This window comes from Ctenopharyngodon idella, chromosome 16, assembly GCF_019924925.1.
Source record: "Ctenopharyngodon idella isolate HZGC_01 chromosome 16, HZGC01, whole genome shotgun sequence".
Taxonomy (NCBI): Eukaryota; Metazoa; Chordata; class Actinopteri; order Cypriniformes; family Xenocyprididae; genus Ctenopharyngodon; species Ctenopharyngodon idella.
The window spans coordinates 17,835,654-17,957,549 of record NC_067235.1 but is presented as its reverse complement, the minus strand read 5'-3'; the positions used below and the strand labels follow the sequence as shown (position 1 = coordinate 17,957,549).

The window sequence follows — 121,896 nt, the reverse complement described above, 5'->3', positions numbered from 1 at the left end:
AGTGTGACCATAAAACTAGCTTGTTTCATTCAACAAATAATGTAAATACGTAAATAAGAAAGTCACAATTTTATGCAATTTAGTGAAAAATAATAAGTTACATATTTTGCTTAATTGTGGTTTCTCTTATAATGTTCAAATTAGGTTATTTTCTGTATGACAGTAAGTTTTCTATCTCTGGAATCAGCTCGATACCTCTGAGTAGAAATGATGCCTCAGACACTGCTGTAAATGCATCAGCGTATTTAGATTTAGAGTCACACCTTTCCAATACTGAGTCTGCTAATCCATTTCCAAGCCACAGTATAAGGGCTTTAGAAAATTATAATGGACCCTGAAGCTCTAAGCCATAATGTATACAGCAATCACACAGCTCAGCAAAGTGCACAAACATGTAAACATGTTCGCTATTTACCATAGTCTAAGTCACACTACCTCTTATGACAATCTCATAGACTGGTGTGGGTAGATAATGTGTTTTCTCAAGCCAATGTCACTGTAAAAATGCAGCTTCTACAGAACAATATTATATAACAATAAACTTACCTCATTTATTTGGGGGGAAAAATATTAGTATTTTAGCCACCTCAAGGGTCAGTACATTCCCTCTTGAAGAGATAGTTTACCTGAAAAATGAAAATTTATTTTGAAAACTGAAAAATTAATTTCATTGCAATATCTTTTTTGTGTTTTGTAAAAGAAAGTCATAGTCAAGATGGGATGGGTGAGTAAATGATGACAGTATTTTGATTTCTATCCCTTTAAGACCCAAAATCTAAGTGATAGTTCTCAACCAATTTTTGATAAAAGTTACCAGTAGATCTAACATAAACAAAAGACATGCATTATAGCCTGTACACTATAGCTTTCTTCACAGTTCTCTGCAGTTTGAGTAAATTCTTAGTGGACAGAGTCATATAATTTCTTGGAAAGGATATGGAGATTTCCCACTCTCACCTTTTATGCAGCCAATGAGATGAAACCTTATAGACCTTTGAGAGGTTATTCCCCCTCTCTCTATCTCTTTCTTATCTGTTCTCATAGAACAAGTGCACACTATTTCCAGGTGCTGTGACTACCTGTGACTGAGATCATGCACACCAAGGAAAACTCATGGTAAATTTCAGTTTTATGTCATTGATATACTATACATACCAGAGGATATACAGTATAAATGAATATTATAGATGAAAACATATTTACATTCAATGTTTACAGAGCTAAAAGCGTTGATAATGTAATTTGGATTCGCAGCTGTTAGAGTAAGATTCTTTATGCATTTAATCAAATCACTAAAGCCAATAAAAATATATCAGCCCTGCCAAACAGCTGAGTCACAATATGGAGCAGAATTGTCTTCAAATGAGATGCAAATTAAATAGAGCCTTGACAACTGCATGCTGTAAATTTGCGTTTAGAACTCATCAGAACTCCTTTTGGAAACTGTAAATATGTCCGCTGTTTGCATTTTCCTTATAATTTCTACTAAGCTTTTTATCTGTTCAGCTTTAAACACATTACGCCAGCTTAATATATTCTCAGTTTTTTGATTCCAGCATATTTTCAACTATCAAGAGGGTCTCTGTGGTTTCATTTACATTAGTTAATTTCCTGTGTGCTTTACATGTCATTATATTTTCATAACTGACTCCGGAAATCTTGGGATGTAATAAAAATGATGTGGACTTTTACAGAGCAGTTTGATTGTTCTTACATTATGGTGGAATTTAATTTCAAAGTGTGTTCTGTATTTATATATGGTGTATTGATATCTGAACACGGACCATGATATGTTGTTGATATTGCATAAAAATATCTTGATGATCTTCAAAAGATTATCATGTTTCTCATTGTAAGCATTGGCTGATAATCAGATGATTGCTTATTTTCACTTTGTGTCTTATCAGACAGAATTTGAGCAGTTATCAATGTGACCTGCTCTAATGTATCTTGCCATCGTTCTTTCTTACTCCCGACTCAGCTGCTGTTCCTTTGATGACTGTAAACTGACTACAGAATGGCTGCTGAGCAGGACGAGACACAGGCCAAAGATAGCTATTGTGTGTGGCTCTGGACTGGGACTTCTCGCAGACAGTGTCTCAAATAAACAGACCATCCGCTATGAGGACATTCCCAATTTCCCAGTGAGCACAGGTACCGGATTCATGGAAGTGTATCAGAGCTGAATTAAAGTAACAGGTCACTTCTTTCTTTCTTTCTTATAAAAAAGTCTAGACAGATACAGGAGTTGTTGGAGTGAATCTGAAAGCACAGAAGTTTTCATTCTGTCCCTCATTGTATTGTATGGTTAACAAATTATGCCCAGCTCCTGGTAATATGAGCTACAAAATGAATAACTACTGCCTATGAATAAAATATCATGACTGGAGCAAAAATAGCCTCTAATATCTGCCACAGGGAGTTCATACTATGATATCTTGGACAGGTTTAAATATTTATATGGTGAGGTGAATAATCTTGAGAAGTGTTCAGATGCATCAAATGATATTTGTACTACCTGTAGCAGGTGTGTGTGTGGTGTGTGTGTGTGTGTGTGTGTGTGTGTGTGTGTGTGTGTGTGTGTTTGTACACGTGACTGACGGCTGAAGAATAAGAGCCCTTGTAATTAAGGGAAAGTATAATAAGGGTCTTAGACTCCATTTGTGTTGTCATTCTTTCTCTAATCCACTTCATAATTTAAATTTGCTGGTTTATGGAGACTGACAGAGAAATGACTGACATTTTGAGCTCTGTGCTCATTTTTTAAATAATAAATTCTTCACATTGCCCATTGCATCATTCATATAAATCAGCAAGTGTCAAATCAAAATCACATCAATCAAAATCAAATTACTTTATCATCCTTACACCATATAGATGGATGCAAATAGTGTAAAATTATTGGGGTTGCGGTCTAAAGATAAGACAAAACTATGGGCAAAATAACTGCTATAACTGCATATTATTATTACTTTGTATATTTTATATCTATATCTATTTATCTATATATATATAGATATAATAAGGTCTATGTATATATATATATATATATATATATATATATATATAACTTTCAAAATATGCACTTCACTTATTTTTCATTAAAATGAATTTCGATAATTAGTCATTTTTAAGCATTACTAAATTTATCTCAGAACTGTTCTCATTACACTCATTGTTTTGCCAATTTGTGTGACAATCTGATTTTATTTTTTAAAAACATCAGGCGGCACGCTCTGAAACGTTCATTTGCTCATTCATTTTTACAGTGTTGCAGGAAATACATTTCACGGTGAGTGTAATAAGCCCCTTTCTGAGTGAGTTTTTTTTCTCAGAGCCATTCATCAATGCTCATGCAAGAAAAGAGGAATCGGCCCCTGGAAAAACAGAGCTATTATTCCAGCAGAACCTCATTACGCTGCAGGTTTTAGGGCCAAACACATCTCATCAGCCAAAATTCAAGGTTATATTTACATAAGCTTCCATTCACTCGGCTCAGTCGGCCTGTTCCCATGTCAAAGTAAGTTCCTGAAGCCACAAACAAACTGTAGCCTCCTACTGGCTCATAATGTTAGAAAACAATATTTGCTCCACCTGTTCATACACTAATGATACACAATCAGTCTGACTTATGCCATCCTTGATGACATCAGCAGTCATCCCTAAGAAGCAGATTATCAACTTTTTTTATGATGTTGAATGAGCAAAGTGAACATGCAAATGCAAATCGATGAACTTCCAAATACAGCCAAGCCAGCAGGATCTCTGAGACTGGGGGACAGTCATTAGTCAGTTAACGCTATTTTATAGAAAAAGGATTAGATGTCATCTGTTATCAATGGCAGCATCTGACCCTTTATTTGCTCATTACAGAGAGGTTATGCATTAGATGAATAACCCCTTAGGTAGATGCAATATATTAGGAAGAGAGCAAAGAGTAAATGCTTTACAGCAGGAGGTTCTTTATCAAGTAAAGACAGCTTTAGAGCCCAATACACTGCACTTTATCATCAAACTGCTTCATACATCACACTGTTTTAGGGTAACAACAAATAAAAATCAATATGGGGGGGCAAACCCTAATGCCAAACCCTCTTTTGGCATTAAAAAACTACTTTCAGGATTTACAAAAATTTAGAGATGGAAATGTTGTTTTTGCGCCTGACCTTGTTTCATATGCATTTGTAGGAGTTTCCCTTTCAGATGCAAAATTTATGGGAAGAGAGTATATTAATAAATCATGCCATGTGATTTACTAAGGTTTGCTGTAGTCAATTTACTGCCACTTGAGCCATTATTTAACAGCCAAAAACGCATGTCTTAACCATTAACCCATTTGGCGCTTGCCATGGCTGCGCTAATTTGCCCTGTTTAGTAAATCTGGCCCTAAATGGTTTTATAGAGTGGTTTCATGCTCAGTCATGTGAAATGCTGCAATTACAATTTGTCTCCTGTTACTTTTATCTTTTACCTCCAAAACGATGCTCTCATGACATTCTCTCTTCAAGGCGGTATCTTTGGATATGATCAAGTACTTAAAGGCACAATATGTAAATTTTCGCCACTAGAGGTCGCTTATTCAAAACAAAGGCATAGCTTGATGACACCTTGATTTCGCGGAATCATGGGATGTGTTGTCTTTACGTCTACAGCCAGTAGAAAAGAATCAGGATGGGACTCAGGCAGAAATCATGTTCATGGATGAGATTATTAATGTTACTGTAGTATGAAGCAGAGCAGGGCCGAGTGCTGTGCGAGCAGAAACGAGGCCGCTGGAGCGATTGTTAATGAGAGACGAGCGCAACACACGTCTCGAGAGCAGCGAAACATTTATTATTATGCCACAGTCGCCACTTCCGCTTCTTCGGGTCAAGCATATGTGGGGTAAAGCAGTGCTGTTTTATCATATTAGATACATTTGTGTGTTGAAAGTTGTTATAATGCTACTCTGTGTTCGCTCAGCGGCTACTATGAGACATTTGTTGCACACTGCAGTAAACTAGATTGATATTAGGTATGGTAAAAAAAATAGTACTTGCTGTAAATCAAGAAAACGATATTTAAACAAAAAGACTTACTGTGTTGAGCTATAGCATGATTCGTTTTCTGACGACGAATGTATCCAAACAGTTGCTCACCTGTCAAATAAAACACATAATATATTAAAGTGTCTTTGGTGTTTCCATGGTTTCTACAAAATAAAACCAGAAACCAAGGGTAACGCGGGTACGATGTCATTGATAGGCGACGTTAACATTGCTTTTTTCTCTGGATTTAAACATCTTGGAAACATTTGGGATAATGTAAGTACACAATTCAACAAAATATATAACATTTGTGTAGTGGTTTTTGGATATTTTAATCCAAAAATCTTACATATTGTGCCTTTAAATGATACAAAACAGTGTGTTGAACTGCAATATATTATATAATATTAATATATATTAATATATATATATACACACACACACACACATATAGCATTAAAATAAAATATATTACTATAGTATATAAAATAATACATTATATTATCCTTAAAAAGAGTAAGCATGTTTTTCACTGATATGTTTGTCTTTTTATGCATAGTTCCTGGTCATGAAGGGTGCCTAGTGTTTGGTCAAATCAAAGGCGAGTCTTGTGTCTTCATGCAAGGAAGGTTCCATCTCTACGAGGGTTACTCATTGTGTAAGGTGAGTTCAAATAAAAAGTTTGATGCCTTTTTTGCAGGTGCTGCACAGCCATCTTGTTTATCTTGTCCTTAACTTATTTAACTTCATCTTGCCTTTCGATACAGTTCTTAGATGTATACATTTATAGTACTTAGAAGCTCAGTGGTTTCTTTACTTTAAGTAAAAGCTGTATCACAAAAATTCCATGTTTGTTAACTCTGTGGCATCAATGTCTCATAAAGTATTGCGGTGTGCGTTTTAAGCAGTGGCCTTGGTTCCCTTTAGCATCACCTCAAGGACAAGTGAACTCATTGTAAACAGCTCCTATTTGTAAAAACAGAGAGGAGCTGTTACCTCCAGTACGGGTCATTAACTTTATCTGTCACAATCAGGAGCCGCACAGCATAAATACCAAGGCTGAATGCTGAGAATGCAGGTGTGGAGGAGAAACAAACTGTTCATTGACAACATTCAGCTTGCACTCGTAGTCTGTTGTGACGTGAACAGGAAAACAGTTTCGTTTTCCTTTATAAAGGATCTGAATGCATTAGGATGTTGACTATGAAAAAATATGATATTAATTATGAATAAATTTTCACTTCGGTTGAAAGTCCTTGTTAATTTATAAGTTTACCAATGTTAATTTACCCCAGAGTTCAACTAAGCAGCATGATTTGTGTGAGCTCTTGGCTTTCCCTCCATCAAAGTCTGTCCAGGGGAATAATTTATCTGTTGCACATGGGGCCGGAGAGCCACTTTTTTACTAAATTACCAAGGAATCTACAACCTCTTGCCCTAGAGTGGGACTGTCACTGTAATTGCAGCCCTGACAGCATGACACAGTGCATTACAATCAGTTGTCATGGCCACCATGCCCTCTACAGCCAGCCAAAAGCTTTTTACTCTTAATATGCTGCTAGGGCATTAAATCCACCAGCCCCCTGTATTTTCAAACTCGAGTCTTTCAAAACACTATTTTGTATTTAATGTCTTAATGGCTGTGGCATATAAACACACATTGCATCCCAATTTGCATATCTGTCCTAAATAGGATGCAAAAATACAATTAGCGCATCTCAAATCAAATCAGGCAGATGTTAAAAATAGTGTGGCAAAGGTCCCTGCTTGGTGTAGTATTATCATAACACTGACATTAGCATTTGGGTGACCAGGTACATATTTTTTTCATTTTCCATTTTAAAAAATGACAAGAACTGGGTGGACAGACCTGCCACAGCAATTTTTAAAAGTGAGTATCTAAAAGTAATGATGTATTTTAAGGTTATGAGGTTATAAAATATCTGTATTATTTTAGTATTTATATAATATTATAGTATTTATTAATATTTTTCAGTTTTCATTCTAATTTTAGTTTATGTGTTTGTTACTTTTAGTTTTTGCTTTTTTATTTAGCATTAATTTATTTTTATTCTAGTTTTAGTAATTTTAATACTTCAACTTAAACTTATTACAGTTAGTTGCCCAAATTTTGAATTAAAGTTTTTTTAACGTTTTAACGTTTTTATACGTTTTTCATCCATTACCACAAATGATTTTTAATAGATTTTTAATAGTTTTAGTTAATTATAACAACACTGATGCTAATGCAAATGCAGACCAGAGGGTTTGTGATACGCACTGTAAAAAAGAATTGTTGGTTTAACTTAAAAAAAAGTAAGTTACCTGGTTGCCTTAAAATTTTGAGTTCATTGAAATTAAAATTTGAGTTAAAACAATGAAGGGGATTGGTTTAATCAACAGAAACTCAAAATATTATGTTATGTGAACCACATTAATTATCTAAGTTGATATGACAAAAGAAAAAATGTTGTGATAACAAATCATGGGGGGGGTTTGAAACAAAAGCATACATTTTGAAGCCCCTCATATAATAAGCCGGAGCTCAACCAATCTGGTTATTAAATCCTTTGTCATACTGTGACAGCTTGTTTGTAAATGCACCTTCAGTCCACTGTTCATTGCTTTAGCTGACTCATATGTGTGAGTCACTGTGCAAATCTGTGCCAACTCACTGTATCCTAAAAGTGAACCCAACTCATTTCACTTACAGTTTAGGATGCAAACATGCTTTCATGTTTGCCCTTGGTAAAAACAAACAGTTATTATGGCTTCTTTAAGTGATCTCTTTGTTGTGGTGAGATGTGCTGCGGAGGGTAATTGGACAGTCGAGCTTGGTTAGCCCTTCACTGACCTCTGTTTCTCTGCAGCAAGAAAAGCAGCTTTATGGGGTTCAGATGTATTTAGAGGGCTTGTCTGAACTGTAAAGGGGCCATTCACACAAAATGCATTTTTGCATTCCACTGCACTGCTTTTCCATTGTTTTTATGTAAACATGAGCTAGACGGACATGTTTTGCAGTGTCTCGTTTTAAAAATGCTGCGCTCAAGGTAAAAGAAGTTCAATTTCCACTACCCTATTTCTGCGTTCCTGCATTCTTTTGTTTAGAAATAAAAAGAGTGTTGACAGGTCATTATTGTGTGGCCTCGTAATATAAGGCCATTGTGCTGTTTAAGCTGTCTGATGTTTCCTAATATTTATGCTTTATGGCAGTGCATTCAACAGTAAACATGACCGGCACGATTTTCATGTCTGTCATTTCACACCACAGACTTTCACTCACTTGTTATATATACAAAAGAAATTGCCACCATCTTGCGTCTCAGTTATTGATATGGTGACAATAACCTCATAGGATTTCAGTATTGATATTACTGTAATATTGTTGCAGCAGTGTTCATCTTGTTATGATTACATTGTAATTGACTATTATTTTTTTAATGGAAGTTTTAAGAACTTATACAGGCAAAATCATAAAATAATTTCAACTCACATCAATATCTCATGCACGTATTTATTTATTTGTTAATGTACAGTCACAAAAATTATTATACATAACAGAAACCAGGCAGTGTAGGGGAAAGTTACTTTTAAAAAGTAATGCATTACAATATTGTGTTACTCCCTAAAAAAGTAACTTATTGCGCTACTTAGTTACTTTTTATGAAAAGTAATGCATTACATTACTTTTGCGTTACTTTTTCTCATGTGGGCTGGGCTTGCTTGTTTGTGTTTTAATAACAACAACAAAAAGTTCTATTTTTGGCAAATGTAAAGGCCCTTTCACACCAAAAGTGAAATGAATAAACCTAAAGCTGAAGGAAATGCATATTTACGCCTGTACAGTAGAGGGCGCAGCTCAAACAAACCTTTCAGCTGTGCTGCCATTCTGGATTAAAGAAGAAAAGGATAAAGGAGAAGGAAGTTCAACACTCTTATTTCTAAATATAATCTAAAGTCATTTTTGCTTCTCAGTATGGTTGAATTAGATCATTGAAGGTCAGCAGCAAAGACATTGGTTAGTGAGATTAAATACATAAAGTATATTTGTGTAATTTAATATAGTTAATTATTACAGGTTTGTGTAAAATTCTGAGATTGCATTTCACTGTTTTTATTCATTTTGAGGAATACTGAATATATTTGTGCTAGTAAGATGAGTAAATGCATGTTCACATTTAGTCTAGAACTACAATAACCATCATGTTCACACAGCGCACACAACACCTCGGCACTTTATTTCTCTAAACATGAGGACAGGAGAGCTGTCAGTTAATAAATGTGAAAAAGTAACTTGCGATACTTATTTGAAAAAGTAACTTAGATATTTTGTTGTAAATTGAAAAAGTAATGCGTTACTTTACTAGTTACTTGGAAAAGTATTACTTGTAATGCGTTACCCCAACACTGAAACCAGTTGTATAGAAATTTTGTTATATTCTAATAACCTAATTTGCATAATTTAGCGAATCATGTGCTAAAAGGACACAGTGCGTGCAAATAGTCTATGATGCAATCAGCAAGTGCAATTCATTCTTAGTGAATTCCCTGAAATTGAAATATATGCCAATTCATGATACAGTGCCAAGACATACAAAATTCTCTAATAGACATATTTTCATTACTCTATAATAGTGCACATTAATCAAACTGCCAGTGACGGGTAATCAACAGACCATCTAATGCAGCACCTAGACCAATTCTCTCAGGAGAGTTAAAGACTCAAATATGAAGCGATCTGATCTCTGAGAGTTTACAATCCACAAAGAAGTCATCTTTGATTTAAAGGGTACCAAACTGGCGTATGTCCTGAGAACACTGGTCCACCTCGATGACCTGTCTGTGTATAGCTGTAATGGCCGTTTTGCTCGTGGCAGCCCCACACGTCCACCCTGGTTTGTCAGCTGGAGAGCAGGCTGACAGACTGTGACATCCCTATTGAGCTGTGCTATACTGAGCCCGCAAGTTCATTATTCATCTCCTGCTTGCAATGACACCTCCCTTAATGGCTCCCTGCTCTACAATCCTATATTTATCCCATTTAGAATTACTAAAGCTTATTTAATACCTGCCTAAAACTGTGGTTAGGCACTGTGGGATACCATTGCACACCCACGTGGTCTTCTGAAATGAAAGGAGGCTGTTTGTTAGTCCAATATAAATTTGATTAAAATAAATTTAAATTACAAATAAATATATAAAAATTTTGAGAAGACGCACCTGCCACATGATATTTTTATTCCATTTTATTCCATTAAATACGTCTGGCCATGGCTTAATTAACATTAAGAATCATTAATTTAATCATTTAAAAGTGAAAATAATATGTCTGAGGGTTTAGTCAGAGAGATTCCCTGCTGTGTGTAACAGCTTGTGTTTTCTGGGGAATTTTTCCAGGTCACGTTCCCTGTGCGGATTTTCAAGCTGATGGGTGTGGAGACCATTATCGTAACAAACGCCTCTGGAGGTCTTTGTCAGGATTTCAAAGTGGGAGACATTATGGTTATTAAGGACCATATTAATTTGCCGGGGTTTGCTGGACAGCACCCACTGTGTGGACCCAATGATGAACGGTACGCAGATAAGGGAGAGGAAAAGGCAGAATAAAGTGTGAAAGATATTTATATTATTTTACAGAACTGTTTCCCATTTTATGGAAAAGATGGTGCATGTTCTCTCTTGTCTTCCTCAGATTTGGGATCCGGTTTCCTTGTATGTCTGATGCTTACAGCAAAGACCTGAGGAAATTAGTTTTGGACATCACTGCTGAGCTTGGCTACTCTAATTTTGTGCGCGAGGGGGTCTACTGTATGGTTAGTGGACCCAACTTTGAGACCATCGCAGAGGCACGCATGCTGCACATTTTGGGGAGCGACTCTGTTGGTAGGGACAATCACAATACACAAGGGGGAAAAATGGCAAAAACGCATATGAAAAATTATAGAAGCCACAGAGCTACTGCTGGGAAAGTGTGCAAACCAAGTTGTCCAAAACATAGGAGTACTTGATATGAAACACTTAATCCTCAAGTAATCATCAGCTTAATTGATTATAAAAATTACATTACTTTTTTTGCTTTGTCTGACTTTTGATTAGTAATTTAAAATTTTGATTTTCTGTCAAAATGTCTGTGACAATTCTAAACATGCTCAAGAAGTGCACTATAGATCCATTAGGTCACATTTAAAGAATAAGTTACAATCCTTTTTTAATGTATTATTTTTCATACTCGTGAATTACATTGTACTGAAAAGAAAGGGGGAAAAGGGGGGAAAAAGAAATTCCACTCTCATTAAAACGTCCATTAGCATAGTTGCAGTTTTATTGCAATTTTATGATTTTACTTGATACAAAATATAATAGAAATAAATGCACTGGCCCACTTTCAGTCTAAGGGGGAGGTCAGAAAAAGCTGCAATGTTTAGCAGTGTTGTTATTGTAAATTTAAAGGATTAGTTCACTTTCAAATGAAAATTACCCCAAGCTTTACTGACCCTCAAGCCATCCTAGGTGTATATGACTTTCTTCTTTCTGATGAACACAGTCGGAGAAATATTAATAAATATCCTGTCGCGTCCAAGCTTTATAATGGCAGTGAACGATATCAACAAGTATGAGCTGAAGAAAGTGCTTCCATCCATATCCATCCATCATAAACGTGTACTCCACACGGCTCCGGGTGGGTTAATAAAGTCCTTCTGAAGTGAAGCGATGCGTTTGTGTTAAAAAAAATAAAAAATCCATATTATTATTAATATCCATAAGTTATGAAGTAAAATATCTAGCTTCTGCCAGACCGCCTTCCGTATTCAACTTACGAAGAAAGTGTAAAACTTACGAAGGAAGTGTAAAACTCTTGCAGTTCAAAATGCTTATGCTATGTCCAACACCTTCATTATTCAACTTACGGAAAAAGCTTAACTGACGCGACATCACTTCCGTTTTCTTTGTAAGTTGAATACGGAAGGCGGTCTGGTGGAAGCTAGATATTTTACTTCATAACTTGTTAAACATGGATATGTTTTTTTACACAAACGCATCGCTTAGCTTCAGAAGGTCTTTATTAACCCACCCGGAGCCGTGTGGAGTACGTTTATGATGGTTGGATGTGGATGGAGGCACTTTCTTCAGCTCATACTCGTTGGTGTCGCTCACTGCCATTATAAAGCTCAGATGCATCAGGATATTTATTAAAATATCTCAGAGAGTGTTTATCAGAAAGAAGAAAGTCATATACACCTAGAATGGCTTGAGGGTGAGTAAAGCTTGGGGTAATTTTCATTTGAAAGTAAACTAATCCTTTAAAATTAAAGCTAAAAATAATAATAAATCATTTTTGATAATTGTAAAAATAAAAATATATGATGAAATCTTAAACTTAAAAGAAAATAAAAATTTTGCTTTGGCAACTAACTTAAATAAGTTGAGGTACTAAAATGACTAAAAGTAACAAAAATAAATAAAAGCTATATAGAAATATAAAAAACAAAAACTAATAAAAATGAGCAAAAATAACAGAAATCACTTAAACTGAAAACAGAAAACAAAAAAGTGAATGGTAATTAAAAATAAAGAAATACTATATAAATAGTATTATTATAAATAGTACCAGTGTGTAGTGAGTTCCTCGATGCTGCATCAGATTTTCTCTCTCTGAGGAGTTTGAGTGGTTTAACTTGCTGTTTTCTTTTGTGTGTAGTGCCTCTCCTTTAATTGGTGCTTCATGAAAATTATAGCTTGTTAATAATCATGTGCCATATTAGCAGACCTGCCATATTAACTAATGGAGATTAGGCCCACCCAAAGGGCCAAAGTAGCCCACTTTAATCAATGTGATTAGGTTGATCAGTGATCTGAATAACTCTCTTGTCCATATGATTGGCATAAACTGTACTCACTGCTGGTCCTCTGATGAATTGAATGATGCCTTAGATAATTGGGCTCCGATTACCAAACGGCAGCACTGTGGGTTATGTGCTAAATGGGCTCCTCTGGCTAGACCGGTCAGTGACTGGTTCCTGTGTGCGTCCTCCTTCCTGTGTATACAACAGGACCCCAATAGTCCTCATTAAGTATTAAGTGAGACCCAGACCCGGTCTGCTTTATTAATGAATCACCTACTGCGCCACAACAGAGATGACTGCCATTTAATTAAGAGTCTCTCTCTCTTTCTCTTTTCCTCCTGCTGCCCTCACAGGCATGAGCACGGTTCCTGAGGTGACGGTAGCCAAGCATTGCGGACTGCGGGTCCTGGGCCTCTCGCTCATCACCAACAAGGTTTCTCTTGACTACAGCCGTGAGGAGAAAGTGAATCATGAGGAGGTGCTGCAGATCAGCAAGATGAGAGCTGAGATGCTCCAGAACATGCTCATAACCTTCATCGCTCGCTCTCACCAAGTGGAGACCATCAACAACAACAACTGCATCTACTCAAACACTGTCTAGGGTCAATCAAACCAGTTGAATCAAGGGCGCTGTGGATGTTGCGTGATTGTGGAAGTCATGTGATATATTCAATAGATCTTAAAGGCTCCATGTTATGTTTAGCCTTTATTTATCTGGTTGGTTAAAAATTTCCAATGTTAGACCTCACTGTGCCTTTGGAAAGGATGTATTTGATCTCCAGATTGAGATTGTTGTGTTGTAAATAAACCTCCCTATAGTTAAAATGAAGATGAGAGGATTTTTAAAATGTTTGACTCAATGGGAAGATGTTTCTAACCATGTTTATAAGCCAAAACAATAAAATTCAGTTACAAAAGGTGCAAGTTCTTAATCTACACGCTAAGGAAATGATGGCACCCATTGACTTCCATAGTAGGAAAAAAATACTGTGGAAGTCAATGGGTGCCATCAACTGTCTGGTTCCCAACATTCTTTAAAATATCTTCTTTTGTGTTGATTTTTGGGTGAACTATACCTTTAAGGGGTTAGTTCACCCAAAAATGAAAATTCTGTCATCAAATACTCATCATAGTGTTGTTCCAATTCCAAACCTATAAGACTTTTGTCCACAAACGAAGATATTTAAGATATTTCAATTTGATCAGCGAACATAAACAGGAGCTAAACCGTACTCAAGCATGTCTGAGCTTCCGTCAGAATTTTGGGTGAATAGACTTTCAATGATTTCTCTCAGATTTTATTAAAAATATCATCATTGGTGGTCTAAAGATGAACAAAAGTCTTCTGGATTGGAATTAGAGGTCTGCACGGGCTTTAAACTGAGGCCCGAACCCGGCCCGTATACGAGATCGTTTGACCCGACCCGCCCCGAAATCTGTCGCTATAGAGATGTACCATTCTTGCTATCATAAGCCAAAACAGCTTTGTAAAACCTATACTGCACGACACTTAACCGCTGAGCTATTTATTGGTAGAATGACAAGATCATTGTACAACGTTTAAATAGACAGAAACATCAGGCTAAGTAGTAGAAAAGGCGCACAGAGGCCATTTGACATATCGCGCTTGATTTCATTCATATAGTTTACACTCAGTCATGTTTTAAACATTTAGGCTAAATACACATAGGCTATCAAATAAAATAATACAAAATGTATATGATGTACTAGTGTTTTAGATTATATATCCTACTCTTGACAAAGCTGATTTCTGAGACGCAAGAGAAACGCGGCTATTTGATTTACGAACGCGCTTGGCTCATTTCATTCATAGAGTTTACATTTATTCGTCTATGATATCATACAATGTTTAAAACATTTAAATATACATGTCAAATGATGTAGTATTTTACAGTAGACCTACTCTTGACAAAGCTCTGATTTCTGAGACGGCAGCGCGGCTATTTGATTTATGGCTGCTCTCAGTAGTCGTTCACTTCACGCACACGCATTATTGCGTAGTAATTTTAGTGGCTTGTGTATAATTGTGCTATCCTCTGGCTCACCTGTTATTCGGTAGAATTCGTTGTGCTGATTTCCTTGCATCATTTGGCACTGTAATAAGTTTTCCCTCAGTAATTGTTTGCCTCATCGCACTCATAGTTAGAGGTTTGAGTGCTGTGTGGTGACCGAAAGAGTGCGCGAGAGCGGGATCACATGCGCAAAACAGTTAATATAAATGTGAATTATAAATGCGCTCCCACTCTCGCGCGCTCTTTCGAGCACAACACAGAAGACGGCACGCAAGGCTTATATAACAGCCTATATAGTTTTTCACAGTTACAGACCCGAACCCGAAGCTATTCATGAAACCTTAACCCGAACCCTTAACCTCGAAACCCGGGAGTTCTTCGGGGCCCGTCGGGCTCGGGTCGGGTTGCAGACCTCTAATTGGAATCACACGAGGGTGAGTAAATAATGACAGAATCCTTATTTTTTGGGTGAACTAACCCTGTAATATAAAGGATTTTTCTATATTGAATTTTTAACAGGTGTCTTGCCCATATTTTGAATTACGCATTGCCTTGTGTTGTGTTTTAGGTTTGAAGGAAATGTCCGTACATTTAATGGAAAAGGTACTGGTAATTTTCTGACATCTGTTTTTCTACAGATTTTTATCTTACAGTGCAAAAGCACAGAAACAAATAGCTCTTGATATTGTACATGTGACAAGATTGACAAACTTACTTGGAATTACAAACTTAATACACCTAGTGGGATTTTTAATGTAATTATGGACCAATATGTATTTATGGACCAATAATGAGCATGGAAAAATGTGTAGTTTGACACTACAGTGTCAAACTACACTTTTCCATGCTCATTAGACACTACTACACTAAGTGATCAATATTTAGCTGCTCAATAGCCCCTGCTGGTAGATGCTTTAACTACATGCAAGTTAAAAAAAGCATCTTTCTCCATTGACACACATTCAAATCCGTAATACAACAAATCTGTGAATAATTAATAATTTTCTATGTTCCTTCAGGTTATCTGAGTTTTCTTGTAATTGTAAATGTTCTGAGGATGGTAAATTTAATTTATGAAGAATTCCTGACACAACAAAATGACTCCTGTCAGAGTGACAGTTAAATGGCATAATTCAACACTGAAAGTATTAAACTGAATGATACAAAAGAATGTAAGCAGGCAATCATCTAAAAGTTTTCATAAGTGTTTACAACTTAATTATGTATTTAGTATTTTCGCATAACCATTTATTGCATCAGTGAGTTTTCTATTATTGTGAGCCAATGGACAAAGATTGATTTGTTTTCAAAGCAGAAAACAACTAAAAAAAAACTCAGTTTATTCATACAAATTGATTTTGCTGATCTTTTTGAGAGACACCTAATGTTAATCAAAAATTAATCAATCTAAATATTAATGACTATAATATTCAGATTAGCAGATTGAAATGATAAATCAGTGTTTTGGTTAGTCTTTTGAGAGCATATAGCGAACAAACACTGGTGAATTTGAATTTCTTATCATACACTAATGAAGTGTAGATGAGTTGTTTATATGCAGGCATTTATGTGATAATGTCAGTTACAGTAAAAAATACTAGCTTGGGGCAAACTATTTTGAATAACTCTTATCATTTACAAGCAAATACTTTCATTTTTGCTCTTCTAAGATGCAACTCTCAGGGTCAAAATGTTATTCTTCTAATTAGCACCATCTTATAATGAGTATTCTTATCAATAAAATGGATTTTTACTTAATGAGTAGTTTTGACTATGTTGATGTTGCGGGCACAACCTTCTTTGATTTTCCTTGAATGTCAAGTGCAGAAACCAAAAGTTCACTGCATGGACCCAAATTCGCATTAGTGTTTTTTTGGAGTCAGCATGAAATATTGGTCCCCTCTGAACATTCTTTGGGTCTTTTAAAGTTCTGCTAGAAAGACGGATCTAAAACTCTATTCAGACTGTTAAATCTCTCACTAAACATAAGGCTGAACTTCGACCATTTAATCTCACACATACATTAGCAAGGACGAAACTGCTTATTGTGGAATAATCAGAGAAATCCAGACCTGCTACTTCCTCCCATATGTCATTATGGTTAGAAGGTGTTCCAAAATACCCAGGAAAAGATGTCTGTGTGGTTGCTGATACACTTCAGCTGTCACAGATTTGATAGTGCAGTATTTGCTGCATCTTCAGGATCTGAAGGACAAAAAAGCACTTTCTTTATGTTAGACGTCCAGGCTGAGACTGGCTGTAATCCGACTTCCTAAAAATAGTTGGCAATTAATTTGGGAGCAAAGCTGAATTAGTTTGTGAGCGAGATACAAATTATTGCAAAATAGTAATGCAAGCATTTTTTACACATTACAATAATTTCAATGAAGACATTTCTATTTTTAAAAAACAGTATGTAGAATGTAATTTAAAATAGGCATATGAGTGATGAAGACAAACAAAAATAATAAAGAAAATGTTTCCCTTTTCCCACTGGTTGCTCAATAGTGATCTGCTTAATGGATAATATTGTTTTTCCATAAATAACATACACTGAGGCATCTTTTAGTGAGGAGAGTTTCTACAGCAATTATAAAAAGTTGTACGAACCACTAAACTGTACAGCTGTGTTGAAAACTAGTTTTCTTATTAACGTTGCAGTGCAGTGTAAAACGGCTTCTTGAACAAGAAAAAATGTTGGGCAGGACTTGATTTTGTCCATTGGGAATTGATTGGATCGTTGGATCATTGTCATTTGCTATTGCTGTGATGTCATGTGCTTGACAGGTTATCCCGCCCTCGCGCCAGTAAACACATCATCAGAGTAGAGAAGAGGGCTGCGTTGCCTCGCTGCCTTATCAGGCATTGACTTTGTAGGCAGCGTTTTCGCACAAAGGTACAGAATTCTGAGGCAGCGTAACGGTTTAATGATCTACAGCAAATTAGAGAGCTTTGGTGAAAACTAAGCAAATATTTAATTACTACAATAGTAATTTCTCACTAGAAATTACATCAAAAGTGGAAAACGTTGGTCAAAAATGTACATTTACACACAAACTGACAACCAACCACAACTTTCAGATGCCATCTTGGGTTAGTTCACCCAAAAATGGAATTTCTATCATTTATTACTCACCCTCATGTCGTTCCAAACCTGTAAGACCTTCGTTCATCTTCGGAACACAAATTAAGATATTTTTGATGAAATCCAAGCTTTCTGACCTCCAATAGACTGCAACGTTATTACTTATAAATAGTCCATGTGACTACAGTGGTTCAACCTTAATATTATGAAGCGACGATAACACAAACAAAAAAAATAACGAATTTAATCAACAATTTCTCCTCTTTCATGTCATTCCCCTGAACACTGCAGCGCTTCTGGGTTCTACGTGTCGTGTGTTGTGGTGCTCACGTGACCAATACTGAGCTGATGTTCTGATGAAGAATGAAAATTTCCAACTCTGATTGCAGGTATCATATGGTGTATATCTCAGCATCTGAGGTGTAGATGAGTTGTTTTCATGTGCAGGTGTCACTGTTTACTTGCTAAGGCGTGATGTAAGCTCCTCACAACAATACTCGGCAGGGGTGTTTCATAATAGCCTGGGCTCACACTACAACTGCCAGCCATCCCATCTGTGTGTCTATACAGCAATTAGTGACCAACACCACAAACATATGCCACACTGTCCTGCTTTTCTCTCTCTCTCTCTCTCTCTCTCTCTCTCTCTCTCTCTCTCTCGAGTGTTATAGTAATTGCCTAAAAGTCACAACAGGTTGATCAGGAATCTATATTAACTCACTGGTTCTGTGTTGTGAACCACTAATGTTCTGAGAGCTAAGGGACCTAAGAAACAGCAGTTTTGTGACAACATCTGGATGCACCATTAGCACCATGTAGTAAGCTCATTTCACTCACTCTGCCAGACTACCAGGGAAGCTTATAATTGCATGAGGGTGACTGTGTGTGGTGAACTGTCTATCTATCTGTCTGTCTGTGTCTGCTTACCTGCCAGGCAGGATGCCATAACAGAGGACTAGAGACCCAACAGTCATTTGTCTGGGCAGAGCCTCATTAATTAACATATGGAGAGCAATTATCTCATGGGTCATTGCTCATTTTTACAAATTAATGTTCTGTAAATATGAGAAAACTAACAAGACAACCGAACAAGGGAATAATGCCCACAGAGGCAAAAGAAAAATTAATTCCAAAAGTTCAGCACTAAGAATAATTCGTACACAAAGCACATACACTCAGCATACAAAAATTCAGAGTTTTCCAACCCTGAATGGAGGAGTCTGAATTGTAAAGGCCAAGGCCTTTGAACAAAAAATGAACTATAAATATCCAAAGTAAAGTTCTGTCACAAAAAAAGATGTACACTAGCTCACTAAACCAAACCCCCATGGTCTTCCAAACTAAATCAGTGAACTAAAGTCTAGACTTGATTTTTTGGAATCCAATTGGAAGCTTTATCCTCTAAGTCTTAGGACTCAACTGGCACAGGATGCAATGACTAATCAGTGTGAGAACATTGACTTTCAGGGAGGGAAAAAAAACCTCACACAGCAGCATATATTGTTATTTGGTATTACTAGGACACGCCATTAGTTAAACATCATCTAAAATTATATTTAAATAATCCACAAAACATGTACTGAAATATTTGTGATGTTCAAATCTATAAATAATTATCGTATTGCCCAAAACTGACTGCAATAGTAATCGCGTAGCACGTGTTGTCATGCTTACGTATTCTGGCGTAAAGTAGGCCTACTTAAAGGGTTAGTTCATCCAAATTCAATTTGGAATTTTATCCCTAATTACTTTTTTTCCCAAATTAGGTGGTCTCCTTTTCCTATTAATCTGTAATATTGAGAGAATCCCTTACAACTTATCCAAGTTCCTTACAACTTTTCCCCTCACCGGCACTTTATTTGGAACAACCGAGATATTGTATATAAGAATAAGTCTTTGTTTTTTAGGAATTGGTTTGAGAAAAACATTTTAACTGTTTCTCAGTTATTCAATTCAGAAGGTCTTATTTTAAATTATGAAGAATTTTTATGTAAATTCAATTTTCCAGTAACTCTCAAGGAATTTTCCATTGTAATAGATGCTGTTCCTAAAGGAGTCGTCATGCTTCTAAGGGAGTCTGTTAGATCATCTAACACTTTAGCTGTTTCTTTGGACCCATTTGAACTCCCAGTTGGAAAACTGTGCTTTTTGTCACATACTTCATCACGAAATTATAGAATTAGATCTCTCTTTCAAAAGGAGCTTGTAACAATTCCATATGTGGCGTCATATTGGAAGAACTTGGTTGAACATATTGATTGGAAAAAAGTATGGACTCTGCCTCTGAAATACATAATAACCAACAAGGTTAGAGAAATTTCATTCAAATTATTACACAAATTTTATCCTGCTATAGTTTTTTTGAAAAAGTTTAAGTCAGATATAGATATAAGTTGTTCTTTCTGTGGTGCCCACGGTGAAACTGCTCTTCATATCCTCACATTTCATATCCTTCTGGGATTGTCCTCACACACAGCTATTTTAGGACGAATTTTCAAAATTTATTCACTGTAATGTGCTTCCAGGTTTCTCTTTATCTTCTAAGGATGTACTGTTTGGCTTCTTTAATATACAAAAAATTAAAATTAATGAATACTTTATTATTAATCTATTATTGCTGCTTGCAAAATCTCACATTCACTGCAGTAAATTCACTCGCCAAAATCCTTTATTCATTGTCTTTAGAAGAGAGGTCCAACAGTACATCCAAAATATTTCATCATTTAAGAATCTTAAAGCACTTAAGACAATAAACTTGTTTCAAGTTTCAATATTGTATGTAACTTTTACATTTTTGATATGTACTTGTGTTTTTGATACCTTGGAAATGGTATGGGGGGTTAGTTCACTCAAAAATTTAATTCTGTAATTAATTACTCGCCCTCATGTCGTTCCAAAACTGTAAGACACATTTTGTAGTCATTATATGGGTCACTGTTTCAACGCACTTCATGAATGTCGGATTGTGAATTTTTTTTTTTTTTTTTTTTTTTGTAGACAGACGTTCCACAGTTCCTATTTTGAGTTTTATTAGTGTCAGTGTGCTCTGTTGGAGTCTGTGACATCCGCGCAGAAGGAAGTCCTGATTTAAATGCGTCTCACATCTGTGTAGCTCAGCACTACGTGCGCGCTACCTGCGGTGTGCGGAGACAGAGGTGTGCTGAGCGTTTGCCATCATCTGAGGGGAGGGCGAAACTTCGCTTAAATACTGGAGACATCAGAGAGCCATTCTCACAGCATCGGTCTCACAGCATCAGCGCCTCATACACGGAGAGAACATGGCAAACGCGTACCTGCAAGGAGTAGAGATCTCAGCCTCGCAGTTCCTGGATATATTCCATCATTATGACAACGATGGTAATTTCTTTCCTTATTTTGTGGATTTCATGAACTGAAACATTTTTGGGGAAGAAAAAAAATGGGATTATTCTTGCCACCTGCTTTGCAACTGGTTTCCAAAAGTTTGGTTAAAATTATCTGCCTAATTTATCTGACATGCATTAACCTGTGGGGATGTAAAAATCTGACAAAAGATAGATCGTTAGTCATTTCAGATGTTTTTGAAATATACTTTTGGGCAGACTGATGAAAGCACATCTGAATTGAAACTGTGTTGTGTCTGATTTGGGGTGTAAATGCTCTCAGGTAATGGATATATCGAGGGGAAAGAGTTGCAGAATTTTATCAAAGAACTTCAACAAGCACGAAAACAAGCAGGATTGGTAAGTCACAGTTTTTTTAATCTACTGCTGCGTAGTTATATCAGCTAGGCTGGGATTTATGTGACACATCCCAAGAAAATATTGTGTTGATAACACAATATAATAATAATAACAACAACAACAACAACAACCATAACAATAATAAATGGCACAATAGTAATTAATGACTATGATGATTATTATTACCATAAATACAGGTGCCAGCTTCAATTATTGGGGTCCAAGCAAAAAAAGTAATTTCTGGGAGAAAATGACAAAATATAGACAAAAATAGACAAATCTTTAAATAAGGATCCTGTGTAAACAATTGTTTTCATGGAAAATTAAAAATATCTTGATTGCATTTTGCACAGCTTTATTTATTCATTATTCATTTATTTATTTATTTCAAATATAACATCCCCTGACATAGGAAAATAATGAAATTTGACATGTGTCCTCGTATTTTTCTATATATAATTATGTGTGCGTATGTGTGTACACACACACGCATGTTGGTGCACCTATCATTATGGGGACATTCCATAGGCGTAATGGTTTTTATACTGTATAAACTGTATATTCTATCCCCATACACTAACCCTACCTCTAAACCTACCCATCACAGAAAACTTTCTGAATTTTTACATGAATAAAACATTGTTTAGTATGTTTTTTTAAGCCATTTGGTTTATGGGACACAGGAAATGTTCTTATAAACCATGCTTACATTGTAATACCAGTGTAATACCCATGTCATTATACAAATTTGTGTCCTCACAAATCATATAAACAAGCACACACACACACATATGCACAGAAATTAATTCTGCTTAAATAGGATTGGTTCTTGATGGCCATTTTGTTTGATTTGCAAGCAGCTATCAGATTAATAGCAGATTGCAAACTTGTGCCGAATTCTGACCCCCACCAAAGTATCACCCCCCTAGTATTGGTAGGTTTAGGATTAGGTGAGGGGGAGGGGTTAGGATTAGGCAATAAGGTAGTGACTTCAATGAGGGGGGTAATAATTTGGCAGGGAGTCGAAATTCTATCTAAATTCCTGCAGTTACCGGTTGTGCAATGTTGAATATTCTGACGAATTTTGAACCACTGAAGCAAATTTATAAAGCGAAATAAAATGGACCAAAATTTGCCTGTCAAATATTATAGGTGGTATTTTCAAACAGACTGAATAACTGAATAGACTGAACCAAATTTTTAATAATGAAATTTTGGTTACACTTTAGTTTAGGGTATAATTCTCACTATTAAGTAACCTGACTGTCCTTCAAAAAAAAAGACCCTACAGGTTGTTTTTCAATCACATTAATACGACCTATATTTACGTTTTAAAGTCATGCACCCTCTAGCTGGCGTAAAAATAATGACAGTGTCACGTTACGTCTGTCGTCATGAAATGACGTATGACCGTTGTGACCAATCAAAATGCGTGTTTATTTGAATGCAATGTGTGGACTTTTTACACCATTTGCCCTATTTCCATCTAGCAAAACTCATTTTTTATCAACGACTACACCTACCCCACCCCTAAACCTACCCTTAGTGATTTAGAGTGCATATACACTTTATGAGCACATACGTTCCCTGGGATCGAACCCACGATCACATGACCCCACATGACGATCACATGACCTATAGGCGTATTGGTTGGAGAACATGTTGCACAAACTAATAACTTTGACTTTTGCCACAATAAACTCCTAATTACTGCTTATTAATAGTTTGTTTGGTAGTTGTTACGTTTAGGTATTGGGTAGGATTAAAGGATGTAGAATATGGTCATGCAGAATAAGGCATTAATATGTGCTTAATAAGTACTAATAAACAGCCAATATCCTAGTAAAATGCATGCTAATAAGCAACTAGTTAATAGTGAGAACTGGACCCTACACTAAAGTGTTACCAAAATTTGGAATATTTTAAATGGAAAAATTCACAGCTTAAAAACACAAAGTTGAATTTCAGCCCCCAAAAATGCCCTGAAAATACAGTGCATTAAATACAAGCACTATTCAAATTAATGCGTTTCAATAGGCTAGTTTGTTTCAAAGACATTTTCTGATTAATTTACCTCTATAAAATGTTGCAGATGCCTGTTTTTTTGGTATCTCCCCCTATAGCCAGAAGTAGATACAATTTCACATGCATTACCCTGGTGTTGGATAGTCCAGTTTTATGGATGTTGGACTAGGCATTTAGAAAATATGTCAGTAAGTGAAAATAGGCCACGCCCAAATATTTTACTAGTTTGTGTCTTTAAACTGCTTTGAAAAAAATGACAACTTTTAACAACTTTTTAGAATATGATGATAGATAGCAAATGTCTTGCGAATTAGACTAACAGCCTAGAAGAAGTTTGAAACAGCTATTTTTTTTTTTTTTATAATAATGGAGAGCACAATGTTTCAGAATTAGAAAAAAAAAAAAAAAAAACAGAATTACATAAAATATGCTTACTACATAAAATTGTTGGAGTGGTATGTACTGTATGCCTGTGTAAAGTGGTTGAAATTTTGGACCATCCAACCTGGGGGGACCTATCTGGGATCTCTGTAATGTATGGTCTCTGATGGCCAAATAATAATAATGTGTAATAGTATAATATTTAAGTATAATATACAATAAAATGCTTATTAAAATAAATGCTTATTGTATATTAAACATATGTATACAAAGGAAAGGAAAAGATTAAAAAAATTAATGAAAATTATAATAAACATAATAACAAGATAATAAAAGTAATAATAACTTTATTACACTGAAAAATAACTTCAGGCACCACTGCAACCCAACAAGATAATATCCGTATTTGCATTATATGAGGTTGTGAGGTGTTGGTTATGGTCACAGTCCATCTAAATGGATCTCATTTTGGTTCATCAAAATGATTCTTGAACCATATGACCTTTTTAGAAGATATTGCGATTTTAGTTGCATACACATTGTCTCCAGGCTAGCATTTATAATAAATGATGGTGAATTCCTTTGCTGTATCATATGATGGAGTGGCTTGTTATCAGACCTGTTAAAAGCTCTGATAGAGGACAGAGACGTTGTCCCAGTTTGTCTCAGTCAGCACGTTAGAGTCAGTCTGTCTCTCCATCTGTGTCCATGCACATCTGCTGCTGGCTCCTCCCCTCATTTGCTTCATAGAGGATAAATCCTCATTTGCGTTTGTTTTACAATACCTCTGTAGTTGCAATCTGCTGGTTATGCTGTTATCTATAAAGAACAGCAATGCACAGTTTGTTGAAAACAAGGATGAAAGAGCTAAAGCCTCATTGGAGGGAACTGCATGCAGACTTGATGTAGTGGAATGACCTTGGATGAAACTCATTACTGGTACGAATGATGGTTTGTTCTTGTCTGGAAAATGCACATGCTGAAATTGCCAAGTAAACAACATTCATAAGAGCCAAGAATGAATAGATTCTGAATAATTGGTAACTGAATAACTGTAATGAATGTCATAATAATAAATGTGAAGTTTTCAGTTCGTCCATCATGAAGTTCAAGAGTAGCAATTTAGCAGTTAAACTACGCTCACTATATGGACAATTCACCCCAAGCAACCCGGGTTAAGTGCCGTATTAATGGTCTCAAGGCTCACTTCTTATGGGATCAGATTATAGACTATAAAGGTCCATTCACACTAAGAACAATAACTATAAAGATAACTATTGTCATGAACTGCACTGAGACACGAAGGCTGAGGATTACACAAAAAAACATACACAAAAAAACAAAACAATGTTGTGTACTGAGTACAGGGCTAAGGCAAACAGGGAAATCTGAATAAACAGGCAGAGAATCAAGAGAAACAGGACATGGGGCAAAACAGCATAGTAGACACATACAAGACTTAGCAATGAGTGACAGAATTGACCAGGCATTTATAGAGAGCTAATGAGCAACAGCTGTAGGCAATCAGTGATGATGAAACAGGGCAGAGGATTATGGGGGATGTAGTCTTTGATGGAATGGCAGTGAACAATAGGAGAGTGCCCTCTGGTGGACAACCAGGGCCTTTCAGCTGGGTATCGTGACAGCTATATTAGCTTCCACACCAGCAGACAATAACGTTCTGTTTATTATATGCGCACGCTGCAGTTTTGTCGTCTGCCGCTTTAAAAGTTCTACCTCTTTAAAGTCTGGTGGGTTCTGATTGGCTGTCATCGTTTTTATCTGTCATCAGCTTTAAAAAAAAAAAAAAAAAAAAAAAGTTCTGAAAGTGATTCCAATGACATTGTTTCTCATTATCGTTATATTATCGTTCTTGGTGTGATCGGGCCTTAATACCTGCAGGAAGCATTTATATTCATCTCAATAGCAGTTGCTCAGGTGGCTTAGGACCCTTGGAATTAAAGGATTAGAAATGTTTGTTCAAGGGAACCACTGAATGTTTTTGAGCCAAATAATAAAAAAAGACATATTGATAATGTTGATTGACGTGACGTGAAGCCTAAAGTATAGTTCACATTTTACGCCTACATGAGGGTCAGCGAACAGTGCGCGTGATGCAAATTTCATCATCAGAAGAGTACTTTGTACGTGCAGGTCGCACAGGCGCATTTAATTGTTTTTGCAGTAATTCTTTTATCCACAAGGTGGCAACTGTGCCCTCGAGGCGTCAATTCACAAGGTAGTCAAAGAAAAACTTCATAAACAGAACAGACCGGAATGCATGCAAGCTATAGCGACAATGGAGGCCTACATGAGATGAGAGATTGTGCGAAGAGGTTAGAAAGTACCCTCATTTGTACAATTCTAGCATGAAAGAATACAAAGATGTTTACATTGGTTGTAACGCATGGCGAGATTGCACAAAACCGAGCATGCGTCAAACTCCTGTGTATGTGTATGAGTCGAATGATGTATGCTTCGCAAGGCGCACTGTGCGCTCGACTGTGTGCGTACACTAGTGTACATGTAAAAAAAGAAAGTATACCCAGGACTTATGATAACTCATACTCGGGGGTGCCTTGCTCAAGGGCACCTCGGTTGTGGGTATTGAGAGTATAAGAGAGCGCTGTTCATTAACTCTCCCACCTACATTTTCTTGTCAGTATTGAGGATCGAAACCGCAGCCTTCGGGTTACAAGTCTGACTCTCTAGAATAAGCAAGAATAAGCATAGTCTTTCTCTACCTTATACAAAACAAAATAAAAATAATAGTGCACTGTTAAAGTGAAAATAAAACATTAATATAAATAATAAAAAAATACTAAAGAAATTATATTAACAATACAAAATAATACCAGTACATGTTTCTTGCAACAAAATTCACATGAAAACACACCTAATGGCCATGAATGGTGAAAAAGGATAAATCTGAACCACCAGTATTACAGTATGACACTTTGCACAAACCTGCAACCTTCAGTTTACCAGCACTGAGTTTCAGCAATCCCACTATCTGTGTTTTGTAATTGCAGAATACGGTATGCAGTTGGTCTGACGTTGTAAAACAGTGACTTTCTTGTCCTCCATGTTGTCCCTGAAGTGGTGTCCAGTGGCTTTGCTTTATTGAGATTCTCATGTCATTGAGTTACGGCTCTATTAGGCGTAAAGAGGAGGTGATGGACTGTGACAGGACTGAGGAAAAGCAGCCACTGGGTCATTTCACACTTCTAATGATATCTTGCTGTGCTTTTCTGCTTCCTAAATGTCTCTCATGGGCCTCTGCAGATAACAATTTAATTTATTCAGACTTCTAGACTGTGCATGTGTCCAGGTGTCATTTGTGCCCACCTTACTTCAGGTTTGCTCACCTAACACTCTTTGAAAAAGGCCTACTGAAAATGCATTCATATGGACCTCAACACAAACCTCAATAATGGCAAATGTCAAATGAGTAAAAATATGACCTCACCCAACAAATAACTAACAGTGATGACAAAAACAACAACAACAGCGTAAAGACAGCAAGCAGCAAAATAATAATTCTTGATCTGTAACGGCATTATAAATGCATGCTGGAAGCTGACAAACACTGAACAAATCGAAAACATTTCTCAATATGTAACTGCTTGTTCAGACCACTCTGTTAGGCAAAGCTGGGATTACATTTATGGGTATATTTTTTTAGTAGACTCAAATTAATTCACACACCTTATCTGTGACCCATATTGTAATAAATAAAATCTTAAAAAAAAAAAAAAAAAAATCATTCTTGTTTAATGCTAAATAGAAAGGGAAGATGCAGCTGGTTTATGTCAGGCTCCACTTTAAAAGTAGTCCACTACTATTAAACTAATCATTACTAAAATTGTAAACTCACTCTGTTCATCATCATCTGAAAGATGTAAACTGTTTTATTTTCATTTCAATTCCTTTAAATTATGTTTTGATTTTATCCCTCCCTCACTGTCCTCACTGTCAGCAGAAGCAGAAATATTTGGATGAACAGGTTCTCCAGAATGAAACCACAGGGCACAAGGATTTCGGGATGGTTGTGCAATTATTCAATGGGCCTTTTCAGCCAATCACATGGAATCCTCTATGTATTACATAGAAGAGATTTTCACAAGTCTACCTTCATTAATCATTTAGTAGCCATTATAGATACCATCACCAGTTCAGCAATGTTGGGCTTATGGATAAAGAGCAAGAAAGGCTCCTGACAAAAGCATTTATATAAGTAATACGATTAATGCTCGTATAGGTAAGAAATGACAAACTGTATTGTAATACAAGAAATGAGCAGAGATCTAAACAATTAATCTTATGTTTATCTTTAACAGTATGGGTCACCAGTGTAATTTTATTAAAATGTAGCCATGTTTTCTGACAAAAAAAAAAAAAAAAAAGACTTTAGAACTTTAAAAGACATGTTCACAATATATATATATATATATATATATATATATATTATACATATATTGTGTATATATATATATATATATATATATATATAATGTATAATATATATACAGGTGCTGGTCATATAATTAGAATATCATCAAAAAGTTGATTTATTTCACTAATTCCATTCAAAAAGTGAAACTTGTATATTATATTCATTCATTACACACAGACTGATATATTTCAAATGTTTATTTCTTTTAATTTTGATGATTATAACTGACAACTAAGGAAAATCCCAAATTCAGTATCTCAGAAAATTAGAATATTACTAATGACCAATACAAAGAAAGTATTTTTAGAAATCTTGGCCAACTGAAAAGTATGAACATGAAAAGTATGAGCATGTACAGCACTCATTACTTAGTTGGGGCTCCTTTTGCCTGAATTACTGCAGCAATGCGGCGTGGCATGGAGTCGATCAGTCTGTGGCACTGCTCAGGTGTTATTAGAGCCCAGGTTGCTCTGATAGTGGCCTTCAGCTCTTCTGCATTGTTGGGTCTGGCATATCGCATCTTCCTCTTCACAATACCCCATAGATTTTCTATGGGGTTAAGGTCAGGTGAGTTTGCTGGCCAATTAAGAACAGGGATACCATGGTCCTTAAACCAGGTACTGGTAGCTTTGGCACTGTGTGCAGGTGCCAAGTCCTGTTGGAAAATGAAATCTGCATCTCCATAAAGTTGGTCAGCAGCAGGAAGCATGAAGTGCTCTAAAACTTCCTGGTATACGGCTACGTTGACCTTGGACCTCAGAAAACACAGTGGACCAACACCAGCAGATGACATGGCACCCCAAACCATCACTGACCGTGGAAACTTTACACTGGACCTCAAGCAATGTGGATTGTGTGCCTCTCCTCTCTTCCTCCAGACTCTGGGACCTTGATTTCTAAAGGAAATGCAAAATTTACTTTCATCAGAGAACATAACTTTGGACCACTCAGCAGCAGTCCAGTCCTTTTTGTCTTTAGCCCAGGCGAGACGCTTCTGACGCTGTCTGTTGTTCAAGAGTGGCTTGACACGACAGCTGAAACCCATGTCTTGCATACGTCTGTGCGTAGTGGTTCTTGAAGCACTGACTCCAGCTGCAGTCCACTCTTTGTGAATCTCCCCCACATTTTTGAATGGGTTTTGTTTCACAATCCTCTCCAGGGTGCGGTTATCCCTATTGCTTGTACACTTTTTTCTACCACATCTTTTCCTTCCCTTCGCCTCTCTATTAATGTGCTTGGACACAGAGCTCTGTGAACAGCCAGCCTCTTTTGCAATGACCTTTTGTGTCTTGCCCTCCTTGTGCAAGGTGTCAATGGTCGTCTTTTGGAAAACTGTCAAGTCAGCAGTCTTCCCCATGATTGTGTAGCCTACAGAACTAGACTGAGAGACCATTTAAAGGCCTTTGCAGGTGTTTTGAGTTAATTAGCTGATTAGAGTGTGGCACCAGGTGTCTTCAAAGTTGAACCTTTTCACAATATTCTAATTTTCTGAGATACTGAATTTGGGATTTTCCTTAGTTGTCAGTTATAATCATCAAAATTAAAAGAAATAAACATTTGAAATATATCAGTCTGTGTGTAATGAATGAATATAATATACAAGTTTCACTTTTTGAATGGAATTAGTGAAATAAATCAACTTTTTGATGATATTCTAATTATATGACCAGCACCTGTATATATATATATATATATATATATATATATATATATATATATATATATATATATATATATATAATGTATATACACACAGTCAAACCAAAATTTATTCAGACATTTTTGATATTTTTGTTATATTTTTACTAGTGGGTGCAGGACACTATAGTTCATTTATGCAAGTGAGGATAGCAAAATAAAATAAACTGTGACATATTATACCCAAAAATTCTTCATGCAGTGGACTACCAGTAAAATTGATAAAAATTTGGAACCAAAAATTATTCAGACACTTTGACTTGACCATGTTTTGCTTAAGTGTTATCTGACATAATTAAGATTAATTTTTTCTGACACATTTTAACTCTGAGATCTTGTCATATTTTATTACCATTTTTTTTTTAAACTATAGTGAATAAATTGTATTAATAAATTAAATATTCAAGGTGTCTGAATAAATTTCGGTTTGACTGTATATATATACAGTACTATATATATATATATATATATATATATATGAGATATTATTTATGAGGAAGAATAAAACACTAAACTTGGTTAAAGTATTTATCTGACAAAATTATTTGGCAAAAAAAAGGCAAACTACAGCAACAGGTTTAATTTTAATATGCAAATTTATTGACTGCAACATAATCAGTTATTAATATTTTGTTGGTTCTCTTGTTTTTGCATGCGTTCATAATTTCTTTCTATGACAGCCTGGCCAAAAATGATCTCCTCACAACTTACTATGTCATTGAATTATCACAAATAAAACAATTGACTCCAAGCACAACTACGCAATATGCTTACAAAATCTTTAACACATTTTAAATAATATTTGAATAAAGAGTTGAAGATGTCAATTTTCCTAGGCTGGACATCAATTCTTCTTCTTTTTTTTTTTTTTCTTTTTTTTAAATGACCCTATGTCTAATGCAGTGGGAACATTTTATTTTAGTATACACTTGATTTTAAAGTCTGCAGTACGCCAGTGCAATGTCCTCTCAGAGATGCCTGCTTGAGGATATGCTTTCATTTGTTTCAGCCACCCTATTGATTCTCACTGAATCTAAGACATGTAACTCTTGGTAAACCCGCAAAAGTTTAGAAAGCTTGGTGGGTTGCATTTTATTGGCATATCAAGAGAATGGGACAAACTCTGGAGTCTGGGGTCCAACTTTCATCAGAAACATTACCACATCATGTGAATGAACTGTGGTGTTTCACATTATTTTACTGATTTTTGCACAGTCACCCGCTCTGCATCCTATGCCAAGATGGGAAGGCTTTTTTGAAGAATGAGAACTCTGCTCATCTGTATCAAAAGCAGTATGAAAACACAATCAGCATTGTGCAATGAGGGCTGAAGATAGCAGCATATCCCATCTGTCTGTGTGTTATTTGTTCTTACACATCAATGGCTTTTAGAAGGCAGAAGAAATGTTTTGTAACAGCCGGAAGCTTGACTGTAACCAGTGAAGTATGCGGCAAACTGTATTTTTTGTTAGAATGTATGAGAGTTATTTGCCTGTTTGTTGAATTATTATTTTCTTTCCAGGAACTAACAGACAAAATGAAGGCCTTTGTAGAGAAATATGAGCAAAAAACTGATGGGAAGATAGGTATCATTGAGGTAAGGAAGCTAAAACCGTATGCTGTTTTAAAATAACATATATATATTTTATTTCAATTATTGAATGAGATTTTTTGACTGTCCAAATGTCTGGCATCTGCAATATTTACTGGCAGACAAAGACTGTGGTGTTTAGGCTCCAAAAAAAATGAGAAAGGTTTGTCATGTTGATATTGCAGTAAACTACATGAGCTTAACGTTGCTCTGTGTTGATTTACCTGAGAACAAAAATGTTTGTTCATTTATATTATGCTTTCATAATATAAATGATTTGCTTTCAGTACTGTGAGCCACATTTGACCATCAAAACATCAATTGTGAAAACAGAATTGTTTGTTCACATTGCCAAATTTGTAACCTGTTCAGAATGGTGAAATTATGTGTATTTACAGCAATCAGTGCAGCTGTCAGCGGCTCTCTGGGGAGCATCATTTCAGAGATGTTATCTCTGAGCTGATATCCTTGGATCCAGCAGCTTTTGACACTTCATAAACTAACATTCCTTCATAGCTGACATGTCAACTTGTCTTTCCCATAGGAATTTATGCACATTACATTAATCTGAAAGTGCAAAAATTAACTTTTTTCTTTTACGTCTTTCACAGCTGGTTCAAATACTACCCACAGAGGAAAACTTCTTGCTATTTTTCAGACAACAGCTGAAGTCTTGTGCAGAATTCATGGAGGTGATTCTAAAATTTAAACAACCTGTGCTGACTATAGAATAGATAATACTATTGCATGTCTTTAAGTATACACTTAGTGCTTTTTAAAATTACAGAGCAATATATTTAGGTAAACTTGTACACTACCATTCAAAAGCTTGGGGTCAGTAAGGCTTTGTTAAAGGAATTAACATTTTTATTCAGCAAGGATGCATTAAATTGATTAAAAGTGACAGTAAAGACATTTATAATGCTACAAAACATATCTCTTTTTTAAAAAAACTGCACGGTTTGACGTGATCCAAGCTAAACAAAAGTGGCAGACATGTTACTTGTTCAGGTGATATTTTCCGGTGAAAATTCTTATTTTGGTCATACTTCCAAGACGTAGAATCTGTGATTCCGAAGTACAGTATCCACACCGGTGTGGTGACTGACAGCAAACATTAGATTCATCCGCGCTGAGGAGCTGTGCCGATAATTCCGCAAATAACTGCAATTGCAGGTTTCAAACAGAGAAGGCGACAAAGAGGCAAAACTGTTTGAAAAAAATATTTTCCATTGATTACTCTCTGTCTGTATTTAAGCCCTCAGTTTATTCGGTTCATTGTTCCGTGTCGTCAAAGTTTTATTTGGTTGTCAGTTATTTCATACTTATCTCCTACGTGCTTTCTTGTGGATTCTGCTCATTAAAGAAAGTTTTTGTTATTCCTTGTTTTTTTTACTTTTTGTTTTCTTGTTTGTGACTCTCTGCAACCAAGCGTTTTTGTACTGTATTTTTGATCAAATAAACCTTGGTTAGCATGTAAGAGGCTTCTTTCAAATATATTAAAAAAATCTTACAGAGCCCAAACTTTTGAACGGTAGTGTAAATGTTATATGTTTTTTTTTTTTTTTTTTTTTTTAAAGGTGGCTGAAGCTGCAGCTTTCTGTAACACATCCATGTTATTATTTTTTCTTCCAGGCCTGGAGAAATTATGATGCTGATCACAGTGGATACATTGAAGCTGATGAACTTAAGGTGAGAAGCAAACTTTTAACCTCTCAAATGATATGTGCTCAGTGAGCAACCATCTCTGTTGAGGAATCTAGCCACGTTCTGCTGAGATCGACTTTCTTATGCTCCTTACTGTATGTGTTAAGACCCCAATGCTGTTGGTGTAAATATAATAATAGTAATTTTAAACCTATTGTTTTCTCTCCAAAACATATGTTGCTCTGACCTAACCAGGACACACTTACAGTACAGCTTTAACCTTCTATTTTACCACAAAGTTGATATGCACTTTTCAAAAAAGTGACTGTTATCCAGTACAGTAACATTTCTGGTTCTGTCTGAGCGAAAACACATAGTAGAAAAAGAAAAACACAATAAAACAAATACAAATAAGCGATAAGCAGGAGTGTACTGCAGTCTTAATACTATTCAGTATAATCTGTTCTCATATACTTAGAAAAAGTATCACCCAGTTACTTAAAAGTTTGTTATTTGGGCTATTAAACTGGCCTTCAGTTCTCAAACATGGACATGAGGGTTAATACCTTTTAGGTTTGGCAGACAGTAAACCATTATGACACTTGGCACACAAACTTGCTGACCAGCATACTTAAAGTACAATTCCAACCTATTATCTTTTCACCATCTTGTCTGTTATCACTCAGGACAAGCCTTGGCCTTTTAAAGTGTAAACCTAACAACATATAATTGACCTAAATCACCTTAGAAGGCAAAGCGTACCTTCTAAAATGTAAGAGACAGATTCATGAGGTCAATCATAGCCATATGGGATTACCTGCACTGGAGTTTCCCTCTTAAGAAGTCAATCTAGGTCTTTCACTAGCATGTGGACAGGAGGGTATGACAACAAACTGAACAAAATATTTCATTTCCAGATCAACACTAATAACCATATGCACCCTTCAAAGGGGCTTGTTTAAAGCAAGCACTGCGGATTTGGGCATTTAAATTAAAATAGAGAACGGTTTCTTTGAACATCTGCCAGATTTACAGTCAGTGATTTGATGAGTGCAATCTGTCAACACTGGACCGCTTTTGGACCCACTAATGGACCTCCGGCAGGAAGAGGAAATGCTGAGAGCAAAAATACAGAACATAAAATGGATAGTTCTGGTCCTAGATGCTGATTGGTCAAAATTGGTTATATGCCACAATGCAAGCCCAATTTTTTCAGAAGCCTTAGTTACAAAGTATTTTTCCCCATAAGGATTTTTTTTGTTGTTGTTGTTCAAGAGTTATAAGCCATGAAATATCCTAACAGGAGTTCTGCTGCTGAACATGATTATTTACAAAATATGTTAAAACAATGCAGGCTGATGGCTTCAACAAAAGCATATACCATCGATTAACAAAATCAGTTCTCCTATGGAGAAAATTAATGGGATTTTTACTTTCACAAAAGTACAAAGACTCTTATGCACAAATCTGCATTTGTTTAATCAAAAATACAGAACACTTTTGATCAATTTAATACATCCTTGCTGAAATCTAATGTTTTTCAGAACTTTTTGAAAGATCTGCTTCAGAGGGCTAAAAAACCATATGATGAGAAGAAATTAGAGGAGTACACACTGACTACGGTAAGTGAACTACAGAGCTCAACAAATACATCTGTATTTAGTCTCACCTTAAACTTCCCCATTTTGAGGGAATATTGTTTTTTTTTTTTTTTACAGCTGAAAATTTTTGATTCAAATAAAGATGGGAAATTATGTCTGTCAGAAATGGCACGGTTAGTGAGCTTGCAAACTCGTTATGAATATTTATCACTGGCTATTAACTCTGATGTATAAATTCGAAATATGGCATGTCTTTCTCTCTCTCTCTCTTTTTAACAGGCTGTTACCAGACCAGGAAAACTTTCTACTAAAATTTCAGGTACATCTGCAGTAGTAATTAAGCCATAAATGCTCTGGATTTACCCGTACCCACCTAAAACTGAACAAATCTTTTCATCAGGGGGTAAAAATGGCCAGAAAAGAGTTCAACAAGATTTTTGAGTTGTATGATCAGGTAAGTCTCTTGCATTGATCAGTCATTCATTTAAATGATGTAATCATCAAAATACTCTGTGCCTGGCCACCTTAAAATAACTCAAGCCAAAACTTAATACTGGTACTGGTTTTTTTGCATAACCAAGCGTGCATAGATCAGCCAGAGTGTCTCCAATTGTATAAGGCCTGAGGAAAGCAGTCATTAGTATGCAAAGACAGTGCTCTTTCTGGATATCATCTCCAACACCACTGAAGCTTTTGGCCCTGGCTCCATTGTAATGTATTACTGTGTCCCTGAATAGGGCAAATTCCTCACTGCTGATGACAGCACCCCTGATCTTTATTGATTGGCAGGTTCGGGTTGCGAACTCACATGAAGACTGGCTCAAATGCACACATACACATTTTTGGGCTATTAGAAAACACTGCGATGATGCGGCATTAGAGGAGGCAGTGTATGCTCAAAGCTCTGAGGCATTTCATTACAGACACACCGACTGCTGGTCTGCATTTAGCAGACATGTGGCTTGGCCACATACTGTTTGCCCTGGGTCAATGCAACAGGCTAGCTTGTTCTTTCATCAGCTCATTAAGAGGTGATTTAAGGCCACATTATGAAAATTATGGAGATTCATGGACTTATTTATTCATTTAATATCTAGATGCCTACTAAAATGGTATAATTTCATAAAGAAGTTTATGTTTGATGCAGTATGGATACAGTATTTAAAGTTGTTCATTCAAAAATGAAAATTCTGTCATTATTTATTTACCACCAACATCAACATGTTTTCTGTGCAACACAAAAGGGCAAAAAATTATATATAAAATACAATTATATATTATTATTAAAAAATATATCTGTGTATACACACATTTTTAATGAAAATATGTGTGAACTGTGCTAAATTATATATATTATTATACATTTTATATAATGATATATATTATACATATTAATATAAATTATATATATTATTATTATTATTTAAAAAAAAATCTACTTTTGTGTTTTACAAAAATGTAAGAAATATATAATATAAACATAATAAAACCTTGAAATAGGAAATAATAAATCTTGAATTTAGAAAGGCATGATGGTGAATAAATAAAGTAGTAAAAAAGAAGTAAACAACAACAACAAAAACAACTGGGGGTGAACTTTTCCTTTAAACCAAAGCCATTACATATAGTATGTATACTACCTTTTCAGGGGTACGTTTAAATGTCTCAAGCGATCTAAAGGAAGTAACAGGCCCAGTTTCTCTGATTATTATTTCTTCAGAGCACCAAATGTGCACCCCGAGACCCAGCATATCATTGCATTGACTCTGTGTGCAAAACCGATCCTTAATGCCCTGATTTCCAAATTCTCCCTGGAGAACATTGCATGAGGCGTCCCTAATGTCTGAATAGAGAATACAGGAAATGATGGTAAAGTGGCATGACGCTGAGTTTCCTCAGTGGCTGTCACACATCTGTGCTTGTTAATGTTCACTATGCTCGCTGCCTCTCCCAGGACAGGAACGGCTACATGGATGAAAATGAGCTTGATGCCCTCCTCAAAGACCTTTGTGAGAAGAACAACAAGGTATGCATCTAAAAACCAGGCTAATCTGAGGTTTCATACTTTCATTTGCTGAGATCTGTTGATGTATTCTGGCTCTCAGTTGAAGTCCATGATGGGTACAAACAAATTTCTTCAAGCACTCAAATGATAATACTAGTCAGAAATCGAATCCCCTGCTGCTGCATGTGGGTTGCATACAAATTCTTCATTTAGAGCAGGATAGAGAAACTTTACATGATGTAAGGGAGAAAACTACTGTGGTACACAACTATCATTAAAAAAAAAAAAAAAAAAAGAATAGTTTGGGTTCAGTACAAGTTCAGCTCTAAGAAAACAATTTCAGTCCCTCAGTTTGTAAAAAAAAAAAAACATTTCTTAGCGCATATAGAAATGCACTTACAGTGGTTGTGTATGGGGCAAAGCATTCAGCAAAGTTTGAAGATGCCATGAAGTTTTCTTTTCTTTCCCGTGCCAATGTATTTCCTTTTAAAACATTTCGTTTAAATAACTAGCCAATAAGAATTTTTTTAAATAGCCAACAGGCTTTATTTACATCATTATGAGCCATGATGCAGGTTGACTTGGAGGAGGGGCATTTTCATTCTAGAGAGCATCTAATTTGACAAAAATCAGTGTAGTGCAGGGCGAGTCATCAGGTTTTTTTGGTCCATTTTAATGGGAAAAGAAAGACTAATTTTTAAAGGTGAATTTTGTCAGTCAGCATATAGCTAAGCTAACCTCAAAGCTAATTACCAAAATCATGTTTTAGCAGTCTACTACTTTTTCTTGCCCCCTTAGATTTCTATTTCAAGTGCATGTTTTACAAAATGAGGGATTTTCTGTGGGAATTAATAGCAGCCCAGATGCTGCCAATAGAGTCTGAACATGGAATATACTACAAACAATTACATATTTACACTACCATTAGCTATGTAAAGTTTAGGGTCAATATTTTAATGTTTTTTTAAAGTCTTTTTCATTTGCCATTTATTTGATTGAAAATAGAGTAAAAACAGTAATATTATGGAAATATTATTACATATTAAATATATTTTAAAATGTCATTCATTCCTGTGTTGGAAAAGATGAATTTTCAGCATTACCCCAGTCTTCAGTGTTACATGATCCTTCAGAAATCGTTCTAATGTTTTTTTCAGGAATACAAAGTTCAAAGGAACCCCTATTTATGTTAAATAGAAGACTTTTGCAATATTATAACTGTACTTATATACAACTTTTGCTGCATGTCTAACATCCTCTTCTGATCTCTTGACAGGTCCTGGAAGTCAACAAAATCCCAACGTATAAGAGCGCCATCATGGCTCTGTCTGACGGAGGAAAGCTCTACAGAACAGAGCTGGCGCTGGTGTTGTGTGCAGAGGAGATGTGAACGCCTCCATCTGTACTCACACCATCTCAGAACCCTGTCCCCAGCTCACCTGTGATGTGTAATGTAGCTAGAACCTTCTTACGTTCTTTCATTTTGAACATGGATTTCACATAGGCAGGCAACCAGTGGCACATACTTTTCAATTTGTCGTTTCTATACGGTTTCTAAATGTACAGATTTTTTAACAATGACACGCGTACAATACTTATAACCTTCACTGCATAGATAAACACTACATTTCCCTCAACATGAGGAAGCCCCAAAAGCTACCAAATCCCCATCCTGATTTCAAAATCCAAAATATTCACCAATACCTATTCAGCAAATATAACAAGTAATGATTTATCTTACAATATCATAGACAAAAGCAATAATGTCCTCAAGGAATGCTGATGAAACATGGCCTGTTGGTGGGATCTATGTAAAATTCCAAAAGGCTACATTTACTTTTGCGATGCATGTTTATACTGTAGCTGACGGCAGGCCCTGCTAGTGGGGTATTTTTGACTGCAAGCACATGCCGAATGTAATGCATCGCCCCAGTCCTGTCTTTAATGTTAGATTTTGCACTGTAAAGAATGACATGCTCCTCTATGCTGAACACCACAGACACTGTGTAAGATGATATTAAACTTATTGAATGACTACTTGCATCCAGTTGTGTGTAATATATCCCTCAGTCCCTAGAGATTAGCTTGAAATTAATAAGTAATAAAGCCCTCATATGTATGACTAAGTTTTTCCCAATACAGTGAAAGTCTATTTAATTGTATGGACATAAACAGTTGAAACATTCTTCTAAATATCTTCTTTTGTGTTTCACAGTAGAAAGTACGTTAGGTATGGAACAATATGAGTAAATGATGAAGATCTCAAGGAGCTCATTGTGTGGTTTGGTCCAACATATTCACAGCATGGCAAATGTTAGATTGTTCAGTAAATAAAATCATACTCAAATTGAATGCCTGGTTTGAAACAGTACATGAAAATAAAGCTGGTGTTGGGGAGCTCTGCCAAAAACACAAAACCACTCTCAGTAGAGTTCTCCTCCCCATTTAAAGTTTGAACAGATCATGATCTTATCTTATAATTGAACAGTTGACCTTCCCAAAGCGGACACTGCAAGACATAAAACTTGTGTCATTGTGAAAAACCAGAAACACTCAGAGCCTAAACCTTTTATTTAGTTGGAACGTTGATAGCTTGACTAAAGTAAATAAGATAGCCGCATATTGAAAATCATTTGATTTACATATTTTCTCATATCTATCTCAAGATTTTATGCTTGGAATTTTCGATTAGACACCTTTGGACTGGAACACCAAGGATGAATGGCATTTGAGAGAAATGCCTTTCCCCCTCAAGCGCTGTAGCCGGAAAATTGTTTTGATACCAGAATTTCAATGCCAATTTATGAGCTATTTTAGCACCCTGCCAGTAATATCTACTGATTTAGGCTGCCCTCAAAATGCCACATTAAGGCTAACTGATATTTAGCACTGATGACTACGAGGACATATTGAGGACTAAAAACTTCAAGGCTTTGTTCAGCAAATATATTAAATTACATATTAAACATTTATTTATTAAAATATGTCTATTATTATCTAATTTATTAAATAAACTACCTTTCAGAAGTTTGGGATCAGTACATTTCTTCAAAGAAATTATTTTATGTAGAAATGATGCATTAAAAGAGACAGTAAATGCATTTACATTGTGCCAAAAGATTTCTATTTCAAATAAATGATCTTTTTAACTTTCTGTTCATTAAAGAATACTGACAAAAAGTATCCACAAAAACATTAAGCAGCACTTATGTTGCTAACTGTTCTCAACAGTGATAATTAGAAATATTTCTTGAGCACCAAATCAGCATATTTGAATGATTTCTGTGGGATCATGGGACATTGAAGACTGGAGTAATGATGCTGATGAAAATTCATCTTTGTCATCAAATGAATAAATTAAATTTAAAAATACTAAAAAGAAAACAGTTATTTTAAAATGTAATAATATTTTACAATATTACACAAGCATTATAATTCATTACATATTATAAACAAGAGCAGGTCAACAAGAAATATTATGTTTTCCATGAGGGTACCTAATTTTTATTTTTTTTTTTTTTTATATAAATGTACTGCACTCTCAGATGCTGTCAAGAGCCCCAGTAAAAAAAAAAAAAAATGCTTTTGCACCACCACAAGCTGTAATATAATCTAAACTGGGAACTACTAAAATGAATAAAAGAGCAGAAGAAAAGGAATATGGAGACTTCTCTCTGGTCATTTTAAATGAAACCTGATTTAAAAAAAAAAAACTCCAGAAATACAAAGCAATTACAATTCTGAAATTTATTTCCCTCATTTATTTAGTTTTTTTATCCTCTAATTGGTATTTAACCAAGAATAAAACAAGAAATAATGCAGATTTTATTCTGTATTTGACTAAATAAATTTCTAAGCATGAAACAAGGTAATGTACACCAAACTGTCATTTCTACTTCGTCATTATAAGGCAGTTGAATGTTGTTATAAGACTTCCAACGCTTGTGCTCACAAAAGGACAGAGAAAATACATTCTTTTAAACATGATATTTGTAGGAATCATTCTGGGCTTTATCAAAACGGGGCAGTATCCATCCTTCCACCCTTCTACTCTTCAAACCAATTATACCTTGTATAGTCGCAGGGTCACCGTGATTTTGCCAAGTAAGACATGTTCCTAGATCAACATATTTTGTTGATCCTGGAACAACATTCCTGTCCAAAAACATAATCCTAACCCTACCCCTACCCATACTGTATCCCTAAAACCAGAGGGAAATAATAGGTGAATAATACTGATGTAAAAGCACCTAACCCTGGTTGTAAGCCTAAACTTGACATCAACTGTACACTTGTCCCTCAAATCTGGTTGGTTGATTGGAATGATGTTCCAGGATCAACAAAATATATTGATCTAGGAAAAAAATCATGGTGACCCTGTGACCATACAGAGTTGTAACATGTGGTACTTGGTGAAATCACATTCACCATGGTCGCAGGGATGCTGGAGCCTATCGAAGCGTATTGGGGCAACATGTAGGTTAAATATGTAATCTACATGTTTACAGCCTACAGAATGTAATTGCCATTGTTACAATGGATATTTAAGGCAGAAATGGCAGACAGGCCAACTTAAATGTCATAAAAGCAAACATTTTTAATTCAGTATGGCTCTAATACTCCAAACAACAATTCCTTACAGCCCTCAAGGTGATAAACGTGTCACAGAACAAATATTTGTATGTGCCAGGACAACTTAAGTCTCAATTTATACAATCTACAAACCATATTTCAATTGATCCTCCTCTGTTACAATGGGAGATTGAGATTATGACTGTCATTAGTGCAGAGTTACAGCAGTTTTAGAGGTTTATGATCCCTTTGTGCTTCTGATCATTGACTCCATCATGGCCCATTCCTCCTTTGTGACCTGGCAAATAAAATCAAGGTAAACATATAATAAATAAAGTAATGAAAACTCCCCATTGTAAATATCTGATTGACTGAGTTAAAAAAATCAAAAAAAAATCACCTCCTTCAGACCATTGAACTCGCCAGCTAAGGAGACATATTCACCACCATCCATTCGAATGATCTGTGAGGACAGAGGAGCTGTTAAAGCTGGAAATTTGTCTTTCACTGTGAAAAACATATTAGCTTCCCTGTCAGGGCTCCTTAACTTTATAAGTATAGAGCCATTACAGTAATGCGCCGGACCATATAATTCCATATTGATCTCTGGAACACTATTTTTTCCCCTAATTTTTCACAAAATTCCCTCTGCTACCAATCACAGAGGAAAAGAGAGGTGTAGGTTGTGCCCTTGGCTCAGTTTCCTTTTGGCTGTAAATGGAGAGGCCCTATGGGGAAGATTCTAGGTGAGCTCTTGCCCAGAGAGGCAAAGCTCGTTTCATGCAAGGTCATCGAACTCACCGCGCCTGATACCCAGCTGGCGTAGTCGCTGCAGAGGTAGGCGGCAAGGTTGGCAATCTCTCCAGGAGTGCCCAGACGACCTACGGGTATCCTCTCGAACATCGCCTTCTCGAACCGGCCAGTGGGATCCAATCTGCTAAACGCACCCTTCAGAAAGATACTGGACAGAGTCACTGTAAAGCTCTTTTCCATATGGATTATAAAGTTTGGAAAACTAAAGCTTTAAAGATAGAAAATAATCCAAATTGGATTGAGTCAGTGAGTTGAACTCAAGAACTGAATCGGTCTGATTTGTGAACAAATCATTCAGACTGGTTTTAATTGCAAAGATTCAACTAGAAAGCATGATTCATTCACAAATGAACATTGCTATTTCTCTGAACACACCAAGGGATTTGTGACAACATTTTCAGAGAAGAACAACTTAAAAACTTGCACAGTACCTTGGTTTTGATTGGTCCTGGTTGAATAACATTGAATCTCATGCCGTATCTGCCCCACTCTGCTGCCAGAGACCTGTAGGTAGAGAGAATCAGTCAGACCTTTTACACATGCTCGGATTTGTCCCACTTTTTGGGGACATCTGTTCATCCTATCTATCAGACATTGCCAGTACTGCTTCTAGTGTAATTATCTCCCTGAGTCTGACCCTTTTCCATTAGGTTTATCACACAGGGGAAGCAATAACAAACATGGTGGCTCACGGTCAAGCCAAGGAAAATGCAATCAAAGGGCTGTTAAGGTTCAGGAGGTCTTATGTACAGAACGTATGGAACAACTTCAAATCAGACAATCAGTAATTATGTGCACACTTTAGAATTAAGCTACAGATATTTTTGTAGAGTATAAATCCTGTATACAAATACTGTAGGGCCCAAAATGGAAACCCCATTTAAACCCCATTTATTTGTATTTTAAATAATAATAATAATAATAATGCAATATTTAAGATATATTTAAGAAATATTAATTTTTTAAGAAATATTTAAGATTCTGCAGTATTTCTTACTCACTAATCATACCAAATGCTAATAAATCTTAAATTGGTAACACTTTGCAATAAGGTTTGATTAGTTAACATTAGTAAACTACTTTTGTTAACATGAACTAAGAATGAACAATACTTCTACAGCATTTATGAATCTTAGTTAATGTTAATTTCAACATTTACTAATACATTATTAAATCAAAAGTTGTATTTGTTAACATTAGTTGATGCACTGTGAACTAACATGAACAAACAATGAACTGAACATTAACAAAGATTAATAATGTAAAATGTTCATTGTTCATGTTAGTTAATACATTAATTTTAACAAACGAGACCTTATTGTAAAGTGTTACCCTTAAATTTTAAAAAGTAACTCCTATTTTTTTTTTTTACTTTAAACTTTCATTCAAATTTGTAATGATTTTTTAAAGGCAATGCAATTGATTCAGATAAGCAACTTCTTATGGAATAAAGATCATCTGTTCATCACTCATGATAAACCAATTTTAAAAAGCATATTTAAATAAATATCATGGTGTTTACTTGTATGCAAAGTATATGCTGTATGCATCATCCTGATATAAGATATGCTAGGTTTAATTTAGCTCATTTCAGTCTTCAAATAAAAGTAAAAAAGTGTTTATTTAATTTAAATCCTATCAGTGAACTAAACATGTAAGCAGAGATGATATTTTTAACAAGCTGCTGATCTAAATCATCAGTTAGATAGTGTGCTGTCCACCTCTCCCTATTGTATTTCCAGCATTGTTAACACTCATTAAGGAGAGAGGGTCAAGATCCCCATCTTACAATTAAAATGTAAATGAAACATAGCACATTGCACCTTTATTATAATAATATATGCAGCCCTTCAAGAATATATTATAAAGGCATTTGACAGAGGGACCTGATTTGCCAGGTGAATTACCTAAAAACCTAACCTAAAAAGGTGTCTGTAGTGTAACACATACGTGCACAGCTTCTCCACTCCAGATTTAGCCGCAGCACTTGGCACAACAAATCCTGAGCCACTCTCAGCATAGATAGTGGTGATGGCCAGAAAAGCAGCACCTTTATAAATTCAGCAAGATTATCAGTTTCTGGTGCTAGGCTGCAGATCACCTGTGACATCATGAGATGATCATAAAACATATATATATATATATGCGCTGCATCAAGAATACAATAAACACACTGAGTTGTAAAGGTCAGACTTGTTATCAGTAACATAATATCTTTGCACTTAAGAGTTAATGGAGTAATTGAAAGTCTGTAATCACCATGTTCAAGGAAGCAGAAAGAGGTAAAAATAATCAGGCGAGAGGCTGGATGTCTGAATCTGAGCAGCTAATTCGTCAAATACACACAACAAACACACAAATGTGACTGAGGCAATGAAATGGAATTATCTTATCTTGCTAGTTGTCATCTTACCCACACACATACTTGGGTCTTATCGTTGCAAAATGCAGCAAATATGCATAAAGACTAATGATGTTTTAATTTACACAAGTAATTATGCTGCAGCTTACTTGTTACAGCCAGAAGCTGTTATCATAACGGAAAACAAAGAGAGCAGAAAACGGCGTGAATACACATAAATTAGCCCATTACAAAACAAGCTTGATTAGCAAAACAAATCCCACATTTTGACAACTTTTTTATGGCACTTTCCCAAAAGCATTGTTCATGGGATGTGCAGGAAGCCACAGGCAACCTCATTACTGCAGAAGCATCAATACAACAGGCAGAAGACCACAAATGTGGATCATCTGGACAACTTAGTTAATCACTAACACACCGGCGGCCAGTCGGAGTTTTCCACATTTCAATTCATCACACTATAAAAGGATTGGCCACAATGTAACTTACAGAACAATAAAAAGTTTGGGTTCAGTAAGATTATGCTTTTTAAAGAAGTCTCTTATGCTCACCAAGGCTGCTTTTTAATCAAAAATACAGTAAAAATACACTACAGTGTTCAATACAATGCAGTAATATTGTGAAATATTATTACAATTTTCAATTTTAAACTATTTTAAAGTGCAATTTATTTTAAATATAATAAAAAAGAACATTTATTTGAAATATAATTTTTTTTTACATTATAAATGTCTTTACTGTCACTTTTGATTAACTAAATGCATCCTTGTTGAATAAAAGTATTTCTTTTAAAAAATCATTTTTACACTACCTTTTAAAAGTTAAAAAATGTGACATGCTGTGAGTTACCACAAATGTTAATTCTGATGTGTCCCTCAAAACAAAAATCTTGTACAGTTATGAACTTACAAGTATGGCATTGAGAGGACAGTCATTGTTGAGGGTCTAAGAACAGAAATGTACAACTGGAATTTTGGTTCTTATATAAATTCTTATAATAATAAAAAAAAAAAAAAATACAATTGCCTGAATGGGACTACATTTCTAGATTGATGGACTTCTGGTTATGCGTTGCTGATGTAATTTCATTGCTTACCATGTTTACATGGACGGCACTTCTAAAAATTTGGTAGTTTTGTGGCTATATGTGCATTTTAATTAAATTATTTTGAAGCAAAGTCCAGCTCCTGATACATGTATTTTCACACAATTTTTGCTTTTTACACACTTATGAAAAACACAACTAATTTCACAGATGTGATTGATAGAACTTTTTTATTAAATGCATAACATTTATCTAATTATTAAAGGATCACTGAGAGAAATAGCACAGATTATCAGTGACTTGAGCATTCTGTATGACTTTTTTGCACTTACTGCCCTCTAGTGTACTCCAAATCAACCACTTCCAACCAGCCAATCCAACTATTTCATGTATTTACATTTATGCATTTGACAGAAGCTTTTATCCAAAGAGACTTTCAGGTACACATTTTTATCAGTTTGCTTATTCCCTGTGAATCAAGCACCATGCTCTACTGTTTGTAACAATGTTGCATACTACACTTGTTCCCAACCTTAGTCCTGGAATACCCCCAGAACGGCACATTTTAGATGTCTGCCTAATCATAACTCATCAGCTCATTAGTAAAGACTCAAAGGCTGTGTTTGAAATCGCCCCCTATACCCTTATTCACTATTCCCTACATTAGTCCACTATTATAGTCCACCTGAAGGAGTGAATGAAAACGAGTGAGCAAATTCGGACACTGAGTGTGCCGGAAGGATTGTCACTTTTGCATAATTTGTTCTTGCTGTTTAATAATTATTTGCAACATAGCAAACTAGCAGCTCCAGTAGTAATGAAAGGATTTATCTTGAACTCTGTCATGGAAACTAACATGTATAAACCTTAATTAAACAATTTAATATTCAATTAAAAAGGAATTTATACCTGAATGATATTACAATGTACCCACATTGGACCAGCAGTACACTCATTATTGTGGTGCATTATGGGATTGAATGAGTGCACTCGATAACGTCCACTATGTTTTTGGACACCACTACAAATGGCTGTCCCCTAAAATAGTGACCTATTTAAGGGTGTAGGGGGCAATTTCGGACAAAGCCAAAGACCTGAGATGAGTCTTTCAGACGGAGTGTTTCAGATAAGAGAGACATCAAAAATGTGCAGTGCTGAGGTTACTCTAGGACCAGGTTTGGTAACCACTGGCATACTATATATAAGCAGATCTTTCTATCATAATTAAAAGTTGAAAAATAATCACCTTTCTCAGCTTTGATGAGGCGTTTCCCGATGTCTAGCGTGACATAGGCAGTTCCGTTCAACACTATGTCAGTGATGGTTCTCCAGGCATTGGGAGAGAGCTTCTCTGAAGGAGAGATGAAGTTTCCGGCGGCATTGTTTATCACCACCTGTGGATGGCAAACAGAATCCCAACGCATATCAGAAAGAGTTTTGTGTGGAATCTATTGCATCACTGCTGTTAAGATGGAGACCTAAACCTACATCAGGCAGGCCGACATCATTGACAAGCTGGTCAACTGCAGCTTCCACTGAAGCAGGGTCTCGAACATTACACTGGACAGCATGGACCTGAAACATTAACACATTTATCAAACTCCAGGAGGATGAAAACAAGTTCTTCACCATAAATATGACAATGTTTGCATAGACTTTCTGAGGCAGAGGTACCTTGTTTCCTGTCTGTTGTGAGATTTCCTCTGCTGTTTTCTTCAAAACATCAAGATTTCTGGAAGTGACGACAGGAGAATTAACAAAATTATTTTAACATGAACAATCAGTAAAATTCAACATTAAGCTTTTGGCTTTGTTTGCAGGGCCAACGATTATTTAGGAACTAGAAAACCTACAAACACAATTAAGTATTTTAGTGTTTTTGAAAGAAGCCTCTTATTCTCACAAAGGCTGCATTGTTCATTTTTTTTATTTGGTCAAAATTACAGTAAGAGTCAGAAATATTATTACAATTTAAAATAACCGTTTTCTATTTTAATATATTTTAAAATGTAATTTGTTCCTGTGAAGGCAAAGCTGAACTTTCAGCATCATTACTCCAGTCTTCAGTGTCACATGATCCTTCAGAAAACATTCTTATATGCTGATTTGGTGCTCAAAAAATATTTCTTATTATTATCAGAATGTTGGAAAAAGTGCTGCTTAATACTTTTTTGATGATCTTATGAGATGGTTAACTAACCTGCTGGCTATCACACACTCTGCTCCCAGTGAAGACAGAGCAGTGGTCATGGCTTTTCCAAGTCCCGTTCCTCCTCCAGTGATGAAGGCCACTTTGTTTTTGTAAGTTCCTGGGAGAAGCATAACACCTTCAGAAGGTGGGAAGAATCTAGTTTGAGGACCACTCTGGTATAAAGTGTTTGTCCCATATCCAAACAACTGTTAAAGGATGCAAAGAGGGTAATTTTATTTATTCAGACAAGTACATAAATAAAAACTGGGTGAAAGGTCATTAGGACAATCTAAAGTACTTACTGCTTAAACTATGCATTTAGGGACATACACGTTATAATTAATGCAACACGTCTCAAATATAGCCTAAATCATGTTTGAAAGGCATGATTTTCACATTTAGTGTACATTGTAACAATTAAAAAAGTTAATTTTACTGCGCAAGCTATTTAAAATTAAATTCCCTAAAATGCAGTTAAAAACTTAGCCTATATTTTATATAACTTAAAAATTCCAGATATAAATGACATGTCTTGGCTGCAGTTTATGAGATTTTTAAACTAAATTGCAATTTAATGCATGCACAAAATAAAATTCTTACTCGTGCTGGTGTGAAACACTTGTTTGGAGTTAAAACTCTATTTAACACGGTCAGTCCTCTGAGCAGAGCCATAACGTCAAAAGAAAAAAAAAATGCCTTTTTAGAGGGACAAAACGTGTTGCAACAATGTCAAAACCATGCAAACAAATTAGTGAAGTCAGACTCAGTAAAGCCTCTGACGCACTGAAATGACTCTAAAACTAAAGTCCGAAAATCCTGAATGATATCTTCCGGTTTCCGGTTTGCCGGCTGATCTGAGATCAATCAATGCAAGCTTTTCATCCAATACCGTGTCGCGCATGAGCTGACGAACAGATCTCAGATCAGCAATTGGAGACGCACACATCTAGTTCACTCTTGAGACATAACAAACGAAGCGGTTCTTTAATGTAAATGTCCATTTATTGTACCGTTTGTATGATTTGACATTTTTGCTAGTATTGTTCGTTTTTACGTAGGCAAAATGTAGAATGTCATTTTATGTAAGGTGGAAGAAAATAACTCTAGTTAACCAGTCGGTCAGTTGACAGCGCTCTGGGGGCTCAAAGAATCAGGTAAACAACCGTTTATTTTTACATCAGTGCTATAAACAAACACTATATACCCACATGTATTTGACATATTACGTTAAAACTAGTAGTTTATATGGATAGAAAATGCCAATAATGTAAATATTTGAGTTATGTTTTCTAGCTAGTATTGCTAACAGATATGATGCAGCATTTCATATCTCATGACACTGTATGATGTGAAAAGACTGTATACTGGATTTCAAAAGTTTTGCCATAAATTCAGTATAATCTTCAAGTATTTACTCTAATTGCAGATAATTATAAGTAATCATTTTAAGAAAAGTAGATTGTTGTAATAAACTGAAGAACTATCTATCTATCTATCTATCATAGTTATAGATTTGTCTTTTGGGACAACCATCTCTGATCCAGTGAGATGGGGAACCAGCTGGCTGGAATTGCTCCATCACAGATACTTTCAGTGGACAGTTACTTTTCTGACATCCATGATTATGAATATGACAAAAGTCTGGGCAGTACGCGATTTTTCAAAGTGGCCCGGGCGAAACATAGGGAAGGATTGGTTGTGGTTAAGGTCTTTGCGATCCAGGACCCCTCTTTGCCCCTGACCAGCTACAAGCAAGAGCTAGAGGAGCTGAAAATCAGACTGCATTCCTGTCAGAACTGTCTGCCTTTTCAAAAAGCCACACTTACTGAAAAAGCAGCCATACTATTTCGGCAGTATGTTCGAGATAACTTGTATGACCGTATCAGTACTCGGCCGTTTCTCAACAACGTGGAGAAGAAGTGGATTGCCTTCCAGCTCCTCAATGCCGTGGACCAGGCCCATAAATCTGGCGTGCGTCATGGTGACATTAAAACAGAGAATGTTATGGTGACAAGCTGGAACTGGGTGCTTCTCACAGACTTTGCTAGTTTTAAACCTACATACTTGCCTGAAGACAACCCTGCAGATTTCAACTACTTCTTTGACACATCCAGAAGGAGAACGTGCTACATTGCTCCAGAGAGATTTGTTGATGGCAGCATGTTTGCCACCGAAAGTGACCAGACAACACCGCTTGTGGATCTCTCCAGCAATAGCCAAAGGACCAGGGGAGAACTCAAGCAGCCCATGGATATATTCTCAGCTGGTATCCATTATATTGTTTTCTGTTTTCTTAAAGAGTGTGCTGTATAATATATGAAATATTTTTTCAAAAACCTTTCTTTTTTCATTTTCTTTTGTTAGGTTGTGTGATTGCAGAATTGTTCACAGAGGGCGTCCCGCTCTTCGACCTCTCACAACTGCTGGCTTACCGTAAAGGACATTTCCAGACTGAACAAGTGCTGATGAAAATTGAGGATCACAGTATTAGAGAACTGGTAGCATATCTATTCATTTGAGATTTTAGATATGTTGTATTATTTTTACTTTAGGTTTTACAACCTTATACAGGTGCTGGTCATATAATTAGAATATCATCAAAAAGTTGATTTATTTCACTAATTCCATTCAAAAAGTGAAACTTGTATATTATATTCATTCATTACACACAGACTGATATATTTCAAATGTTTATTTCTTTTAATTTTGATGATTATAACTGACAACTAAGGAAAATCCCAAATTCAGTATCTCAGAAAATTAGAATATTGTGAAAAGGTTCAACTTTGAAGACACCTGGTGCCACACTCTAATCAGCTAATTAACTCAAAACACCTGCAAAGGCCTTTAAATGGTCTCTCAGTCTAGTTCTGTAGGCTACACAATCATGGGGAAGACTGCTGACTTGACAGTTGTCCAAAAGACGACCATTGACACCTTGCACAAGGAGGGCAAGACACAAAAGGTCATTGCAAAAGAGGCTGGCTATTCACAGAGCTCTGTATCCAAGCACATTAATAGAGAGGCGAAGGGAAGGAAAAGATGTGGTAGAAAAAAGTGTACAAGCAATAGGGATAACCGCACCCTGGAGAGGATTGTGAAACAAAACCCATTCAAAAATGTGGGGGAGATTCACAAAGAGTGGACTGCAGCTGGAGTCAGTGCTTCAAGAACCACTATGCACAGACGTATGCAAGACATGGGTTTCAGCTGTCGTGTCAAGCCACTCTTGAACAACAGACAGCGTCAGAAGCGTCTCGCCTGGGCTAAAGACAAAAAGGACTGGACTGCTGCTGAGTGGTCCAAAGTTATGTTCTCTGATGAAAGTAAATTTTGCATTTCCTTTGGAAATCAAGGTCCCAGAGTCTGGAGGAAGAGAGGAGAGGCACACAATCCACATTGCTTGAGGTCCAGTGTAAAGTTTCCACAGTCAGTGATGGTTTGGGGTGCCATGTCATCTGCTGGTGTTGGTCCACTGTGTTTTCTGAGGTCCAAGGTCAACGTAGCCGTATACCAGGAAGTTTTAGAGCACTTCATGCTTCCTGCTGCTGACCAACTTTATGGAGATGCAGATTTCATTTTCCAACAGGACTTGGCACCTGCACACAGTGCCAAAGCTACCAGTACCTGGTTTAAGGACCATGGTATCCCTGTTCTTAATTGGCCAGCAAACTCACCTGACCTTAACCCCATAGAAAATCTATGGGGTATTGTGAAGAGGAAGATGCGATATGCCAGACCCAACAATGCAGAAGAGCTGAAGGCCACTATCAGAGCAACCTGGGCTCTTATAACACCTGAGCAGTGCCACAGACTGATCGACTCCATGCCACGCCGCATTGCTGCAGTAATTCAGGCAAAAGGAGCCCCAACTAAGTATTGAGTGCTGTACATGCTCATACTTTTCATGTTCATACTTTTCAGTTGGCCAAGATTTCTAAAAATACTTTCTTTGTATTGGTCATTAGTAATATTCTAATTTTCTGAGATACTGAATTTGGGATTTTCCTTAGTTGTCAGTTATAATCATCAAAATTAAAAGAAATAAACATTTGAAATATATCAGTCTGTGTGTAATGAATGAATATAATATACACGTTTCACTTTTTGAATGGAATTAGTGAAATAAATCAACTTTTTGATGATATTCTAATTATATGACCAGCACCTGTAAACTACCATGCAAAAGTTTGAGGTCAGTAAGATTTTTAAATGTTTTTGAAATAAGTCATTTATTCTGACCAAAGCTGCATTTATTTGATCAAAAATACAGTAAAACAGTAATATTGTGAAATATTATTACAGTTAAAATGGCTCTTTTCTATTTTAATATATTCTAAAATGCAGTTTATTCCTGTGATGGTAAAGCTAATCACTCAGCCTTCAAGTGTCACACGTGACACAATCCTTCAGAAATCAATCTAATATGCTGATTTGGTGCTTAAGAACATTTCTTATTATTATCAATGCTGAGAACAGTTGTGCTGCTTAATATAAATTTTTTCAAGATTCTTTGATGAATAGAAGTTCAAAAGAACAGTATTTATTTGAATAAGAAACATTAAATCTTACTGACTCGACAATAATTAATAAATAATATGATACTAGTTAGTATTCTTAATTATATACTAGGTTGTACTCTATATAATTTCATCCACTTTATGCAGGTAGCACAAATGGTGCAGCGAGAGCCGGAAAAGCGCCTGGCAGCTGAAGAATACCTGAAGCAGCAGCGAGGCAAAGCTTTCCCAGAAATCTTCTACACCTTCCTTCAGCCCTACATGGCCCAGTTTGCCAAGGAGACCTTCCAGTCTGCTGACGAAAGGGTGTTGGTGATCCGTAAGAACCTGGAGAACATCCTCAATAACCTGTGCAGTGGCGGGCAGACGGGGAAGGCTGAAAAGCAGGAGAAGGCGTCTCAGGAGCTTAGTTCATCCAAGGAACAAGGGCTGGTGGTGCTGGTGTCAGTGATTACATCCTGCCTGCAGACGCTGCGCTTTTGCGACTCCAAACTGGCAGCTCTGGAGCTGATCCTTCATCTGGCAGGCCGGCTAAATGTGGAGATTCTGCTGGACAGGATCACACCGTACTTGCTGCATTTCTGCAATGACTCGATGCCGCGCGTCAGGGCCGAGGCTGTTCGCACACTGACTAAAGTGCTGGCGCTGGTCAAGGAGGTTCCTCGCAATGATGTCAATATCTACCCAGAATACATTTTACCTGGGATTGCCCACTTGGCTCAAGATGAAGCAACGATTGTCAGACTTGCTTATGCAGGTATTCTAGTGCTAGAAATCTCTGGAGTAAATTGTCTGCTTTCTAAATGTGTAAATAGTTTCACGGTCTGATAAGTTTCTGGTTTTAAATGAAAAAAACATTTAAATTGGAAATACTTAAGGTTAAGGAAGTACAATGGATTATGAAAGCCGTTTCATATTGACTTAAATATATATTACATTATATTATTATATTAACGTTCAAAAGTTTGGGGTCTGTAAAAATTTGAGAGAAATTGATACTTTTATTCTGCAAGGTTGCATAAAATTGTACAAAAGTAACAGTAAAGACATTTATAATGTTACAAAAAAATTATATTTCAAATAAATGTTGTTCTTTTATTCTTTCTATTAATTAAAGAATCCTGAAACAAAATGTACCACAGTTTCCACGGAAATATTAAGCAGCACAACTGTTTTCAACTTCAATGATAATAAGAAATATTTTATGAGCACCAAATAAGTACATTATAATGATTTCAGAAGAATCATGTGACACTAAAGACTGGAGTAATGATGCTGAAAATTTAGCCATCTCAAGAAATAAATTACATTTTAAAATATATTAACATAGAAAAATAGTTATTATAATTTGTAATATTTCACAATATTAGTGTATTACTGTGTTTTTGATCAAATAAATGCTGCCTTGGTGAGCAAAATCTTACAGACAGTAGTGCATGATATATTGTTATATTATTCTTTATATTATATTTATAGAGAACATAGCACACTTGGCTGAGACAGCACTGCGTTTTCTGGAGCTGGTGCAGGAGAATAATTTGAGCTCTGAACAAGACCTCAATGGAGAGGACACAGAAGAAACTCTTCACCCCAATGAAAACTATGATTCAGGTAAATGCTTGTCCTTCATTTAAAGCTCACTTTTATGGAAGTTTTTAAACAAGGTTAATTGATATTGTCTATATATATTCCAATGTAAGATCCCACTTTATCGACTCCAGTTTGCATGAAAAGATTTGTTTATGCTATCATTAAAACGCTGTGGATATGATCCATCTTTTGTCCAAAGAGCTGCAGGCCTTGCATGAGATGGTTCAGCAGAAGGTGGTGACTTTACTGAGCGACCCTGAGAACATTGTCAAACAGACGCTGATGGAGAACGGCATCACGCGCCTCTGCGTGTTCTTCGGCAGGCAGAAAGCCAACGATGTCCTCCTCTCCCACATGATCACCTTCCTCAACGACAAAAATGACTGGCACCTCCGTGGAGCTTTCTTTGACAGCATAGTAGGAAAGTTGCCACCACAGTCGCTTTATATAATATATGAAGTCTCTTGCAGCATGGTAACCAAATCTCCTCCTCTCTGCAGGTGTAGCAGCATATGTGGGCTGGCAGAGCTCCTCCATCCTCAAACCTCTTCTGCAGCAAGGCCTGAGTGACGCTGAGGAGTTTGTCATTTATAAAGCTCTCAACGCTCTCACTTGCATGTGTCAGCTGGGGCTACTGCAGAAGCCTCACATCTACGAGTTCGTCAGTGATATTGGTCAGAAAAACTCTTTTCATTTATAGTCCACTGTATAATGTCTTTCTTAATTATTGTATATCATTTATTATTTAAAATGTTACTATCCCACAGCTCCTTTCTTGTGTCACCCCAATCTGTGGATCCGCTATGGAGCCGTGGGTTTCATCACTGTTGTCGCTCAGCACTTAAACATTGCTGATGTCTACTGCAAACTTATGCCCCATCTCAACCCCTTTATCACACAGCCGATTATACAGGTGAGGTTACATTAGTGTGGGCTTCAGATCTAGTGTATTACATTAGTTGCGACTTATTTGCATCATTTCCTGTTTACACTGAACATAAAAGGTGAGTTTTTGATGAATATGCTGACCATTCTTTTCATATACAGTAATAAAAGTAATTGAGGACTATCATAAAAATAGTTCATATGTCAGACAAACAGACAGAAATGTAAGTTATTATGGCCTGAATATTTTCAAACAATTCACCTTTTGTGTTTCACGGAAGAAAGGAAGTCTTACAGGTTTGGAACGACATGAGGGTGAGTAAATGACAGAATTTTCATTTTGGTGAACTTTTTTTTTGGACAGATTGATAAGGAGATTGTGTTGCTCAGTGTGCTGAAAGAGCCTGTTAGTCGCTCCATCTTTGACTACGCGCTGCGTTCCAAAGACATCGGAAGCCTCTTCAGACACCTGTTACTCCGCCAAAAAAAGCGCAATGGCTTCATCCCAGAATGCCCTATTCCCGAAGATCCCGCAATTGCACAGCTCCTTAAGAAACTTCTCTCACAGGTTAGGAAAAGAAATTTATGTTCTATTTTCATTTGTAATTATTTATCAGTAGTTTTTTTTCTAGTTATGTGGTTTTGTTTCCTTAAATGTAGACAGTTGCTACTGTAGTTAGAGGTTTTTAATGAGTAAATAATTACTTTATAGTTTTAGAACAACTTTTTTTATGAAATAACTATAGTCCTGACCTTAACACTAGCCCTAGTAATAACTAACACTAGTAATGACTGGTTAATAGAAATGTCATTTTAGGAACAATAAGTCATGTTGCCCCATGTTACACTTGTATAAATTAAATTGAGCCATTATCATGTGATTTCTTTCAGGGAATGACGGAAGCTGAGGAGGACAAGCTCTTGGCTCTGAAAGACTTCATGCTCAAGTCCAACAAGGCCAAAGCCAACATCATAGACCAAAGCCACCTGAGTGATGGAGCCCTCAGTGGAGTCATTGATCTCGGTACACTGGGCATCACTGGCCGACAGGTGGACCTGATCAAGCCCAAGCAAGAGTCTGAAGACAAGAGAGGTGGGTGACACACTTTTTGCTGTCATTTTACTTCAATTGAAGATATATACGCTTCTCATGTCGTTGGTTCACCAATTAAAATGAATGCATTATATTTTTTCGTTTGTTTACAGACTTCATCCCTTCTTCCTCTGGTATATTGTTTAGGTCTCAAGCAGCTAAGCTCTGTTTGAAGTTGTAATCACTCACTTTGACTAACTCAGAGGCTTTGTGCAGCTAGATCTGAGAATTCATGATAACAGGCAGATGTGATGTGAATAGATGCACTGCAGCACATGTGGGCTAAATATGCTTTTTGTTGCAGTCAGTTTGTTACAAACCCATGGGATTGAATTAATCATAAATAAGTCACAGATTTCCTAGTATACACTACCATGCAAAACTTTGTTTTTTCTATAGAAATTAATACTTTTATTCAGCAAGGATGCGTTCAATTAATCAAAAGTGACAGTAAAGATATTTGTTATAAATACTGTTCTTTTGAACTTTCTATTTATCAAAGAATCCTGACAAAAACAGGTATCATGGATTCCACAAAAATATAAAACCGCACAATAAGAAATGTTTCTTAAGCAGTGAGCAACAAATCAGCATATTAGAATGATTTCTGAAGGATCATGTGACACTAAAGACTGGAGTAATGGCTACTGATAATTAATATTTGCCATCACAGGAATAAATTATATTTTAAAATATATTAATATAGAAAACAGTTATTTTAAATTGTAATAATTATCCACAATATTATATTTTTTTTACCATGTTTGATCAAATAAATGCAGCCTTGGTGAGCATAAGAGACTTCTTAAAAAAAAAAACCTTAAAAAAAAAATCTTTCAACTCCAAACCTTTGAATGATAGTGTACAGTATGTATATATTTGTTCTCATAGATTCCCTAGTAGCAGTGGAATATTATTGCAGAAGGTGGAATTGAGATAAAAGCAGGGGTTTTCAAACTTTTTTGATGCCAAGGACCCCCAAATATGATGATCTCTTTGCAAGGGATCCCTTTCCTATAATATAAAGGCAGTTATGTATTTTTCATGGACAAATACCCATTTATATCTAGTTTTAAAATGTTTTTAATTTTCCTAATGCTTCAAACTAGACCTGTCTTTAGAAAGTTGAGAAATATTAGTTACATTTATACTATTTTACTGCATTGCAAGCATTATTATTCCTCACACAATTTTTGAGCTAGTGAGAAAAAAAAAATTGAAGCTGGACTTGTAAAACTGAGAAGTTGCAGGTGGTTTGAAACGTTGCTGATTTATTTGCTGAGAGTTAATGATCTCAACATACTGTAGTGTATTTGGGAAGTAAAGTTTTATTCTGTTTGCTATAATATTTTAAACTAATATTAAATTACTTGATTTTTAAGTACTGTGTCACTGCGCTGACTAAATCCTTTGCCTGATTTCTTTTTCATGTGTCAGTCTGCATGTTAACGCTGTAACTAAGCGCAGAGTGTTTTAGAAAGCAGAAACGCATCATTTATCAGAACCACATTTAAAATAGGTCTGTTTTGTTTCTCTTTTGGCAGCTCGGAAACATACGAAACAGGACTCCAACTTGAACGAAGAGTGGAAGAGCATGTTTGGTTCTCTGGACCCTCCCAGCTCGGCGGCGACTCCCTCGACGGTACCTAATGTTCTAGTTCCGAGCGGTGGTGGGGAGCCAAATGGAGCTCTGGCTGGAGAGCGCCTGCGATCTGAGAGTTCCTCACAGACTCTTAACCTCCCTCATGTTCCATCCTCAGCCCAGGTCGACCGCTGAGCCGACAGTGTGCTATCATCCCTCCCCTGCTCTGTTTCTCTGTCCTCTCTCCCTCTCTTCCATCATCCTTTCTTCATCAACAACTTTCTTAGTGTGCATTTGTCCATGTTACAGCTTTGTAGTCTGTAAAGCCTTTGAATATCAGTCACCTGATATTTTCCATCATGATTACACAAACATGCGGGAATGTTCTGGATTTTCCCTAGATTAAAAATACTAGTATGTTGTTCCTCAATAGTGGTGGTAAAAAACTAAAATCTTTATCTTAAACCTCTCCCCGTTGCTCTTCAACCACAGGTGCCTGAGGCCGGATCCGTGCAGCCCAGGAAAACCACAGCGCTCCCTACCATTCAAGTGGTACAGTCCGTAACTGGAGCGTCTACGTACCAGCGCCGCATCACCACGTGCAAGGCTGAGCTGCAACAGCTGGTGCAGCAGAAAAGAGAGCAATGCAATGCAGAGCGCATGGCCAAACAGATGATGGAAAGCGCAGAGTGGGAGAGCAGGCCTCCGCTGCCAGGTACAGCAGTAATATATCATGTGGCTGTCTAGTTTTTGCTTGCTAGATCACGTACTGAAATCAGCAGCTGCAGCTGATTTTTTTTTTTTTTTTTGTAGACTTCTTATTTTTCATTTATGTTTAAAATGCAAAGACATTTTCATAATTAGGGAATGGCCAACTAAAAGTAGCTTTTTCACGTGCTATGTAAATGAGATGGTTCAAAAAATGATAGATTTGATCAACCCCATACTTTTGTTTGATGCTTTCACCCTAATTGAGGTCCTTTAAAATCATTTTGTTCTAGTAAAATATGCTTGTGATTAAAGTATGAACAATATCATAAAGATATTTTGAAAGACACTGCTTTTTGAAAAGAATGGCTTTACTGTAGTTGAACTACTTTAAATTATCAGTTGCTTGACGTTTTTCTAGCTTTTTTCTAGTTTTTCCACTTTGTTAACTGTAGCTTTTTCATTGCAGGGTGGCATCCAAAAGGTCTTCTAGTGGCCCATCTCCACGAGCACAAATCCGCTGTGAACCGAATCCGAGTCTCAGATGAGCACTCCATCTTTGCTACATGCTCCAATGATGGAACTGTAAAGATCTGGGACAGCCAGAAAATGGAGGGAAAGACGACCACTACAAGGTATATAATATCTTAATGTCAATATTTTGACTCTTTTGCATTAATACATTTTCTAAGTTGTTGTTTTACTGTTATGTGAACCAGAAAGATTGAAAATATGATTGTTTCAGGTCTGTGCTGACGTACTCTCGGATTGGAGGACACGTGAAAACGCTGACCTTTTGTCAGGGGTCGCATTACCTTGCTGTCGCATCAGATAATGGTTCCATCCAGCTTCTTGCAGTTGAGGCAAACAAGCCACCCAAATCACCCAAAGTCCAGCCCTGTCAGACCAGGTGTGTAAATACTTACTCCACTTGTAGCTTCCTGATTTTGTGTGCTGCCATACAACAGTACATATAATTAAATCAAGACCATCACACTCAGGACAGTGTCACTCAAGCATTCAGATCAGTGAGTCACTGAGTCTCTTTCAGGTTCTTGGATCCAAAGGATGAGGGCTGTGTGGTGGACGTACATCACTTTAACTCGGGGGCACAGACGGTTCTAGCCTACGCCACTGTGAACGGCTTTTTGGTGGGTTGGGACCTCCGCAGCAACAGCAATGCTTGGACTCTCCGCCATGATCTGCGCCTAGGCCTCATCACTTCCTTTGCTGTGGACATGCACCAGTGTTGGCTGTGTGTGGGTAAGATAGCTGCATAGCTTACAGTAGATGATGTTTAGTGGTGCTTGAGAACATCGTCACTTTTATTTATATAACAATTTATACAATACAGATTGTTTCAAAGCAGCTTTACAGTGATAAACAGGAAAATAATGATCAGTTATGCAAACAGAATTCAATTCTGCTGTGAAGTACAGCAGAAAGGAGTGCTGATCAAAAGCCAAATTACAGAAGAAGGCTTTCAGGAGATTCCTAGACTATGAAAGCAATTGATAAGCAAGGTTTGCTCTGTCAAGCTTGGATTTATTTTATGTCCTACTGACATAGGTACAAGTAATGGCACAATGGCATGCTGGGATATGCGGTTTCAACTACCAATTTCCAGCCACTCCCACCCAGCCCGAGCTCGAATCAGACGCCTGCTGATGCATCCACTCTACCAGTCCTCTGTAATTGCAGGTGAAATGTCTCTTATGCTCACAAATGCTGCATTTACTTGATAATTGGAAAAAAAAAATTAGTATATTTTAAAATGTAATTTATCCCTGTGATGCTGAATATTTTTGTGAGTATTCTTTTCAGGATTTTTTTGATGAATAGAAGGTCCAAAAGAAAAGCATTTTTGAAATCATTTTTTAAAATAAACCAACAATGCAAGACTTTGCTGTCACTTTTGAGGAATTTAGTGCATCCTTGCTAAATAAAAGTATTATTTCTTTCAAAAAATGAATATAAAACACACATACAGTATATTATATATATCTTACCCCAAACTTTTGAATGGTAGTGTTAATTGTGTGTTTACTGTATGTATATAGAGATTATAAATATATAATATATAGCATGTTCACAAATATTTTCCTCATTCTCTTCAGCTGTCCAAGGTAACAATGAGGTGTCCATGTGGGATATGGAGACTGGAGACAGGAAGTTCACCCTGTGGGCCAGCTCTGCACCTCCGCTTTCAGAGATGCAGGTTGTTGCATGTAGTCACTTCTCCATTACAAAACACATTCACAATAATGAATAAATTCAATCCGAGTAACCTGCTATCATCATACTGGACTCTGTTGTCCTCCACAGCCCTCTCCTCACAGTGTACATGGGATATACTGCAGCCCTGCCGATGGCAACCCTCTCCTACTTACAGCAGGATCTGACATGAGAATCAGGTGTGGCTAATTTGTTGATCTAATCACTGTTGATTTGTTAATAGATATATTGGAAAAAATACAGGCTGTCCATCTCAGGCAGCATCCACAGGTTTGTCTTTATCGGGGATGTCCAATCCTGCTCCTGGAGGGCCACTGTCCAACAGAGTTTAGCTTCAACCCCAATTAAACGCACCTGAACCAGTTAATTTAGGTCTCACTAGGCTTACTAGAAACTTCCAGGTGTTCACAGGTGTGTTAAGGCAAGTTGGAGCTATACTCTGAAGGACAGTGGCCCTCCAGGAGCAGGTTTGGACACCCCTGGTCTATATGTATTCTTGGTCACCTATGAAATCCCACAATTCTTTTTTTTTTCAACTCCAGACTATATTTCTTCCATATAGTCATTGAATATCTCCAGTTGAATTTGTTTTTGAAGTTACCTTTACACATAAACCGCTGCCTTTCGGACACAGACACAATATTTCCACAAGCAAATATAATATAGTTGGATGCAAAAGTTTGATAACCCAAGGTTCTGAGTGCATGTGAACATATATTGAATTTGTTATGAATTTGAGTGTGTTCTAAATGACATCTACAGGTTTTGGGATTTGGCCTACCCTGAGAGGTCATACATTGTCGCAGGCGGTGCTAATGACTCTCTTCACTGCCCTTCTGTGTTCTACAATCGCAAGATCATAGAAGGAACAGAAGTAGTACAGGTCTGAAGCTCATTTTTATCATATTTTTGGTTTCTGCATGCTTATATTTTGCTGATCTTCACACGTACCTCTCTTCAACCTCACCAGGAGATCCACAGTAAGCAGAAGAGCGGATCCACGGAGGACACGCCTCGCCGTGGCCCAGAATCACTTCCTGTGGGCCACCACGACATCATTACTGATATTGCGACTTTCCAGACCACCCAGGGCTTTATAGTCACCTCCTCTAGAGATGGCATTGTCAAAGTCTGGAAGTGAAAGACACACTGTGCCAAGGTGGGATGACATTGTTTGTATGGAAGTCCAATCAAGTGCAATGTAAATTTAAATATAATGCCAATTAATATAATTCAGTCATTTAGGATCAAATCCACTCTAAAAATGAAATGTAACTATATAAAACAGTGTAATCCAGCAGTTTGTGTGTGAACAGTTTGCTTTGTGTTTTTGTTCTTTTGTGCAACTGCTTCATGCGATATCAAGGTCATATAATATGGCCACACTGTAGAAAACGGGACATGGCATAGCTTAAAAGTATTTGCAGGCTGTTTCACACAGTAGTTACACTTATAGTGTTATTTCTGCACAGCTATGTAAACATGTAGTTTTGTTTTAAGGCCTGAATGCAAGACATGGAATGAAACTTCCATTGTAATCACTGTGCAATAGGATATTACTGATTAAATGTGATGAGAAATACGTATTTGCTTGGTGTTTTTGCTGAAAAACTATGCAGCACAGCATATTTAGTCTTTTTTTAAAGTGAACATGAAAACTCAAAATTGACTCCTGGATTCCCACTGAATAATATCAAGTCCAACCCTACTTTATTTTGGAAAACCTGGTGTCGCTCAAACATGCGTCAAGTTACAGATGTAAAATGGGTTGCGGGCAGTTTTTAAAGGTAAAAAATGCACAGCCCAACAAATGTACAGTAAAAATTGTTTTAATTTGTATTAAAAAAAATTTTTTATTGCACATTATTGGTGCTATCACAGAGCTTCTTCACTAAAAACCTTTATGTACATTGACATTTTAATCTACACACGTACAGTGTGATTTAGCTGATGTATAACTTCATAAAAGTACCACAAACAAAAAATAAAAAGTACTTGTTTGCTTTTGCATTGGGCTGCTGGTGGGTAATTCTTGGCTTTTTTTTGTAGTAAAAACCTGCACAAATACAGTTTTCTAGCTTTGTGAAAATGATTGCTAAATGCGAGAGTGCACCTTTGTTCTGAAAAATGCTGAACATTCATTCAAATGTAAAAAATAAAAAGTGCCATTTGGAGAGTCATCCAGGTTAAATGTCCCTTAGACAAAGGGCTTCACAATCCTTCTGTGTGTCAAACCTGTTTTTGTTTCCTCCACATCCTCCAAACCAGAATTGAATGCATTCATTCTGCTGGATGTTATAGTACCAGCTCAAAACATAGTTAGTGCAGGAACCCTCATCCTGTTTCATGCGGCACACATCTGTGAGTGGAAAAATCAGGAAAGAGTTGATGCATAACACTTCAGGTGATATTGTATTTGTATTTTACTGGCTTTACTGAGAAAAAAAAAAAAGCTTAATATTAGTCCAAATTTTTAAGAATCAGCAAAAGGCAGACAAGCAGTTACAGAAGTGGCTCATTTCTCACCATCAAATAATGCTGTTCCCTCTTTTGCCTGCAGGATTATTTTACGATCTGGAGATGGAATAAATAATACAAATGTTTCAGTATTCGTTTTATATTGACAAAGTACTTTGTGTGATTGTTAACGGTGCAGTTTGTCATTTCTGTGCCACTAGTGGCACCAAATGGAACTGTAATCTGTTTACACGGCTTGACATACAGTAGCAACTAATGGTGTGAGTTTTTTTCTTCAAACAACCCTGCTGAAAAAATACATCTTAAACTACCCTAAGCTGGTTTGCTGGTCCTAGTTGGTCTCTCAGACTCATCAGACTGGTCTGATGGCTAGTTTTAGAGAGGTTTTGGGTAACTTTTTTAGCTATTCGGACTGAAAGACCAGCTAGACTATAATAGCTAAAGGGGAGTTTGGTTGGGCTGGGAGACCAGCTTACAGTTTTTTTACAGACGCTAGGACACATTTCTCAATACTTAGGTCACTTTTGCAAAACTCTTCACACAGTGAGCACAACAGAAGTCTATGTGGGCTAAACTGAGGATCAATTATCATTGCTTTGGCACAAAATGCATTCAATGACTACATCTCTCAAATTTCATGAATTCTTTTCTCACTCAGACACAACAACTGCCAAAACTCTTTGTACGTACAGGCCGATTTGCACATGCTTACATACTGTTTTCAAAACTGTTAAACTTAAGTTCAAAACAATAACATAATACAAAACTGAATAAGACAGAAATTTGCTACATTTCTACAGTAATATAGTTATGAAATATATTCTAAATCTAAAAAAAAAAATCAAATACTATCAAAACAATTAGATGAAACTGAACACCTACACAAGCATTAGTCTTTCAATTTCATTACCATCAATTCAAAGGGGAAACTTAGGAATAATTTTGTTCTGTAATGTAAACATGGACCATGTAACAAACTGCAGTGAATTATAAGCAGTAGAGAGTGTCATTCTTGTTTTGTAAAGAAATTTTAAAAAAGAAAACATTGTATAATGCTAACTGATGTTAGTGTTTTTAGGTCGATGTTTTATGAGTGACAAAGTGTGTTTGCTCAGTGAAAACCTTTGCTCGTGTTCTGGAAGAATGAGTTGATTTGAGACATGTATGAAGTGTTTTGGTAGATTTGGTGCATTTTGAATGTGAAGTTAACCTCTGTGCCAAGATGAAAGTTGGTTAGGAGAACTGTGTGAAGAGTTTTGAAAAAGTGACCTAAGTATTGAGAAATGTGTCCTAGCATCTGTAAAAAACTGTAAACTAATGATTTACAACGATTTATGAACCAGTGCACAGTGTTAGAGGTAACGCATTACAAGAAACACGAGTTATGTAATCAGATTACTTTTTCATGTAACTAGTAAAGTAATGCATTACTTTTAAATTTACAACAAAATATCAGAGTTACTTTGTTTCCCATTTGTTGACTGACACCTCATGGGACCCATGTTGAGGGAAATCAGTTAGGCATCACATTTAGTTAAACATCACATTTCTGTTTCATTTTTTTGAGAAACAATTAACGCAAAAGTAACGTAAAGCATTACTTTCCATAAAAAGGTAGGGAGTAACTCTATATTGTAACACATTACTTTTGAAGGTAACTTTCACCAACACTACCAGTACACAGTTGTCGCAGAGACAAAGGACTTACTTTGTTTGCCACAGGTCTGAAGGCACTCCTTTTCTGAACTAAAACGGTTACTGTTACCGTCACAGCCCCCGTACCAGAAGGGTAAACATGCACCAGCTGCTTCATTATAATACCATCGCTGCATATATTTACCACAGAAGGTGCCACGGTCAATGTTTAGGTGACAGAGACCTGAAAGCAAAACGCTTATTTAATAATAAGCCATGATGATGATGCTGGAAAATCATTTAAATAAGTAACTTTTAAATAACTTCCTAAGTTTAATGTAAAGTTAAATTGTTATTCTTTTTGTTGCATATGTTTAAGCACTAGAGGCACTGTGATGTGAGCAGAGATTTGTCAATTGGAGATTCGACTATTGAGTCTCCACGGCCTAAGTTCTGCTGACCCTCAGTCTCCTCCTGTGCAGTGTTTTCTTCCTCCATTTCCTCTTCCACCACTACATTTGGGTATTCAGCGGATGGCACAGGAACACTAGGAAATAAGAGTTTGTTTTGACATTGGGCACATAATGGGATATTCACAAACAGTTGAGCCATTTTTGCACAAAATATTTTAACACAAAAACCTTTATCTTAATAAACAGGCACCTGCCTCGTTTCTATGTAATTACAAAGAAAGAAAGAAAGAAAAAAAGAATCTGGACCTGCACCTGTCTCCTTTCTAGGTAAATTACATTCATATTAAATTAGTAAATATATATTATATTTATATATATATATATATATATATATATATATATATATATATATATATATATATATATATATAAAAATTTACATAAATATATAAACAAATATATTGAAGGTTCATTTTATTAAGCCGCATTTAATTAAAATCTTATTAAATAACCACCTGACTCCTTTCTAAGTAAAATACATTCATTTATAAATACATATTTTTAATGTATTTATTTATATTTATTGTTATTGTTAAATAACCATCTTTCCATCTTTTCTATGTAAATTACATTCATTTTTTGTAAATTACATTCATTATTAATAAATAAATACATTTATATATAAATGAAAAAAAAAAAGTACTAATTTATTGCAGAGTTTTTTTTTTATTAAACTGCACCTTTTTAAATATGCACCTGTCTCCTTCCTATGTAAATTCCATAATATATAAATAAATTCTAAATAAAATAAATAAATGTATTTAGTATTGCAGGTTTATTTTATTAACCTGCAGCTTATTAAATAAGCACCTGCATCTTTTATAAATAAATAAATAAATACAGAGGTTAATGCTCAGTTACTGCTATGATTTCAAACAAACAGATGTTTCACATTAGATGATGATAGAGCAGGTTGCGCCATTTGATACCTGTACACGGGTCTCTCTGCAGCCTCGTACTCAATAGGCTGACCTTGACCTTGAAAATTACTACACTGACTCTGGAGTGATGGATGAGGGTAGGAGTTCACATTCTCTGCATTCACAAAGAAACTATATTAACACACAAGTCCCTCAAAATGAACGTATGCAATGTCATCCTTAAAAACTCTGTCATCGTGTACTCCCTCCTGTTGCTCAAAAATGTTTGATGTCATGTTTTGGAACACAAAAAGCTCCAAAAGGGATGTAAAGATGTCCTTCAAAAAAAGGACAAAAAGTATGTAATCCATGGAACTGTGTGAGTAAAAAGGTTAAAAGGTGTTACGAGACATCATGCCTTTAAAGGGCTAGTTCACCCAAAAATGAAAATTCTGTCATTAATTACTCACCCTCATGTCGTTCTACACCTGTAAGACCTTCGTTCATCTTCAGAACACAAATTAAGATATTTTTGATAAAATCCGATGGCTCAGCGAGGCCTCTATTGTCAGCAAGATAATTAACACTTTCAGATGCTCAGAAAGCTACTAAAGACGTATTTAAAACAGCTCAACTTTCAACTTTAATATTATAAAGCGACGAGAATACTTTTTGTGCGCCAAAAAAACAAAATAACGACTTTTCAACAATATCTAGTGATGGCTGATTTCAAAACACTGCTTCATGAAGCTTCGAAGCTTTACGAATCTTTTGTTTCGAATCAGTGGTTTGGAGCGCCAAAGTCACGTGATTTCAGTAAATGAGGCTTTGTTACGTCATAAGTGTTTTGAAATTTCAATAGTTTGTGACTTTGGCAGTTTGATACATGATCCAAACTTCTGATTCGAAACAAAAGATTCGTAAAGCTTCGAAGCAGTGTTTTGAAATCGCCCATCACTAGATATTGTTTAAAAGTCATTATTTTGTTTTTTTTGGCGCACAAAAAGTATTCTCGTCGCTTTATAATATTAAGGTTGAACAACTGTAGTCACATGAACTGTTTTAAATATGTTTTAATACCTTTCTGGGTATCTGAAAGTGTTAATTATCTTGCTGTCAATGCGGGCCTCACTGAGCCATCGGATTTTAACAAAAATATCTTAATTTGTGTTCTGAGGATGAATGAAGGTCTTACGGGTGTGGAACAACATGAGGGTAAGTAATTAATAAAAGAATTTTCATTTTTGGGTGAACTAACCCTTTAAGTGACATCAAACCTGATGTTATCAGTTTATTATAGTAAATTTAGGCTTGTTCCTCACATAAATCTACGGCTTCAGAAGAGGTGGAATATAGTGAACAGGTCATATCAATGACTTTTATCGTGTTTTTTGTGCTTTCTGAGCGACATGAGGGTGAACCGTTGCAATTCTTAGGCCCTCAAATCTGTACTGAATGATGTGGAACACTTACTGCTCAGAATGTGGAAGAACGTCCTCATGAAGCGCTGCGTGTACTCCTGCTCTCCATGTTTCAAGTGGCCTAGGTGAATGATGTGCTGTTCTACAGGATAGCTGGCAAGCTCTTCCACCTGAGTAACACTGATGTGGTCACCCACCGTCAGGGTGAAGAAAACAACACCCTCGCACTTCGCCATCCTGGAGACCAACTCCAGCTTTGCTCTGTCCTGAGATGTCGTCTCCTCCCCAATGATGGCCAGTACCATCTTGTTCTTGCGACCCTTAGGAGCCGTGAGGATGCCCTGCATTACGGCCTGTTCCAACGCAAGGCCGAGTCTGGAAGAGCCTCCGGTTTGCTTTAGATCCTGGTAGATGCTTCTCTTCATTAGACTGCGATCACTGAACTGTTGGAAGCCAAATATCACTTTCACAGCAGACTGGGCTTCACTGTATGTGGAGCTCTGCTGGTAGACGGCCACTCTTGCTTGTCTGTCGACCCCGCTGGGTCGGCTGCTCACAACAATCTGATCGAGCACACTGCCGAGCACCTCTTTCACACCCTCATATTCATCAGCCAGGATGCTACGGGAGCCATCCACAATCACCGCCAAGTCCATGTCTAACTCCTGAGGAGCAGGTGCCAGGTTGGTGCCATCACATTCTCTAGCTGGTCTGCAGGGATCTTAGAAGAGAAAAGAGTGTAGATATGACCACAAAGAAACTGCGGCCATAGAACTTCATAGGATATTCTGCAGAATTCAAACACCAATCATTCACAAACTTCATTCCTTGCATGTTTGTTTATTAAATATTTTTAATTTAAAGGGTTAGTTCATCCAAAAATAAAAATCCTCACCCTCATGTCGTTCCACACTCGAAAGACCTTCTTTGGAACACAAATTAAGATATTTTTGATGAAATCCGAGAGGTATATGACTCATCCATAGACAGCAATATTATCACCAAAATGATGTCAATATGACTGCAGTGGTTCAACCTTAATTTTATGAAGCGACAAGAATACATTTCTCATACGTTGTTTACGTCCAGTGACGCCGACTCATTATTGGCCGGCTCCTGCGTCAGCATCACAGGTATGCGTCGTGCTGCTCACATGTGCATCTTTGGCCAATACTGAGCCGGCATTCGGATGTAAACAAGGAAACCTTCACTGTGCTTACTGCATTACCTGCATAAGGATCATGACAGGGAAGAGAAGAGATTGTTGAATAAAGTCGTTATTTTTGTTTTGGCGCACAAAAAGTATTCTCGTCGCTTCATAAAATTAAGGTTGAACCACTAGAGTCACGTCGACTGTTTTAACAATGTCTTTAGTACCTTTCTGGACCTTGAAAGTGTTGATTATATTGCTGTCTATGGACAAGTCATGTACCTCTCAGATTTCATCAAAAATATCTTCATTTGTGTTCTGAAGATGAACGAAGGTCTTACGGGTGTGGAAAGACATGAGGGTGAGTACTTAATGACAGAATTTTCATTTTTGGGTGAACTAACACTTTAATACTTTCAGCAACCTTTAAGAGTGCAGTACTCATGACTTTATTTACACATTCATTTGATGAGAAATATTTGTCTTTATTTACAAACTTTTTGCAAATATAAACACAGTTTGAGACACTGTACACCCCAAAAAATAATCTGATACTTAAGATAAGTTTCCATTTGCAGTCTATTTAATTTTTAAATAAAAAAATAATTATATTATGTAAAATAAAAAAATATATTTATATGTAAAAATATTATTTATATAAACAATATACATCTATTTTACATTATAAAATAATATACAAATATTCTTTTATATAAAATTATATTATATTATGTTATATTATATTATATTATATATTATATTGGGTCAGTAAGTTTTTTGAAAGAAAATAATAATATATTATTCAGCACGCATTAAATTGATCAAAAGTGACATTAAAGACATTTAGAATTTTACAAAAGATTTCTATTTCATATTCATACCATTCTTTTGAATTTTCTACCCATTAGAATCCTGAAAAAAATGCATCACAGTGTCCACAAAAATAATTAGTCATTTTCAGCAAAATAATAATACACAAGGTCACCCAATCAGCATATTAGAATAATTTCAGTTGTGAGAGGGAGGGAGAGAAATAACTGGTGCTTACCAAAGCAGATAACACAACTCTGGATCTTACTGAGAATAGTACTCTGGTCTTGCAATCTACCCAGCACAGTGAAGATAAAACTCTGGGTTTCATCTGCCTGCACACAACAAAACATCCCACAAATGAATAGCTCTACACACTGGTAAAAAACTGTTTTGTATTCAAAGTTTGTGTGTTAGTCACACACATGATTTAATAATTAAAGGGACAGTTCACTCAAAAAAATTGACTATAATAATATACTTCAGTGAACAACTTAACTTCAGCTTTGATAAGTAAAAGAAAAGAGCAACTTTAAAATTTCACTGTGTACCACAGAAGAAAGTACGTAAAAAAGGTTTGTGAAGACATGAGGGTGAGTAAATGATCAGAATGTTTATTTTTGCATAAACTATTCCTTTAAATTATTAAAAAAATGAAGTGTGCTTAACTTTACCTCAAAAGCTTTTCTAATAGTAGGGATATTCCTCAGTGCGATGACCCCGAGTTTAATGTTCAGCGCTTTGTACTCTAGAATGGCCGTGTTGAGGGAGGTTGAATCCTGAGACTCTCCAGCAGAGAGGAAGATCACTACTTTCCTCATCAGGACACCCTTTCGCACACGCTTCAGGACGTTCCTCCCCACGAACCGCATGGCAGCGCCTATGTTACGCCGATTTGAAGAGCGTTCCCAGGCGATGTTATTCACCGCTTCAATAAGCTGATTCTTGCGCTGATAGTCATTGAAGCGGATCAAGTATCTGGTGAAGGAGCTGTAGGAGACCACAGCCACGCGGGCCCCCGTCGGGCAGGTGGTCTCTGCAACATTGATATTGTCCAGCAGTCTCAGGACTACAGAACGCATGCGTTCAAAGCCTTGAGAAGTCACATCTTCAGACATGTCCATGCCAATCACAAGATCAGTGAGGTAGGCAGGGCATTTTATTTTATCTAGAGAGACAAACATGACAGAGATTCATATTTAATAAAGGACAGTTAATTCAAAAATTAATTTCACATTTTTTGATTCTCATTTCAACCTACCTTTGCAGCACACTGTTAAATAAATTTAAAAAAAAAAAAAAAAAAAAAAAAAAAAAAACATAAAAATGTCATCATCATCATAATGCAAGAAAATCTAAGTCTATTATCTATTTCAAGAAAAAAAATAATCTTAAAGATTTCTTACAACAGTTGTCTCGAACATATGATATCAGTTGACAATCCTACAAAAGATTATATATATATATATTTACATATATTTCAAAACATGCTTTGTATTTAGACACAAATAAACTTTAAAAAAATTTTTTTTAAAGAAATTACAACTTATTCAGCAAGGACAAATTCAATTGATCAAAAGGAACAGAATTTTATTCAAAGAATCCTGGAACGGTTTCCACAATAACATTGAGCAGCACAACTGTTTGCAACATTGATAATAGTAAGATATGTTAGTTAAAGGGGACCTATTATGCAAAATTCACTTTTATAAAGGTGTATGAACACAGATGTGTGTCCACAGTGTGTGTAAACAACTAGCCTATAATGGTAAAAATCCACCCACTCCTTTTTTTTTTATATAATCCCCATAAATCATAAACAGTCTCTCCAAATGAGCGGTTCCAGATTTCCCCGCCCGACGGAGCTATACACAGTCTGCCATGTTTGTCTAGAGCAGCATTCAAGTAAGAAATATATTCTTATTAAAGCTACTAAAGTTATTTAATCAAGAGCAGTGAGTGATTATCTGTTTTCCTTTTGTTGTTTTGTTCACATTAACAGCATATACAACAGCAGGTTCTGTATATTACACTGCTGTCACTTTAATACACAGATCTAATATACACATATGATTTCTTTCCCTGCTGTTTACGTTCACAGACATAACCGACTGTGTTTGTGAACTCTGTGCGTTATTGACATAATCTTGTGTGTATTTGACAGCACGACAAGACACGAAAGGGAAATCAGTTTAATACTCATGTGACAGGCTGCTTTCTGTGCGCGTGAAGTTTAAATCAGAAGTTTAAACTGTATTAAAAATTTTAATAATACAGGTTTGTTGTAATGTCATTTTATTATATATTTTAAATCAAATGTGTCAGTAGCAAAGGCTGGTCCCAGTGATACCAAACTTTAATTTGTCTGGGATCCCAAGACCCTGTGTAAAGTGTGCTAATGTGTGTTTAAATACAAGTGTTTTTTCCAATTATGTATGTCATGACTTCTCATTTGTGAATAAAATTTCAACACAGAATCAGTTGCTCTTTTTTATTCAAAATGAAACTACTCTCATTTACTTTCATCTTTGATATTACAGATATGCAAAGTACTACATGGTCTATTATTTTAGCCGCTAAATAAACCTAATTCAAATTTAAAAATGTAAATTGTTATGGAAAGCTTGTAGAATAGAACTAAAACATTTCATTGTGAATATACTGCAGGTTTGATCATTTCGCATCTCAGTTCCATATGGTTTCATATCAACACTGTGTTAAACTGAATCCTGATTCACAGTGCATCATGTTTTTCCACATTAAAATGTTTTGTCAATTAAATACATCATTTTGTGGTTAAAAAGACTGACAATGTTTCCTAATAATATGAAAAAAAATAACACTTCACTTTAGGATTTAATAAAGTCTCTTCGAAATTATTTACCAACTGAGCAAGCAATTAAGAATGACAGAACAACCACAGGAGAGTGTATGCATGTCTGATTATCCACATAACAATAATATTTCTCATACTTTTGCCAATTGTCTTCTCCATATAAATATTTGTAAATAAAACCTGCATAAGTAACTTTTAGTTTTGTAGCTGATCAATTTAACCACTTGTAATTCAATTTTAACATTTTAATTGTTGTGGAAAGCTTGTAGAATTGAACTAAAACCTTGTGAAAGTGCTGCAGGGAAGCTAATATCACTGTCTCATCATGTTTCTATTCATATAGAGCATTGTGTGTTTTGCAGAAAAAGATAAAGAAGGTTTACATGCATTAATTCATGCATGTCAAAAACAAACGGAACATAAACCTAACTCTAAATGTGTTTTAAAAATAATAATGTCTGGTTAAAGTTATGCAAGCTAGCAACTGAGACAGCAATAGGGAATGACAAAATAATCACAACTGAAACTTATTATGCCACCACAGATACATTTATACAAGTTATCTTATCAAACGAACTAAAAGAAAATCAAATCAAAACAGTTGTTGCCCATACTAAAACAAACAAACTCGATGGCTGTTGGCTCATTTCCTAACGAAAGACCACCAGTGGCTGTAATCACTACTAAATTATATCTCACGACACAATCTAACCTACAAACTATTGAGCATGCATAAACAGTTATTAATAAAAAAATAATCTTAACTTCATTCGATGCGGAAACACAATCACGTTACCGAAAACAGTTCTGTGATCCAAGGACAGCGCACTAAAATTTTCACTGGCGCTTTAACACAAAACAGGAAACTCGTGAATATTCATGTAAGCTCCGCCCAGTGTCACTGAAAATCTCAGACACCGAATATTTCAGAACACCAGTAGCAGCAGCTCATTTGCATTTAAAGATCCATACACGAAAACAGCATGTTTTTCCTTCCACTCAAAAATGGGCATTTACAACTTGACATAAATGATCTGTGGTGTATTTTGAGCTGAAATTTCACAGACACATTCTGGGGACACCAGAGACTTATATTACATCTTGTATAAAGGGGCATAATAGGTCCGCTTTAAGCATCAAATCAGTATATCAGAATGATTTCTGAAGGATCATGTGACACTGAGTGGACTTGAGTAATGGCTGCTGAAAATTCAACTTTGACATCACATCAATAAATTATAATATAAAAAAAATATGTATATTAAAATAGAAAACAGTTATTTTAAAATATTTTAAATGACTATTATATTTTGTATGTTTTATAATAATTTAAATAATCTTTTTTTTAAATCTTAAAAATAAGATTTTTGGCACATTATGAGAACTAAAGTGTTATTTTCAAAATTTCTTTCCTACAATTTATTTCCAGGTTCAAGTATACATTAATAATTTTACATGTTAACTACTGCAGTAGTAAAGAAAATCAGAAACTTACAGACTTCTCTCTGGTTCCTCGTGGTCCTTTTGGGCCCTATGTGAAAAAGAACACATTCTGTATCCCTTCAAATTCCCATGATCATATGATGTAAATAATATACACATACCCTGTGTCCAGGCATCCCATCACTGCCAGGATCTCCAGGTGGTCCTGCCCTGCCAGCATTGCCCTGTTATCAGACATCCAATTAAGTCTGTTTAAGGTTCACAGAAAGAGTAAGAAAATAAAGCTTGCAAAATGTTATTACATACCCCTCTTCCCCTGTTGCCTTTTGGACCACCACCTCCATTTACTCCTTTAGAGCCCAGTTCACCCTGAATTTCAAAGAAGAAACAATGTTCACTCATTAATAGATATAAAATTGAATATTTTATGAACCAACCGTATTATAGTTACAATACTGCACTGGCAAGTTTTGGATGTGAAATCACCTGAAGTCCAGGATAACCTGGGAAACCAGAATCTCCCTTAAAGAAAAGTAAAAAATAAATAAATAAATAAACAAACAAACAGACATGAATACATATGCAGTTTATGCTGCTTTCTTTACCCTAAAAATGGCAAATAAAGTTTCAAAATAACTGTCTAATATGTTGTTTTAAGTGAAATAATATCACGCTGTATATTGTAGCATAGCCCAAATTTGCTATTTGAGAACAAATTATTGCAGTATAATTCTATATAAACCTTCTGTCCTTTGGGTCCTGGAAATCCAAAGCCATCTGCACCATCTTTTCCCTGTTAATTATAAATAAATGCCGCAATCAGTTGGTTTATTTGTGTCTAAAAATCAAATAAACAGATTATTAGACAAATTGTTGAATTGTAACATTTAAGAACAAGATAGCTTTTTGAATGATGATGGATCAGGCGTGACATTGCAGGATTTTAGTAGCTTTTAAAAAAAAAGAAAGAAAGTAGTAACCGGCAGTCCTCTGAGGCCTGGAGGTCCCAAAGCTCCCTTAACTCCAGGATCACCTGGCTGGCCCTGTAGGGCAAACGCATAATGCATAGGTTTAGCATTAAAGGAACAATTAACTCAAAAATGAAAATCCCTGATGTATATGACTTTCTTTGTTTAGATAAACACAAAGATTTTAAAGAAAATAATCCATCTCTGTCAGTGCATATAATACAAGTGAATGGGTGCTGCTCGGTTGACGCTTGAAAAACCACACACAGTGATTGTGATGGTAATCCATGCGACCCCAGTGGATAAATCAATGTCCTCTGTAGTGAAACGATAAGAAAAATACTAATAATTTTAACTTTAACTCCTACTGTCATACGAGCGTTCGTGAGAGAGATATTGTGACACATGACTTAGAACTGTAGCAATGATTTAGTTAAAAAAATTAAAAATATATAAAATATATAAAAGCGTCAGCCGAGCGGCACCTATTCAATGGAATTATATGGACTATTTTCCAAAAAATTCTCATTTGTGTTTATCTGAAGAAAGAAAGTCATATACAACGGGGATGGCATGAGGGTGAGTAAATGATAAGAGAATTTTCATTTTTGGGTGAACTATTCCTTTAAAAAAGCAGAGATTTATAAATAAAGAGTATTTATGGAGTATTTTTTTTTAAGGGTACTAAAAGAGGTGACTCACCTTCTGTCCCCTGGACCCAAGGCTTCCTTTAGTTCCCGGCCTTCCTGGAAAGCCAGGAGATCCCTGTGTAAAAGAAACCAACACAATCCCATTGATGGCCAGATGTGGTTTATTAGATATTAATGCAATAGTTAAAAAAAAATAAAAGGTGGCCAATTCATTCTATTCCTGGTATTAAGTTGCCAACTCTATTATTCACCCAGAGAGTTCTCATGTTATTGTACAAGTGGTCTATATTCATCTATCGGGCAGTGGAAGGTTGGCCAGGGAAACAATTTCAAGAGTTACCCACGATATGCAACACTCCCTGGATGCATTGGTTAATTATATAATTGGTTAATTAATGGGGATTTTAATCAAAGTTCACTTTCTGCTACCTTACCCTCTTTTAGGCAAATGGTGACATGTCCTAGGAGGGAGGGTAAAATTATATGTTTTATACGAACGTTAAAGAGATATATAGTGCAAAGTTGCTTCCACCACTGGAGCAATCGGACCACAATTTAATATCTTTGGCATCCAGATACTCTCCTGCAATTTGAAATCAGCCACTTGGCTCTAAGACAGCGCGTGTGTGGTCGGAGGATGTGAAAGGTTAAAAGGATGTTTTGCTTGTACAGACTGGTCAGTATTTTTTTGATGATAATGATTTGGACAGTATTTCTGACAAAGTCACTTGTTATACAAATTACTGTGTTGAGTCTGTCATTCCACATAAACAAATTAAAAATGTTCCTAACAATAAACCGTGGGTGACCAGGGAGGTTAAAGCAGCTACTAATAGGAAAAAAGCAGCTTGTTTCAGTGGCGACAGGGACCGAATTAAAATTGCTCAAAAGGAGCTGAAAAGTTATTCAACAGAGTAAGTTAAAATATAAGGAAAGAGTTGAAGAACAAATTTTTAACTGTAACACATGGGGCCTTTGGAATAGTTTAAAATCTTTTGCTGTTGATGGAACAAAAAATAACAGTATTAAAATAACAGAATGTGAATGAGGTAAAACAGTTAAAGTGCCTTAAGACCAACAAAGCAGCAGGTGGTAATGGTATCCACCCATGTACTTTGAAAGTCTGTGCTGAGCGATTTAGAAGGTCTTTTATTCCAACTGCAGTTAGGTTTTTTAACAAAGTTGTGTAATTCTTTGCATGAATTGATTGTGTTGTTGTTTTTAATGTTCAATTGTCTGTTTGTGTTGTTTTTAGTGTGCATGAGTGTGGGGATTAATAAAGTTTTCTAATCTAATCTATTTCAACATGTACCTGAGGTCCAGGTAGACCAAGATAACCTTTCTGCCCAACCGGACCAGGCGGACCGAAAGCACCCTGAACAGAGACAGAAAGACTCAAATTATAGATGGAACAAGCTCAAACAATTAATAGTTAAGGAAATAAATGGTAGTGTACATCCATCCAATTTGAGATCAAATTAATTTTGAATGTGGTTGGTAATCAAAAATACATTTCACATTGCATATTTAATACTACTCTAACACAGATGTCATCTTTAATGCCATCTTTTCTCACTGTTAACAAACTGGCAAGCAAATCAGATACAGCTTTATATGGTTTTGGCAGTTTTTTTTGTTTTGTTTTGTTTTGTTTTTTGCTGTGTCGTTATAGGGTCCATTTTGTATTTATTGATAGATTTAAAATAGGATAATTTTTACATTACCTGTGGACCTGAGCCCCCAGGGAGTCCTTGTTGTCCTCGTTCTCCTGAAGACCCTCTGGGACCCTGAACGCACAAGCAAACCAAGTCATTTGGTATAACTTCTGTAGCTGCTTAATTATTATTATTTTAAATTATTATTTCTACAGTACTGTACCGGTACACCCGCTGAGCCTCTTCTGCCATTAGGACCCTGAAAATAAAGATAAAAATATCAACATAGAAAAGAACAGGCTTCACAAGTTAATGCTTCTGCCTTCTGTACTATAATTACATATTAACTTACTGGTCTGCCATTATCACCAATTTGGCCTGGAAGACCATCTAAACCTGGTTCACCCTGTTAACAGAGCACATAGAAAGAGAAAAAAAATGATCCATGTATTATATATATATATATTATATATATATACACTGTATATCAATTATAATGTATATATAATAAAAAAAAAAGTCAACAATAAATTTCACTATCAATTAGTCAGGTCTTTGTTCAGTGATGGCCGTTTTTCAGGCTGCAGCTATTAGTAATCCTAGACATGTAAACTTAAAAATCTGAAGATGTTACTGTTAAGAGTCAGTTTGTACTAAAAGTAAATAATATCCCATACCGTTATGCCTGGACTGCCGACGTCACCTTTAGGACCGCGGCTGTTGTTGTCCAGTCCTGAATCTCCCTGATTACGACAAAATGGATCAAAATTCAGGGGTCAAAATTCTCTACTGGAACATCTGCTGCACAAAATTCATCATTGACTGATCTTGCATCTGGTTGTTATTTTCCATCAAAGCCCCACAATTCACCAATTTGCTTCAAAGCCCTAGATTCTTTGCCAAATTTGATAGCAAGAAAGAATGTTAGCTGCAAACCATTCCTTTAAAATAGAGGAACCAAGACAAAATTATGCATACCTGAACCAAATTTGAACAATCTGACCTGAACTGAATGATTTGCTTTTGAAAACAACAAAAAATGAAGAATCGCCATGTTTCACAAACAGTATGAACAGTGTTTTGTTACCTGAATGCGTAATCTATTGAGATTATTATGTGCAGCTAAAGCCTACTAACCGGATCTCCTCTCAGGCCTCGTTCTCCTGGGGTTCCAGGGCTTCCTCTGATACCTCTTGGACCCTGCGGTTCAGGCATAATGAAGATAATACATAATGAATCAATGAATTTAGAGCACTAAAGAGAGACTGGTGCTGCGTCCGAAATCGCATACTGTCTGAGTAGGTACTACATTTGAATTTACTTTGTGACCGTTAAAAAAGTATGCTCTATATAGTGTGAATAAGGGTAGTAGGAACTACATCCGCCCTGTTGTTACTATCACATGACCTACCAGCATCAGTTACGTCACTTCACAGCCATTCATAAATCCTCTGCCAGTGGATAGTAAAGCGTCCATCAGATGCGCACTTCAGAATCTCGGCGGAAGTAGCACGTCATCCGGAAAGATTTCGCATACTGTTTTTCGAAATACTATGTATTCGGACATACTACTCTTTTGACATACTGTTTTTCACATACTATATAGTAGGGAAGTATTTGATTTCGGATGCAGTGTGGATCATGCTTGAGAACTATAGAGAAGAATATGTGTAATGGATTTTACTGCGCTGCCTGGATCTCCTCGCTCTCCCGCACTTCCCGCTGCTCCAGTTACACCCTGAGAGGTACAGACAGTGAAACAGAAATGCATGACTTCCACATTGTAAAAAATAAAGGCAAAAGTAGATAACAAAATGTGAGTGGTGTTTGCTGCCACAATACTAAGGTGTTGTGGGTGGTTGCCAGGGCGTTGCTATGCAATTGGTCATTCAGCGTGGCTGCAAGGTGATTGTTAGGTGGTTGCTAGGTCGTTACTAGGCTGCATAAGTCTCTAGGACATTTTCTCCCTTTTTATGTACACAGGTTTGTTATACTATTGAGACTTGCCTCAGCAAGCATTTAAGATATTATATAGATAATATATATTTTAAATATTTTTTTATTGCAGTTTGCATTATATGTATGTATTTGCCTTTGATTACTCACTGGACGTTAGAAGTGCGCCATAATTTTCTTACCTGTTCACCATCTATCCCATTTAAACCATTTTCTCCTTCCTCTCCCTGTGTAAGAAGATTAAAGAAACTCAAACCATTGATAAGCAAACAGTGGTTACATTACTTTCATTAACAAGCCAAGTGAAAGTGAATAAGAAAGGAGACAGGAACACGATTTATATGCAACCTCAAAAAAAAAAAAAAAAAAAAACAACCACAGGCTAAAACAAACCTTTTCCAGATGACAATCAAAGACAGTAATCCAAACACAGATGCTGGCTAATAACAGCTGTCTGGTAATAAATAAGTAGCCACTTAACGTATACAGCTAAGGCATCTCGCTCTCTCCCCAAAGCTTAAATGATTATGCAAACGTCAGTGTCCATAGCCTTATGTTAGTACTTACATCATCGCCTCTGTAACCTCTGCCACCCTGAAGAAATAAACAGCAAAAGATAAATGTTTCAGCACCCAAAAAAACTCAATAAGGACTCAATAAGAGAACACATTGCACTACGTTACCTTTACACCTCTTCTTCCACTGCATCCCTGATGTCCTCGAGTTCCATTCAAACCAGGAAGCCCTCTCTCACCCTGAAACACACATGCATTGCACATGAAAGTCATAGGATTTTAGTATACTCAGTATATATTTAGGTATTAAAAGAGGTTACATAGTTTGAAGTTGCACTAAGTGACTTTTTGGTTTAAAAATAATTAAATGAATAGTACTTCTCAAATACACTACCATTCAAAAGTATGGGGTTAGTAAGGTTTTTTAATGATTTTGAAAGACGTCTCTTATGCTCACCAAGGCTGCAATTATTTGATCAAACATTCAGTGAAAAACAGTAATTTTGTGAAATATTATTAACATTTAAAATTACTGTTTCTGCTTTAATGTATTTTAAAATGTAATTTATTTCTGTGATGTCAAATCTGAATTTTCAGCATCATTACTCCAATCTTCAGTGTCACGTGATCCTTCAGAAATTATTCTAATATGCTGATTTGGTGCACAAGAAACATTTATTATTATCAATCAAACAGATGTACTGCTTATTTTTTTGTGGATTTGTTTTTTAATTTTTTTGTTTTTTTATACTTATAAAGTTCAAAAGAACAGCATTTATTTGAAATAGAAGTGTAATATTATTACAACAAAATGTGTTACCACTTTATAAACACAAATACCACCAACAGCTCAAAGGGCATTGTCTCATGAAAGTCAATAAAAATATTATAAATGTAAATTGAAGAACTTACAGGTCCTCCTTCTTCTCCAGGGTAACCAGGAAGCCCGCTCAGTCCAGGTGACCCCTGATCAGCAGTACAGTAAGACAATTTAAACACTTATCTGCATTTTCACATATTGTTCAGTAAATCTTCAGTCATAAATCTTCAGCTTATCACCTTCAACCCTGGACGACCCTGATTTCCACGTCCTCCCTCATGACCAGTGCATTTACACAACACGTTACAGCACTCCCTTGAGAGAATTGTATCCTAGGAATTGGAAGAAAGCAAATGGAAGAGAAACACTCGGAGGAAGGTGTTTTATGTTACAAAATGACTGTTGAAATGTTAAATTAGGCACTTGACATTTCTTTAGCACTCTTTAAAACTCACGGCTGTTTCCCTTTCCTCTTAGAGAGCCTCACACTCCCACCCACAGGAAGCCATTTATTTACACAGCAGTCAAAACACTGTTGTGATCACTAAGGCAAACCATAAGGCTGCTAATGTACTTCAATACTGTATATTTCATGTATATTTCAGGCCCCAAAATTTCTCAAAGCAGTAAAAATACAGCATAATCTCTACTTGATGCTACCCTAAGACTGATGCTCTCAAAGTTTCATCCTTTTGTCTATGATTTGGTTTAATGCCATTTAAATTGACTTACAATCTCTTTCTGCATGACACTGGCCACATTCTGCATGCCGATAGAGAGAAGCTTCTTGTAGTGCATCCCTCGCCCGAACTCCAGTCTCTGCAGGTCAGCAGTGTTTTTAAATCCATCCAGCGCCACAGTCAGCAGTGCTTTTACACCTGTGTATGTAACAAAAGGAATTTTAGCAAACATAATTAGCTTTTGATTTGAACCAGGCTCTTCTGGAAAAGTTGAACATCCTGTAACTGCACAGTATTAGCGTGCGGTATAAAACATCAGGCAGACGAAGAGGAACAATAAAGGCAGGATTTAATAACTAAACTCAGAATATCAGCATTCACACGACATACATCAAACGAGAAGGGACAGAGACTGAAGGAGAACACAAGGTATATATACACATGAGGCAAACAAAGGGAACTTAACGAGGTGATTAACTAGACACAGGTGAATCAAATGAACTAATCAAACAGAATGGGGAAAACTAGGTCACAGGGGAAAACAGAAACATGAGGACTGTAACAGTTTGCCCCCCTCTGGCAAGGCGCGTCCTTGTGCCATACAAGGTCCAACAGAGGAGGGAGGAAAGGGACAAAAACAGACAATAAACAGAAACAGAATAGTCCATGGGGGAGTGGAGGGTGGGAGGAGCCAAGGGGAAGCCTGGAGCAGGAGGAGCCAGATGTTGGTCCAGAGACCAACCATGATGAGGCCCCAGGATGGAGTCGAAGGTGGGATACGCCATAGTGGAGAGTAGAGAGGCGCCACCCTGGGGACGGCCGATGGAGATGCCACTGACGATGGAGATCCAGGTGGAGCTGGCATGCCGGAGAGCCCACGCGACACTGCTGGATCTGGAGACCGAGATGGAGCCGGGACGACGAGCAGGAGGAGATGGGGGGGAAAGAGAAGCCAGGTGGAACCGAAGGTGCAGGCTGGACGACGTCTGACCAAGTCGGAGCCTGTGGGACGAGGGAGCCCGGTGGAGTCATGAGGCTGAAGGTTTCCGGTGGAGCCGAGGGAGGGAGGAGCCACGGCGGAGGCAACGCGTCCGGACACCTGTGTCCGGAACCAGTGGGGACACGGACAGTTCAGGGCTGGACAGAACCAGCGGGGAGACGGACAGTTCTGGGCTGGACGGAATCAGCGGGGAAAGGAGACACAGGGAATTAACCTCCCCGAACACATCCAATAATCCAAAAAGAGTACCAGTGGCCATAGCGATCCCATCCACCGCGGTGAGGTTGTGGGCGGAGCTTTCCTCCCAGCCCTCAAACTCCACTAACACTCCCTCAGCAGCACACAATGTAATGGGCTCACGCACCTGGTCAGACACACCTTGTGGTTCACAGCCCCGGGCCACGACTCCTTCCGTCCTCTCTTCAGGTTCGGTCTCGTCCGTCACGGCAGGTTGAAGTCCACGGTCTGCAGTGGGCTCACGTCTCTCCATCCTGCACATAGTCGGTGGCGGGTGGCTGGTCTCTGGATGTGGAGTGGGGCTGGTGTCATCCTCAGCAGGGCCGATGGTGAACAGGGAGTTATTGTTCACCAGCACCCACTCCACGAATGTCGTTCTGTTGGACCGCCCGCTGGAATGTGTGCCTTGGACCGCTCGCTCAGGCCGGTGTGATAAAATACACAGAGCGTGCAGTACGGGAAGTTAGTCTGGCACGCAAGCTGGAGAAAGTCACTAGTGTGTTGTTCCAGCGAGCCGTCTCCTTGCTCCAGGCAGAGAAGCTGGACAGTGGGTAGACTCATGAGGGAAAAAACAAACAAAAAACTGAAGGAAAACGCCGCAAAAAAAAAATCACTGTTGGGTCCGTTCTTCTGTTACGTTAGCGTGTGGTATAAAACATCAGGCAGACGAAGAGGAACAATTAAGGCAGGATTTAATAACTAAACTCAGAATATCAGCATTCACACAACATACATCAAACGAGAACGGACAGAGACTGAAGGAGAACACAAGGTATATATACACAGGTGAATCAAATGAACTAAACAGAATCAAACAGAATGGGGAAAACTAGGTCACAGGGGAAAACAGAAACATGAGGACTGACAAAGTACAGAGTTTCTAAAGAAATTAAATGTCACTGTACCACTCGTCTTGAGGTTTTCGATGGCACCCAGAAGGTCATCAACAGGCTCATCCAACCCATCTGTAAAGATTATCAGCACCTAAGAACAGAAATCAAATAAAAAGTTTCTTCCTTGGTGAAAATATCCATGTTGGTTCAGGCTGGTTTATAGTGGTCGGTTGGTCTGTCTGTCTATCATAATGTCTATATATCATAATGTCAATCAACAGATTAATAGATTTGTTTAGATTCAATAGATTTTCAATTCCAGTAGTATCCTTAAAGGGATTAGTGAAAATTCTGTCATTAATTATTCACCCTCGTCTCGTTCCAAACCCGTAAGAATTTCATTCATCTTCGGAACACAAATGAAGATCTTTTTGATGAAATCCACGCAACTACCACTTTGACGCTTCAAAAAGTTGATCGTAAAACTAATCCATTGAGCAGTTTAGTCCAAATTTTCTGAAGAGACTCAATCACTTGATGGACAGATTTGATTTAGGCTTTTATTCACATATAAACATTGATCAGCGAACATAAGCAAGAAGCTCAACCGAACCTGCTTGACGCACGAGAACAAATCTCACTGGTTCTTACGGAAGCTCAAACGTGCAGCGTAACACACAAGAATGAACCTAACTGGTTCTCGCACGTCAAGCAAACATGCTTGAGCTTCCGTTTACCACAACTGATGTGTGAGTTAATGAATGTTTATATGTGAATAAAAGCTTAAATTCAATCTGTTCAACATACAAAGCGATCAAGTCTCTTCTGAAATTTTTGACTAAACCGCTCAATTCATATGGATTAGTTTTACGATCTCTTTGTGAACTTTTTGGAGCGTCAAAGTGGAAGTTGTGTAGCTGTCTATGGAGGGACAGAAAGCTCTCAGATTTCATCAAAAAGATCTTCATTTGTTTCCCGAAGATGAACGAAAGTCTTACAGGTTTAGAATGACACGAGGGTGAGTAATTAATGACAGAATTTTCATTTTTGGGTGAACTAACCCTTTAAGTAATTACAGCCTGGTCAATTGGTTACTGCTGTTCTCACCTTTACGTAAGAATTGGAAGCTCTGAACTTCTCCTCAAAAGAGCTTAGAAGCTGGGTGTTGAATTTCAGAGATTTGGAAGTCTGCAGTGCCATCACTTTTTGTACCACGCCATCATTGTACTCTTCGAAGGAATAATCATCCAGCATCCTTCCATCAGCATCAACCAATCGGAAGCCTACATTGGTATTGAGGGTTGGTTGGTTGATACAGCACAACTTGTGCACAACTGAAATGTAGCGGACGATCTCAGGCAGGTAGGCCTGCAGCTTTTTCTGGTCTGTTAATATTGAGCGATAACTTGAACTGGTGCGGGAGTTATCAAATCCGATGCCAATATCAACAGTACAACCTAAACAAAGAGAAACAGAATTCATGTGTGATAATAAGGATAAGTTGAATGCTATCAACTCAAATCCAAAATTCATAAAACAATAATTATTTTCATGCCATGGCTAATAAATGGCTGTTAATAAAATTCTATCCTATTTTGTCTAATTTAATCAAAAATAAAACCTAAAAAACTTTAGTCAACCGTTCTAAATGCTACAAGTGAATTTAGGTATCACAACATTATAATGTGCCGTGTGAAAAATCTATTTAGATATTTGCTAAAGATTACATTTAACAGTAAAATACTTGTTATTGGAGCTTTAATTGCTAATTAAGTTAAATGTGAAAATTGAAGACACAAACATGCATAATTAAATATCAATATCAACCAATGAAGTAAAAAAAAAATCGACCTATAACCAGTATGGTACAAATATACTCTGCATTCCTAGTGTGGTGTTTCTCTTAAAGGTATACTCCAGGTTATTTTCAACGTGCTGCAATTTAGTTTTTTGTCGACCAATTAAACAAATCTCTAATTTGGGTCAGTAATCAATATGGTACCAATATACTGTGAATTTTAGTTTGGTGTTTCTCTTAAAGGTATATTCCAGATTATTTTCAATGTGCTACAATTTAATTTGGTGTCGACCAATAAATTAAAAAAAAAAAAAAAATCTAATATCAGCTCATATCCAATATGCTACAAGTATACAATATTTCTAGTTGGTGGTTCTCTCCACGTTATTTTCAACGTGCTACAATTTAATATAACACACAGAAACAATGGCACCTCTACTCACTTGGTTGTTGACCACAAAAGGAATCAACAAATGGTGCTGTTTCCAGATCAAGGTAGCTGAAGTCCTTCACCTCGAATAACCTATCCTGTGACCCGGCAATATAGCTGAGCTGTTGCTTCGAGTAATCCCCAATTCCAATCACAAAAACATTAATTTGGGAGCGTCGGAGATCATCAGCTGCTGTTTTCACTTCGTCCGCTGAAACGCCGTCAGTGATGAGTACGAGATTCTGTGGTACACGTCTCTGTTTGCGACTCCCTTTGCTTTCCTGGAAGAATTCCACAACTTTACGCAGAGCTTCTCCAATGTATGTACTTCCTTCAATTTGACTGATTTGTCGAATTGCTGACTTCACACCATCTACATCTTTATACTTATTCAAGAAGAACTCTGTCTGATATGAGTCGCTGAACTGGGCTACACCGATTCTGATAAATTCTGGAGTAATACGGAGGTTGTTCACAATATTTAGCAAGAACATAATCATAATATTCCATGACTCATTGGTGATGCTTGTAGATCCATCAATCAGAAACACCAGGTCAGCTACCTCGTTCTTGCATTCTGCAAGACAGATCATATTGATAAATCTGACATCTAAATAAGTCATTCAAATTCTTAAGCTCTGAAGAAAAAGCTTTTACCTGGTTTGGTTGCAGCGCAGAGCACACCTGAGATGTTCTTTTGCAGATCTTGAAGGCCCTTGTAATTGTTAACATGGAAGATTTTGTTTTTGTTCTTGGTAATCATCTCCAGCTCACTATCTTGAGCTCTGGCCACTCCAATTCCATACACATTTATATGGTTGGCTACAAACTCATCAGCCCTTGCAGGTAGGTTTTCTCGGTCTCTAGCATCACCGTCCGTGATCACGAATAGCATTTGAGGGATGCCTCGTTTCGGGCGCCCACCTTTTGCATCATTGAAATAAGCAAGCGAGTATGCAAGAGCTTTTGCTGTGTCTTTGTTTCCAGTTGGGGACTTCAAGGTATTTATGGCCTCCAGTACCTGACGTTTACTGTTGTGCTGGTTTAAAGAGAACTGATTCTGAGTGTCTGAGTAGACAATAACACCAAAGCGAACTAGACTGTCCCCAATCTGTGTGCTGTTCACCACGGAAATTAAAAAGTTTTTAATGTTTTCAAAATCTTGAGGAGGAATCCGTCTGGTGCACTGCACCAAGAAGATCACATCTGCCAACTGTTTGCTCGGACAACCTACAGGTAAAATGAGAAAAAGATTATTGATATTCCAAAAAGGTATCATGTACACCAAGACTAGCTTAAACCAGCATGTTCACCAGCAAAAAGTTTTAGTCAACCAGAATGGTTGAGTTTTAGTGAATTTTAAATGGGTAACTAACGGGATGCAGAATTGCAGTTCAAATGTGAATTTAAGGAAGTAGAATTCATATCATTAAAATAAATATATATTTTTTTAACTAGAAAAGGAAGGTTCATCAAGATAAACTCTGAATGATGGACTGAGGTCTTGTCTGAAAGTTTAAAACCGTTTACAAAATAGACCTAAAGAATTTAATACTTAATTTATACAAACATGCATTTAATAAATTAACTCTAACTCAATTAATTTACCAAGGTGGAAAACCCTTAATTTCCTAGAATGCCATTACCTGTTGCATTTCTTGGAATTATAAATCAGCAAATTCCACTTCCTCTCAATCCAATTCAAATTCTAATTCAACTTCCTGTGGAATGCACATTCCAACTTATGAAATGAAAGAGAGCTATTCTAAATTTTGCCAAACCCTGAATAAACAGCATCCAAAACAACAGAGATGTGGGGTATATGTGGCATACAGTATTTTAGGAACATTTTATGATTCACCTGTGTCAGAGCTGCAGAGCTTGAACTGGAGGTTTTTTTCTATGGACTTAAGTGCATCAAAATTCCTCTCCACGTACACTTTATCTTGAGTTCCACTGATTTCCCACAACTGTGTGGTGTTTACCCTGCCCACACCTATTGAGAAGATGGTGACACCCTTGTCTCTGATGGCCTTGGCAGGCATGGCGACAGTATCATGAGCTTCCCCATCTGTGATAACTATGAGGAACTGTGGAACATCAGGCCGACCGCCGGGTGCATCGAAATACTTTGAAATGAACGAGAGTGCTTTTCCTGTGTATGTGTTCCCTGTTATCTGTGTAATGCTCTTAATCTCATCCTCTACTTTACCTTTGTCATAGTACTCATTCAGGGCAAATTCATTCTTTGGATTATCGCTAAACTGAACCACGCCAATGTGCACATTATCTTCTCCGATAACGGTACCATTTACAACTTTGGTAATAAAAGTCTTCATTAACAGAAAGTCATCGCTGTGAATGCTAGAAGAACCATCAACCAAAAACATGATATCGGCCACCCTGTTCTTGCAGGCTAAAGAAAGAAAAGATAGAAAAGAAAAAAGAAAAAATTATTTAGTTTTTTCATCTTGTTTTCCAGTAAATTTATCTAACATACTTAAAATTAAAAATAAAATAACTGATAAGACTGGTTGTCAAACAATATCAGCAACTATTCAAAATTTTGGGGTCGGAAGGATTTTTAAATGTTTAGAATTCAAATTTCGTATAAGTCTGCATTTATTTGATCAAAAATACAGTAAAAACAGTATTATTCTGAAATATTATTGTAATATTATTGTAATAAGCTGATTTGGTGCTTAAGAAACATTTCTTCTTATTATCAATACTGAAAACAGTTATATTTTTGTGGAAACAGTGATAATTTTTTTAATTCTTTGATAAATAGAAAGTTGAAAAGAGCATTTATTTGAAATAGAAATCTTTTGTAACACTTGAAAATGCCTTTACTGTCAATTTTAATCACTTTAATGCATCCTTGTTAAATATAATCATTTATATCTTTGTTTAAATTGAGCTTGTTTTAATCCAGTCCAAAACAGACAAATAATTTGTTTGTTTGTTTGTTGCAGTATATCTATGATTGATTAGTCTTACCCTCTTGTGAGCAAATATCTGTGACAATTTCACTCTTGATGGAATTCAGGCCATCATAGTTGGGCACATAGAATTTTTTTTTTTCATCAATCGTCATCTTCAAGAGCTCTTCCTGGCTGGCATCCTTGACTCCAATGGCATAGACTGAAACACCTTGAATCTTCAGCTCTGCCGCTGGTCCGCTCACGTCATCTTGGGATTTCTTATCAGTAATGACAATGAGAATCTCCTGCACCTTAGCCGGACGGGACACTTTAGCCTGATTGAAAAGATCGGCCACATAAGTTAGTGCTTTGCCTGTCTCTGTGCCTCCATTGGGTTGAATGATGTTATTCACAGCTGCTTCTAAAGAGGCTCTGTTTTTGTGCTCTGTCAGGCTGAATTGTAGAGTAGGATCATGGGCGACTTTAGCAACTCCCACGCGTACGTGATCTGGTCCAATGTTGAATAACTGCAGGAAGCCTATGATAAATTTCTTCACATCTTCAAAGTCGGCACGAGTGCTGACAGAGTGGTCCAACAAGAAATAAATGTCTGCTTCCTCTGTGTTCACACATCCTAAAAGCGAGGATTGAATTACATCAAATTATAAGTAGGGGAAAACAAAGGCTGTTATAACATACTAAATTTCTTTATGAACTAAAGCATAACATTCAGCACAAACTCTGTAAAGTTAAGTGTATTATAATATTAAAAATAATAATACAATAAAAAAGTTTGAAAAGAGTAATAAACTATGAATAATGTTATCGGTATCATTTTCAAGATTCTCCCCTGACCATTCCATAAAACGTTTGTAAAATGCTTAAAAATTAAAAATCTGGCATAGCCTACATTACCAGAGAGAAGTATGAAGCTTCACTGGAGTTATGACATTTTGATTAAAAATTATGAGGTAAACACTAATTTTTAAAAATGAAATATAACCATGGATGAATCATTCAAAATAAGACTGATAACATAGATTTGGTAGGGGAAGCGCGAGGCACAAACGCGGGGCTAGTTGTAACACACATGGTTTAAAACTTTCCACACATGCCAGCATGACGAAACTTAGCGTATTTACTAGTTGCCATATCAACACTATATCAAGAAAAATCTTTGGAAGAAATCACTGAACATTTATTTAACCATAGTAAAAGTACGTTTCTTACTTAAGGTAATTTTCCATCTCTATTTTTTGTGTTTATTTAAAATTAGACAAATCTGATATTATTTTAATCTAATATCTGTTATTTAACAGTTGAGATAGTTCTTTAATGCTGATCTAACCAGGAGAAGACACAAGCCGGGTTTAAATCCCAGTTGTGCAGGTGGGGCACGTTGTAACACTACGTTACAATGTGCCCCTATTGGAACTATGCCATTCTATTCTATACTTTTATGAATTCTATTGAGAAACTATGAGATGTTCAGAAATTATTAATTATTATTGTGTTTGTATATGTATAACTATTTTGTAAAGCTGTGATTTGTGGTGTTTGTTGTCAAACAATTATAAAAATTTTTAATTATTAAAAAAAGTCATTATTTTATATGAAAAAGTTAATAATTGTATTTTATTGACAAAATATTTTAGTTTGTCTTGTCTATTTTTTTGATTAGATCAGATAACATTTTAAGCTGTTGTATGGTCATGTTACAATGTGCCCCACCTATGGGGCATGTTGTCACATTTCACTTCCATTCTTTCGGGGTAAATCAAGAAAAATGTATACACTGCATTAATGAAACAAAACCACATAATTGTACTGGACATGTGTGAAATTAATGTGGGAAAACATAAATACTCTGAACCCCAAGTGAATTTACACAAACTGAGAAAGTCAAAAAGTGTTACTTTGTGCCCCGCTCTCCCCCTATGTCATGCTTCAGCAATGTAGGAAGTTAAAGAGTAACATGCATGATGAACTTTTAACTCATTACAAATTAAACTCATTATCACACATTTACTTATGTTTACCTTGTTTTAGGAGAAATCTATCTTTCTTGTCAAAACTTCTACTGATCACATCCTTACAAAGGCTCTTTACGAGGCTTTTCTCCAGTGATCTAAGCATCTGAAAACTTTCCACATTGTACACAAACTGCCTTTTAGGGTGGGATGCAATGTTTATGAGCTCCTCCACATCAGCATCCTTCACCCCAAGGGCATATACAGTGACTCCCGAGCGCCTCAGCTCAGAAGCTGAGTTGGTGACTTCATCTTGTGACTTGCCATCAGTGATGACAACAGCAATCTGCTTAACACCAAGATCTTTCCTGCTGCCCCTGTTCTTAGTAAACAGATTGTCCTTGGCAAACCTTAGGGCTGCACCTGTTGAGGTTCCTCCACCTCTGTATGGTATGATTTGAACATAGTTCAGAATTTCACTCTTGTTAACAAATGTGTCCAGATAGAATTGAGCACTGGGTATGTCATTGTAAAGTACCATTCCCACCCTCACACTGTCAGAGTTCACCTCTAGACCACGAATTGTGCGGTCGAGAAAGCGTTTCATCAGTTCAAAGTTGCTTGGGGTGATACTACCCGATTCGTCCACAATAAACACAATATCCGCCACTTGGGCTGATGTGCAGTCTGTTCGAAGACAACAGAAATTCATTAATATATGTTAACTAGTGGAAAAATATTGTGGTAAAATTTAACAGTAATGAAGAAAATTCAAAAGTGCATGAAGTAATACCATTTTTAAGGCTATGTTCTAATGTTATAATGCTGACTTATATAAATAGGTCAACGTAAATAGGTCATATCATGTACTGTTTTTTTTAGAATTGTAGTATTCTGTGTGCACCGCTCTGTTAACGTTTTTTGGTAAATATCGAAATTTGATATTTTCGAAGTTTGAGTTGAAGTTTGATCTGGTTGAACTGCAAAACATTGTCATGATCTTAACATTGTATCCACTATGAGGGGGGCCATGACCCACTCTTTCTTATGTCAAACTTACTTAATGCACCTTTAATAACCTATAATTCAATATTATAGTTAAAGTAAAGGAAATCTAAGGCAAACTAACCTCCTGTAACATTGAAAATTTCTTTTTCCTGAATCATTTTTGTGATGTCTGAAGCAACATCAGCAATATTCTGGTCAATCTGGAAAATATTTATAGTAGGTAACAGGTATTTTAAATCTGCTTCGAATCTGATATCAATAACGGTCACATCCTCATCCATCATTGTTTCTATGGCCCTCACAGGAGAGTCATATGAGTTCCCTGTTCTCAGCACCAGCAGATACTGCTGGTAGCCTTTATCAATTCTGCTGCCAGACGCCGTGTAAAGAATATTATTGCGAACAAAATCAATGGCTTTTCCTAATTTTCGCTCTCCATTGGGCCTGGGCTCGAACTGATTTATGTACTCGATGGCTTCTTCCTTGACTTGGTAGTCACTGAACAGAAAATGGTTGACGACATCCTCGCCAAACTGAGCCAGCGCGATCTTATGAGATGCATCGCCCACTTCGAGCCGCTCAACCAGTAGGGTGAGAAGTTCCCTTATCTGCTGTGTCTTCATCTGGGCCGAACTATCTACTAGGACAAATACATCAGCAAACTTTGGGGAAAAAGCTGAAACAGAGAAACAATAAAGAATCAACAATTATTTTATGTATTTGCACATACATAAATACATGAATATTAAATATATTACACAGTAAACCACCATCAGCAATGATCATTTTCTCAAGGATAAGATAAAAGTCAATAAGGGGCCATTAACACAGAATGCTTTTAAAAACACGAGACACATTTAAGAACGCTTTGTCATGCACAAGATGCTGCAAAAGACATGGGACGTGAGCACAAAAGTCCAACACATAGTGCATGTTTACAAAAAAAAACAATGGAAAAGCAGTGACCATTCACCTATCAATCATCTACAGGAATAGAACAAGTTTTTTTTGTTTTTTTTTTAATACAACTTTATTTTTAGGATTTTTATATGTACTGAGCATTAATACAACCCACTATTGCCACAGCTCAGACAAAAAACAAAAAAAAAACTTTTAAATAAAACTTAATTAAGATTCTTTGGCATGCTTGATGTAAATGTAAATTCTTATTTTTCATAGTTTATTTTTGACTTTTTTTCCTTAAATGAAAATGACAAATATTACCTAGGCAACTAAATGAAATGAGTAAGTTTAAAGGGCACCTATTATGCAAAATTCACTTTTACATGATTGAACATATATTTGTGTCGGCAACCACCCTATAATGTTAATCCATCCACGCCTATTTTTATATTCCCCATAAATCATAAACAGTGTCTCAAAATGAGTCTTTAGCATTTTCTATACATTGTGCCGTCACAATGTAACAGGCCCTGTCCATGTCTGGTGACGGAATCTGCCCTGTTAGCTTAGATCCTCCCCTGAGTGAGCTGTATACAGTCTGCCATGTTTATCTCCTCGCTACAGCAGCTGGTGGAAACACGAGAATGTCTCAGCTACGTGATAAACTATCTAGATGTTCTGTTGTTGGCTGTATCAATGATCAGAGAACATGTTTATTTTCCATTCCACTGTGCTACTTTTTTTATCTATCTAGCTAAATACAGTTCTGTCATGACAACTCGGAGAGATTGGCAATGTAATGTATTTGGACTTGGCAGAATAGATCTGCTACTGCTGCTGCTGCTGCTGCTGCTGCCAATACATTCACACATATTGCTGTTTAAAGTTTTGATTCTTGCTTGTTATTTTTTTAAATGCGCTTTTAATTTTTCAATTCACGCTTATTATATTTTGATCTGTGACCAAGTTGTTTGGTATTTTGATCATTTTGCATTTTTTTTTAGTTTGTGCAATATATTTTTACATATGTTTTTAAAATTTTGATTCACGCTTATTATTTTTTTGATCCGTGACCGCAATACTTTAGTCGGAAATTTAATCCCATAGCCTACGTCTGTTATAAGACATGCAGCTGCTGCACATATAACATACATGAAATAAACCCTGTAGCAGATCTATACAGATGGAGCTGGGGAAGCTGGAGGGTTTCTAAAAGCGAGCTGCAGACTGCTAACAGCAAACAATGCCAAGTATTTGAAAGTTGAGCAGCAAGCTCATTGGCCACTGATACCACAGCAACCAATCAGCTGCGCTATGTAGATAATGATGCGACTGCTACCAAATGAGTTAAGGACCTATCAGCCAGTGCCATCTAGAGTTTCATGCAAGAACTTTGTATTTCCTCCTGAAATAAAACGAGCTTATGCTGTGTTCACGTAATTACGAGATGGCAACCCGCTGTTCACGTTCTCAGTCTCAGGATTTGTGTGTTTCTATGTCAGTACTATCAAGACCGAAATTAATCTGCAGCAGTCAGGTGGTACAAGTAAGAGCTCTGTAAGTTGTTTACGTTCATTTTTATTCTAATATTATGTGCTTTGAGACATGAGGTAATTTAACGCCATCTCTTGTGACGCTTTGCAGACTCTGCTGAGTCGTGGCTTTGGAAAGCGCTCTGAAGGGAGGGTGGGATCTCATGCTTTTTTTTTTTAATTCTAAAGTTACTAAAACTAAAACCAAAATAAAAAAATATATATTAAAGCTATATAGAACTCTTAAAAAAATAATACAATAAACAAAATTACTAAAACAAACTAAAGTTAAAACTTAAAATATTATTTCAAAAATATTAATAAATAGTATAATAGTATATAAATAATACAAGGATCTCACATGACCACTTGTGATTGGATCACCAGAGACAGATTTAGATATCATGTGTAAACAGACTTGTTGACTTTTATGAACAGAGCTCATTAACTTACCTTTCCCCTGATCCCTCATCAAGATACAGACTGTCTCTTTCATGGTGGTTGTCAGTCCTTGCAGTGCTTGGTAATTGTCGATATTAACCACAAAACGCTCAGGTGGGCTGCTGGCTATAGCCTTCAACTCAGTCTTATTGGTGGGACCGACACCAATAGCAAAGATAATAATACCCTTCTGTTGCAGATCTCTGGCAGGTCCCTTTATATCATCGACTGAGTCTCCATCTGTGATCACCATAACAATCTGAGGCACATTTTCATTGATACGGCTTCCACCCTCTTTAGTGAAATAACTTTCCCTAAGGGTATCCATGGCTTTTCCCATATACGTGCCTCCTGTTCGGTATGGAAGGTTATCTATCTTCTTAATTAGCTCTGCTTTGTTTGCATACTTCCCCAACAGAAACTCTTCGTGGGTATCGGTGCTGAATTGAGCAAGGCCAATCTGTACTTTTTTACTGTCAATATCCAAACCATCCACAAAAGTGTGCATGAACATCTTAACCTCCCGGAAGTCTCGAGTACCGATGCTGCTAGAACTATCCACAAGGAATACAATGTCATATGGCGGATTTTCATCCAGGCATCCTATTAATGAGAGTTCAATAGACAACACATGACAATCTAGACATATATAATTCTAAACATATATAAGACATACATAATTCTGGGGGTCAGTAAGATTTTTTAATGCTTTTGAAAGAAGTTTCTTATGCTCACCAAGACTGCATTTATTTGATCGAAAATACAGTAAATACAGTACTATTCTGAAATATTATTACAATTTAAAATACAGTATAAATACAGTACAGTATATATATATATAGCCATTACTCCAGTCTTCAGTGTCACATGATCCTTCAGAAATCATTCTAATATGCTGAGTTGGTGTTCAAGAAACATTATTATCAATATTATATTATTATTATATAATATTTTTGGGGAAACCATGATACATTTTATCAAGATTTTTGATGAAAAAACAGCATTTTTTCGAAATAGAATTTGTTTTGTAACAATGTAAAAATCTTTACTGACAATTTTTGTATATATGCTGATATTAATTATTAAATTAATTGCAACCTTGCTGAATAAAAGAATTAGTTTCATTCAAAAAGAAAAATATTACTGACCCCAAACTTTTGAACGGTAGAAAAAATATGATCAAAAATCACAATATAAATTATTACATAAATGATTCTCTAACTGGTCAAAAACACTAAAAGTACAAAACATTCAGCATTAGTATCAATTACATTTTCTGTTGGATTTTGTCTATCCAAAAGTGAATAATTTTGTATGGCTTTGGAAGACTATTCCTTTTTTAAAGAATAATAATAGCCAAACACAAACCTATTTGTTATATAATTCATTATAAAAACATAGTTTGCCTCATATTATTCTGTAAATTAGTCATAGCATGTATTTGTCTGGAAAGTGTTTACCTGTTTGCTGTGCAGTGCTTACAAGGAAACATGATGCAATGAATAAAACAGAAAGAAATGCCTGTGCCTTCCCCATTGTCTAAGCGCGTCCCGAAAGCCTTAACAGAAGAAAACAGAAAACAGAAATGAATGTTGCATGATAATGCCAGTAAATGTTATTTTATTTATGGAATTATTAAAGAAATCAATTACAACAAAAAAATCCAGAAATGTTGGGACGTTTTTTAAATTTAAATAAAATGACAACTAAAAGACTTTCAAATCACACGAGCCAATATTTTATTCACAATAGAACATAGATAACATAAGTAATGTTTAAACAGAGAAATTTTACACTTTTATCCACTAAATGAGCTCATTTCAAATTTGATGCCTGCTATAGGTCTCAAAAAAGTTGGCACGGGGGAAACAAATGGCTGAAAAAGCAAGACATTTTGAAAAGGTTCAGCTGGGAGAACAACTAGCAACTAATTAAGTTAATTGATATCAGGTCTGTAACATGATTAGCTAGAAAAGGGATGTCTTAGAGAGGCAGAGTCTCTCAGAAGTAAAGATGGGCAGAGCTGTGAAAGAGTGCATAAAAAGATTGTGGAATACTTTAAAAACAATGTTCCTCAACGTCAAATTGCAAAGGCTTTGCAAATCTCATCATCTACAGTGCATAACATCATCAAAAGATTCAGAGAATCTGGAGAAATCTCTGTGAGTAAGGGACAAGGCCGAAGACCTTTATTGGATGCCCGTGGTCTTCAGGCCCTCAGACGACACTGCATCACTCATCAGCATGATTGTGTCAATGACATTACTAAATGGTCCCAGGAATACTTCCAGAAATCACTGTCGGTAAACACAATCAGCCGTGCATTCTGCAGATGCCAACTAAAGCTCTATCATGCAAAAAGGAAGCCATATGTGAACATGGTCCAGAAGCGCCATCGTGTCCTGTGTGCCAAGGCTCATTTAACCCCCTCGAGCCGGCGGTCGTGCCGACGATACCACCTTGCTTTTTTTCTTATCAGTATGAAAGAGACTCAAAATACTCCGTCAATTTTGCACATACAATTGAGAGCTATACTCCATTTTAATCTGTGAAATATCTTCTTTTATTTGTGTACACTCAGAGTAAAAACAAAATGTTGTGCTTTTTGCAAAATAAAGAAAACTAACATGATGCGTGATCTGTCGTCTCCCTCTAAATGAAGTCCAATCTGATAGTTCTCAGAAAATGAACTGTAACTTAGTGAATACTAATCACAAAAAAAATAGACTTATGTCTAAAGAAACGTTGAAATGTCAGGTTTTAAATAGTGTAAATCAAATCGAAAACAAATATTCTCTGTTTATGTAATATGAATGAAAAGAGAGACATGTCAGAAGCCCGTGAGTCAGCTCATTATCCACTAATTCGGCCACGCCCACGGAGCGAGAGCTATTCAGATGCAAATTCTGAGGCAATACATTTATACATCGTCGCAATCATGTATTTATTATCTTCAAAAGTGTCTATCTGCATGTTATAGCCATGGTTAGCGATCTCTGGTAGCCTCTGTTAGTTCCTGGAATGTCACATGGTCTCTGTTAGTTCCTGGAATGTCACAGCCTCCGGCTGCAAGTATGAATTGAAAACACAGTATCCAGCGCTCATAGTGATGACAATAAATATTGAATAAATATTACTCCTCTGTATAGATAATTTACATAAACATATGAGAATCCATCAATATTTTTCCAAATGCGCATGCTTTTAAGCTAAAAGCCCTGATGGATGTTGTTTTGTCAAAGGTAACGACTCTCCGTTTTTCATATTCATAACTCCTGACGCATAGGCTAGTAACAAATTACGGTCACTATAAGAGTAAAACAGAGGTCAAAATGTGAAGCTTGAGTCTTAGATCTTTTTAATGATGTATAGTTTGTCAGCTGCACATTAACCTTTAGGCTATATAATAGAACAAATATAATAGCCTATATGAAATGCCATAGAGGTAACATAAATGTTCACAGAAATCATCAAAGAAATACATTATATTTTAAAGTATATTAAAATAGAAAACCATTATTTGGTTTGAGACTTGAGACTTCTTTTAAAAACATTATAATAGTAATGCGTCCAATCTTTTGACTGGTACTGTAATTTAAACTATAATAGGCCTATACAAAATTTTCTTCACATGATGTGCAATACGTGCATGCATGAGATCACAAAAATCATGGTTTTTTTTGTCAAGAGTGGACATTATATTAACGTATTCCTGTTATCAGCATGTTTTTTCACTTAGCCTACCTGACTGAAAGGACTCATTATGCGGGTCATTATGCAGGTCATTATGCAGGTCTTTGTCTTCTCAGGTGTGAATCACAGCATTATTCATTAAGATTAATTTCTCCATGCATACTGTGTTTCTTGACAAAAAGCATCTTACAAAATTTAAATCAATATATTGTTTTATATGAACGAGTAGGCAGGATAATTTTTACGTCACTTTGAAGCAAAAATTCTAGTTTACAACCTCCAATACCCAGAAGTCTTGTGAACACATATTTTGTATCTATTTTGTGGCCTTATTTCAATGACTTAAGTTTTTTGTTTTTTCAATAACCACGCATAAACGTTATTCCTTCAAAAATACAAACATGTACATACGTGTTCCTCACATATTATGGTAGCCTAGTTTGTGCTGAATACAGTGTTATGACACCTTTTCCATTAATATGTTTATGAACAACTGAAAAAAGCACAAATGTCAGGGCATGTCAAAACTTCTCCAGGGCCCCAAAAATCCTCAGACCCCAGAGGGTTAAAATGGACTCTTTCAAAGTGGAAAAGTGTTCTATGGCTAGATGAGTCCAAATTTGACATTCTTGTTGGAAATCACTAACGCCGTGTCCTAAAGAGGAGGGAGACCTTCCAGAATGTTATCAGCGTTCAGTTCAAAAGCCAGCATCTCTGATGGTATGGGGGTGCATAAGTGAATACGGCATGGGCAGCTTGCATGTTTTGGAAGGCACTATGAATGCTGACAGGTATATAAAGGTTTTAGAGAAACATATGTTCCCCTCTAGACAAAGTCTATTTCAGGGAAGGCCTTGTGTATTTCAGTAGGACAATGCAAAGCCACATACTGCAGCTATTACTACAGCATGGCTTTGTCGTAGAAGAGTCCTGGTGCTGAATAGGTTGTTTGCAATCACGTGGTTCTAGTGATGCGCGAAATTAATGTGGAGGGCAAGCAGTGAAAATTAGAATGGAAGAGATGGGGAAAAGTCCATACTGTGCTGGTTTAGAAAGATATAAACAGAAAATCACAACATACTTTGGACGTGAACCTTATGTTATGAAGAGGAGCGATTTTTCTACTGAATGGAAAGACTTGACTGCCATCGAGGAGGTAGATATATAGAATGTGAAGCTGCCGTCACACCATGTTCAGTTCTGGGTTTGTTTATATCGCGCTGCCTTTCTACTAGTGACGAAGGGCAGTATTTTTGATTGTCTGTCGTGATTGTGAAAAATGTCGCCATTGTAGATCATTTATGCTGAATCGAGAATTGCAACAGGAGCTCACATCATTGTTCAGGGAAAAAAACTGGATGGTGTAATATAATTTTCGCCTTTTCTATGTGTAAAAACACTAAGGGAAGCAGGTTGAGGACATGACGGGGAGACGCCGTATAGCAAATCTAATAATGTCACTGATTGAACCCACTCCCTATCACTCAATAAAATAATCACATTGCTGAGTGTTTTTGAAAGTGTTGTATTTTGTTTGGTTTAATAATTAACATTACATTTACGAGTATGACCCTCACTCGGCTTGTGAATGAGTATAACTTGCACGCAGCCACTTCAATACTGTTCACAAGCTTCTATGGGTTTGATTTTGGTTGTCATTTGTTGAAATAAATACAAAAAAAAAGTGTGTCGGTGTCTGTCATAGACTGTAAAAAAGGGTGTCTGTCCGCTGAATGCCCCTCTGATTCTCCTCCGTGGTCATATGGGAAAGTGAATATTTACAAAGAAAACATTAAAACTACAGTTACATTTACACCCTTCCAACAAAGAAATGGATCGACTTCTTTTAGCTTGTTGAACACATTTTTTTTTATTTGGACATTTTCTACCATATGACGGCTGAAGCAGCAGCGCGTGACACTGTTCTCACGGTAACCAGATCAACATTGTGAACGGAATTCTACAAAATTGAAGTGAAAACACCATATTATCATTCAATGGGATAAAATATCTTCTCTTCCCTGCAAACGATACCATGAAGAATGTGATTATCTAACCAAGTCAAAAACAAAAAAGGTAAGCAGGTATCCATATTCATTTCAGTATTGGCAGACGCAAAACGCTATAAAAGGTGACAACTTTTAAAGTTAAAAAACGATATAATTTACGTAAACGATAAAAGCTCATTGTGGCTTCTCAGTTTGATAGATTTGAGCAACCATAAACGACGCAAAACATAGGAATTTTGAGTTTGTGGTAGGATTCCTATATAGAAAAATCACTCCTTGCCCTCCAGCCGCATTTCGCGTGCAGCAATGACGTCATGTGCAAACAACCTATTGGCCTGCAGCTGTTCTGAAATATTCGGTGTCTGAGATTTTCGGTGACACTGGGCGGAGCTTACATGAATACTCACGAGTTTCCTGTTTTATGTTAAAGCGCCACTGAAAATTTTAGTGCACTGTCCTTGGATCACAGAACTCTTTTCGGTAACGTGATTGCGTTTCCGCGTCGAATGAAGTTAATATTCTTTTTTATTAATAACTGTTTATGTATGCTCAATAGTTTGTAGGTTACATGTGTCGTGAGATTTAATTTAGTAGTGATTACAGCCACTGGTGGTCTATCGTTAGGAAATGAGCCAATAGCCATCAAGTTTGTTTGTTTGTTTGTTTGTTTTAGTACAGCTGTTTTGATTTGATTTTCTTTTAGTTCGTTTGATAAGATAACTTGTATAAATGTATCTGTGGTGGCATAATAAAAGTTTCAGTTGTGATTATTTTGTCATTCCCTATTGCTGTCTCAGTTGATAGCTTGCATAACTTTAACCAGACATCATTATTATTAAAACACATTGAGAGTTAGGTTTATGTTCCGTTTATGTTTTTGACATGCATGAATTATGAATGAATTATCTTTTTCTGCAAAACACACAATGCTCTATATGAATAGAAACATGATGAGACAGTGATATTAGCTTCCCTGCAGCACTTTCACAAGGTTTTAGTTCAATTCTACAAGCTTTCCACAATTAAAATGTTAAAATTGAATTACAAGTGGTTAAACTGATCAGCTACGAAACTAAAGTTACTAATGCGGGTTTTATTTACAAATATTTATATGGAGAAGACATAATTGTCAAAAGTATGAGGAATATTATTGTTATGTGGATAATCAGACATACATACACTCTCCTGTGATTGTTCTGTCATTCTTAATTGCTTGCTCAGTTGGTAAATAATTTCAAAGGGACTTTATTAAATCCTAATGTGAAGTGTTATTTTTTTCATATTATTAGGAAACATTATCAATCTTTTTTCCCACAAAATGATGTATTTCATTGACAAAACATTTTAATGTGGAAAAACATGATGCACTGTGAATCAGGATTCAGTTTAACACAGTGTTGATATGAAACTATATGGAACTGAGATGCGAAATGATCAAACCTGCAGTAGATTCACAATGAAATGTTTTAGTTCTATTCTACGAGCTTTCCATAACAATTAAAGTGTTTAAATTTTAATTTTGTTTATTTAGCAGCTAAAATAATAGACCATGTAGTAATTTGCATATCTGTAATATCAAAGATGATAGTAAATAATGAGAGTAGTTTCATTTTGAATAACAAAGAGCAGCTGATTCTGTGATGAAATTTTATTCACAAACGAGGAGAAGTCATGACATACATAATTAGCAAAAACACTTGTATTTAAACACACATTAACATACTTTACACAGGGTCTTGGGATCCCAGACAAATGAAAGTTTGGTCTGCTCATGTGATCCCAGTGATACCAGCCTTTGCTACTGACACATTCAGTCTAAAATATATAATAAAATGACATTACAACAAACCTGTATTATTAAAATTTTTAATACACTGTGAAAAAGTGAAAAATTAAAGTGTCTGCTTTGTCTGGTGTACAGGGATATTTAATGGCAAAAGTCATCATCTTTGGAAACGAATCACGGTTATATTAGCTATAGACATAATATTAGTTATCACATGCATAATTCATCATGGCCTATTTGGATAATCATTAAACTATATTTAAAGTACATTAACATGTTTTCATGCATGTGTGCAATTTTGGAAACATAACACATATAACACTAGAAATTCAAGTCTACCCAGATTAGAAGTGCTTCTACAAACTAGGAAAGTTTACTGCTGCCTTCACCACAGGAGTTTACAATTAATATTATTACACTACCATACATTTCGGCAAACTTTTAAAACTATATGCATTAAAGACTTAAGGTAAAACAGAAACAACAAAAATAGGCTACTTAAAACGCTCGTTTAGTGAATCCTAACGACACCTCTGGCAAATCATTGGCTGTGTTCATATCAAACATAGCTAACACATGACACGACATAACACAATATAGCTTATATATAAAATATTGTGCATCAATAACAGTTAGAATATAAGCTTGACTTCGTTTAACACTGAAACATAGGCTAATTACCTTTAATGTAAGCCGAAGAGCGTGCACTAACATTTTCAGAGTCGCTTTAACACAAAACAGGAAACTCGTGAATATTCATGTAAGCTCCGCCCAATGTCACCGAAAATCTCAGACACCGAATATTTCAGAACACCTGCAGTCCAGATCTTACACCTATAGAGAAAAATACGTCAAAGAGGACCACAAACTCTTCAGCAGCTGGAAACCTATATCAGGCAAGAATTGGACCAAATTCCAACACCAAAACTTTAGAAAGTCATAACCTCGATGCCCAGACGTCTTCACACTGTTTTGAAAAGAAGAGGAGATGCTACACCATGGTAAACATGCCCCAGTGCCAACTACAGTAGTCAACATTTGAAGTGGATCAAAACCTTTCATCAAAGTTGTCCTAAAACCTTCTTCTTAGGACAACTTAGTTCTTAGGACAACTTTTATTAACTTTTTTGATCCACTTCAAATGTTGACTACTATATTTTGAGTCCTGTAAAAGGCATCAAATTTGAAATGAGCTCATTTTGTGCATAAAATTGTAAAATTTTTCAGTTTCAACATTTGTTATGTTATCTATGTTCTATTGTGAATAAAATATTGGCTCGTGATTTAAAAAGTCTTTTAGTTTTCATTTTATTCAAATTTAAAAAAACGTCCATTTGTGATACAAGTTCCCAGATCACTAATAAACATTGTCAAAAAATTAGATCCACTAATCACAAATTCTTCTGATTGAATAAATCACACAAATGTTGATATTCAGATAAAAATGTCAAAATGAAGAAAAGCATAACAATTGTGCTGAAATCTGTCTTTCAGTTTGTCTGCTACCCAAATGAAAACATAACAACAACCAAATAAATGATCTACTGTTACCATTGTACGGAGCCCCGCACATGACATGCAAGAAAAAAAATGTAATCGTGTGCACGATTTACTAATTTGTTCCCTCAATTTACTAAATCCTGCGCACGATTTACTATTTCTTTCCCTCGATTTATAAATCATGTGCATGATTTAGCCTACTTATTTTTTTCCTGCATGTCATGTCCGGGGCTCCGTACCATTGAGATAAACAAAAGTGCTTATTTTTTCCCGTTGAGCAATGTTCGTGTTGGACTGACAGCATAAAGCATGTTTCACACAAAGACCAGCTGTGAAATTTAAAGTCAAATGAGGGCCTGTCTAGACCATCAAGCTCTCATAGTCTAAGACCCAAACTCTTTCATGTGGGGAGAAGAAAGGAATACCAATCTGTTATTACCATGAAGAACACAACCTTAAACCTTAATGACCCAACAAGCACATAAATGTCAGACTTCTCATAGTTCCATGTAATGATTTCAGTTGCTAAGATTTTGTCTTATTCTGTTAAAGAAGCAAAAATAAATACAAAATGTAATAAATATTTAGATCATTTCTATCCTTTATGTGATGCCACACTCTGACTCCAGATGGCAGTAGTGGCACCACCAAACAAACTGATTGTTTGCAAACAGGTTTCAAACACTGACCCCCACCTGCCATTAGTCAAATAGCACATTCCATTCTAACTCATTGGTTGGAGAAAAATTCCTATGTTGAGCTGGTCAGGATGGGAGAGAGAGATAATGCTCAATAAATTTTTTTGTTCTTTTTCATGAATCAAATTCAGTTACATTCTGCTTTCCCATCTGTGAGACAATGGACACATCTGTGTCTGTTTGCTTCTATATATCTCTATTCATGTTTGTGAGCGGCCTACACAGACAAACTCACAAACGTGCCTGCCGTCCCAAAGCAAGAGCTCAAAGGAAATCACATCTAATCTGTATTCTGCTCTTTTTCTCTCATACTAAATAAAATGGTCTTCATGAGAGTCAAATTGTGTCCATGTCTAACAGAGCGACTTGCTTTATTACTAAATTCTTTCTAACACAACTCTTTCATTTATTTGTATTTTATTCAGTTGTTTGTTAAAATTATTTGCAAATGCTGCCAAGCATCTTCTTTCACTAATCCTTGAGCTTCGTGCCACCTGTTTAATTCATTTATGAGCTGTACAGTTTCTTTGATGTGGTCTACTGCTCTTGAAACACTTTTGCCTAAGTATAAAGAAGAGGAAATTAAGAAAAGATTTGGGTTTGTTAAATAAAAGCAAAAAGATGTTTTTCATCACAAAGAAAAAAAAATTATCTTACTTATTTTAGTAACTTACATAACTTACATAAAAACTTCTGCAAAATAAAGTCTGCACATTTAGATTTCTAAATGGTTCTCTCATCATTTTGATGCTCGAATTCACTGCAAACTGGTAACCACACTAAACCACACCGCTAGTTCAGGATGAAATACAGCACAGTGATCCAAAGAAAATGTCATTTTTTATGGTCGTTTTATGCCAAGTCAACAGTTTTGATGAAAAAGATTTAAAAAGAAAAACAAATAAAGTCCAAACTTTCCATAGAGAGTTTTAAACCCTACTGCGAGAACAGTGAAAAACAATGAGTGAAAAACCTGTTGTGGGGCCCATACATTTAAGGGTAACAGGAAAGGGGGATCAAATAATGTGCACATGGCAGTAATTAAACTGTGAAGACAGAGTTGACAAACTGAAAAAACCAAAGCGAGAGGCTATGACAGGTCACTTCACTGACGCAAATCTTTGAGTGCACATTCAATTCAAGCTTGTTTCCTGGCTTATGATCTCAGAAGTCAGGCCATGTTTGACACAAATATTATTAGGACAACATATCAAATGGATAAAATCATCCCATTACAATATTTCTCTAATTTGAGTAACTGAAAGCATTTAGACAGCTCTTTTAGGATATGATTATTTTATTTTTTAACAGTAAAGGACTGTTGATATCAAGTCCCTCATCATTATGTTATAATGTATTATTTATTTATTGATTTTAAAGTTAATCAATAACGTAGTCAATAATTTTATCCCTTAAAACTCATCTTTAATCACCAAAATGACATTTGTAAACTTTTTTCCTGTGAAAAAAAAAAAAATTCTTCATGCCTTCAAATAGCTTGAATGTAACTCTACACCCTTGCCTCATTTAGTATACACGGATCAATAAATATGCAAATTGGCCCCTCACTCAGCTTACTGAGGTCAGACAGCTGCCTTCTAAAGGCGGGTCCACACTGTGCGATTTTGGCCACGATTTGGTCGTCTGAGACAAATTTTGAGAATCCTAAAAGATTCTTATAATCCTAGACAAAAATCTGTAGTCTTTGACTGCTAGTTTGACATGTTCACCGACAGCCGATTAATGACCGTTGCAATCAAATTTTACTTCCGACGAAATTCTGGCAGTGTCAGAAGATGTCACAGACACCAGCGATTTCAAACCACAGGTTTGAGACTGTCTTTTTTTCACTGCAGTTTTAAGTAGAAAATACCCAGCAATGGTGTTGACATGAATTTGCACGTTTGTCTTAAAGCATTTTAAAAACACCACATAGGCATATAAACAGCATTAAAAATCATGTGGGGAGAAGAAAGGAAAACCAATCTGTTATTACCATGAAGAACACAACCTCAAACCTTAATGACCCAACAAGCACATAAATGTCAGACTTCCCATAGTTCCATGTAATGATTTCAGTTGCTAAGATTTTGTCTTATTCTGTTAAAGAAGCAAAAATAAATACAAAATGTAATAAATATTAAGATCATTTCTATCCTTTATGTGATGCCACACTCTGACTCCAGATGGCAGTAGTGGCACCACCAAACAAACTGATTGTTTGCAAACAGGTTTCAAACACTGACCCCCACCTGCCATTAGTCAAATAGCACATTCCATTCTAACTCATTGGTTGGAGAAAAATTCCTATGTTGAGCTGGTCAGGATGGGAGAGAGAGATAATGCTCAATAAATGTTATTGTTCTTTTTCATGAATCAAATTCAGTTACATTCTGCTTTCCCATCTGTGAGACAATGGACACATCTGTGTCTGTTTGCTTCTATATATCTCTATTCATGTTTGTGAGCGGCCTACACAGACAAACTCACAAACGTGCCTGCCGTCCCAAAGCAAGAGCTCAAAGGAAATCACATCTAATCTGTATTCTGCTCTTTTTCTCTCATACTAAATAAAATGGTCTTCATGAGAGACAAATTGTGTCCATGTCTAACAGAGCGACTTGCTTTATTACTAAATTCTTTCTAACAACTCTTTCATTTATTTGTATTTTATTCAGTTGTTTGTTAAAATTATTTGCAAATGTGCCAAGCATCTTCTTTCACTAATCCTTCAGCTTCGTGCCACCTGTTTAATTCATTTATGAGCTGTACAGTTTCTTTGATGTGGTCTACTGCTCTTGAAACACTTTTGCCTAAGTATAAAGAAGAGGAAATTAAGAACAGATTTGGGTTCGTTAAATAAAAGCAAAAAGATGTTTTTCATCACAAAGAAAAAAAATGTATCTTACTTATTTTAGTAACTTACATAAAAACTTCTGCAAAATAAAGTCTGCACGTTTAGATTCCAAATGGTTCTCTTATCATTTTGATGCTCGAATTCACTGCAAACTGGTAACCACACTAAACCACACCGCTAGTTCAGGATGAAATACAGCACAGTGATCCAAAGAAAATGTCATTTTTTATGGTCGTTTTATGCCAAGTCAAGTCAACAGTTTAGATGAAAAAGATTTAAAAAGAAAAACAAATAAAGTCCAAACTTTCCATAGAGAGTTTTAAACCCTACTGCGAGAACAGTGAAAAACAATGAGTGAAAAACCTGTTGTGGGGCCCATACATTTAAGGGTAACAGGAAAGGGGGATCAAATAATGTGCACATGGCAGTAATTAAACTGTGAAGACAGAGTTGACAAACTGAAAAAACCAAAGCGAGAGGTCATGACAGGTCACTTCACTGACGCAAATCTTTGAGTGCACATTCAATTCAAGCTTGTTTCCTGGCTTATGATCTCAGAAGTCAGGCCATGTTTGACACAAATATTATTAGGACAACATATCAAATGGATAAAATCATCCCATTACAATATTTCTCTAATTTGAGTAACTGAAAGCATTTAGACAGCTCTTTTAGGATATGATTATTTCATTTTTTAACAGTAAAGGACTGTTGATATCAAGTCCCTCATCATTGTGTTATAATGTATTATTTATTGATTGATTTTAAAGTTAATCAATAATGTAGTCAATAATTTTATCCCTTAAAACTCATCTTTAATCACCAAAATGACATTTGTAAACTTTTTTCCTGTGAAAAAAACAAATTCTTCATGCCTTCAAATAGCTTGAATGTAACTCTACACCCTTGCCTCATTTAGTATACACGGATCAATGAATATGCAAATTGGCCCCGTCACTCAGCTTACTGAGGTCAGACAGCTGCCTTCTAAAGGCGGGTGCACACTGTGCGATTTTGGCCACGATTTGGTCGTCTGAGACAAATTTTGAGAATCCTAAAAGATTCTTATAATCCTAGACAAAAACCTGTAGTCTTTGACTGCTAGTTTGACATGTTCACCGACAGCCGATTAATGACCGTTGCAATCAAATTTTACTTCTGACGAAACTCTGGCAGTGTCAGAAGATGTCACAGACACCAGCGATTTCAAACCACAGGTTTGAGACTGTCTTTTTTTCACTGCAGTTTTAAGGAGAAAATACCCAGCAATGGTGTTGACATGAATTTGCACATGTTTGTCTTAAAGCATTTTAAAAACACCACATAGGCATATAAACAGCATTAAAAATTTGATTTAAGTCATAAATTGATTTTGGAAATAGGTAACATGCTACTAGATCAGGCATCAAAAACACATTATCATGCATGCCACAACTGGAACATGGACAGAGGTGTAAAGTCCAGGTTCAGAAAGTAAAAGTCCTCCTCAGTATTTTGTTCCAATCATCTGGATTTGCTCATTAGCACAGTTTTTTCAGCCAGGAGGTAGAACTAATTAGTGAAATCAGCTGGCTGAGTTCATGGGTGGCATAAAAATATGGCAGGACTTTTATTTTCTGACCCCTGGACTTTACACCTCTGTCCATGTTCCAGTTGTGGCATGCATTATAATGTTTTTTGATGCCTGATCTAGTGGCATAGTTGTATAATATAAACAATATGGATGAAGGCACAGAGAATACCAAAAAAAATGTATGTCAAAACCAAACTTTTCAACACCATGCACTAGATCTGGCTCCAATCAACAGTTACTTTCCTCGGTAATGGACCTCGGCCATGAATTGTATTCCCCAATGGGAAAGGTTTGATTACTGACAGATATGAGGCAATGCACAACACATCTTATGGTAAACACATGGGTTTGATACTCGGATTTATTTTACATACTGACCCATGTGCATATAACACAGCTGCATGTTACATATAAACAATCTACGGTCTCGTGTTTTTTGTTTGATCAAGCATGATGACAGAATAGAGCATATGGATATAATCATCTCTCCAGATGTGCAATTATGTTGGGTTCTAAAACCCAATCCTTAAATCCAAGAGCAAATTTTTGGCCTTCATACACCAAATTAACTAACTAACAAACCAAAACATTAGAAGCTCCTCTGAACACCTTAGTTACCAATTAGGATCATTCTAGTCACCACTCAATGTAACAAGATTAACAAATGAAGAATATATTTCGTATGCGAGAAGCTTCAGTTATGTGCCTCAGGAACTGTTGCAATAACACTTCATTTCCCCCTCATTTCCAAAATGAGACCAGGTCCATATCTGATTGGCGACACTGCTATGCAAGCCTTCAGGACTGAAGGAAATTCCTGCTAGTGCAAAATCTTAGAGCATTCCTGAACAGGCAAATACATTATATTCATGCAAGCATGGGACATACAACAGACATATCCCACCAAAGTCGATTGAATATGTAGATGTTGATTTCAGGTTTATTAACCACATATCAACAGAGCTCAAAACATTTTGCCAACTTTTTCAGCAGCTTCCAGGAGTATTTTCACCCAATTCATCACATTTGATTTGAACCAAAATATAATTGAAAATCAGAAAAAAATACCAAACTGTTATGTCATCATTGAATGTTCCCATTATAATTATTATTTATTATACCACTATATAACACTAACTCCCGAAACATAAATATTGAAACATTTTTAAAGACAATTTTAAATAAAAAAAATGCCAAACAGAGAGATTTACGCTGATATAAACTACCCGCGGTTTCCAAAGTTACCTTAAACTCTCATACCTCTTAGCCTTCTCCACACACCACACACCCACACGACAACCCCGCAACTCTTACTAAAAAACTCAGATATTTTCAAAAACACAATGATGCAGCTTAATGTCTCAGCATACAAGAATGAAGCGCGTGTACTTACTGTGCATCTGTCGGTGCACGAGGAAACAATCCCACTGCACCAACGCATCTGTACACGGATGGTGTGACCACTCCTCAGTGAACCCCCTCCCCCGCCATATCTTCATTTTTTCTCATGCTTTAATTAATTTCTACACTGAGTTCTTAAACATATTTTGGAATATTATTTTCCATCTATTCAAAAATCATAATAATAAACAAATTCTCATCAGTGTTTTTTTTTTTTATTGGGCTCAGAACACAGAACAGTTATAAACTTTTATTGTTCATATTTCATTTTATGAGGTGAATGAAGCTCCAAATGCAACTGACCAAACATATAATAAAAAAATAAATATTATAGTACATTAGTGATTGTACTTTATAAGATTATATTGAATTAGCCCATCAACATTCATTATAGATCCCATAACATCAAATTGGAGTTCTGTGGCTTGTAATCCAAGCATTAGAAAAGTATTACACTTCTGTATTGTGCCGTTTTGCTCAGATCCAGCTGAATTTGAGGATGCAATGAAAAACAATAACATCTCTTACAGTTTTTTTCAACTGCTTACACACAAAATCATTACTTGTCACACAATTTCTGAAAGCTGACACTCAAACAGCAGAACCACACACCAAATCTGCAAAACCACACACTAATTCTTAGCCTTTGACTCATTTTTCAATTTCATAAAACACTTTTTGCAAAACACAACACACAATTCTCTATATAACACACAAAAATCTAACAGGAAGTATCTTGATTTCCTTTTTCAAACACAACCAATCAAAATGCCACACTAATTCATAAGTGCCTCACACTAACTCCTCACATACACAAACAATTATTGCGCATGATCGTTGTCCCTATGTCAACATAATACTTCTCCAGGCAATGGAAGAGGCATGTGGAGACACTGATGCTGCTTCCATCTAAGGTTGGATACGCAAGAGAGAATATAGTATGTGACGTGGATGAAGTATTGTGGCTGGACCCAGCCAGGAGGAGAGATGGAGCCTAGAAACACCCAAACGTCTTGCCCACCAACAAACACATACACAACAAACACATGTTGGGTGTCCATGTTTTATGGTGACATTCCATAGGAATAATGGTTTTTATACTGTACAAACTGTCTGTTCTATCCCCTTACACTAACCTTACCACTAGACCTACCCATGACAGAAAACATTCAGCTATTTTAGATGTTCAGAAAACATCATTCTGTATGATTTATGTATAAGGTTGTTTCCTCATGGGGACTTTAAAAATGTCCCCACAAAGTCAAAATGCACTGGTATTACTTTACCTGTGGGGACATTTGGTCCCATACCAGGACACACGTACCATTTTTTTGGAATATTCACCTTTTTCAAAATTATGCTGGTTTTTTTTTTTTTTTGGTTGCTAGTTTTTTGTTGTTTTTTTTTGGTCCAACTACACATGGTTGATGTATTTATTTTCTTTCGTACTGTGCAATACTGTATTCACAACCACAAATGCTTACAGTAAAAAAAAAAGTTTCAATCTTGCTTTCATGCTTATCATGAATTTTTCAACATCTCTCTGCCAATTACTTTCAATCTTGTACAGAGATGTACATAGCAGCTTATGAAAGAAGAGCTTTAGGTTTTGAATAACCGTGTGTATATGATATATCCAAAAATAGAATATTATGGCAAATGTATTTGCAAAGTAAGACAAATGTTTGCTTTTGAGATGTGTTTGTGATATTTTGATTGCAGTGTTTCATTTTGCAAGAGATGTGAGGCATTTTGCATTTTGTGTGTGCAATTCTTGGATTTGTGTGTAAAGTTTTGAAAAAAAGAGACAAAGTTTTGAAAATGTGTGTACGCAGTTGAAAAAAAACTGTAAGAATACTTAAGATCAGTGTTAGTAATCTTGACATTGCAAAATCTTATCTTGCATGTTACGTTATCACAATATTAATCACACAGATGTAAGGAATTTATATAATATCTCGTGACACAATAATGAATAGATGGTCTTGTCACCAGGGACCACATTTTAGTTACATGAGAACACAGTCATCGCCTCTCACTCTTCCCAATATTTCATGGGAACAATCCCAGACAGCCACCCATGGGCCTTCAAATCAAGCTGTACTGGCTTAAATTAAATCCCAAACCAAGCCCTGGAAGTTATCACACTGGAGCAAAGTAGAGTCAAAAACTTGTGTGACTGGATCAAAAATATATAGGCTATATAATAAAAAAAATTATAAAAAGTTGCTTGGATCCCCCTGAAATATGTCAAAAAGGGTCACAGAGAGTATCCTACTCATAATATCCAGATTTACATGTTGTGTAAAGATAAATTTCTAGCCCTCATTTTGATTTTATGAGCAGTTGAAGTAAATAGGCTAAAAAAAAAAAAACCCTTTGCATACCCATTTGACCATATCTTTGTTAATTCCATGTGTTAAAACCGCTGTCTTAACTCTGAACATGCTCTTTCAGAACAGACAACTCCTACACATAGTTAACATACCATACCAGCTTGCTATTTCAGACAGCTGATTTACCTTTTTTTATTATTATTAAACATTAGCAAGAATGAGCAGTGGTTTCTTACGTGCTCTAAATTCTTCTTCAAGTTCTTCTAAAATTTTTTTAAAACTAGCAGGGTTCCTGTTTGGAGAAAAATTTGCTCATGTTTCCTCTGGCATATATTCTATTTATTTTTTTTCTGTCACAATGAAAGTACAGAATGTGATCAGCTACAACCGTATTTTTATATGAGAGCATATTTTGTAGACTATAAAAAAATATAGCTAATTATTATATCTGCTGATTGGTATTTATTTACCATCAACATTCTCAATGAAAGAAAACACTGACTCGTCAGCATCAAGATGTAGGTTCTGCAAAATATCCCAATAGATCTGTCACACAAAGCTTAGTTCAGACTGATGGCAGAAGGTCTGGACTCTATCCAGGCATGGATTAACGCACAGGCTTGCCTAGGCTGGTCCCATGGTCGCGGATCAACGTCACCACCACCAAGCTTCCTCAAACTTTATTTAAAAAAGAACTTTATTTAAAAACATGCTCGCTGATTATGATCTGCGCTGTGTATGAATACTTATCCACTTTTTCATGAGAAATGCTATCTAAATGACCTGTTTGTCATTATGACATCTAAAGTCCCCGCCAAAGGAAGTAGGCTAGTCCCTTTTAGCAATATGTTAACAACCGCCGTTTTTAAGACACAATAAATGTTTAAAAAATCACAAGCGGGTTATAACTGGTATGTTTTATGTCATAGATCAAAATGTGAAAATATTTAGAGGCTTTGTTAACCACAGACCTTATTTCAGGCGATTTAGCAAAAACCCATTCAAAAAACCCATTGACTTCGGGGCGATGGAACCGGAAGTCCTAAAATGCTAACTTGCTTCCGGGTTTTGCCTACAAAAACACGTCATCCCTGAGGTACTCTATTGCTAGACGGCATAGCGGCAAAATGTCCGAAAGAAATTACGATAGTGAAGCATAAAACATGAACAAGATATACTGAAAAAATCCCTAAATTGACTTGATACTTCAAGGCATTGGATACATCAAGACAGGATGTGGCGAAGTCACGCTTTCCGTGAGGTAGAGATCGTTAACGGCAGGAAATCCAAACATTCGCATGTCATACATCGACCTCAAATATGGCTTATTACTTGAAACATGTAAGTAGTAACAGCTTTACAAGTGCGCTAATGTTAGCCTAGTCCTAGATAAATGTGCGCTATTAGGCGCATATCCATGTTTGTGTGGAGACCGCGCTCACTGCATGACATGGAGGCGCCGGTGCGGACATGACAAATCAGCATCGTCGACTTCATCTCTGCAGCCGAAAACACAGAAAACATTATCAATAAATTATTAAAATGTTTAGAAAGTCTCCTTGCTGCTCACACAAAGAGCAGCCTAGGGGCCCCTGACCACCTTAATCCGCCCCTGACTATTGCAGCTTTCATTGGCCAAGGACCGCCCAAGAGGACATTTGACTGACAACGCCACCAAGTGAAAATGTAGTGTCAATGTCCTTATAATAACAGACCGGTGTGCATCTAGTAAAATATTCATTCAAAAACGTTGTGCAAGTTTACTGCAACAATGGAGCTGTGAACTTCACATACTTTTGAAAATCCAGCATTTAGTTGATCCTGATAAGCACTCACTGTCACAGTTATAAACACGATGCCGTTCTTCTTCCACAAGGTGGTTTGGCGTCACAGCTTTTGTTTCCAGTTGGACTGTTAAAGAATGTGACATACACGTCTCCCAGACATCCTGTAAAATTCAACCAACCAGATGACAACTTCGAAAACCCTGAAGTGTTTCCAGTTAAACGTGCCATATGCAACAGATGTTAGCCAATGGTCCGTGGGCGTGACATCTGAGGCTGAGACTACACAAAGCTAAACAGAATGAGGGAGATTATGTAAAAATTACCAGACAAGCAGGTTGATCAGATTTGGTTTAGCTAATGCATATGGGAATACAGTATATTGTTTGTGGTTTAGTCTATGGGTTTAGTCTTCATATTATCATTACAAAGCCAATATGAAAAGTGCTTATGCAAACGGATAACTTGAAGGTGAAGTTTACAGTTTTTTTCAATTGCTAACAAGCGTTTACCAATACTTAAAGTTTTTCTAAACTCTTAACACAGCAACACACCTACATCACACAGTTAGCCAAATAGTTAATTTTCTGCCCAAAACCATATTTTGTTAGATAAACACAAACTTTACATTTCAAAATGCTTTTCAACACATACTATCTCTATCAAAACACAGCAAACCTGTTTCAAAATAGAGTCGTTCTGTCAAAACATAGCACTAGTTTTCTATCCAACATGAACATATAGTCAATCAAGGCGCAATGACTGTCAAAATACTAACAGCTGATGGCATTACGAAAACTGCATACCTTGTCATATTTCAGTTCTACCTGCAGAAAATATGAAATCCATAGTTTTTAAAATTCAGTTTCCTTTTACTGCAGTAAAAGTATAATGCATGTAAGCCATTCTACATTTTTGGTTGAGTGTTGAATGTGTGCATTCTTGGCAACAGAAGTGAGTCATTATTTTATAGAATGTGCAAGAAAGTAACAGAATTGCTCAGGGCTGCTACTGTTCAAATATGTCCCCTATGCAGAACTTCAGTTGCCCCCTTGGTTGAAATCTCTTTCTGGGGGTGGGTGTGTGGTGTTGATGTTGCCCCCATAGAGGGTGGGATGGTGTCGCCTTGGTAGCTAGTGCCCTATGCAGACCACATATTTTGTAAATATGGAACAGTGGTAGTGGAATCATTGTAGTAAAATTGTTGTAGTATAAAGTTTTTACTGAAATGAAAACATGAAATTGCTGCCATTGATCAACAACAAATCCAACATACATGGTCTTTGGTTATTATGGAAGCTTTTTTTCCACCACAGAATAAAGCATAAAAGGTAAATGTGACTTTTTATCAAAAATATTTTTTATTTTGCAATTGTGAGTTTACATCTCACAATTCTGGCTTTTTTTTCTCAGAATTGTGAGATATAAACTAGGAACTGAGAGAAAAAAGTCAGAATTGTGAGATAAAAAGTCACAATTACCTTTTTTTGTTTTTTGTTTTTTATTCATGGCAGAGATAAGCTTTCATAGGTTCCACATGTGTAAGGGGGAAAACCATAGAGATGCACATTCTTACTCCTCTCCCATACCTCTTATTCTCCCTTGAACTTCTCCTCTCCTCCTTCATCTATTCCTCTCCCTTACCCAGATAATATTTTCTCTCTGCTCCTCTGTGTTGTTCTTCATACACACTGAACAAATCCGATTCAAAGAGTCCTATTTTACTGTGTGTCCATGTAATGAAAATAAATTCAACACCTGACTATGCCTCCAACTGAGATTGGAATCTGCTATTTCTAAATATTTAAGTGATCTGCTAATTAAAAATGCTTATCAAATTGTTTTCGTATTTGTTTTATATTTTTTTCCAGTACTTTTCCAGTACTGCTGTTGTTGCAAAAGTATAGGTTTTATCCTATATATAAAGATTGGAACATTAGGTCTTAATTTCTGACTTGCTGTGTTTAAGCATTTGCAAATAAGATTTTGGTATGGGGTAAGTTTATATGAAAAGAAAATGTAAGCATTTTAGAAATGTGTTAATAGACTGCATTTTGTGTGAAAACGACATGAATTGTGTTAATGGTATGGCCACAACAGACGGATGTTCTGCTAAATGTGTTTAGAGTTTTGAAAATGTAACTACAGATTGGACAAAAGTATGTTAGCAATTGAAAAAACTGTAAAAGGTGAATTGGAACATCTTACTCCTATTTTTAAAAACAAGAGTATCTGACACTTAACATTTATCTTTTTCTTAAGTGCATGCCATTTCCTGTTTTTTTTTTTTTTTTTTTTTTCGTTATATACCCCAAATGATAAAATTTCCAGGGGTCTGTATGTAATCTGTATTGCTGTTCCAGAAACAAAAAAAGATTGTTGGACCTGGGACATGTCTTGTATAAATCCATTCTCGTCAGAGGGTTGCAATGACAGGCAAATGTTTCTCAAAGTTCTACATTCGATGGAAATTCTAAGGAACTCTAAGTTCCTCAGAAATTCCTTGAAACAACAACAAGGGCTCAGTAATTTCTTCTCTGAGGTGGAAATAGGTTTTGTTTCCATATTAGATTCATCACAAGGTTAGTCCCATAGTAGTCATTGTGTCTGTAAATAGATAAAACATGAATGAAAATGGTTTTACACAGAAAAAGGTTACTTTGAAATGATTTTAAATGGATCAGGCTTAATGTCTCTTCTTCAGATTTACGTTCCCCCCTGTTCCCTATTCATCATTTCATGGGAAACATTTTAATCAGTTCATGGATTTCCTGGTAATCAAACCCATGATCTTTGTGTTGCTAGCCCAACGCTTAAATCATTTTGCCCTATTTGATCTTACATTTCTACTCTAGTTTTAATATTATCTGAAAGGAAATCCTGTTATTTAGTAGGTAACTTTTCCATTCTGATTTTTTCACAACAGAAACTCCCATGTCCTTTACTGTAGTTACTGGTTAGTGTCAACTAGGGTCAAAAAACATGTTTATGTCATATATGTGTATCTATACTAACTCCTCTCAAGTTGTAAACTGGTGCTAAAGCGTTTTGTTGATATATCTTTGAGTGTGCACCTGGTTCTCCTTCAACCACAACCTACATTTACTGCAATTAAAAGAAATGTTAGAAAATACCAGACCACCCACTAATCATTGACACATGAATTCCCATTTACATAAACCCAAAGTTGATTGTAAAATAGTGTTGCAAACACCTCTTTAATTAGTATTTGATTAGTTTCAGTCTAGTTAAGTGGGTTCAGTTCTATTCAGTTTTGCAAGACTGGCATGAACCCCAAAGTTGTACTGTTAGTAACATCTGTCAGCCATTCAGTATCAAGAATTCAACAATGTTCTTGTATAACTGCCGGAAGCTGTGAGAACAATGCGCTTGAAGTGTTTTTCAGTCCTAAAAGAAACTGGAAGACAAAAAAAAATAAAGAGTCTAAAAAGTGACGAGACCAAAAAGTGAACATTATGAAGTTTTTACTGCTGGAAAGTGCTGAGAGCACCTGAAAACTGATGCCATGCTTGCTTTGCTACCACTTGACAGGTAAAGCAGTGTGGGAAGAGGGGTTTGTGTAAATGGTGGTTATTTCTGGCGTGAGTTTTAGTTTGGCTAGCTAAACAACTTGTTTTAATTACCTCTCGCTGAGCTCATTAGTATAAAGGCCCATTCACACCAAGGAGGATAACCATAAAGATGACTATAACGTAGATCGTAGAACCATTGCCACCAATTCAAGTGATGTGCAGCGACAGCGAATGTAACTCGGATATTTTTTAACAGCTTTGAATGCGCCTCATCAGAATTCAGAGCAGTTCATTTTAAAATAGACATTGACAAAAAAGAATGTCTGGCAGGATTGTTTATTCAGGAAAGGGATTTTTTGTTTGTTTGTTTGTTTGTTTTGTTCATTGTTTTCCTGATTTATAGTTTTATAAACTATATAAAACCATCTGAACGAACTAAGAAAACATTAGTGGACAACATCCATGCAACATACATCTATTTTAAGATTGCTGATGTAAGATTGATGATGTAGTTTAGAAATATTATAGGTTTGATGCATTTATTAATAGTAATAGTTTATTTGTATAGGGACAGTACAAGCAAATTTTAACTAACACAAAATACATGAGTGTACAAAAACTGAACATACTAGGAAATAACAATGGGGGGAAAAAATGTTTTGTAAATAAGTAAAAATTATTAAAGCTCTGGTTTCCTTTATGCCATATCTTAGCCACTGTCCCAAAAGAGTTTATATAATTTATTACTTTATGGCTGTAACAGCTGTAACCCAATGTCTATTTTAGAGATTTCCTCTAGTCTCATAAATTGGGAATTGTACTGTAGCTCATGGTTCGCGGAACCAGGGTGGCCGCCCGGGTAACTTTTGAGGTCTGGTACAAATATGATATACAAAAATACATAGGCTACAGGTCTATATGTATGCACGATTAATCATAAAAATCATAAATTATAAATCATAATCATTAATCTAAAAGTGTATAGTCCGGATATAAATTTCCAATATTGTGACATCCGCAATCAAAATGAGCAAATTACCTTTCAAACTAAAAGCCGGCTCGTCTGTAAAGGCAGGTGGGGCAAAGCCAAAATATTCTTCCAAACACAGACCTCTAAATAAGCTGAAATAATAAATTGTAAATGCGTTCGGCATTCTGCAACAAATATTTTTCGGATTTTCTTGATTATTTTAAGATGTAAAGTGAGCAGGATGTTAAAAGTTAACTTATGGCTCCGGCTGGCATGTAACGTTATTAAGATATCTAAGTGGGGCAGCCGGTCTCGAAGCCCCCCCTCTTTCCAATGTAAATCTGTGTTGAAAAATGGAACTGCGGCGCGCTGTATTTGTGAGCTTTGCTGTCCCGCTTATTTTCAGTTCTTTGGGCTTTTCGATTTTTTAAAAACTACAGATTCTAAATAAACTTTAAAGGCTGTTTGAAAATTAGCAAAATTGGGTTTTGAGTTACTTTATTTAGTTATAGGTCTAATATAAAATTTTCCAAATAGCAAAAATTTCGATAGACCTATAGGCCTATATTTTTATTTTGGAAAAGTCGTATTCATTTGAAAGAAATATGTTTCCCTCATTTGAGTGGGATTTTTTGGGGGGGGAGTTCTCGGTATTGTGTAACAAATAAAACACTGACAACTACAATATTTTAAAACAACGTGTGTCGTGTGTGTCAGTCAACAGCGCCACCCTCAGGCCGAATAACGCAACGTCTGCCAAAAGTGTTCTGCGTGTCTTCAGCGATTAGAATATAAAGCTTGCAAAAAAATGTTTAGACTATCATAAACTAGCGCTAAGACCCAGAATCTTCCCTTCCTAAATTTACGGTCAGGAGCCGCTACTGGAAACAAAGATTGTATATATTTATGAAATATATGATGAAATTCGTTCAAAAACTCTGAATGAAACAAGTCTTCATTCATTAATTTCAAACGATTTTACATAATTAATTAATTAAAATTAATAAATATTTTAGATATATCTCTAAAAAAAAATGCAGATTATCCAGTCATAAATTAAGCTTAAAAGAAAATATAATATATCTGGCATTTAACTTAGGTCACTATTAGCACTAATATTAAAAAGTAGTACAGTCTAGGATGTAAAATGTACAATACAGACTAAGATGAAGTCTTTATGTAGCCTATATTAACAGTGATTTGGGGCTATTAAAATGCATTATAAGGGAGGATTATGAAAAGTTTCTCATTCAGTGTGTTTCTGATTTAGCAGTACTTTAGTTACTGCCATAAAAAATAATCATGTCTTCGACAAGTGTGTTTAATATCACGCTTCACCAGTTCCCTGCCGTGCAGTTCGTAAACACATCACTCAAATTAAATGACTTGTATCTTCCAGAGAAGAGTTTCTGTCTGGCATGAGGCCTTGTAAGGCTGTAAAGGGGCAGAACTGATAAGAACTAAAATGCAGTGCACAATGCTCATTTATGTTACATTCACGACTTCACATATACATATAATTAAATAGAGTAAAGTTAGTATTTGCCGTGCTGTCCGGGGGGAGGGCTCTGAGCTAGGAATTTTTGCCCAAACCCAGTGGAGCGCGAGGCGCGGGGTTAGTTGTAACACACATGGTTTAAATACTTCCACACACGCTAGCATTAGGGAAACTATTTACTAGTTGCCATATCGACAATATATAGAGAAAAAAATGCGCCAAAATTCAGAAATCTTTGGAAGATATCACTGAACATTTATTTAACAATAGCAAAAGTAAATTTATTACTTAAGCTAATTTTCATCTATATTTTTTGTGTTTATTTAAAATTAGACAAATCTGATATTATTTTAATCTCCAATCTGTTGTTTAGCAGTTTGGGTAGTTCTTTAATGCTTCACTAACTAGCAGAAGTTAACTTCTATGAATTTCTGTTGAGAAACCATGGAAAAAAAGGTGAATAAAGACTGAGAGGAAGAACCTGAACATCCAGAAAATATTATTTCAAGAAATGTTCAGCATTTGTACTGGCTTGTCTATTTGTCTCATGTTCTGTGAGAGCTGTGAGTGGAGGGAGAGGAATGTTTTGTTCAGCTTTGTGTTTTTATGAATGTCTGAATATGTTTCTTCATCTGTTTGGGTGTATTGTTTTGACCAGTGCTGTATAGCTGTGTTTTACAGAGTGTTCATTGTCAAACTACAAAATTATTTAAATTTGAATTTCTAAAAAATGCTATTATTTTATATGAAAAAAATAATTATTGTCTTTTATTGACAAAATATTTTAGTTTGTCATGTATATTTTTTAAATTAAATCAGATAACATTTTTAGCTGTCATATGGTGATGTTAATGTGCCCCACCTTTGGGGCATGTTGTCACATTACACTTCCCTTCTTTCGGGATAAAAAAAAAAAGTATACACTGTATTAACGAAACAAAGCCACATATTTGTACCAGACGTGTGAAATTAATGTGGAACAAAATAAATTCTCTGAACCCTAAGTAGATTTACACAAACTGAGAAAGTCAAAAAGTGTTAGGTTGTGCCCCGCTCTCCCCTACTCCTCCCGGTTGTGGTAAGAAAAGTAAGAACTAGAAGTGAGGAGATGGGGTGGAGGAGGGATGCTGATAAACTGTCAAACAAACAGAGGTAAGTCTGTTCTCTCTCTCTCTCTCTCTCTCTATATATATATATACCTCTTGTCATTGGTTGAGTTGATTAACTAAATGCTCTCCACTTGTGCTAATTGGTTTAATTATCTGATCCTGCTCCTCCTGAACTTTGTTAATAAAACATCATGTAGTATTTTTTAATACATATTTTTCTCTGCTCCCTTGTCATTTTAGCTTTGTTGTTCATTGTTATTCATGGTCTGTCTTTCTCACCCACTGCTTGCTGAGCAGATCCTGGAAATTTACTCTTGAACTCCCTTATCGAATTACAAAGTCTTTAACCCAGACAAAGCCCAAAATTTGCCTCAGTATCTCATAAAAGTTCTTGTTTGTCTTTTTGGCTTTAGTCCATAATTTATAGCTTATCTTCAAGTCAACTGAATGGCTTAATACTCTAAATGTGTCTGACTGGAGAACCAGAACGTTAATTACTCGAAGTCTGGCACCGTGCAGCACATCTCCCCTACTGTCTGCTGCCAAAAGTAACTTGGCAGCTAAAGAATAACACTCCTTTCAAACATCCTTGGCCTAGAATATGCTGTTATTTACTGTACTGTTACAGCACAGTGGATACTACATCAGCAATAACCATTTCCGCACTGTTTTTGCTATACGATACTACAGAGGGCTTTCTTCTTCAAAGCTGGTCCCGGTTAAACAATATAAACTTTTATCATGTGGCCCAGATGAGCGATTGCTTTGCAGATCACAGATTTTGTATGCTGTTACTGTTGCAATGTGGATTACTTTGTGCAAACAAGACTTCTGGCCAGAGATCCAGAATTTGGAAGTTTTGTAGAGAATATATTAAGTTCACCTCTTATACACAAGTAATGTTTGTCTGGATTTAACATGGCTGGCCTGGGACTTAAATTTATGTCTAAAATGAGGCCAGTGGGTGAACCAGTGAATTGAATGAATGGTAATTACTTGGATAAATAATAGC

General features: G+C 36.2%; 5 protein-coding genes across 6 annotated transcripts; 3 read left to right on the top strand and 2 right to left on the bottom strand.

The window, feature by feature from the left end:
* The first annotated feature begins 957 nt into the window (after nt 1–957).
* On the top strand, nt 958–13,788 carry pnp4b (purine nucleoside phosphorylase 4b). The gene is made up of 6 exons (XM_051866112.1): nt 958–1,116; nt 1,982–2,154; nt 5,587–5,690; nt 10,425–10,600; nt 10,720–10,910; nt 13,225–13,788. Exons 1-6 carry the CDS (start codon nt 1,094–1,096, stop codon nt 13,470–13,472), a joined length of 915 nt encoding a protein of 304 aa, XP_051722072.1. The 5' UTR covers nt 958–1,093; the 3' UTR covers nt 13,473–13,788.
* Nucleotides 13,789–20,867: 7,079 nt separating this feature from the next.
* Nucleotides 20,868–39,467, top strand: calb1 (calbindin 1). Of its 2 annotated transcripts, XM_051865859.1 has the most exons (11): nt 20,868–21,346; nt 21,635–21,711; nt 31,794–31,868; nt 32,474–32,554; nt 33,498–33,554; nt 35,054–35,131; nt 35,228–35,283; nt 35,390–35,429; nt 35,511–35,564; nt 37,065–37,136; nt 38,392–39,467. In XM_051865859.1, exons 1-11 carry the CDS (start codon nt 21,268–21,270, stop codon nt 38,503–38,505), a joined length of 783 nt encoding a protein of 260 aa, XP_051721819.1. In that variant the 5' UTR covers nt 20,868–21,267; the 3' UTR covers nt 38,506–39,467. The 2 variants fall into 2 exon arrangements, with proteins under 2 accessions (XP_051721819.1, XP_051721820.1); XM_051865860.1 differs by lacking the exons at nt 20,868–21,346; nt 21,635–21,711 and adding an exon at nt 31,026–31,715.
* Nucleotides 39,468–40,847: 1,380 nt separating this feature from the next.
* On the bottom strand, nt 40,848–48,895 carry decr1 (2,4-dienoyl CoA reductase 1, mitochondrial). The gene is made up of 10 exons (XM_051865857.1): nt 48,699–48,895; nt 48,108–48,304; nt 47,582–47,639; nt 47,396–47,482; nt 47,154–47,301; nt 44,451–44,550; nt 42,932–43,004; nt 42,489–42,635; nt 42,088–42,150; nt 40,848–41,985 (listed from the first exon to the last, which is right to left on the bottom strand). The coding sequence occupies exons 1-10, from the start codon at nt 48,768–48,770 to the stop codon at nt 41,926–41,928; spliced, it is 1,005 nt and encodes a 334-aa protein (XP_051721817.1). The 5' UTR covers nt 48,771–48,895; the 3' UTR covers nt 40,848–41,925.
* Nucleotides 48,896–49,011: 116 nt separating this feature from the next.
* pik3r4 (phosphoinositide-3-kinase, regulatory subunit 4) lies at nt 49,012–62,293 on the top strand. The gene is made up of 21 exons (XM_051865851.1): nt 49,012–49,252; nt 49,604–50,364; nt 50,463–50,596; nt 52,766–53,375; nt 54,095–54,229; nt 54,408–54,630; nt 54,710–54,882; nt 54,976–55,121; nt 55,458–55,661; nt 55,985–56,186; nt 56,300–56,320; nt 57,731–57,951; nt 58,261–58,483; nt 58,946–59,111; nt 59,222–59,386; nt 59,528–59,739; nt 60,046–60,177; nt 60,594–60,694; nt 60,802–60,890; nt 61,474–61,594; nt 61,682–62,293. The coding sequence occupies exons 2-21, from the start codon at nt 49,647–49,649 to the stop codon at nt 61,850–61,852; spliced, it is 4,167 nt and encodes a 1,388-aa protein (XP_051721811.1). The 5' UTR covers nt 49,012–49,252; nt 49,604–49,646; the 3' UTR covers nt 61,853–62,293.
* A 231-nt stretch (nt 62,294–62,524) lies between these two features.
* col6a4a (collagen, type VI, alpha 4a) lies at nt 62,525–109,702 on the bottom strand. Its single transcript, XM_051865861.1, has 41 exons — nt 109,647–109,702; nt 95,598–95,695; nt 94,150–94,740; nt 91,383–91,937; nt 90,323–90,940; nt 88,360–88,917; nt 87,221–87,775; nt 86,017–86,589; nt 85,373–85,936; nt 84,239–84,588; nt 83,204–83,282; nt 81,114–81,259; nt 80,621–80,713; nt 80,474–80,527; nt 79,730–79,801; nt 79,614–79,640; nt 79,229–79,273; nt 78,775–78,828; nt 78,228–78,290; nt 77,768–77,833; nt 77,443–77,496; nt 77,314–77,349; nt 77,160–77,222; nt 76,748–76,810; nt 75,488–75,550; nt 74,798–74,860; nt 74,560–74,610; nt 74,304–74,339; nt 74,124–74,186; nt 73,979–74,041; nt 73,870–73,905; nt 70,945–70,981; nt 70,800–70,811; nt 70,213–70,706; nt 69,777–69,873; nt 67,631–68,299; nt 66,227–66,332; nt 65,286–65,371; nt 64,898–65,068; nt 63,238–63,285; nt 62,525–63,070 (listed from the first exon to the last, which is right to left on the bottom strand). Exons 2-41 carry the CDS (start codon nt 95,671–95,673, stop codon nt 62,898–62,900), a joined length of 7,623 nt encoding a protein of 2,540 aa, XP_051721821.1. The 5' UTR covers nt 95,674–95,695; nt 109,647–109,702; the 3' UTR covers nt 62,525–62,897.
* Between the last annotated feature and the right edge of the window lie 12,194 nt (nt 109,703–121,896).

Coding starts and splice junctions, on each gene's coding strand:
- calb1 (XM_051865859.1), top strand. CDS start 21,268: ATGGCAAACGCGTACCTGCAAGGAGTAGAGATCTCAGCCTCGCAGTTC. Junction 21,712..31,793: donor CACGAAAACAAGCAGGATTG/GTAAGTCACAGT, acceptor TTTTCTTTCCAG/GAACTAACAGACAAAATGAA. Junction 31,869..32,473: donor GGAAGATAGGTATCATTGAG/GTAAGGAAGCTA, acceptor CGTCTTTCACAG/CTGGTTCAAATACTACCCAC.
- pik3r4 (XM_051865851.1), top strand. CDS start 49,647: ATGGGGAACCAGCTGGCTGGAATTGCTCCATCACAGATACTTTCAGTG. Junction 50,597..52,765: donor ATCACAGTATTAGAGAACTG/GTAGCATATCTA, acceptor CACTTTATGCAG/GTAGCACAAATGGTGCAGCG. Junction 56,321..57,730: donor CTTCATCCCTTCTTCCTCTG/GTATATTGTTTA, acceptor CTCTTTTGGCAG/CTCGGAAACATACGAAACAG.
- col6a4a (XM_051865861.1), bottom strand. CDS start 95,673: ATGGGGAAGGCACAGGCATTTCTTTCTGTTTTATTCATTGCATCATGT. Junction 80,528..80,620: donor AGGGTCGTCCAGGGTTGAAG/GTGATAAGCTGA, acceptor ACTGCTGATCAG/GGGTCACCTGGACTGAGCGG. Junction 79,802..80,473: donor CTGGAGAAGAAGGAGGACCT/GTAAGTTCTTCA, acceptor TGTGTGTTTCAG/GGTGAGAGAGGGCTTCCTGG.
- decr1 (XM_051865857.1), bottom strand. CDS start 48,770: ATGGCTCTGCTCAGAGGACTGACCGTGTTAAATAGAGTTTTAACTCCA. Junction 47,483..47,581: donor CACAACAGACAGGAAACAAG/GTACCTCTGCCT, acceptor TTAATGTTTCAG/GTCCATGCTGTCCAGTGTAA. Junction 41,986..42,087: donor AGTTCAATGGTCTGAAGGAG/GTGATTTTTTTT, acceptor TTTATTTGCCAG/GTCACAAAGGAGGAATGGGC.
- pnp4b (XM_051866112.1), top strand. CDS start 1,094: ATGCACACCAAGGAAAACTCATG. Junction 1,117..1,981: donor CACACCAAGGAAAACTCATG/GTAAATTTCAGT, acceptor CTCCCGACTCAG/CTGCTGTTCCTTTGATGACT. Junction 10,601..10,719: donor TGTGGACCCAATGATGAACG/GTACGCAGATAA, acceptor TGTCTTCCTCAG/ATTTGGGATCCGGTTTCCTT.